A 144,179-nucleotide genomic window follows, 5' to 3' on the forward strand; every position below is an offset into this window, starting at 1 on the left:
AAATAATGTTTGTTCATGCTATTAAACCAGCTCGAAGGGGTGGGAATGGAGAGGTGGGGAAAGCAGAGAGGGAAGGAGTATTTGTCTTGGAGGGTTCTCCTGCACCACTTTCAGGATGTGATCTTCAAATTGTGGCTGGAGTCCTCCACCTTCCCGGGCTGGGACAAATCCCTCTGCACAGCATGGAGCTCCCTGCCAGGAAGCCCTGGGTCTCCTAGCTAAAGGCCTTAGGAAAACAGCCCCATAATCAGGCAAAAGTGTGCATGGAACGTTCACTCTGTCTTAGGCACTGTGTTACATGCTGGGGGAATACAACCACCCCTATTAGCAATAATAATAGCTAGCATTTATATGTTGCTTTAAGGTTTAAAAATCAAATTTTCAAGTGTAATTTCATTTGATTCTCATAACAATCCCGGTGAGGTAGGTGCTGTTATTATTACCCCCATTTACATATGAGGAAAGTGTGTTTTAAGTGTCTTACTCAGGTTACACAGTGAGTGTGCCTGAAGTCCCATTCAAATACTGATCCTGACCCAGTCCAGCCCACTTTGAAGTATAAACCATAGTTCCTGCTTTTAATGAATTTATTCTACAGTGATGTCATTAGTCCTCTTTGAGAATGAAGACAATAACAATAAGAAACTTGAGACTTTGGGGATTTGTGTTCTCAGGAAAGGTTCCTAAAGGTAGTGAAAAGGGAATTAAGTCCTGAGGGGGCTTATGGCTCAACCTACTGTTTATTCAGTGACAGGCTGGACTCCGGGTTCAAAGTAGAGTTCGTGAATTTAACAACAGATGTTGTTCGGTTGTTGTAGTTTGTCCAACTCTTTGTGATCTCCTTTAGGGTTCTCTTGGCTAAGATACAGGAGTATTTGTCATTTCCTTCTCCAGCTCATTTTACAGATGAGGAAACTGAGGCAAACAGAATTAAGCGACTTGCCTAGGGCACACAGCCTGTAAGTGCCTAAGGCTAGATTTGAAATTAGAAAGATGAGTTTTCCTGACTCCAGGACCAGCACTCTATAAACTGTGCTGCCTATAGTGTAAAAAACCTCCCTTGGATAATCCTAGACAGAAACCACTACAACCAAGCAAGGCTCTGTGACTTTCCTTAGTGACCGGCAGAGGGATGGATGAATCAATGAGTACATGAATGGGCGGGACAATGTCTTCTCACTGAGGATCCAAGATCCCTTTTCAGAGGATAGTGTGAGTAATAGGATAATGAATAGAGAGCGGTACTTAGGGTCAAGAAGACTTTGGTATAAATCCTTCCTCAGAGACAGACTAGCTAATTGTAAGTAGAATATGTAGCCAAATCATATAATCTCTCTTGGGCTCAGTTTTCTCATCTATAAAATGGAGATAATAATGCCTGTAGCAGTTGTAAGGATCAAATGGAATAATTTAGGTAAAGCCAGCTGTAAACCCAGGACCTATGGCAATTCCAATTATTATTCGGAGGGAGAGGTTTCAGTCTTTTGAGGTGAGCTCCCAAACCGCAGCTGATCTGTAGTTTCTTCCAAGAACTGAAATAATGCATTTTCAGTCCTGGAAAAAATCCAAGTCTTCCTCCCAACAAAAACTGAGAAGTAAATCTTTCAGCCTTGGACACATGCCAGGTTTGGTTTTACCAGTGATCAACACTTTGGAACACAGATCCGACATCTGGAATTCTGCCTCATGGTCTGAATCATAGGCTGCTATTGGTTTTAGTTTTTTTTTTTTTTTTTAAACTAAGTAAATGAGACTTCCTAAGGCAAAAGGGTCTAGTGGGCTGTAGAAGGCAGAAATTAGGATGGACAGGTCAGTCATCACTGTGTCACCATTCAGAGACCTCTTGCTAGACAGAAATAATTGGTCTCATGCAAGTAAATCACAGTGGTTTACCATGGTGTGATAGATTGCTGGGATCAGACTCAGAAAGTGCCGGGTTCCAAACCTCCCTCTGACGTGTTCTTGCAAGTGATTCTGGGTAAGTCACTTCATCCCTCTGCGTGTCAATCTTATTATCTGTGATGTCCTCTAATGCCCCTTCCAATGCTAAAAGCCACTTAATTTCTAGGTACCTCAGGAAGTTCCCTGAGACCGGGGTATGCTAGAGTTATCTCTAATCAGCACATGAGAGCTGATTGTTAAATTTTCAGTGTGAGCATTTGCACCTTAGAAATTAGTCAATACAATAACCAGGGTTTGATATATTATTTTGTGGATTGTCTAGACTTAAAGTCATGGAGAAAATATTAATAATGCAGTTTAACTCAAAAGTATGTCCTGTGCCCATTTTTTTTTTTTTTAGTTTAACATTTATCATTTAGCCATTGCCCCAGGATTTATATACTAAGTCACATCCAAGTTGCTCCTGTATCTGTGGAAGCATTCGCTACTGGATCCTTTGAATATTCCCATAGAAATAAGTTTTATTTCCTCATTTGCTGAAAATATGTTTAATGTATATGGATGACTTTCCTTGTAAGAGCTCAGGCAATAATGATGTCTTAAGAAATCTTTCCCAGAGGCCTTTGTAGCATATAATGGTAGGTTTCTCGATTTAACAGATAACGATAATGGAGATGATGATAATGGTAGCTAGTATTTATATAGTGCTTTAAGATTTGGAAACATCCTATTTGTTATCTCATTTGAGTTCTATTATGAAGTGGGTGCTATTATTATCCCCATTTTACAGATGGAGAAACTGAGTCTGAGAGAGGTTAAGTGACTTACCTAGGGTCACACCATTAGTAAGTATCTGAGGGATTGTTTGAACTCAGGTTTCAGTCCTGTGTTCTATTCATTGTAACATTCTAGAGAAGGGGGGGTGCTAACTGATAATATTGGTAACACAAGTCAGAAGGCCATTTTCAACCAATCCTTCTTGCCCTGAGTGCAGAGCCTTTGCATCCAGAACTGGAGCCTTTCCTGCCATTTTTTTAAGCTGAGTAGAAATTACCCATGTAGCAACCTCCATCCCCTTTTCTTTATTATAAGTACTAAAACATTGTCTTTTCTGGCTCTGATCACTTTTTTCCCCTCTCTGTCCTAGTTTCCCTCAATTTTCCCTATCAGACCCTTAGAAGGACTGTGCAACCCAGCTCTGCTTTCAATTACAATACAATACCCTGGGAGGGAGTTTCTGAATCTGAGTCTTTGGGTTTGCAATTGGCCATGGCAACATCAGCCACAAAGATGGGAACTCTTTTCAGAATAAATGCAGACTCCGTTTACTGTGAGTTGGAAAGAAAGGGTCAGATTGCTGTCTCTGCAATTCTTGGGAGGGGCTTCCCCCTCTAAACAAGAGGAGAGAAGTGTGGTCCAAACTAATTCCTCCATCCTCCGTTCTCTTCCTGCAGCTTCTCAGAAGTGAGATTCTTGCTTCTCCTCTGCTCCAAGACTGAGAGAGGCCCCAAGATAATTCCTTGGTTCTCAGAGCCAGAAGAACACCCAAGAGAAGCTAAAGTCAGAGACATCTGTAATTTGGTGTAAAGTTGGTGAAAAACAAGGATTCTTACAGTGCTGGAGAACAAACTGCGTCTATCTTGAAAAGAAGAAAGAAAAACTGGAGAGTAGTTAAGGTGAAGGAGAAGGGATACAATAAAAGATAGTCTCAAAGTAGAATGAAACAAATCTGGCCTAGGAATAAGGAATTCTGGGTTCTAATACCTTATCTTTCTGATTGGCCTTCAAAAGGACCTCTCTGACATTCAGTTTCTTTCTCTGTAAAATGGACTTTTTAAATTCAGTGATCTCTAGGCTCCCTTCCAGCTGCAATAGTCTATAATCTGAAAGCAGAGGGAACTGTTTGTGCTTGAAAAAGCAAAGTGGAATGTGGATGAAGGCAGTTCAGTGAAAAGAATATTCGTTCTAGAATCAGACTATATATAAAAATATATACAACAGCTCTTATCACAGGAACAAAAAACAAAAACAAGAATCTGAGGGATACTACTGGAGTATGAATAAACAAATGATAGTAAAGGAATATAGTGAGATGTTATTATGCCTTAGAAATGACAACCAGATAATTTCAGAGGAAACTTATAAGATGTCTATGAAATAATACAAGCAAATGAGTTATATAATTACAACAACATTATAAATAAAAATAACTCTGCGAGGCATTAGAACTTTGGTCCATGCAATGACAAATCATATTGCTAGAGATCTTAAAATAAAGCCCATCCTCTATCTCCTACCAGAAAAGTGAGGGATTTAAAATACAGAATGTGATATACAATCCTGGATGTGGCCAATGTGGGAATTGGCTTCTCTTCATTATGTATATTTGCTATGAAGGTTTTATTTTTCTTGTTGGTGAATAGTGAGGGAGTAGTAGGAAATGAAAACCAATGCTTGTTAATTGGAAAAATTATAAAATTTTTTTTGTGCCCAAAATTGCCTCATTCCTTTAGGTAAGTGCTGATCTACTGAAAGATTCAGATTTTTTTTCCTTGTAAAATGAGGGGATTGGACAAGATGGCCTATAATGCCTCTTTAAACCTCTGACCTTCCAATTGCTGAAGTATATTTAGAAACAAGTTTTATATGCAGAAGAATCAGACATACGTAATTTTAACTCTTCCTTTTTTACTTTGCAAAGAAAAATCTGATTCAAAATTCAAATTTGAATTTGAATATTTGCAATACATATGTAAACACAGATTGACAAAAGGATGCTATGATAGAAAAATATGCACAGTTAAACAATTATGGTCTTTTTATTGTAATACATCATTTCTGTTTTATTTAATTGAACATGAAAAAATTACATTTGTACAACCCCTCAAGAATGTGTGCTATGCTGTGCTCCATCTATAATGAGATTCCTTTTTAATAAACACAGAGCATAGTCATTCACATTGTCATGATTTCCACACATATAATCAAAATTTCCTTTAGGAAAACATCTTGATCCAATCATACTAAGCTTTAGAAAAAAAACCATCAAATATGATGCTTGTTTCTGTATATTTGTGTGCATTTTCCCCTCAGTGTGAATGATTTACTCTTCGTGATTCCTAACAAACAAATCATATTTCTTGTTACATGATGTTAATGTCATCTTTGAGGTATTTCATGGATTTCATTTCACTGTTTTGTCAGTCAGTAAATATTTATTAGACACTTATTATGACTATGTGTAAGATACTGTGCTAAGCATTGTGGATACAAAGAAAGAACAAACTGGTCCCTGCCCCCAAGGAGTTTACATTCAACTGGGCGAGACAATATGCATGTTTAAGATACATAAAATACAAAAATAACATAAATAAAATTACAATGTAGAGAAGAAGTGGGTGAAGATGGGGTTGGAAGAGTCTCATGCAGAAGATGGGATTATAACTAAAATTTTAGTATGTCAGGGAAACGAAAAGATGGAAGGAAGGAGGAAGAATCAGACAATCCAAAAGCATCGAGATGAGGGATGGATTGTCCAATGGTAGAAACAGCAAGTTAGCCAATATAAACAGAAAGCAAAATTTATAGAGAAGAGTAAAGTGTAAGAAAACTCAGATGTTGGGAAAAGGTCAGGTTATAAAGAACTTTAAATGTCAAACAAGGGACATGACATCTGATTCTGGAATTGTAATAAAGAGATGCTGTGAATGGTGGGCTAAAATGGGCAGACGTATGTTTTAAGGAAATTGTTTTGGCTATTGAATAGAAGATAGATTGGAATGGGGAGAAATTTGAAGAAAGGAGACTATTTAGGCCATTGTTGTAGCCCAAATGAGGGACTATGAAGGCCCTGACTAAATTGCTGGTCTTCTGAATAGAGAGACATTGTAAAATTGAAATGATGTGGCAATAGATAGCATTGTGGGGGCAACTAGGTGGCACAATGGATAAATCTCTGAGCTTGGAATAAGAAAGATTTAAGTTCATAAGTTCAAATCCATGTTTAGACACTTACTTGTATCAGACAAGATTGAACAAAAAGTACTTAACAAAACAAATAAAAATAGAGAACACAGAAAATGCCAATTTGTGGTTTTTTAAGTCAATATGCTGATACAGGAGTCTTTCTTTATGTAAAGTTTAATGACCTGGTTTCTGTTTGAATTTAATGCCATTGATCTAGTCTAATCCTATTGTCTTCAGATGAGAAAATGATGACATTAGAAAGGAAGTTAAGTAACTTCCCTGCTCCCCTCATTTTCTGGACATCATCTCCTCCTCAGCTACTTGCCCATCCTGGAGAAACACTTTGAGATTGCATCTTTAGATTGCTGAGGTCTATTTTTCTGATTAATGGACAGCTAACTGGCCCAGTGGATTTTATGTTGGAATCAAGTAGACTCATCTTCCTAAATTCAAATCTGGCTTCAGACTTACTAGTTGTGTGATCTTGGGAAAGTCACTTTAACTCTGCCTCTGTTTCCTCATCTGTGAAGTAAGTTGGTGAAGGAAATGTCAAACCATTCCAGTACCTTTGCCAAGAAATCCCCAAATGGGCTCATTACTCAGACACTCCTGAAATGATTGAATAACAACAACAAAGTATGTGTGGAGTGAGAAAGGAGTTAAGGAGGACTGCAAGCCTGAGTGATTGGGAGGATGGTGGGGAAACTAGAAAGAGGGAATGATTTGGGGGAGATGGGGATGAGAAGATGCTGACTTTGAGATCCAATTCTGTCAAAAATATAATGGAATTCTGTACCTTACACAGACATTTTGAAAGTATGCTTCTTTTTCCACTATCAGACTATTCACTATGACATCTTAAATCCTTTATAACCTATTATATAGTTTTCGATTTCATAACAGTTGCTATTATCAGAATATGAATTTTTCTAGCCACAACACTAGGAAAATGATACCCCAAATGAGTCTTTGTGTGATATTAAGCCTTCAATTTTCTGAATTTTTTCTAAAGTAATTTTTATCCTTCAAGGAGAAGCCTTAGAAATCATACTTGATAGTCATCTTTAATCAGTGGAATAACACTAAGAAAAATTAATATAGCCATAAAAAGAGAGCACAGAGGATCAGCAATAAACCATCCAAATTGCTCTCTGAGAATTATGGATACAATCACACTAGCTGCCAAGCCTGTCAGTTTAAGTAGACACACTTCTCACAGTAGCATTGTTTCTCCTTCATTCTCCTCTCAGGCTGCTTCCTGATTTGGGGGATTTAAAAATCATGTGCCTCTACTGCTGTCTCATTGGGAAACTTTCTTCAGTACTTGGGGTTTTCCTCATCTTGACTTATCTTACCGCCCCTGGGATCTGTTCAACTGTCTCAATCTACCCTCTGGAGCCTCCATTTTGTGAAGAAGCCTAGGCTAGTCTGCCTTCATTATCTTCCTAACCTTGTCCCTGACTTTCAGAATTTCAAAATCAAATCATGTCCCGTTTTTTCATGCCCTTTCATCCACCTTTCAGCTCCCTTTTGTGTAATCTTCTCCCATTAGATTATAAATTCCTTAAGGGTAAGAAATGTCTTTTTTTTTTTTTTTTTTTGCTTGAATTTATTTCCCCAGTATTTAGTACATGTCTGGTGCCTATAGTATTTACTTAATAAATGTTTGTTTCCTTTTTTCTTTCCTTCTTGAAGATCGTTAAAAGTTTCTGTGATGGGATCCATTGTCAGTGTGATCAAGGAAGGAAGGAAGAAAGGAAGGAAGGAAGGAAGGAAGGAAGGAAGGAAGGAGGAAGGAAGGAAGGAGGAAAGGAAGAAGAGAAGGAAAGAGGAAAGGAAGGAAAAAAGGAAGGAGGAAAGGAAGGAGGGGGGAAGGAAAGAAGGAAGGAGGGAGGGAAGGAAAGAAGGAAGGAGGGAGGGAAAGGAGAATTGGAGGAAGGGAGGGAGGGAGGAGGGAGGAAAGAAGAAAAGAAGAAAATTTAACTGTTAAGCTTTGTCTCTGGACAAGATGAGTGCTGAGACTGTCCTATATTTCTCTTGCTAAGCTTAAAGCTTAACAGTTAAAAGATATAAATACAAATGGAACCCTGGTTTCCAAGCCCTGAGGGATTTTGTGAGTTGCTGCTTTGGAGAATATTGATTTCTACCTCTTCCCTTTCCCTCAGATAAAAGATTCTAGCCTAGATATCTTTAGTGAGGCTGGAAACCAGAGGATGTTGAGGAGCCTCCTGTTTGTCTACAGCTTCCAAAATTATTTTCTTACTCTCTGAAATCATTTCCCAAATGAGTCTAGAACAGCATTCCTCCTCTACTAAAGCAAAAAGGAAGATCATCCCTCCTCCACAAAGCTCTCTAGTCAATTCCTGCCCTCACCTGCAAAAAAGACAGCCTCAAAATGGAAGTTTCCTCAGGGTGGGAAGTGACTGAGGGTAAAATCCAGAAAATGAGAGGAATGGGAGTAGTCACTTAACTTCCTTTCCAATGTCTTCATTGCCTCTTTTGAAGGTGAAAAGGGTTAGACCAGATTAATGGCATCAAATTCAAATAAAAACTGGGCTATTATATTGTACATAAAGATTCCATTTCTTTCTCCAGTGGATTAAGGCAAAGAGAGATTAAATGACGTGCCAGAATCACACAGCTACTAAATGTCTTAGGATATATATGAACTCAGGTTTTCCTGACTCTAGATCAAGGCTCTATCCACTAAGCCAGTTAGCTGCCTCCTTTTTATTAACTACATTTTAATCTGGTTTCCAACCCCCAACAGAGGGTATCAATGAGACAGGAAGGGAGGCCTGTTGGATGTCTCTGGACAAGATGAGTGCTGAGACTGTCCTATATTTCTCTTGCTATACCCTCATTATGGCCCTCACTAATAATATTCCTCAAGTTCCAGAGGCCCCAATGAGGGCCTTTCTAAATTTAACCTGGCCCCATAACACATGTGGAACTTCTAGGCTTTCTTTCCATAGACATAAACATTTTGAATGGCCAAATTAACACTGCTCACATTCTATAATGAAACCCAATTTCCCTAGACCAGAGTTTTAATGCACCCTTTCAATCAACTGTACATTCTTCCCACTGAGCTCCTGAAACCTGAGCTGGGGAGTTTATGGCAGGGCTGCTGACACAACCACTACTGTGAAAGCCCAGGCCTCTGTCAGACTAAACACCATTGAGTCTTTCTAAAAATATTAGGAAATGTAATAAATCGTAGTCTTGCTGTAGAACATGGCACTGACACATTTTTGACTTCTGGGATTTGGTCTAACGGGCAAAGAAGCTGCAAGACACTTCAAACAAGTTTGTACAGCAGGCTGGGCCTGCAGCTTAGCCCAGGGAATGGGCTGTACATTGTACAAACTGTACAAACTCAGGGAATGAGCACCCCCAGGAGATCCAGGATACCACAGGACCTCCTGTCCCCTAATGCTTATATTACTTCATGTACCCAGCAGCTCTATGAGCCACTCTATGTGCACAATTTATGGCAAATCTGTGGCAAGGAAGATAACTTTGCTAGAAGTGCATGAATTATTTAAGCCATATATATTCAAGGAAGTTTGAGAGAACTGGTCAATGATGGGAAAATTTGTTAGGAATTAGAGGACCTAAGTTCAAATCCCAATTCTGCAATTTACTACCTATATAATCTTGAACAAATGGCTTAACTTCTCTGGACCTTACTTTCTTCATTTGTACAATGAAGGGACTGAAGTAGTTGAATGCTAAAGATCTTTGTGATCCTAAATCTTTTTTAATCATCCCACCAGCTTATCCATGGCAATAAGCATGGGACAGCCTTGAGAACTGAAACTTTAGAAGTCACTAGCAATTTCAAAGTTTAGTCCTTTAAGAAGTAGAAAAAGGAGGAGAAAGAAATGTTTTGGGCTTTCTTATCTTTTCTTGGTCTCTATCACTTTGAGTTGAAAGTCAAAGAAGCTTTCTTGCAAGTGGTCAAAAGGGAAAGGAAGGAAGAGACAGAATTCTGGCTGGTAGAGTTCAGAGTTTTAAAATTTTTTTCCATTTGTGACTCCTTTTTGCCTGAGGAATTTTAATGCAACCCCAAGTATAAAGGTAGATAAAATAGGTATACAAATCAAATGTTTGCTAATAATAAATCATAATTTCACAAACCCCCACATTCAGTTACAAGACCCTATATGGGGATAAGCCACAGTTTAAGAAGTAGGGAGTAGATAACCAAACCTCAATTAATGCAGAGTAGAGTTCCCTTTGGAGGGCCTGGGAGATATGAATTTCCCAAATGTGAAGAAATGTGGACAGCATTAAGTTTGAAGTTCCTCCATTCTGGATATTTTCTGTTCTATTTCTATCAAGCTTGACTTTGTTTACCTGAAAGGGCATTAATATTTGTTTATCTAACCCTATTCTCTTACAGAGGAGGAATTAAAATATCATCGAACACTTAAATAGCTTGAGCAAGTTCACCCAGGCAGTGAGCAGCAGAGCTGTTTTAAACCTAGATCCTACACCTCTAAATTAATTTTTCTTTCTATCTCCTGACCTGGGCGTCACCTGCCTAAGATAGTTTGATTTTAAAACTGATGTAACTAGGGAAAGACAAGCTCATATCATTAAAACCTTAGTGGGAAATGGTCAATCAGTCAGTTCCTATGCTCTTTTCTATGTGCTGGGGCTCCAGAAAAAGAATCAATCCCTTTCCTCATGGAGTTTACATTCTATCAGGGAAGAATGCATATACAAAATATGGATAAAATACATAGCAATTATTATTATTATTTTGCGGGGGAGACACTACCAGCTGGGGGGGGGACTTCATATAGAAGTACTTGAAGTACTTAAGCTGAACTTTGAAGAAAACTAGCAATTTGAACTTGTGGTCTTGTTGTACAGTTGTTTCAATCATGTCCAACTCTTCATGATCCAATCTAGGGTTTTCTTGACAAAGATACTACATTAGTTTGCCATTTCCTTCTCCAGCCCATTTTGCAGAAGAGGAACTGAGACAAAGTGAAGTGACTTGTCCAAAGTCATATTGTTAGTAAGTGTCTCAGGCTAGATTTGAATTCAGGAAGGTAAGTCTGATTCAAAGCTCAGTTCTCTATCTACTATGCTACCTGGCTGCCCCTGGTCTTCGTGGCACAGTAAAGATGGCACTTGTAATGTGAAAATAAGAGGGTGATATAAAGAAAGAGGGTCAGTTGGGGAGGAGGTATAGTGAGACTACGCACTAATTTGAGATCAGATTGTGTAGAGCTTTACAAACTAAACAGAGACATTTGCATTATCCTAGATGCAAGAAAAAGTAAATTGTACTTGATAGAGCCAGAGAATCATATGGTCACATTTGTGCTCAAGGAAAATTACTTTGGCAGGAAGGAATGTGTAGAATAGATTGAATTGAGGCTGGGACCTCCATTGGAGACTGCTGCAATAATGGAGGTAAGAAGTAACAAGGGTCTGAATGAAGAAATGAAAAGAACATCCATTTAAATCTGGTGGATCATAGAAGTGACCTGAGCTACTCTCTGCCTCAGTTCCCTCATCTATAAAATGGAAATAATGACAGTATTTGACTTCCAGGATTATTTTGAGAAACAATTGAGATGCCATAAAATGCTTTGCAATTCTTAAAGCCTTAAATAAATGCTAGTTATCATTATTATGTTATCATTCAGTTGTTTTGGTCGCATACAACTCTTCACGACTCCATTTGGGGTTTCCTTGGCAAAGATACTAGAATAGGTTTGCCATTTCCTTCTGCAATTCATTTTGTAGATGAGGAACTGAGGCAAAGAGGTTTAAGTGACTTGCCCAGGATCATTCAGCTAGTAAGTATTTGAGGCCAGATCTGAACTCAGAAAAGTGAGTCTTCCTGACTTCAACCTGACACCCTATCCACTATGCAACTGTTATTATTATTATTTTACACAACTGAGTTCTAGAGAAATTAAGTGAATTGCTTAAAGTTAAGGCTGTCTTCACCATTGAAAATACACTGAAGGAATTCAATGTTATTTATCATTCACTGTAGGATGGGTTTAACTCCACATCCAGACTTGATGACACAACTGAAAACTCAGTAGCAGATCAGGAATCCTCAAGCAGCCATTTTTAACCGTAGCAAAGCCATGCCTCTCCCCTTCATCTCTCCATCCCTCTCACCCCAATCACCACATCTCACAATTTACAGTCAAAAGATCTGCGTTTGATTTCCAGCTCAGCCACCAAGGTGTGTGGTCATGAAGAAGCCACTTTTTTTTTTTTTTTTTTGCTTCCGTTTCCTCCTTTGCAAAATGAAGCAAGAAAGGGGATGGACAAGATGTTCTTTAAGGTCCTTTCTCACTCCAATACTCTGTAATTCTGCCAGGAAAGTATGCAAAGCAGCTCTGAAGGATCATGCTTTCTAACCAATCCTCTTCCATCTATAATGGTTCTTCACATATGGGATTATCTACTAGATATGGTTGTTCCCATTGCTTTCAAGCCCTAAAACTAATAACTATAAACTGAACTGAATTTTAAAACTCCCTTTTCAACACTGTAGATGATTGCCCAAACTACTACTTATTTTTTCTTCCTTTTTTTTTCATTTTTATGAGTTGGAGCTAGCACCAAAGCAAATGTTTTTTAAATTGAATCCATCTGGAAATGAGTGGGGAATCCTCTTTCAAAATTCTTCAGAATAAATTTTCTTAAACCCCATAATTAATAAAAGAATTCATAAAAAGCTTCTACTCTTTAACTTTTATAGTATTTTTATTCTGGTAGACATTCTTAAGAAGCATGATTGAACTATTATTTGTGTCTAATTATTTCCTTCTAATAGGGATAAATTATTTTTCAATACCAGTCCCTATTAAATGAAGAAAATAAAATGGAGGGGAAAATATTTGGGTCTCTTCCATTCAGATATGGGTAGGAAAAATAACTGTTAGGACATGTATACTTATATTGTATTTAATTTATATTTTAACATATTTAACATGTATTGGTCAACCTGCCATTTGGGGGAGGGGATGGGAGGAAGGGAAAAATTGGAACAAAAGGTTTGACAATTGTACCATTGCCAATTGTAAAATTACCATGCATATAACTTGTAAATAAAAAGCTATAATAAAAAAAGATATGGGCAGAAGACATGCTTAACCAGAGACATTAAGACTAAAGGGCCATCTATGATTTTGGGTCATCAAAATTTTTTATTCTGTGTGTCTTATCATACATGACATATTCTGATAAGCTCCTTTCTTGGGATGGGAAATCATTCTATCTAGCATCTAATAACTTAAAACTTCACCAAAATATTAGAATATTCTGCACAGTGATCTAAAAGTTTGTAAAATGCCTTAGATACTCTATCTTGCGTAATCTTTGCAATGATTCTGAGTATTCTAGATATTATTATCCTCATTTTAGAGAAGAAAATTGAGGCTCAGGGAGGTCGACTTATCCATAGTCACATAGCTAGTAAATTATTGAAGATGGTATAGGAATTCAGTTCATTTCTATCCATTAATGTGAGTCAAATCTACAACTACAAAGAAACAGAAAACTAGACATTTCCTTTGTATTTGAGTAATGTCTTTTGTGTCTAGAGCCTCAGACTCCTAATTTCTCATTTAAAGAGCATCTGTATAACATGTTGACCAAACTCTGTTTGCTCCCTTCAGAAAAGTGTCACAAGACCCAAACTCAGAGGGGTTTGAAGAAGGTTGACCATCACTTAGAAAATATAGGAATGACAGAGAGATGCACTCCTGAAGGAACCCTAGGGCTGTCTGCCTCTGGAAATACTGTTTTTTGGAGGTACATGCCATCAGAATCTAAGGAGTGCAAATCCTTCTCACAGCAAGAAAATACTTTTACTCTTCCTTAACTGATTTGTCATTCTGTTCTCCAAAAAGATTGTTTAAAATCTTCTCTCATTAAACTTCTAAAACTATCCAGTTTTTCTGCCTTTTCAGTTGAGGAACTAGAAACATATTTTACTGAGAAAATAGAAAGATGGCAGAATGGATAAAGCAACAGACCTGAAGTGGAAGAGATCTTTTTCCTAAATTCAAATCTGGCCTCAAATACTTGTAAGTTGTGTGATCTCAAGTCATTTAACCTCATTTGCTTCATTTCCTCATCTATTGAATTAGCTGAAGAAGGAAATGACAAATTACTCCTGTTTCTTTGCCAAGAAAACCCCAAATGGAGTCATGAAGAGTTGAATATAATTGCAAGGACTGAACAACATCTTCCATTACTTCACTCCATTTCTGAGAAGAGGGAAAAAAGAAGCAAGCATTAATTAAGTGCCTACTATGTGCCAGGCAGCATTTCAAGTGCTTTACAAACATCATCTCATTTGATCCTTACAATAATCAGGAGGATTAGGTTCTATTATTCCCATTTTATAGCTGAGCACTATAGAGCATGTTGGAGACTGGATTTAAACACAGGTTTTCCTGACTGCAGGTATAGTTAGCACTCTATCCACTGTCCCTCTTTTTATCTCTTTCCTAGGCCAGCTCTTTTCCATCCTTTTGTCTTCTCTGGGAGATTGCCCTGAAAATCATTCTGCCTCTAATTGTCAATCTCTTGCTTTCTACTGGTTCCTTTCCAACTACCTTCAACAAGTGCCTCAACTTAAAAAAAAGAAAAAAAGCAAAGATTCACTAGACACTGCTATCTTGTTAAATGATTACTGATTTCTATCCTCCATTTGTAGCTAAATGCCAAGAGTCAATTTTCTCTTTTCCTCTACTTCTCCTCTCACTAACTAGTGCCATTACGTTCTATTTCTCTCACCAAAATGAATGAAATGGAAACAAAACCCTCTTCTTCACTTTCTAAGGGTCTCCACAGGTCTCATTAAGATGTAAAACTGACTTGGGAATTTCCTTAATAAACAGAGATGAAGGCTTCTGTGTGCTGGGTGGGGGACAATACCACTTCCCTATTTTATTTTATTTTTTTAGCTTTTTATTTTCAAAACATATGCAAAGATAGTTTTCAAGATTCACTCTTGAAAAACCTGTTCCAAATTCTTTCTCCCTCCCTTCGATGGCAAGTAATCCAATATATATTAAACATGTGCCATTTTTCTATATATATTTCCACAATTATTATGCTGAGCAAGAAAAATCAGATCAAAAAGGGGAGAGGGAAGAAAACAAAAAGCAAGAAAATAATAACAAAAAGATGAAAATAACATGTTGTGATACACAGTCAGTCTCCAAAGATTTCTCTCAGGATGCAGATGGCTCTCTCCATCACAAGTCTATTGGAATTGGCCTGAATCACCTCCTTGTTGAAGAGAACCACATCCACCAGAATTGATCATTGTATAATCTTCTTGTTGCCGTGTACAATGATCTCCTGGTTCTGCTCATTTCACTTAGCATCAGTTCATGTCTCTTCAGGCCTTTCTGAAATCATCCTGCTGGGTTGTTTCTTATAGAACAATAATATTCCATAACTTTTATATACCATAACTTATTCAGCCATTCTCCAACTGATGCTCCAACTGAGCATCCACTCAGTTTCCAGTTTCTTGCCAATACAAAAAGGGCTGCCACAAACATTTTTCCACATGTGGGTCCCTTTCCCTCCTTTATGATCTCTTTGGGATATAAGCCCAGTAGAGACATTGCTGGATCAAAGAATTTGCACTCCCCTATTTTAAAGGTAACTGCAGCTGACATGACATCTGTTAGTCTATGCGAGAATAGAAACTTGAGGTATTATTGCCTTCTCTTTGTATCCCCTGCCTTATATAGAAAGGCCCTGAGGCTCCTTGAGACTTTGGGTGTGATGTCTCTCAACCATATTTTCCAGTTTTCCTGCATCTTCTCACTTACAAAGCATGGAAACCAAGCTGTAATACATATTATTCTCCAATTGACTTTGTAAATTATGCATGTTGTCTCTCAAAATGGATGAGTTTAAAACAGCTCTGGCTGCTTAACAGAGTTAAATAACTCTGGCTAGGATGCAAAGGCAGAAGTACTGAAAAGAAAGGAGGGAAAGTAATTTCCATAGGGAGTGTACTTGGGTAGGTCAAGGGAGACTTTTAGAGGCCCCCTCCCCATCTCTGTAAATATTCCTATCAATTATCTTTTTTTTAATGTGTTTCACCAGCTAACAAAGGGCTTCTCAGTTCTTTGACCTACTCCTTCGAAATGTCTATGTTTTATAAAATTTAAGGGACATTAATGCAATTCACTAAAAAAACTGCTTATGGTTACCATTCTGGAGACAAGTTTTAAAACATACTACTGTGGAATTTCCAACCCCTCCCTTTTGTGGTATGTTACAAAGTACGCTTTACACATATACTCAATAGCAAGTTTATTCATCTTTCACAGTGTATACAAAGGGAGGGAACTTTTCACTAGTTTATACAAAACAGATCAAAATATAAAACTGATACATTCAACAAGCCTCAGATCTAAAAGATCAAAGGAAAATTTTCTGGCCTACATGTTGCTATTCTCATTTTACTTTGGGAGAAACTGAGGCTTAGAGAATCTGAAATAGAATATATCTTCCCTCTACCAGATCACTTAAAAAATAATGCTGGCAATACAAAATATTTCATACAGTCAAAGGCACAGGTAATGCAGTGTTAACTTGTGAAATCAATCCACAAAAAAAAAAAATCAAAAAATCAACTTTGTTTTAACTTTGTGACTTTGTTTAACTCTTAAAGTGAAGTGTGCTATAAAGTCCTGGTTTGTAATAGAAACTAGCAGATGTTTCTAGATGTGCACATAAAGTCTATAGAAAATGTCCCAGATGGGTAGCCAATCCTGCTGGCCTTTTCTCCCAAACTATGGATGATAATAGAGACATTTATTGCATTAAGAAATGAACAAAGTCTGTCTAAAAGTTGTAGCTCAAGGTTGAAAGAAACAAAGCAAATTTTAAAATAAACAGCATAGAAACAGGTTCAGTGTTTCAATAGATTCTCCTGCTTACTGAAAAGGTTCTTGTATTTCCAACTGACTCATTGGGAGTGAATCCATTTTTAAAAAACCCAAAACATCATAGTTTTCTTGCATTTTCTTACAGCTTCCAAATAGACAAATGAATTGATTTGAGAGAAGAGTTGCTTAGAAGAAGAATATTTAATCATTTTCACCAGTACTGAAAAATTCAGATGGAGAAGTTCAAAAAGAGTTACAAAAGAAATCTTTAGTAAGAGGTTTATACAAATAGACTTTTCTGTTTCAAAAAAATATATATACTGTGAATAATCTTCATCTTCCTTTTCAGGAACACAGACCCTCTTATAGAAGATACACAAAAATAAATAACATTAAAAACTAGCTAAGGATACTACCACAGATTTTTTTGCAGACGATGGGAACTCACACCACTTTGCAAATTTTCATGCCTGTCTAGACCCAATACTGATTGCGCCTGAGCATTGGGTTGGTCTTTCGGCAGTGCTGGACCATTTCTGGATCCAGATTCCTCCAGGCATCCCAAAGAGAGATTTTTTCCATGGGCTTAGCCACTGGGGCAAGCAACTGCTGACATGTTGGGGCCAGAGAAGGGCTAAGTGCCGGGCTGCTGGAGCTTCTTAAAAGGGGTGTCACTGTGACCGAGGGGATGGTCAGACTCCTCTCTGGACTCAGGGTGGGAGTCCTGGGCTCTGGGCTGGTCTGAGGGTCAATGGAGGGGCTAGCTTTTTTTACCTTGTGGCACATCAGGCAGATACAGAGTGACATCACAGTCACTATTAACAGAAAGGTGGCAACAGCAAGGGGTAAGATGACCATGAGGGGATTGCTGCTTTCTCTGGGCTGAGCTCTGGCTGTCCTTGAGCCAGTTTCAGTGGAGATCTTTGGCCAGGCAAACTGGGTTACAGGAGCCGCCAGATCTCCCCCCTTCTGATTTCTCCAGAGATCTGAACCCAATCTCCTTGTCTTCCTGGGGCTTTCAGTCTGTACTGTGGATCCTATGGAAATCACAGACTTCTCTTGGGAAACTGGAGATGTCCTCAGAGCATCTGACAATGGTACTTCTGCAGTAACATTTTGTACAAACAAGGGATCGGACATCATGATAGTATAGGGAAAGTAGCCTACAGCTGGTTGCACGTGGTCTGCCTTGAGCGTGAAGGTGAAGGAATCATTAATCACATCCACACCACTCATGTTAGCATGGGGATTGAGCATCAATATACCTTGGTCAATGTCCATTTGGGTGAAGAGATCAATTCCTTCTGGCTCAGCATGGCGACTGACTCTTTTTATAAGTCTGCTATGGACAGGCGGCTCTGTGACTTCAAATGTGGGAACACTCTTTGTTAAATGAGCAAGTTCAGTGGCATCCAGGTCCTTCTGTCTCAACCGATAAATCATCCTATTGGGAATCTCCAGGCTAGATGCGACTCGCAGCAAGGGCCGTACTCGGATGTAGAGGGTCTGGTCTGTCAGATTATTCTCCGTTGTAAATATCATGAACTGCAATTCGTCCTGGGAGGCAGTGAGATTTGTCATGTGGTAAGACAGTTTTCCAGAAAATAAATCTTCCTGTTTGAAGTGAGTGACCTGCTCATTTTCCATGACCAGGTAGCCATGCTGGAGGGGCTGGATTAGTTTGTAAATAATCTCAGTACTTTTCCCGTTGGTCATGGCTGACAGATGTACATTAGTGATGGAGACAGAGGTCTGGCCTTGGGGAAGGAGCAGATCAGTCAGATTCACAAGGGTGATAGAGATAGGTATAACCTCCAGGTGGAAGAGTTTGTATAGTGGACGGTGTTTGCCATCTGTTACACTAAAGTAAAATACCCCAGACACTGGACTTCCATCTTGCACAAACCACACCTGGCCATTGTCAATGTCTGCCTGGGAAAATTGATGAATGGGGAAGTCTAGATAGGGAGCTCTTGCTAAAAAGCCATTGGTAGGGCTGCTGATGATTGTGTATCCGATCTCTTCTGGGGAGTTGTCCAAGTCCTCCACTTTCAGATTGTCTGGTCCCAATCTGAACATATTGCCCTGAAGCACTTTCAGAGAAGGTCCTTTTGTCTTCAACTTGGGTGCTTGGTCATTCACAGGAGAGACAGTGATATTAAATACCTCTTCGAGAAAGTTGGCCTCTGGTTTTGTGGCGGATTTACTCTTCTGATTCAACCAAACTGAGAAAGTAAAATTATCAGCTAGTGATTCAGAGTCATCATGCTGATAGGTGATGCCATATTTATTAATTATGTACTGTGAGAAATAGGGTTTTTCTTTGGTAATATTTCTCTCTCCAACTACAATTGTACCATGGTGGGGAAGAGATGTAATCTGGTACCAGACTTCATATGTAGCACGCTGAGATTCAGGTAATTTAACTAGGAGATTCGATGCATCTAACTTAGATCTATCAATTAAGACTCTCCTTCCTTCCTGGACAACAGCTCCTATAAGAAGAAAAGAACAGTATTTTACTGAAACAAATTTGTATGTGATAAATTGACTACCTCCCCATTCAGACATGGTCTGAATAAGGAATTTCTTTGTTTCTTAGGCATTTGCATTATCTTTGCTGTCTGATATATTAGGTTCATCCAAATACTTAAAATATGTGGATCAAATCATACTATCAAATTAGCATTTCAGTTTCAAAACAATTTTTGTTGCTGAGTTTCTTTCACTTTAGTTTCAGATCTGATTTCCTCAGTGTAGTTGTGTTATAAATCACAACAACAAGGCTGATTATAAAATCACAGATTTAGAGCAAGACTCCAAGGTACAGAGTATGTGTGTATATATGTATATATACATATGATATACATATTATATATGTATATATACATAGAACATATATAATATGTATGTGTATATACATATATGTATATGTACATATACATGTATGTATGTATGTATCAGAGCAGATAAAATTCAGAATAAGTGAAAGGTAATTTTAGATGTCATTAAGCTGGGGTGAACAGGAAAGGCAGAAAAAGTGAGGTTTGAGGTGAGATTTTAAAGGAAGCAAGGATGAGTTGGAGATTGGGAGGGACAAGGGGACCAGCTAGTCCAAAAGCATGGATGCAGAAGATGGGAGTACTGTGTGTAGGAACTAACATATCTGAAGGCTAATATGATTGAAAAGGCCACAAAAAACTACTCTGTCATTTGCCACAGGGAAGTTATATGCCTGAGCAAAAAAAAAAAAAAAAAAAAAAAAAAAAAAAAGCACTAGACTCTGGTTCAAATTCCAAGTCTATGACTTTAATACCATGGATTTTCAGTTTCTTGATTTATAAAACAAAAGATTAATATCCAAAAAACTTCACAGAGCTGTTGTGAAGACCCAATGAAAAAATCTTTGCACTGTATTTTAAAACATAAAGCATCTATGTATTTTTCTTTCCTATTATTATTTTGAGAATTTTAGGTATCATTAAATGCTTTTTGGATCTTTATAATAAAGGGTAAAAAGTTATCTAAAATTTTTTTTTCTTTTCTAATAACTATATCCACTGGCACAGTGGATAGAGTACTAGTCTTGGAATTAGGAAGACTCATCTTAATGAGTATAAATCTAGCCTCAGACATTTACTAGCTCAGACCCTGAGCAAGTCACTTAAGCCTGATCCTCATCTGCAAAATGAGCTGGAGAAGAAAATAGCAAACCATGCCAGTATTTTTACCAGGAAAACCTGAAATGGGGTCATGGAGAGTCAGATACCACTGAAAAGTGACTTAATAACAAAAAAACCCGTTATTCATTGTCTCTCAGCAACAGCTGTTACATAATGTCCTATTTATTCCTAATGATTTCTAAAAATTTTTCACAAAAGGAAACAAAACAGGTTTGGACAAAGCCCCCAGTTAAGGAGATTGATAGTAATGTACAAAAGAACCCTAATTATATACACCAAAAATATCGAGGTTAATATCATTTAGTATGATTAAAAATCCAAAGGGAGAGATTCTGAGCCTTGCTTTTTCTTCCCACTCACAATATTGGCCACAGCTAATCATAAAAACAAAACAGCCTCACATTTTAATCACTATACCTGTATTTGCAAGCAGGTGACTGTGCTGGCCAGACTCATTAATATCATATGAGATTTTAATAGGAAACACCTGGGGTCCTAAAATAGCTGGAGGTGAGGACACTGTGAATGTAAAAGAGTCTTCTGCATTCCAGACTTGAATTTCACTGTTCATATGCTTGTATAATATCAGACCTTCATTAACCTGTTGAAAATTAAAGAAAAAAACAATCATTGGCTTTAAAAGTATAGTAGGAACAAGAAAGACAATAAAACTGAAAGAAAGGATCTCCATGAATTTTATTCATCTTAATCTTCCTTTGTATTCTAATTATTGCAAAATTTCCTGCCTTAGGAGGAACTTCAGGGGCCATCTGGTCCAGCTCATACTTGAGCAAGAATCTCTTCTACATCACACACCTGACATGCTGCTTTTGTCAATAACTAGATTTATGCTTTGAACAATTCAGTTCAATTTAATTCCATTCAATTAAGTCCAATAAGCATTTATTAAACACTTGTTATACGACAAGCATTGTGTTAAGTGGTGATGATTCAAAGACAACAATGAAAAAAAAACCCTTAACTTCAACAAATTTAACACTCTATTACTGGAAAACCTCACAGATAATCAATCAATCAATATTTATTAAGCACCTGTTGGGTGTCATGTCCTGTGTTATGTGCCTTTTATTGTGCTAAGCACTAGACATAAACAAAAATCATACAAAAATGAATGTCTAATGTGTCTCAATATCAGTACATGCTATCATTTTGTTTCTCAAAGACTATTTGATAAAGTACAATGTCTTGAAAAGATATCCCCATCATATGTAATCCAAATCTATTGTTTGGATTAAGTAACATCATCTGAAATGCCAACACGGAAAGCACATTGGTTCTGGAGTCAGAGGACATGAGTTCAAATCGAAGCTTTTCCATTACCAAATCCAAGCTTTTCTATTAACTATTTCTATGTCCTTAAGTAAATCATCTTACTTATCTGGCTCAGTTCCCGAAAGCTGGATCAGATGAGCTCTAAAATCCTTTCTAATATTAAAGTTCTCTGATCTTAAAATTAAATAAGGTTTAAGAGAATTATTATAGCTTCTTGGGTCTAGATTACAATATTTTGGCCTTGTCATAATTTTAGCCTATTAGAATTAAGAGGTTAGAGTGTTTTAGCTCTGATCCAGCCTTCTGTAGGTAAAATTTATAAAATTAGGGAGTTGGACTAGGTGACTTTTGAAGTCCCTTCTGGCTCAAGAGCTAAAATCTAATGTTCCTATGCATTCTGATGTTTTTGGTTAATAGTATATATAAGCAGTGAGATAATGGTGGTAGAGTGCCATTACTTGAGTCAGTATGAGTTCAAATCCAGTCTCATATACTTACTAATTGTGTGACCCTGGGAAAGTCACATAACAGGTTTATCTCTGTTTCTTTATGTATAAAATGAGTTGGAGAAGGAAATGACAAGCCAATTCACTATCCTTGCTAAGAAAACCCAAAATGGGGTCACAGGGAATTGTACACAATTAAACAACAACAAATAAATTAATTAAACCCACATATAGGTTTTTTTAGTGATTAACACAAAAATTATATGAGGCAAGGTATGGTCCAATTACAATACTAAGTTGTAAAATACACTTCACTGAATTCATATCATAGCCCACATGCAGAAAATCCTGATTACCAAGCAGAATGATGGTTTTTTTGAAGATGCATTAGCCCTAATAAGACACAATAAGGGTCTCTATTGTGTTATTTAAAGCTTTTCAGGTTTTTGATTTTGTAAATTTCCTCAAAAGAAGATCTCAGGGATAAGCATTTGCCTCTTCCCTGGACTGAAAAAAACTACAAAAGGGGAAAATGACAACAAAGTATGGATGTTGAGCTGGAGAACTAGCTTGATTCCATGAGAGAGGAAATCTCCAATAAAAACATGTGGAACAATACAACTTCATCAGGAAATAATTTATTGGTTAGTAAATGGAATTTTTATAAAAACATTCAGGTTACTAACCTTCAGGTTCCTAGGTACATGACTCATTACAAGGGAGTCCCAATATCTAGATCCACCTTGTTATATAATAGTGTCTGTTATTGGTTGGGGTTTAGGGAGAGTTAAGTGGCTGTCCCATGGATTGCAAACAATGGTTAAATGAGATATTTGTGTCTGGTGCATATTAGGCACTAATGAAAATCTTATCCCTTTCCCCACCCCAAACATAAGGAAGTCAATTCAACAAGCATTTATTAAATATCTATTATGTATGAGGAATTATGCTAAGCACTACAAATACTGAGAAAGGCAAACAAAAATCCCTGCCCTTGAGCAGCTCACAGTAAAAATGATAGACAGCATGGGAAAAAAAAAAAAAAAACAACTTTGTATAAACAAGATATTTGGTATATATTAGAATAATCAACAGGGAGAAGGCACTAGCATTAAGGAGGATTAGGAAAAGCTTCTTACAGAAAATAATATTTTAACTGGCTCTTGAAAGAAGCCAAGGAATCCAGAAGGGAGAGAATTCCAGTAGGAGAGACAATGAGTGAAAATGCTTGGAAGGGAGAGATGAAGTATCTTGCTTGAGGAAGAATAGGAAGTCCATTGTCACTAGAACTCAGAATATAGAGGTTATAGAGTATAAGAAGACTGAAAAGGTAGGAAGGGGCCATACAAAGGATTTTACATTTGCTTCTGGAGGTAATATGAAACCACTGGAGTTGACTGTGGTGGAGTGGGAGTGATGATGATGGTGGTCTGCTTCTCTTTAGAAGAAAGTCCTTTAAAAATCTGAAAATATGGTTATCCAGTTCCTGTAGGGATTGTACTTTTGAATAGTAAAGTAATCTTAGCTTTCTCAAAGCAGAAGGGATATAGTTTGCTAGCAAGAGATTTATTTTTTTGATTGATATTTATGTCAATGGAGGCAAAGAGCTATTATTAATGTAATATGAGATACATAACCACTCCCTGTAAAAATATATGAAGACTTTCCAACCACTACATCAAAGATTCTTAAACTTTTTTGTGTGTCATAATATAACATAATATAATATATATAACCAGTCCCTATAAATATATATAAAGACTTTCCAAGCTCGACATCAGAGATTGTTAAACTTTTTTGTGTCATAATATAAGACAATATACATAACACAATACATATAACCACTCCTTGTAAATATATATACTTTCCAACCTCTACACCAGAGATTGTTAAACTTTTTTGTGCCATAAGCCTTTTTACAATCTAAAGTCTTCTCAGAATATTATATATATATATATATATATATATAATATATATATATATATATATATATATATATATATATATATATATATATATATATATATATATATATATAATTTAAATTCAGAATGGATAGAAATGCTAAAATTTTGATTAAAAGTTAATAAAAATAAAGATGTAAATTTTCTCCCATGCAAGTTCATAGACCCACTAAAATTTATTCAAGAGCTCCAGGAAAATAAAAATGTAATTTTTTTCCCATGCAAGTTCAGACCCACTAAAATTTATCAAAGGACCCCAGATTAAGGACTCTTGCTTTAGAAAGAATTTGAACTTATGAAGGAAAGAATGTTTCAAAAGAGCCATTCCCAAATAGATAAATGGTCAAAAAACATACATAAGCTGCTTTCGGAAGCATGTATCATACTTTCATATGCTTGTTTTTGGTTTGTGTTTTCTTACAATCTAAAACAACTTGGAGGTTTCACTTCACACCTATCAGGTTTGCAAAATTTATAATACTAAATATAGAAGTGATCATTTAATCCACGGGATCAAATAAAATCATCATAGAAAAGAGTATAGAGGGAAAAAAGAAGAGGGTCCAGAGCTAAGGTTTGAGGAATGTCCCCTGAAGGGGTAGAAAATAAATGATGAACTGGTAAAGGATAATGACGAATCTTATAAAAAGAGAAAAGAGAAGCAGGTGAGAGATATCTCTCATTGGTCAAGAGAAAGGAGAGTATTCTAGGAGAGACTGTTGTCAACAATTATAAAGGCTGATGAGAGGTCAAGGAAGATGAGGACTGAGGAAAGCCCACTGGATTTAGCAATTAAATATATCAATGGATATCTTTAAGAGATTCTGCTTCCTGCCAGAGCAGTAATTATATCTGAACAGATATATAATTTATAATTATTTCTTAATCACTAAAAGGTCCAGATCTGTGAGATCAAGGCCCGGTCTGGTTCCATTCTTGCCTATAAAATGTGTTACATTGGATGTGTTACAGAGGCTATATAAAGACCATGGATTCCACCAGTCTTTGAATGCAAAGTTAGAATTATGAAGGGGACTGGAGGCTCCATTTCTCTGGGCCTTAACTTTTCCAGTTATTTTTATCTTAAGCCAAAAGTAAGCTAATTTTCTTTCCTTTCTTAGGGAAAATATTACTGGATTAAAATTCCTTTAGGGCACCAACTATTTCTTATTTATATGCATATTTCCCTTAAGACCTAGCACAGTACATAGTCAGCTTATTATCAATTTTTTAAAAAATGAGCATGGAATATGGCAGATGCAAATGGAGCACCTATGAATCTAGAAGAATCATCAGAAGGGTTAGTTGAGAGTCCCCATAGTGTAATGATTATAATACTAGATTTAGATTCTGAAAGTTTTGGGTTCAAGTGTCATTTCAGTGTGATTCTAGATGAGTCATTTAACTTTTTTGAGACTTAGAGTAACAAAGCTGACCCAAAAAGGAAAATGACAGATGTTAAAGGGGATATGGGAAAATAGAAACATTTATGCCCTCATGGTGGAGATGTGAATTGGAATAATTATTCTAGAAAAGTTTGGAACTATGTTCTAAAAGTTACTTTACTTCATATACATTTTGACCCATCAATACCATCTATACCCTAAAGAGATCAAAGAAAGAGAAAATGGACTCACATGCAGAAAAATCTTTATAGCAGCTCTTTTTGGCAAAGAACTGGAAAGCAAGGGGGTATTCATCAATTAAGGGAAAGGCTAAATAAATCATGGTACAGGAACTTAGTGAAATACTGTAAGAAATAACAAAAGGGATGATTTCAGAAAAACCTGCAAGACTGATATGAACTATTAAGAGAGTAAAAGAAACAGAATCTAGAGAACAATTTGTCTAATAATAGTAAAAGTGTAAAGACAAACAACTGTGATAGACTTAAGAACTCTGATCACTGCAACAATCAACAATCATCATAGGGAGTCAGAGATGAAACATGCTACCTATCACCTAACAAACCTAGTAGATTCAGGATGCAAAATTAGAAATATTTTTGGACAGGGTCAATGGGATTTGGTGATTATGCACATAATATTACAAGAGTTTTGGTTTTCTTTTTCACTGGAGGGCCTGGGATAGCTATGAAGTGGGATAGAGAGAAAATAAATGATTGTTACTTGAAAAAAAAGTTTAAAGAATGAAAAGGGATATATCTAGAGTCTCACTAGGAGTCTTTATGTATCCGATTAATATGGAGGGTCATATAAATTTCTAACACTGATGAATGAATATTAAATCAATGAAGTATCAAGGTGAATTGAACTATGCTACAATTAACAGAAAATGTTGTTACTAATATGTATAACCTGGAGTGGGGAAGAGGGGAAAGGAAGCATGCTAAATGATATTTGAGGTTCCTTCCAGGTGTATATTTATGATTTCTTCAATGACATATTAAAGTCAACTGAAAAGCAAAGCATTTTAAAGAATTCTCTAGTAATAGTGACATAAGTCCTAGTTGCTCAAACTATGGGTCACAACCCTATATGGGACCTTGTCATTGAATTTAGGGGTTGTGAAATTATGATTTATTATCAGTAAATGTATTATTTGTATGGCTATTTTATCTACACATCCAGGATCACATAAAGATTTCTCGGGCTAAAAAGAGACACAAATAGAAAAAGTTTAAGAAGCCCTGATATAAATAAACAAAATAATGAAATCCACTATAAGTTATTTGGAGATTGCATGGCACAGTGATAGAATGCTGGAATTGGAAGCATTAAGAGCTGAGCTCAAATTCAAATTGCTTACGTGCAACATGACCTTGGGCAGGTTAGTTAACCTATCTGAGCCTCAGTTTCCTCATCTGTAAAATGAAGAAGTTGCCTAGAACTCTAAGGTTCCTCCTAACTCTGAATCTAGGCTTCCATGACACTTCCTGCTACCGATGTGAAAGACAGAAGGCAGAGTACTAATGGTTTCAAACAGCCAACCCACTTGCAAATATCCATCTGCTCATATATGGCCTAGTTTCTGCATATGGTCTATAACTCACAAGCAATTAATTTTAAAGGTAAACTATATTTGTTGAAAGAATGAACTGAAATAGGATTCAACCCCTACTGTACCCCATCTGCTGATAAGTGCTCTCAAAATAGGGAAGAACCAGTCAAAATCAAAGGATCTTTTTCTGGATTCTAATTCATACAATTAAAACACAAAGGATTTAATGATCTCATTATACTCTCTATTAACTCTGACTAAACGGATTCCTCTCCAAATTTTATAATTTACTTTCTTCATTACTATACCCAAGCTTTGAAAATCTGCAGACTAATTTCCTGCAAGCTTGAATAATTCTTCAGTTTTAATTTGCAATGGAAAATAAATGTTGCATACTTTTTTCACTTTTAGTATTGTAAAGTGACATATTAACAAAAGAAAAGAAAGGAGGGAATACATGAACAATAAATGTAATGAAATTTCTACTTTATGGAAAAGAAAAAAGAGCCAGGCATCATCAACCACAAAACCAGAACACTTCATTTTTAATTGCTCAATACAATCTAAATGAGTCCAGCAATTACTGGGGAAGGGAGGAAAAAGGGGGAAGAAATCAATTAATCTAGTCCTATACATGGAAGTGATTAGAGATGCTATGATTGGAATCTTTTTTGACTCATTCTTTATTTCTAAATAATAAGATACATATCCCTTTTTAAAAGCTCAAATTCCATCTTTGTAGTCTGATCATTTTACTCATTCTCTGTGCATGAAATGCTCAGTTCTTTAGTATACAATTTTTTTTTTAGCACAAATTCTTAAGATTTTCTCCTTTGTGCACATAACATGACAATTATAATTATTTATTTTAAAATGATATGGTAGTGTGAAAAAATTGAAAATTGATTTTAAGATAAGAAACTACTTATAATAAACTTGTTACATTTATTTCATATAAGCATAATATTTATTAATTCCATAGGCCTTTATTAAGTCCCTACTCACCACATGCCACCCAATGTACTAGCCAGTGCGAATACAAAGAAAAAAAACAATAACTATATAGTTGTACCCTCAAGAAACTTTTGAGGGGTTATGTTAAAAAAGCATTTATAATTAAATTAATATAATTATAAGTAAAGTAATTAATTTTACTGATTTTCAATGGTTAAAGACAATTGACATAGTCTAAGGGAAGAGAGCTATTGGGGAAAATCTCAAAGTACAGTAAAAAAGTAAATCTGGATTATAGTCAAGGATGGGAAGACTTAGAAGAACTTATAAGCAGAACCAAGAAACCATATACTCATAGATTACAAAAGTGTTAATGGAAATAATAACACTAAAACAAACTACCTGCTGGGAAACTGAATACACTAGTATAAGCTTAAAGAAGAGAGAAGGCCCTCTTCTCTCATCCCCCTTCTTCTTTTTTATTTATTAATAATATTTTATTAAATATTAATTTTAAAATAAATCTTAAAATTTTTATCAATATTTTATTAATAAATTTTATTTTATCATTAATTTTACTGATAAATATTATTTTGTTAATTATTTTGATTAATTTTTATTGATAGATTTTATTAACTAGTATTTTAAATTTAATTTTATTAATAAGTAAATCATTTAAGTATTTACTGTATGTCTGCTACTATTCCTTCTAAGATGTTGACATTCCTTTTTTTTTTAGGTTATGCACATACAATCACGTTAAACATATTTCCATATCAGTCATGTTGTGAAAGAAGAAATAGAAGAAAAAGTAAAAACCATAAGAAAGAAAAACAAAAAAAGGGAAAATAGTATATTTTGATCTGCATTCAGATTCCATTATTTTTTTCTCTGCATGTAGGTAGCATTTTCCATCACAAATGTTTTGGAATTGTCTTCCATCATTGTGTTGTTAAATAGCGCTAAGACTATCAAAGCTAATCATCACATAATGTTGATATTACTGTGTACGATGTTCTCCTGCTTCTGCTTACTTTATTCAGCATCAGTGCATATAAATCTTTCCAGATTTTTCTGAAATCAGTTTGCTCATCATTTCTCATAGAACAACTATATTCCATTATATTCATATACCACAATTTGTTTAGTCATTTCCTAATTTATGGGCATTCGCTCAACTTCCAGTTCTTTGCTACCACAAAGAGAAATGCTATAAACATTTTTGTACATGTGGGTCCTTTCCCTTTTTTTATGATCTCTTTGGATTCCCATGATTCTCTGCAAAAATGGATACTCATGGGCATAGAACACTAAATGCAATAGAAAACTTTTTCTTGGCTAGTTTTGCCAAACTTGTTTGTTTTCCCCTTTAAAAAATTCTTTGTTATAGAAAGACCAAAATCAGAAATAGAGGTGATATCAAAAAATAGCAGTAGAAATAAAAATTTATAAATGACAACAAACCTATCTAAGGGAACAAAGTTAAAACCATGCTAAGTCTAGCCATAGTTCATTGAAATGTTAAATCCAAAGGGGGCTGGAAAAGAATCAGGAAAGTATGGATCAGTAATGAAACCAAAGACAGGAAGTCAGCATGGAATCCGGGCAAACACATGAAAAAGGGAAGCATTAGGCAGCACTGACAAGTTGTTTTATTCCATGTTGTTTCCCTAATTTAGATGATTTTTTTTATAGTAATAATATGCTCATTGAAACCTATTCTTTTTTTTTAAATAGTTACTTTTTCCAAATACATGCAAAAAATAGGTTCCAATATTCACTTTGGCAAAACCTTGCTGAACCCTATTCTTGATCTTCAGCTTTGGATCAATACCATTCCTTCTCCTTAGAAGAAATCCACAGAGTTCAAGGTCATGGCTTAGTGGGATAACCTTGGTGGAAAGCTGCTCCCAATTCCAGAAAGTTACATTGGGTTCTCATATCCTCTCTTCAGGTCTGTAAGTCTGCCTGTGTTAGGTACAGATGGTATTGAAGACATTTAATGTCTCCCTATATGTAGGTTCCTCTTAAACATATATTCTTTTTAACCATATTCAATTATTGGGCAGAGAAGGATTCCATAGATTGGGGTTGGGATAGTGAAGACTAAAGGGAGGGATATTGAGTAGGTACAGAGTAAGGAGCGTAGGACTCATCATCAGTGATGGAAAAGCTACTGGTTATCTTTTCTTCCTCCTTTCCTTCACCTTCTGCCCTCAAGCCTACATCCTGGAGATCTTTCCCACCATCTACTCTACCCCCCTTCCCTCTGAGATTACTTTCAGTTTACACTGAATATGTCTTGTGTGTGTGTGTGTGTGTGTGTGTGTGTGTGTGTGTAGGTGTGTGTATGTGTGTACACATAGACAGATAGATTTTTCTCCCTATAATATCTGGCACATAGTAGGTGCTTAATAAATGTTGGTTATTAGAAAATGAGGTCCTTGACAGTAGGGATCATGCTTTGTCTTTCTTTGTATTGATAGTAGCTGGCACAAAAGAGCTAGAAAAATACCTATTGACTGACTTTTCACCAGGAAAACCTTGTTGGTCCCTAGGTTATGGAAATAAGAGTCAGACAGGATCTCTTCAGGACTCTGGTAGTTGACCTTTCTTTTGTAGACTTTTGGTTGCCTGAAAATATTTTGCAAGTTGGTCTGGGCAGCTTTCAGCTCACTCAGATACAGAGTTGAGTAAATACAGAGAAATACTGGGGATGGAATTTATATTGTTCATGTAAAAAGGCATAATTTGGGGTTTAAAAGGCAAATTACACTATTTTAAATATATTTTTCTTTATTTCATTAAATATTTCCCAATTATATTTAAAATTTTTTACAACATTTATTTTTTAAAAATTAGGCTCTGTGGAGTAGCTAGTTGGTGCAGTGGATAGAGCATTAGCCCTTAAGTCAGGAGGACCTGAGTTCAAATCTGGCCTCCTAGCTGTGTGATCCTGGGCAAGTCACTTAACCCCAATTGCCTCAGCAAAAATAAAATAAAATAAATAAGCTCTGAAATGTCTCCCTCCATTTTATCCATATCCTCTCTCTTGAGAAGGGAAGCAATATAATATTGACTATGCATATGAAGTCATGTAAAACATATTTCCATACTGGCCATCAATCCACATTATTTTCATAGATTCTATGGTAAGTAAGGAGAGGATCGCCTAAGATATCTAATTTGTAATAGTGTAGTATATAGTGGGCAACAGGCATGGAAAAGTGAACTGTGGCACCCCTGCCAACTGGTATAGTAGAATAAATATCAAAAAAAAGGAATATCAATTTCATACAATGATGGCTTTCATGGTTGTATTGTCGTGCAAAGGTCCAACTTCTCACTCTTCTGACAAACAGTATTGGAGTGCTGGTGGTTTAGCTGGAGTGCTAAACCTTTGGTTTAGCAAATCCCTTCTAGCAGTTCCTTTTCAGAAACTCTTGCAATCTCTGGCCTAGCCAATGAGTAAATCCAGTCAGCTGTAACAGGTGCCCCAGGGACAAAGTTAATCACAAAATTGCACAGATGGGGATAAACATCTCTGCTTTACAGCACTAAAAGCATAGTCTAGCCCACTTGTGTCAAAGAGAAAAAGGGGCCGTTGATCCATATATCTGTATATATGGATCCTTGTGGGGCATATATTAACTTAGATTTAAAATCTAGTTTCACTTACATTTTATTGTATTTTTAAGGCAGTGGATAAAGTATGGAGCCTGGCGTCTACAAGGCCCAAGTTCAAATCTGGCTTCAGACATATGGGATCACCAAGTAAGTGTCTATTATTAGAATTACAGGTAATTCTATTTAACTTAATCCACTGGAGAAAGAAATGGCAAACTACTCAATATTTTTACCAGTAAAATCCACAGTCAATCACAAAGAGTTAGATGTGACTAAACAAATGAACAACAAATTGTATTTGCATTTATTTTGTTAAATATTTCTTAATTACAGTTTAATCTAATTCTGGAGCACACTTAGAATGTGGTGGGCCACATGAGTCAGAACCATAATATGACACCTCTGGTCTTGCATTTGGCTCAGGTACTGACTGCAGAATTCTGCTGAGATGTGTTTTCATATCCACTCAACACATGTCTTCTCAAATGGGTTTCCATCCTCAGTTTTTCTTCCCCATTCCCTACATGTATCAAGGGCCCTCTGTGAGTTTACATCTGGGGATATAAGGCAAGGTGGCTAGATAATCTATTCCACGTAGTGCTTTAAGTGATGCTAGGAGAAATGCTAGCCTGAACTTAAGTTTACCATGAATACCACCAAGTGGGTCCATAGCAATCCTAGGCAGGATAGAAGGAGGCAAGCTCCAGGTGGACTGAGTACTTTTCAATATTCCCTATCTTAAATATGCAGGAGTCTGGTCTCCTGGGTCATCAACCAGGACTAAAGTGAGCATCCAGGAACATTTCAACCATCACCAGGCACATACAAGGTTCTAACTGTAACTCTTCATTCAGATTTGAAATTGGGCTGAAATAAGGCAATCCTGAATCACTGGAAAAAGGGGTATACTTGTCTAAACACAGTAAGGAGATATAACAAGAATACAAGCCTATATATTACTTGTTGACTAGGGGAAAAGGGCGGAAGGAGAAAAATTTGTAACAAGATTTTGAAGGCTGAATATTGAAAACTATCTTCGTATGTATTTTGAAAATAAAAAGCTATCATTTCAAAAAAAGAAGCATCACCATAAAGAAAGGATAACAAAGCTATATAGCAAAAATGACTTAGTTTCTCTGAATGAAGCCTGTTTTATCTCTATCTGGAAATATGTCTGGTCAGTATGTCATTAAGGCTTGGTGACTCAGACATCTGCCAAGTCTAAAAGGCACTGACTATATGGGGCTAGGACCTTAAGTTCTCACATCAGGAAGCTGCTTCAAGGAAACTGGGAAGAATCAGGGATAAGGAAAAGGAATAAGGGAAACTGAGTCAGGAAAACACTGATTCTGTCACAAACGGGCACTTAATTTTAGTTAAAGTGAAGAACAAATCCAAAAAGTTGGTTGAAGTTTCCCCAAGTCCCACAAAACTGGGACTGACAACACAGTGGTAAGGATGTTTAATTTTAAGAGTCAGGAACAAAAACGATAAGTCTGGGTTTGGATGGAAAGAGTGACTGGTCAGTTTGTGGATGGCTGGGTAGCAGGACTGAGGTGACCTGGTACCTTCTGGGCTGTACGGACACATACTGAGCTACTTATAGACATGATGAGCAAATGCTGGAGGGATCACTATACACTACTGGATAGCCTCAGATAGGTTCGTGGCTATATCCATCTGGGCTACTTCACCACAGCCTGACCATTAGAGCAGGGGAATCCTATCAAGACCTGGCCTAGGATCGAGAAAGAATGGAGATAATCTACCATAGTCCCTGGCTCCTTAGACAGCCTGTAGTTGTTTTTTAATGGAATTTGTGACTTTACTGATTGATATAAGGAACACCTTCTACCAAAGCAGACTGACTGACTTTACAATGCAGCCTGAGAGAATCGCCTGGAGGCACTTGGAGATTAACAGTGACTGGCCCATGATCCCAAAACTCTAGGACTCAGGCCTTCCTGATTCTGAGGTTAGCTGTCTCTCCCCTGCGACATACGTTGTTCATTTAGTCACGTCCAACTCTTTGTGATTCTGTGGATCACGCTGTTCACGGGGTTTTCTCGACGAACAAGTTGGAGTGATTTGCCATTTCCTTCTCTGGTAGATGAAGGCTGACAGAGGTTAGTTAAGTGACTTGCCCAGGATCACACGGCTCCAGGCCCAGCACTCTAGCCACTGAGCCACCTAGCTGCCTATGAATAAAGAATGGTAACTTCAGGCTAAAGTGTGTTTCATAAATCTCATGAAATCCTCCATATTGTCCAATAAGGAGTGTTTCCCATTAGACAGCAACTGGCCCCATGGGCGGCACATCCTTGTCAGATGAACAAAAGCTACCTTGGATTGGGCTGTGAGAATGTCATGAATCATCTGCATTTATCTTTTTAAATTTTTTAAATTTATTTTTTAAAAATTATTAAAATTCCTTAAAATTTCTGCCTAAGACAGAAACCCCAGAAGGTAGCTTTCCTTTCTAGTGAAAGGATCCCAAGAGCAAGTTGTACTGCCAATAGAGAAAACAACTAACTCCATTAACTCCATAACCATTCAGTCCTTCATGAGATCCTACAAATGTTCCCCAAAGTGTGGCTGGTGCTCAGGTCTTCTCTGGCCACAGCATCATGGGAGACTCAGGAGCCCTGCTGCTGTCATGGGGGAGGAAAGAGTTTATGTAAGTGTGAGTGTATGTTTGTGTATGGGGAGGGTGAGAAATAAAGTTATCAATCACTGGCTAACAGGGTCCCAACCTCTGAGAGCTTATGTGTGCCAGGGATTAAGGGGAATTAACAGGGAAGAGCCCTCCTAGGGAGAGAGCATACATCAAATCCTAATCACAAAGAACAAACAGAGGTTATACAGGGTCAAGCCAGATTTCACTAGAATACCAAATGCAATGAGCAACAGGGGGCAAGGGCAATGTGTTTGTGCCAGTAGTTCCCAAACTGGAGAGTTACCATGGAGACAGTGGAAGCCAATACATTTCCAAAGGGAGTAAGCAGTAGACTTAGTGATATGACAGACTATCTCCTGACCCTCCTGCTCCAGATTGGTTTCTTCCACTCTTCATTTAAAAAAATTTTTTTAATTAAAGCTTTTTATTTTTCAAAATATACATGGATAATTCTTCAACGTTAACCCTTGCAAAATCTTGTGTTCCAATTTTCCCCCCTTCCCCTATCCTTTCCCCTAGATGGCAAGTAGTCCAATATATGTTAAATATGGTAGAAATGTATGTTAAATACAATAGATAATTATATAATTATTTTGTCACATAAGAAAAATCAAATCAAACTGGAAAAAAATGTCACTTCATTTTTTTTTTTTTTTTTTTTTTGCATTGGGATTGCTGTAAGACACAACTTTAACTGGCAATGTTTTCTGAACCTTAGTTTCAGAAAGATAGGGTGTTGGAGTAGAAAGAATATTAAATTTGGAGTCAGAAGTCCTGGCTCCATTATTATATTATATTATATTATATTATATTATATTATATTATATTTCCTTAGGATTATCACCCATACATCACCATCCATCCCTGAGCCTCAGTTTCTCCATCTGTGAAATGATGGTGTTGGGCTAACTGCCCCTCCAAGGTCCCCTCTATCTCTAATAAAGTGTTTTAATAAGAAAGTAAGAAAGGAAGTCTCTCATACCTAAGAATGAAGATCACCAGAATGGAAATTAGGAGACGTGAATTTTAGCCCTAATTCTGTTCTACTCACTCACAATATAACATTGGACAAGTTGCTTTATCCTTTCAGATACTAGTTCTTCATCTATAAACATAGAAGTACTGTATATGATATACTTCCAGCTTAAACACTGTAGGATTCTATGTCTGGACTATCATTAGACATCTATTCACATAACAACAATACATAATTTCCAGGAGGACAAAGATTTTGTACAGGTGACTGGACCCATCTACTTCTGTGTATGTTGTAGTCATTAATTTTGTCTCATCAAGCTTTGAGTTATAGAATCTAAGACTACTGAGCGATGCTTAAGTGTAATTATTACAATTAAGTATAATTATTACAAGTCAGTTGTCTAAGAAACTGAGTTTCAGTTGTTCTCTCTTGTCTTCAAATCTGTGAATATTTTCCTATGAATTATGAGGCAAATGCTTAGTAGGTTTCTTAAGATTTCACTATAATATATATAATCAATGAATCTGTAAGAAGAGGAAAAAAATTGACAAAGCAACTTAGTACTGCTGAATCTTAACTCCTTTCACAATTATAGTGAACACCACCCCCAGATAGCAACTGATTGCTCACCATTTCTTTCACGGGTGCTATTTTTGCTTCATCAGTGAGGGAGATTGGGCAGTTAATAGGTATTTACTACTTACTTTTTGATTAATTTAAGCTAAAATGTTCTGGATACCTTTACCATCACCAATATTACTAAAGAACCGACTCTACCATTTCTTTTACTGCTAAAATATTATCCAGCTTACAGAGGCCTGTAGCAGACACTGTAAAAGGGATGACTTTAAAAAGGGATAAAGTTAAAAAGTGGGTGGCAACTACAGCATTATTTGACACAGGCCACGAAACCACAAACATCAGGAAAAGATTAGTATTTCCATCTGCTGGCAAAAAGGAGACAAGGGAACAAAGGAGGAGAATGGGAAGGGAGGGAAGAGGAAGAGACTAATTATCCACCCGCAACACAATAGTTAAAAGAAATCCACTTTGCTGACAAATACACTATATATTCTCAAACATAGATCCTATGTAATATACATTACCATAGTATTAAAATTAAACTCAAATGTCTTCTTTGTTAACATGTACTTTGTGGTTTATCTCTCTTGATATTCTTTGTGCCTTACCTCCCAATAATTCTTTTCTCCTACGACTTTAAAGTTTTGGGGGATTTCTAGAGGAAATATTTTCACAATTTTCCTCAAACATCATTTGCACTGTTAGCCATCCCTATTATTTATTCCCATTATTAAAACCTTACTTTTAGGGCCAAAAAAAATAATTAAGTGCTGGAAGGGACCTTACATAATATCCAAATTGCCTCTACTTCCTACTATTCTTACTGAAAAGTATCCTCTGAGAGGCTACCAGTGCATGACTGACTTCTTCATTTCTCAATCCCATGATCTTTTTTTTTTTCTCTCTGATATTTTTTCAGCTTTTCACACTATTGGGCACTCCCACCCCCACCCCCTGGTGACTTTGTATTCCTTTGGCTTCCATAACCCTGTTTTCTCTTCTTTCCTCATCTACATGTATGTAACTTTTCTATTCAGTCTCTTTTTGCTGGATCATCATCCATGCCTTATCTTCCACTCCTTGCAAGGGTCCTCAAACTACAGCCCATGGGCCAGATATGGCAATTGAGGACGATTATCCCCCTCATCCAGAGCTATGAAGTTTCTTTATTTAAAGGCCCACAAAACAAAGTTTTTGTTTTTACTATAGTCCGGCCCTCCAACAGTCTGAGGAACAGTGAACTGGCCTCCTATTTAAAAAGTTTGAGGACCCCTGCTTAAAGCATGGATGTCCCCCAAGGTTCAGTACTGTACTATTCTCCTTTGTCTCTACATTCTCTCTCTCTGTTGGCAATTTTTGGTCTTTTTACCTCCTTTATGCAGACAATTCTTAAATTTAGATATCCAGCTCTAATCTCTCATCATCCAGTTTATCAGGAAGAGAGGATTAAGGGAGTGAGAAGGCAGGAGGGATTAGGAGAAGATGAAAGAAAAAAGAGGGAGGAAAAAAGGAGGAAAGAGAAAAAAAGAATGGGGAAAATTCTAGGAGAGAAGAAAAGGAGAAAAAGGAGAAGAGACTAGGAGATGACAGAGAGAGGAGGGAGAGGAAAGAGTAAAAAGGAGGAAAAAAAGGTTAGGAAGAAAAAAGAGAGAAGGGAAAAGGGAGAAAAAAAGAGACTAAGAAAATGAAAGGGAGAAAAGGGAGAGAAAAAGGAAAGAGGCTAGGAAAAAAGGAGAGAAGGGGAAAGAGAGAAGGAAAAAGAGACTAGAAGAGGATGGAGAGAAAGAAAGAGGAAAGAAAAGGAGAAAGGGGGAGAAGGCAAAATAAATCCGAGGAAAGAGGATAAAAGGGGAAGATATAAGATGGGAGGTAAGGAGATAAATGAGAAGGTAACAGGAACGAAACTTTAAAATAAGTATGAACTTATTAAGAGAATTAAGTTAACAGCTATGACTACAAAGATACAAGAAAAAAATGTATTATTAGTATAGGTTTCTTTACACCAGGTATTAAGTGTCACTTGTAGGTATCAGAGAGCAAAGAGATTTGTGAGTGTTTGCGTGTGGTGTATGTATGTGCATTTAGCAAAGGCCTGTTGACTGACTGTGAGAATAAGGAGGGAGTCTGCAGATGTCCTTGCAGGTACACTGGGGCCATCAAACCCTGAGGCACATCAGAAAAAACATAACCTGGAATGCCTCTGATCTGATGGGATTTGCTAAGAGTCATAATATTTTCAGGGCCACAAATCACAAGGTAATGAAAGGAAAAAACAAGTTCTATAGTTAGTGGCTAATGCTTCCTAGTAGAACTTAAGCTCAAGGGCACATATCAGGGCAAGCCGGAAAGGAGGAACTGGACAGAAAGGTTGGCAACAATAAGGAACACTGGGATACTTAAAACACTAATAATATAGCAGTATGTTAGATACTGCTAACCCTGCCAGCCTTGACTCCCCCCTATCTCTGTCTCTTTTCTCTGCTGGAGAAGTTAAAAGAATATAAATTAACTAAAAACAGGAAAACAAAAACAAAAAAAAACTAAGGTCAAAGAAGATCATGGGAATGGGGGAGGAAGGCTCTTAGAGATGAATCAATTTGCTTCCTCCACTGTATCAGCTCCTTCTATACTTCAGGCTCAGCTGAGCTGACTGCCTAATTAAGTCTTTCCTAGACTACCTTCTTCCAGCCTGTATTCAGTAATTATGAGTATCATGACAGGTTCAATTAGTATCTCTTAAAATACTTTCCCCTAGCTACCATACCACCATCCATAAACCTCTTAATTAGAAAGTGGCCTTGTTTGTTCCCCATATACAATACTGGCATCTCCCCTTTCCATGTTTCTACACCCGGTCTCCCTCGGCTAGGAATGTCCTCCCTTCTCATTTCCCTTCCTTAGAATCTCAGTTTCTACAAGTGTTGTCTTCCATGTCAGGGCTTCTTAAGTTTTTGTGTGACCTCTTTTGGTCCAAGAAATTTTTAGGCAAACCCAGGCCTATTGTTATATAAAACAGATAAGCAAATAAAAAATTTACTGATAATAAATCATAAAGAAATTAATTTTCAAACAACTCTTGACTTACATATAATTTTACCATTCATTAAAGATGAAAGCAAATTTGCATACTAATGAAATGGATGCGCTTGTTTAATTTTACATAAAGAATTAAATCTTGGTGGAATGTTTGATACCTTTTCTGTTGTACAAATCTGTCACAACCCCCACATTCAGTTACATGACTTCATATGGGGTTGTGACCCACAGTTTAAATCTTTCTTTATCCCTCCAGATACCAGTATCTTTCTTTCAGCATTTACCTCATATATATCATGTGTATGTTTATATATGTGTGTGCTATCTCCTCCAAGAGAATGCAAGCACTTTGAGAGACAAGAATTGCTTCATTTTTGTTTCTGTATTCCCAGCACATGATAGATGTCTATAGACTGAATGACTTTTATGACATCACAAAACTTCATCATCAAGACCTTACCACATAATTATTTTGGGGAATGATTGTTATTTTTTTTAATAAAACAATAAAAAGATAGGTCATTACATTTTCATTCACCCCAATAAAGTATTATGACTCAGCACTTAATACACTCAATAGACTTGTAGACTGAATGACTTTTGCGACATTACAAAACCTCACCATCAAGACCTTACCACATAATTATTTTGGGGAATGATTATTTTTTTCTTATAAAACAATACAAAAAAATAGGATATTACATTTCCATTTACCCCAATAAATTATTATGGCAGCATTAAATACACTTAATGCATTTGATACAAGATGTTCTTCAAAATACCCTGTGATATTTAGAAACTAATGGTTTAATAATTTAGCCTTGACAGCATAGTAGGTGAATGACAAGCCCATAAGATAGCAATATGTAGCTTATATGTGCCATGCACGGTACTAGGGGCTTTGCAAATATTAATTAATTTATTCTCACAAACCCCCAGGCAACAGGTGCTATTATTATCTGCATTTTACAGATGAAATTGAGTTAACAGAAATTAAGAGACTTGCCCAGAATTAAACAGCTAGGAAATGTTGATGACCACATTTGAAATTGAGTCCTCCTGATTCCAGGTCTAGCACTCCATCCACTGTGCCACCAGTTACTTCTAGATAAGAGCTCAAACTCCCCTAGCATCAATCTTCCAGCACCCATTTGGCCACATGGTCACTTGAGGAATTCACATAAGTGCGCTCAGAGCAGCCCTTTTTCTGTGTCCCAAAGAAACCTTCCTGAAAAAGGTAGACGTCAATGATCTACCCCTTCTCTATAGCACTCAAACAGCATTTGCACTGCACAAATTTTCAAATGACTATAGGCTGTTCTGTGCTCTACTTTCCGCCTATCTGTCCTGAATATGACTTGTTTGTACATATCTGTTTGTCTCCCTCAGTAAGTTGTAAACTTCAAGGGCAGAAACTTTCTTTTCTCTCTCTTTGTATCTCTAGTATTTAGCACAATGCTTGGTCCATAGCAGAGACTTAATAAATGTTTACCAACTGACTTTTTCTAATTATTTTATGCACATCAGTCTTTTCTTCCTGATACAAATAAAGATAGAGCCAGGTACTTCAGAATTGGAGATGTTTAGTCTAGAGAAGATTAGACTTACTGGAAACAGGATAGATGTCTTAAAGGATCTGGAATTCATGTGAAATAGAGATTAGACTTGTTCTGCTTGGTCCCAACAGGCAGAAGTAGGAAGAGGAAGTTTCAGAGAAGTGGATTTAAGTTTAATGTCAGGAAAAACTTTCTAACAACTGCAGCTATTCAAAAGCAGAATGAGTTATCTCAGGAAGCAACGGGTATCAAAAGCTGGGTGACCTGACAAGGTATATTATAGAAGAAATTCTTGCCTGGGATCCATTTGGGATAATGTGATTCTAATAATAACAAAAATGATAACTAACATTTTTACAGTACTTTATAATTTAGGAAGTATTTTTCTTATGAAAAGTTACTAATATGTAGAAAAATCCAAAAAGGCTATGGGATGTCTTGAAAGGTAATGAGTTTATCAATAGTAGAAATATTCAACTAATGCCTAATGGACCACTCATCTGACATACCATATTACTTCAGGCAGAAGTTAAACTAAATGAAGTCACCTGGTTATTATTTGTGACAGTTTTCTCAAGGGGTTTGAAGAAGAAGGTTCCTTCCAACTATAAATTTAAAATCTAATGTTCCTATAAATTCTAAAATACACTTCAATTCTTGTACTGAGAGGCAGCTGATGTTTCAGTGACAAAACATTGGATCTGAAGTCAAAGAAAACCTAAGTTCAAATACAGCCCTAGACACTTCAAGTGCAAGTCACTTAACCTCTGTCTGCTCTGTTTCCTCATCTATAAAATGAGGAATAGCACTTACCTCCCATTTGTTGTGAAAATCAAATGAAATAATATCTGTACAGTGTTTTGTAAATCTGAAAGCACTATATAAACAAGGTATTTATATATTCTCTCCACCACTAGCCATCACCCCAGCCAGTACAGCAAAATGGCAGGCACAGTAGGTATGGAATAAATCCTTACTATTTAGATTAAGGCTCAAGTTCCTTCTGAAGTCTTTAAGCAGCCTAGGGGACTCATTTACTGGGCAAATCTCTTAATTGTGTTTGCCTCAGTTTCCTTATTTTAAAATGAGCTGGAGAAGGAAGTGAAAAACCACTTCAGTATCTTTACCAAGAAAACCCCAGATGTAGTCACAAAGAGTCAGGCACAAATGAAAAACTGAACAAGGGGGGTTAGGGTCCATTTCCCCTACTTACCAAAGCCTTGCATATTCCTAGAGCCAAAAAGACTTCCTGGAAAAATCTGGATATATGTGACTTGGGATCCCTAACAGTGGACATCAATAACCCATTTTAGTCATTATTCTTCTTATTAGTGGTGGGGAGGAATGTCTTCTCCAAGTACTGCATATTTACCTAAGTCTCTTAGATGAAGTGCAGGGAGAAGTGCATTGTAGACAAATGATACGGGTTCAGATCATGGTTCTACCATCACTTAATAGCTGGGTAACCCTGAGCAAGTAACATAACTTCTGTGAGATTCATCTATTTCATCTGTAAAATGGGGATGACTCCCTCACAGAGCTGTTTGTTATAAGGACAGAATGAGATAACGGATGGGAAAGTGCTTTGTAAATTCCAAGCTGCTCTATACATTATGCTTGTTTGTTTTTTTTCTAGCTTCATTTCATTTATTTTTATTAAAGCTTTTTATTTTCAAAACATATGCATGGATAATTTTTCAACACTGACCCTTGCAAAACTTTGTGTTCCAAAATTTCCCCTCCTCCCCACCCCTCTCCCAGATGGCAAGTAATCCAATATACATTAATGTTTTATTTTTTATTGCATTTGAAGCATCAACTAGAATAAAGCCAAAGCAACTAAGGCTGTGCTTCCATTCTGAGTGGCTGATACCCCCTTAATCTCATGACATAATGTGGTTTGTATTACAACACTCATTTCTCTTTGCGAGTGCAGAACTGATACTTCCTCATCTCAGTCTCACACTTGGTGCCTCTGCCAACCATATGACCTGCTCCCTAAATACACAGCCAACAAAGGCAATGGGGAAGCCAAAGACAAACGGAATTCTGCCACATCAGCCTGAGCAGGGGCCGCTCCAAGGTCAAAGGTGGGCATACGGTAAACATCTATTGCTTTTGTTCAACTTCACGTTCACTCAAACAGCATTTAATTTACATCTTTTCCTTCTACTGTTTATTCAATTCACAGGCCAACAGTGAGAACATTTCAGAATTGAAAAGTAAACACATCAAGAAAGGAAAAATATATTTCCCCTTAAAATTCAGTTATCTTTTTAATCACAATAATCATTCATGTTTATATATAGCGCTAAGGTTTCTAAAATGTTTTTCTCACAAGAACCCTGCAGAGTGGGCAGTGTGAGCATTATTAATCTCGTTTTACAGTCATTTCAGTTTTGCCTGATTTCCTATGACTTCATTTGTGTTTTGGGGGGCATATGTCCTAGGGTAGTTTGCCATTTACTTTTTCCACCTCATTTTACAGATGAGGAAACTGAAGCAGACAGGGTCAGATGACTTGTTCAGGTCACAAAGCTAGTAAATCTCTGAGGGGGCCAGATTTGAACTCAGGAAAGTCAGTCTTCCTCACCCCAAACCCAGCACTCTATTCACTTAGCTGCCTTACAGATGAGGAAGCTGAATTATAAATAAATCACACAACTTATTCATAGTTGCAGAGCTAAGACCTTTTAAAGTCAGAATTCGAACCTGGGTCTCATGACCCTTAGCCCAGAAGTCCTTCTACCAGATCACAATGCTTCTCTATGTGTGATATAAACCCTTCAGATTTCACATAACTCTTCACATAAGAATGCCCAACAATAAAATCACATGAAAGCATAATCTGTCTAGTGATACAGGTTCCCAATGTGGCTGGAAAACCAACTAAATCCCTTTTGCCCCTTTTAAAGCATTCTTCTTAGCATCATAGAATCTTAGAACTAGAATGGACCTCAGAAAAACTCCACCTTTTACCATGGTGCAATCATTGGTAGAACAATGGATTTCTAAGCAGAAAGATCTGATTTCAAATCCAGCCTCAGACACTTACTGTGTAACCCTGGACAAAGCATTTAAACTCTATGTGTCTCAATTTCCTCATCAATAAAATGGGAATAATAATAACAGCAACTTCCCAGAGCTGTTGTGAGGATGAAGTAGGATGTTATTTGTAAAGCAGTTTGCAATTTTTAAAGAGCTATATGAAATTTAGCTACTATAATAATTAACTGTTCTTAAAATTATAATTAAACAAAATTATAAATAAAAATATATATAACATAAAACATTTAAAATTATAATTGTTATAGCAACTAGAATGATGATGGCAATGATGATGATGGTGATGATGATGAAGAAAAAGAAAATGGTAGCTCAGAGAAGTAAAAAGATTTCTCCAAGGGAAGTTTGTTTAAATTGGGTAAAAATCTGGCTATGAACTGTATCTCAACCGTGACACATGCTCTCTCCATACTTAACCATCCACGTTTGTTTTTTTTTTTTTAAATAGTGCCAAACCACCTGCCACTAAAAACAGACCTCAAACTCTCGTTTTAACTATTCCATGCCATAGGAAGTCTTCTGGTTTTAAGATCATCATCCTTACAGATGGCAAAGAGACTGCACCTAGTGAGTTCTAAAAGCATGGGAAGGAGGAAGAGGGACAATGGCCGAGTACCATTCCCCAGCTTCCATCAGAGTAGGGTCACATCAAGTCAGGGTACTTACCATCTGTTGTGTAAATGCAGAAACATCCCGGGTGTCACTGTCCAGTCTAACGAGCCTCCCAAGTTTTGGGGGGCTCAGAACTGTGAAAGTGACTGTTCGGTTTCCCACACTGTCCCCATCATTGGTCACAGCTTTCAGGACGTGAGATGTAATGGGCTTGGTGGAACCTAGGAGACAAACCAAGATAAAAATGTAGACTACGTAAGCCGGGCCATGTTAGTGCTCCCTCTAAAAAGCCCACACTGGATGATCTCGACCGTTCTCTCATTCTCAGAATCAGGAAAAATATCCTTTTGCCTCTGAAGAAGGTATCTCTGTTCCAGTATTTCAAGGAGTTGTGATTTCATCAGTAAAGGGACATCACCATCCTTTCTGTATCTTACTTACTAACCGGCATTCACACCTTTCAACAAACAGCCCAAGGTTTTAGCCACTTTCTTCCTTTGTACAAGTAACGTCCCTTATGGGAATTGTACACACAGTAGGTGCTCTACAAACACCTGTTGACTAACCTTAATGCCATTAACAAAGCTTTTAAATGATAGTCTAGGTTCATCTATTTCATTAAAGCATTTTAATTCAAGGGAGCAAGTGTTTCGCGCTGGGTAGGGATGGCCAGACTTGTTGCTTAAATCTAAGAGCCTAAACAGGACAGAGGCTATTATGCTACAGGTTAGATGGGGGCTGGAGCTTTCTAAACATTTCTCAGTCCTCCTTTAAAAATGGCATTTCTGAGGGAGTTAAATGGGGATGGGGATTTTATTAGATGGAGAGTTAAATTCAGGGGATGGAGGCCGGGAGTGAGGACTGGGAATATCACAGGCTTGGAAATACCCCTGCTCTCTGCTGGTTAGAACCTTCACACTAGTTCGAGCTGCCTCCTGAGGCTTAAACCCTGGGATCCACTGCCATCTGCAGGCCTTCAGAATGGATGGGGGCAAGAATTGGAAAAAGGTGCCTTGAGGAGGCAGGCGGGAGGCAGGGCAGGACCACGTGGCTCTGTGCCCCAAAGCCAAGTTTCACAAAGTCAAAACAGGTCTGAATTCTATGCTTCCTAAATATCCACCCAAGTCTTTACTCCAGTCCTAGGAATTATGCAAAAGGAAGGACACCAAGAGAATCAACCCACTTGTATTTTCCCCTCTGTCTCCCTATCACACTAATTGTTACCGCAATCATCAAGTCAGGACAATTGATCTGCAGGGCAGGGGAGGCAGCAGCTGCTGCCAATAACCTTGATGAGGGCACAGCCTCTCCCATCCCCCATCCCCAAGCTGCCTGTAGCAGCCTGTAAAAGCAGAACTCCCTACGTTTCTTGGCAGGGGTTTCTAAAGCAGTCCCTAAGCTATGGAGCTGACACGGACATGTGCAGCATGTTTCATTATGGTGTACCCTCAAGGAGTTATTTTATTTTATGTGAACATTTATTGAATAGTCAATCATGTTATTCATCAAGCTAAAGAAACTAAAATAGCTCTGATTTTTATTTTTAAAAATTAACTGTGCTTTAAAAAAAGTTTTTCTCTGAAATTGAACCCTTCCTTTAAAATTCAGAACAATCTTTTCAGTCTTTTTTTTTTTTTTAACTAAAAAGAAATCCTTTTACCTGTTTCTTATGCTCCTCTTTTCTTCTCCCATCCAACCCAAGGGAAGGAAACAAGTATTTAAATAGGCACCTACTATGTGCCAGGCACTATTTGATCCTCACAAAAGCCATGGAGGTAGGTGCTACTATCATTCTCATTTTACAGAATTTGAAGCAAAGAGATGAGAAATGACTTGTCCAACATCATACCACCAGTAAGGTGTCTGAGGTGGAAACAGAACTCAGGCTCCCCTGACTCCAGACCCAGGGCTCTAGCTACATAGAGATCCATCTTTCTGAAATTTAAAATTTAATTTTTTTTCCTTGTTTGTACCAACCAGAACACCAGGGCAGCCTAGAAATACAGGTAGAAATAAAGGATAATAGAGAAATCAACAAGGGGAAAATGTCAAGTAGAAATTTTTTTTTCCTGCCTGGCTGTAGCAAGTTGGAGAGAAGAGGATGTCTGGGCCTGGTTCCAATAGGATCTGGATTCTGACAAACAGAACCACCACCTAGAGCAGGTAATACTTTCTCTGAAGAATATCTAGAAGACAGTCTTAGCATGTCCAAACTGCAGGGTGATTCTGTCCCTGGAAGCACCTCTTTCTTTGTCTTTCCTTAAAACTTCAAAACCATTTGGGGCAAATAAATGTGAAGTGAAAAAAGGAACTGGGGTCTCCAGAACCTGCTGAAGTCACTCCTGGAGATCCCCATCATAGCTAGAGGGCAAGTCTTCCTGATTCTAGGTCCAAGGTGGCTAGAACCTGCCCTCTAGCCTCCCAGTTGATGGCTAAATGGATACTAAATGGGAATCTAGAACATTGCCAGATAGACGGGATGTAAGGGAAATTCATCTTTCTCAACAGACAGCACAAGATTTAGTCACTTTCTTCTTTTGTAAGAATAATGCCTTTATACTGGATTACTTACTGTCTAGGGGAGGGGGTGAAGTAGGATGTGAGAATGAAGTAGGATAATATTTATAATACTCCCTCCGAAAGGAGGGAGAAAAATGTGGAGCTCAAGGTTTTGCTGGAGTGAATATTGAGAACTATCTTTGCACATATTTTGAAAATAAAAAGCTATTTTTGAAAAAAAGGCCTTTTATGGGAACTGTGTACACACTAGGTGATCTGAAAATACTTGTTGACTGATTGTTCTTAATGCCATATCCTGCAAACATTCCTTGGAGGGCTTAACAGGGTAAGTGAGACCTCTGTGCAGTTAAAGCTCTAGCTTAGACAAGGGGTTCTTAATATCTGTCTATCTCCATATATGCATATGCATATGTGTGTATATATATATATGTACATATATATATATATAAATATAGAAAGAGAGAGAAACAAAAACAGAGAGAGAAAAGGAAAGAGAGAATGAGGGGGGATTGTGTCATAGATCCCTTTGGCAGTTAGATAAAGCCTTGGACCTTTTCTCAAGAAAATGTTTTTAAATTACTAAAAGAAATTCTAATTTTTTTAAAGATTAGAGGAAATAAGGAAAATTTTTTTCCCATTCAAATTCACAGTTCTCCTAAATCCTAAAAAATCCCAGATTAAGAAGCCCCTTTTTTAGAGAATTTGTTTCCTCGGGTGTCTTTTGCTATGTCTGTACTTCTGCATTTTGTTCATGTCTGTGTAAAGAGCTATATTATCAACTGCCAGAATTCTTAAAACACAATATTTGCCAAATGTTGGGAAGATAGGATAATCCATCCTAAAACAAGTGGCTGCCAAGTTCTTCTGAACCCCTCCTTATTCTCTAAAAGTGTCCATACCAGCAGTCAGAGAATCTTGACTTAAAGTCAGGAAGTCTTGGTAAACAAACAGAGGGTGTAGTAGATAGAGCACTGGACTCAGAGTCAGGACAGACGGTTCAAATCCCACCATGACCACATTAGCCATAGGCCATTAGACTCTGGAAAACCTACTTCACAAGTATACAAGCCCCAATCTCCTTCTCTGTAAAACAGGGATAATAATAGCACTTATCTCATGGGGTTCTAGTGAGGAACAAATAAGAATGTAAAGTACTCCGCAATCCTTAAAACTCCATTAACTTGTTGTTTCTTTTTCCCTGATTCCTTAGTAGCATGCTCACTTTTCTCCCTCTCTTGCCTCCTAAGACCACATAACAGGCCCAAACTACTATTTAACCTAAGCTTGTATCCACACCAGGTGGGTGAATGGCCTGAGAGCCCCCTTGTCTTCCAGGTAAGACACTGAGAAGAAGCAAAGTCATCAGTCAGTGATCAGGAAGGTCTCCAATCAAGACCTACAGCTGCCCCATACTGGCTGGGTTATCCTAAGCAATGTGCTCATTTACCTGAGTACCCGAGAGTACAAGGACTCTACCTGGACATAATCAGTCAACAAGAACAATCCTGTTTAGCTACAAGGCCCCATTCTCTCTTGGAGATCTTTTCAAAGTATCTGTTAACTTGGAAAGACTTAAGACCTGTGACCAATCCAATGACCAACCATCCTTCCGGTGGACTAATGATAAAGAATACTATTTTGTAACTATCTATTATCATGACAACCAATATGTATTCATTATACATGTGTATACCAATATTTATTCTAATAAGGTAAATGACATTTCACCATGTATCCTATCTCACCCCAATCATTCCCTGGGAATTACTAGATGCACTTAGGGTACCAAATGAGTAAGAAATGCAGAGTTAATTAGTAATGATTGTTAATAACAACAGTTAGCATTTACGTAATGCTTTAAGAAATTTAAAATTATTTTATTTTTATCTTCACAACCACCCTAGGAAGTAGATGCTATTATTATTCCCATTTTATAGGTTAAAAAAATAGAGGCACAGTTAAGTGACTTGTCAAGTGTGTGAGGTTGTATTTGAATTTAGGTCATCTCAATTCCAAGCCCAGAACTCCATCCCCTGGGACATAGTCCATGCTACCCTTCAAGATGAGAAATCAATAAAAGCTCACTCCTATTACTAAACCGCCCTAACCCTGGTCTAGAAAAAAATTGGAGACAAGTCTAGAACATAGAGAAGCAGCCTTTAAACATCCCAAAAAAATAAAGAACAACTTGGTGCAATCACTTTCACCCCCAAAATTTGTTTTATGTTTTGTTTTCAAATTCACAAAATCTCAAACAGGATTCTATAAGAGAAAGGGAAGGAAAACAATTTTTACTAAGTGTTTACTATGTGCAGACTGCTATATTAAGCACTTTAAAAATATTATCTCATTTGATCCTCATAACAACCACATGAAGTAGGGTGCTATTATTATTATTCTTATTTTATACTTGAGAAAAACTGAGGCAGACAGATTAAGTGACTTGTACAAGTCTGAAGCCATACTTAAACTCAAGTTTTTCTGACTGGCTCAATGCTCTATCCATTGGGCAACCTAAGCCCTATATGGGTTTAAAACCTGTATAAATGTTAAACTTTTAAACTTATAGGCTTGAACCCATATAAGTTTAAAATTTTTATACAAGTTTAAACTCAAAACATCAAATATTCTTATCATCATATTTCACGGACTATAGAAATGCTTTCAAGACTTTCTAAGCTATTGATAGAAATTCTTTCAAGCTACTTAGCACAGTGGGAGTTACCATGGAAAGGCTAAAAGGGACGTGAAGGAAGAGTTGACAGATAATTAAAAGAACAGAAGGGAGTTGTTAGCAAATTTCTCTGACTCAGATTTGTACTGACAAAACTATGCTGATATTTCCCTGAGACAAGGAAAAGATAAAACTACAGATCAGGCTGGGGAGGTATGTAACCAATGGAACAAAGATAAGAATTTATCTTATTTCCTCTGCATGTCACTGATTAACAGCCCCGGTTCCCATCTTCAAAGAATTTGCATTCTAAAATGGGCAAACAATGTGAAAAGTCAAGAGGATGGTTTAATGGAGAACTAGAGCTGGAGATTTGAATTCAAATCCTGCCTTTGCTTCTTATTAGTTCAGCTCTCTGGGATTCAATTTTCTTAGCTATAAAATGGAGGGGTTGAACTAAATGACCTTTAAAGTTCCTACCAGCTCTAAAACTATTATCTTAATTTATTTGATAGTGCATTAACTACACACAAACCAATCTAGCAGACTGATTATTTCTTCCTATAAAAACCCAAGTTTCAGTCTATACTCACAATACTTCTGGGAAGATAACTTCATCTATTAGCTATGGCTTTAAATAGCAATATGAGGAAATGACCATAGACCATGAGGATCAGAGCCTCAATGAGAGACTGCTGTAAGTACTAGTCTGCAAAAGATTACTATTCCATCACTAAATTGATTCTCAGTTTGGAAGAAGTGTTGTGGTTAAAGTATTTTTTTTTTTAAAAAAACACAAATTAAAAAGGCCTACTTCATGTGAAATAGTATGTAGTTATGTGCAAAAATTTGGGTGGATTTATCTTTATGATTTGGAGTGAGTTTCTCATTTAAATTAAAGGAGGATTAGAATAATTTCTTTCTGTTATATGGTCAGGGAAGACTGGAGGAAAAATGTGATTTCAAAAGAAGAATTCATAAGAAGTCAGAGAAGTAAAGAACATTCAGACAGAGGGCATGGTAGATGTTTTAGGCTAAATACAGAAACTATGAAACACTGGAGAGCTTCAGGATAATCAGTGGTAAGGGGAAGAATTTGTCATTTTTTTTTTCTTTTTCGTGTCTATTTTTAAGAATAAGTAACAGAAATCCAAAGGGCTTGGCTGTCTAATTAATAGTGGCCTTGTAACTTTCTCTTTAAATGTACATGTACATTTAAATATGTATGAAAGAGTCCAAAAGCATGGCCAGAATACAATTAAACACATCTAAATTAAGGTGAACAGGTTCTTTCCTATCTATGACCTTAGACAAAAACCAAAAAACTTGGGGAACTCACAAACTCCATTAGCAAAATAGAAGACTGGATGATAGAGGAAGCAGCATGGTAGAAAGTATTGATTCTGAAATCAAAGACCTTGGGCTAAAATCTTATTTAAGCTATTTATTAACTATGTAAATTTGAACATTCTTTTGATCTCCCTGGATCTCAGTTTTTTCAAACATAAAATGAGTTAAACAAGATGACCTTTGAGGTCCCTTCTACCTTCAGAACTACGATCTTATAACTAAGTTATTTCAAAAATCTTCAGTTCAAGAACCTCTCATAATACTTTTACAGTCAGATTTTCTAAGTCTGTCATTTTCAGGTCATCAGTACAGAGATACTTCACCACTCTGAAGTAGTTTTTAACTAAATGATACTCTAACAGCTCCCAAAATTTTTTAAAATAAATGTAGAATCTTTTAAAATCAGCTTTTTAAAAAGCTGATACATTATTGTGATTATTCCTGATACATTATTGCTCTTCATGGCACCATAATTCCCTTGGTTACCCATTCAGGTTAACAACCTTGGAGTCCTCCTTCACCTCCCATCCCCATCCATTTTAATTAGTAGCCAAGGCTTGTTGATTCTATCTCTCCACATCCCTCCCATCTGTTCCCTCCCTATTTATCTTTACTGCTACATTAAAAACACACACACACACACACACACACACACACACACACACACACACACAAATTAAAAAGGTCTACTTTATATGAAGTATGCAAAAGTTTGGGTGGATTTTGGTGTTATCTTTATGATTTGGAGTGAGTTTCTCATTTAAATTAAAGGAGGATTAGAATAATTTCTTTCTGTTATATGGTCAGGGAAGAGTGGAGGAAAAATGTTATCTCAAGAGGGAAAATTCTTAAGAGATCAGAGGACATTCAGACAGAGGGCATGGGAGATACCCTTAGTTCTCAGTTTAGAATCCTACCTCCTTCCCCTAGACCTTTTAAATAGTCTTTTCCTTTTTGTCTCTCAGTTCTAACTCATCTGACAAAACAACTGGCAGATTAATTTTTCTAATGCACAACTCAGATCACACCATCATCCCAGTCAAGGTTTTACACTAACTACTGACTGAACAATGCTGTGTTAAGCACTGGAGATACAAAGAAGGGCAAAAAAACCAAAAAACAAAAAACTGCTCTTAAGGGTAACAGAAAATGGAGAAGTAAATGTACAAAAAACGATAAACAAACAAGATATGTGCCGGATAATAGTCTTAGAAGGAAAATGTCACCTTTAAGGAGAATTGGAAATCTTGCAGAAGATGGGAGAAGAAAAAGGGAAGAACCAATGACATGGCCCAGTCCGGACAGAGTGACTGGTATAACAACCACAAAGTTACAGAGAGAAAAGTTAGAAGTGAGAAGGCTGGAAGTGTAAGAAGGGGCTGAGAGCTATGAAGGGTCTGAACGCTTGAGCTCGGCATTCGAGGCCCTCTACAATGTGGCTGTAACATACTTTTATGAATGAGCTATTCTCCGTGATATACTCTATGCTTCAGCTAAACTGGCCATCCCCTGAACATTTCTTCAACCTTCCCACCTCTGTGTGTTTGCTAATCACCATCCTTTAAGCCGGAATGCCCCCTCTCACTTTCTCACCTAATTTGTGTCTGCTGACATTTTACCATTCTAGACTCAATCAAATGCTTCCTCCTCCACCAAATCTTTTTTTTAAATTTTTTTTATTTATTTCATTTATTTTTATTTTTTTTCACAAAATCTTCTAATCTCTATTAAAGATCAATTAATCTACTTGATCTGTGATATATTTTACAGAGATCACATCTTCTTGATCTTTGTACCTGCCCCAGCACCGAGCACAGGACTGTATACAGTAGGCACTTAAAAGATCATGGGATCATAGATTTAGAATGATAAAGGACCACAAGGGCAGATTTGACAGATGAAGACACTCCCAGGGAGGTTAAGTCACTTGCCCAAGAACACACAGCAAATCAGTGGTACAGTCAGCATTTGAATCCAACTGCTCTAAAACTGGTACTGTGCCATGCTCAAATGAGGTGGGGAAGTGGTATAGGCAGGGGAAGGAAAAGGACAGTAAGACTTTTTTTTTGTCTAGATTCCTGCAAAGAAAAAACATCCTATCTTTATGTTTAAAACAGAGACATGGAAAAACATATGTACAATTCACCATCTCTCATCATGTCAAAACATAGCACATTCTGACTATGTAAATGGAGCGTTCTAATCAAATGGAATGTATAAACTTTGCCCTGAAAATTCCCTTCACTTAAAGTCTTACCTGGAAAGACTCCCAGTCCTTTGTTTGTTTCTAGACTAAGAACCAGAGCCTGAGCTGTGATGCTAAAAATCTGTCGGGGTGCAAAGTTCAAGCCATCAGTGACCTGAAAGCTAAAGCCACCAGACATTGCTCCTGTAAAAAAGAAAAATGACATCTTTGTCACTTCAGTTAATAAACAAAACCAAACTCCTGAAAATCTACTCTTGTTTGTTAAAGGTGAAAGAGGGAAGCAGAGAATACACAAATTCTATAATTATTTTTATGATACTTAAAAAAAGGCATAACTGAAGGCATGAAAAGTATGCATATGTATATATATATAGTTACAGATATGGTTATAAATCTATGTGTATGTATATGTGAATATGTAAATGTACATACATGCACACATATTTTACATATTCTGGTAATTGTGAATATGTCTTTTGTAGTGAAGTTACTAGCACTGACTAAGGTTTTTAAAATAGATTCAGAGAATCTTAGGCAAGCTAGAAAGTATCTCAGATGTCACCTCGTCTAATCCATTTATTATTTTAAAGAAATGAGCCCAAGAGGAATAACTAATTTGCCCAGTTGGGGAAGGATTTGAACCCAGGTCCTCTGAATCCAAAGCCAGTGGATTTTTTAGGAACTTATATTATTTGACCTGAAAACACAAGGCCAAGTAGTGGAACTTGAGAGACAGAAAATTTTGGTATAAATAAATAGTAAAAACTATTAAATGTAAAAAATGGGGAAAGGAAGAAGAGAGGGAGAATTATATGGAAAAATTTTTACAGACTGCCAGCAATTCTAATTGTTTATTGATCTCAATTTAGCTGTTTCTACTAAATGCACATACCAAAGGAGATGGATAATCTCTCTCATTTCTATCTGGGGAACAATGAGCTTTCTAATGTTATAAATTAACATCTGAGCAAAACTGAGTCTGAAGACTTCCTCCAGGAGAGCTTTACCAGTGCTTTACCAGTATCTTCCCAAAATTCAAGTCAAAGAGAAGATTTACAAATATAAATGTTTACATTATTTTCATCCTTTAAGAAATACTCATCTAGGACATGGCTCTCTTCAACAATGACATAATTCAGACCAGTTCCAATGATCTTGTGATGAAGAGAGCCATTTACACCCAGAGAGAGAAGTTTAGGAACTGAGTGTGGTTCACAGCACAGCATTTTCACTCTTTTTTGTTGTTGTTTGCTTGCATTTTATTTTCTTTCTCATTTTTTCCCTGTTTGATTTGATTTTTCTTGATATATTGGATTTAGCACATATTTTTACCATGTTGAACATATATTGGATTACTTGCCATCTAGGGGAGGAGTGGGGAAGGGGAGGGAAAATTGGAACACAAGGTTTTGCAAGAGTTAATGCTGAAGGATGAATACAGAGAGGCTTGGAGAGACCTACATGGACTGATGCTAAGTGAGATGAGCAGAACCAGGAGATCATTATACACTTCGACAACGATATTGTATGAGGATGTATTCTGATGGAAGTGGATTTCTCTGACAAAGAGACTTAACTGAGTTTCATTGGATAAATGATGGACAGAAACAGCTACACCCAAAGAAGGAATACTGGGAAATGAATGTGAACTATTTGATTTTTGATTTTCTTCCTGAGTTATTTTTACCTTCTGAATCCAATTCTCCCTGTGCAGCGGGAGAACTGTTCGGTTCTGCAAATGTGTATTGTATCTAGGATATACTGCAACATATTTAACATATATAGGACTGCTTGCCATCTTGGGGGGGGGGGGAGAAGGGAGGGAGGGGAAAAAACGAAACATAAGTGATTTCAAGGGATAATGCTGTGTAAAAATTATCCTGGCATGGATTCTGTCAATACAAAGTTATTATTAAATAAAATTAAATTTAAAAGAAAGAGTTAATGCTGAAAATAATCTATGCATATATTTTGAAAATAAAAAGCTTTAATTAAAAAAAAAGAAATGCTCATCTAACAGCAAACTTGGAAATACCACATTTTTTTTTTTTTTTTGGTCTCATATGTGCTCTTGCTTTTCCTCACTTGCTCTCTGGGTCATTGTGTGACAAAGGTAGAGAGAAGGTATCACCAGATATTACAATTCTATCACGAGTATGTGTTTGCTTATTAAAATTATTCGTAAAGGTAACTCGCTAGTCTAACAGACCTCTCAAATTCTCATTATCCAATCAAGCCAAGTTAATTCTCTTGCCTTATAAAAAAGGTTATAGCCTATTAAAAAATCCCATATAAACTCAAAAGTTCTCTAATAAAAATGAGAAGACCGTATTTCATCTGAGTATCGTATTTTAGAATGTACAATGGAGCTCAGAGGTTGTATATAATGAAGCTTGAAATTAAAGTGACTCCTCTTTAGCATTTTACATTCTGGGCATTTTATGAATACAAAAACAAAATGGAAACTGGTGAAGGAAAGAAAGGAAAGAAAAAAAGAAAGAAAGAAAGAAAAAGAGAGAGAAAAAGAGAAAAAGAGAGAGAAAAAGAGAGAAAGATAAAAAAGAGAGAGAAAGAGAAAGAAAGAAGAAAGAAAGAAAGAAAGAAAGAAAGAGAAAGAAAGAAAGAAAGAAAGAAAGAAAGAAAGAAAGAAGGAAGGAAAGAAAGAAGTAAGGAAGGAAGGAAGGAAGGAAGGAAAGAAAGAAAGAAAGAAGAAAGAAGGAAGAAAGAAAGAAAGAAAGAAAGAAAGAAGAAAGAAAGAAAGAAAGAAGAAAGAAAGAAACGAACTACAGCAAGACAGATGCTGGAATATGACACCAGACACACCATGATGCCCAGGCTAATTAGAACAAAAATTAAGGTAAAGGGGAGGATATGAAAGCTGTGTGGTCCTGTGGTAAGGGAACAGATGGGAAATAAAGGGGGCACACAACCCCATCCAGATGCAAGCTTTCTGTGTGATCCCTAAGTAAGTCACTTAGGCTCCCAAGCTTGATTTCATCAACCTACTTGGGAGGCTATGTGGAATAATGAATTAGATTAATGGCAAAGCACTTTGCAAATATAAAATGTTATGGAGGCAAATGAAGAAAATTCTTTTGTTGGGTGGCAGATAATGGATTGATGCACTAGTGGTCTGGCCAGCTGTTCTAAGCAACAGAGACATTTGTGGTTAAGAGCCAATCCATTATATTTTCAGAGTGAACATGAGTTGCTAATAGCATTCAAAGTGGATTGGAGTCCATGTTTTACTTTCCTCAATCTCTTACTACCTTTATTTCCAACTGTTATAAAAAATAGAAAATGATCTTGTATCCTGGCTAAAAGCTAAACTAAATATTGACATCTTGAAATAGCAGTCAACTCTCTGAAGGTTTTTAATTGGGAAGCTGCATCAAGATGCTTATTTGGGAGAAATTTTTAAGGATTTAACATCTCCTATGCATAGCATAATCCTGGGATGGCCAATGGTCCTTAGACCAGGATGCTGACATCTTAAGAAATTATAAATACTGCAGGCTGCATTCACTATGCATCCTGCATCATGTTTTAAACTTTGAGTTAGTCATGTTAGTGGAACTCAGGGTTAATAAAGACAATTGAGAAATTTGTCCCTTTTTAACCCCACTCTTCTTTGATTTCACAGAAGAAAAAATAGTGTATGTTCTTTAAACATAAACTGAGTTATGCACAAGTATTACAAGAGCAAATTGTTAATAGAATGGATTGGATGAATAGATAGTTGACTCTTGATTGTCTCTGTTCATGAAAGGAAACACTAACACAGATCATCCCCAAAGACAGATAATCTTCATAAAAACAGGACATCCTTTGTATTGGGCTTTAGAAGTTGTTTTACACATATCTGAATATGGAGATATAATATTCTAGGAATTTGGATTTTCAAAAGAGTTAATAAAAAAAATAGATATGACTTAAATCCTTCCCATTCTGCTAATTCTTCCTCCTCTCCCTATTTCCATTTTCCCTCACTCTCCATCCTATCATTCATTTCATTCAGGGAATGTGCTATTTCAATTCTCAAACTAATTTAAAATGCTTGCCTAAAATCAAGTTGAACTTTTTCTACAGACCAGTGGATCCAAATAATCCTTAGGGTAAGGAAATAACTATTTTGGCTTAAGAGACTTTCTTTTCTATCTTCTGTTGGCCACCACAATATTTAAATTAAAAGGGGAGATGGAAGGTAAAAATTTAAATGCAAATTTTGCAAATAACTATATCCCCCAAAAAACACTATCTGCAACATTACTAAAAATTACTGTATGGTTCTTAGTACAAATCCTAGAAAGGATTTAAGTAGCCTGTAGTCTTTAGTCTGAGACAAAGACAACTTTAAGTGCTAGGAAAACATCCAATAAAAATGCTTTTGAAATTAAAGTAGTATTTTTTAAAGCATTACTCGTGCCTCCCCCCTTAATTACATACCGGTGTGTACAAACACTAGGTGGCCTTCATTGATGTGAGCTTGGGTGAAATTCAGGATGCTTTCATTTGGAAAAGATTTCAGAGCCAAGTGACCATTGCTGGGAAGGGTGATGGAGTAGAACAGTTCCCCAGGTAAGGAATCAATATCTTCTGCACAGAGATCATTTTGGGTTATTTCAGTAACAGAATTCACCCAGACCTTTAAAAAAAAAGCATCATATATCTTGTATGGAGTAAATCAAAACATAATTATATTTTTTTAATGGAAAACCATTTCTTCCCACCCCCAGATGAATGACTTTAAAATTTCATGGCAGAACCACATTATTTTGAAACAGGAGATTTTTCTACCATGCAAAACATGCTTTACAAACAGAGCATCATATCATGTGTTTTATCTGACATTTTATATACATCAGAGAGTTTCAATCATAACACAGTACCATAGAATCACCATTTAAGACCATGGAATCCAACCCATGAATATCTGACAAGGCCAATCTCTGCTTGAAGACTTATAAGGAAGAAGAGTCCACCATTTCTCCAGGCACCCAATCAACCTTATAACTTTATCTCATATCTCTTTTTTCCTTCTCTTCTTTTTCCTCTTTCCTTTGTTCCTTCCCTCCTTCCTAGCTTTCTTCCCTTCTTCCCTCCCTTTTTTCTTTCCTTCTTCCCTCCTTCCTTCTCTTTTCTTCTGTCTCTCCTTCCCATCCTCCTTCCTTCTTTCCATTTATTTTTTCCTAAACAAATATGGCATTTTTCAATATCTCCTACTTTCTTCACTAAGATTGTATTTGAATGATATTTGACAGTTTCCAGAAATCACATTGCTTCTCAAAGGATTTTTTTTTGCAAAGCTTAACAGCATTAATTTATCTTCTAAAAGTTTTTTCTCCTTAAAATAAGGTCAGAAGAAAAACAAAATAAAAGGAATGACTTTAGAAGCAGAAAATTAGGGAAGGAGAAGAAAGAATCATCAGTTTTTGGGTTGTTCTAGGTGAATTCATCTAGGATAGATCTGCTCACATATTTCTCCTGGCCCTGGACCATGCCGGTAACAAAAGTTGAGCATGTTCTACCTTCAAAAGAATGTACTAAAAGACTCTGAAAGACATATCCTCAAAAACCAAAGTCTAATCATCTGAATCATATAAATAGCATTTAGGTTACTGTCAGTTCCAGGCAAACTGTTAGTAAATCTAATTGCTGGGCTGTGGAATGAAGGCTCATCACCTATTATTCACATGGAATAAATATACACTAGAGTACTTCTTTTTTTCATTTTTTTTTTTTTTTTTAGGGGTGGTAGGGCCTGAAAGGAGAGGGAGTAAATGTGGTGGGAAGTGACCAGATCTATGGACTCTTTGTTACAGGGGCCATGAAGAAGCTTCCTCTAGAATGGAGAAGGACATCTGCTCTGCAAATAAATAAATAAAAATTAAAAAATAAAACAATCTAGAAGGACAGTGAGCCTGGGACTTTGAGAAGTTAAAAGGACTCATCAGTCATAAAATACAGGATCCAGGCAAAGCTCACACTCACAACTTCCTTGTTTTGTAGACTTCTCTTGCTTCTGTATCTCTTAAAGGGTCTTCAAGTCAGTGGGGATGTGGTTTAATTTTTTATTTTAATCAATTCAGTTAAGGACAGTTGCTTGAAAGAGCAAAAACACAGCATCCAACCTAACAAAATCCCAAGTTTCCTTACCCTACCTTTAAATCTTAAAAAAAAAAAAGTCCTTCAAGTTCAATTCAAATATCTTATCCTCACTTGTTTGGGAACTCACATGGATTCTGGAAACTGTTAATATCATGTCCTCCCAACTCTTCTCCAATGACTATAAGAAACTCATTTTTTCCAAGGTTACATGTGTAAAAACTAAATGAAGTATGTTTTCCACTGCAGGCCTTCCACTGCAATATTGTCTTCTTTACCTTTTTTGCCCCAGCATACAAATAATTCCCTGAAACAAAAGGAAAACCTGTATCTCCTAAATTAAAGAATCACGATTATTGTTCTTTATTCTAATCTCTTCAAAACTTAAGAAGTTTAGTATATCATCCACTGAGGTCCTTCTCTGATACTTAATTTTCATTCTAATTACTTCAGAAACACTTAAAACATTTAACTTAGATAATTCAATTTATCCTCTAGGCTTTTTTTTTTAATGACTCATTACAATTTGGAGGTGATCTCAAAGGTTTTGTCAGTACTGCACATGAACCGGTTGGTCTTACCCATCTGGAAAAATCTTAACTATGAGCCCAGTGACAGAATATGTGTTTCTAGAAATCCTAGAATCATTAGATTTCTTTCTTTCTCTTCTTTTCTTTTAAGATTACAATTATTCAATAGGCCACTTGCTTAGTCCCAGAGGATTTATGAGCTGAGTAGATAGACAGGGAACTCATATCAATGAGTCAGCTCTTCTGCAGTATTAAAGAAGCTCAAATTATATCAGAATATCTTAAGGTAGGTACCTGTTTTTATGTCTGATGAACAGGAACTCCAGGGAGACAGAAAGATGAAAAGAAGAAAAATCAAGTAAGACTTCCATGAAACTCAGAAGTAATTATTCAAGGAGCAAACACATGAAAAATATCATTCTCTCAAGTTCTTTTTTAAAAAAATATTAAAATTCCTTAGAAAAAAAGTGGTTAACTTTTGAATATTACTTTTTTTGGTACAGAGATGCTTTCATGTTGTCTTCTCCATTTTACTGTGAGGTCCTTGAGAGCAGAAAATGAATGTTTTTGTCTTTTTCCATATTCCTAGTGCTTAGCACAGTACTTGGCAATAGAGGGTGCTTAACTAATGCTTATTAACTGAGAGATGCTATTTAAGAACACCCAACTAAAATATATTGAGGAAGCTAAGGTTTCATTTTACACTTCATTCAAAAGGTTTTCATTGGTAGTACTATCTGCACGGCTAAGATTTAAACGTTTCTTTTAAAACAAATAAAAACATTTAAAGTTTCCCTTCTATTTTTACAAATACATTGAGATATTGGGACTCATAGAAAAACATCTGCAAATCTATTTTCCCAATCCAAACAAGCTCATAGTTGTCTTGGGTGGTACTTTTTCTAGGCTATGTTTCCAGGCTTAAATGCTGGTTTTATTCATGAACAACATTCCTTATAAGTAATCAGAAGTTTCTACTCTATGTATAAAGATTAAAGAGAGGATTAATATTAGAAACATTTACAAAATAGAAAAATATATCCCCCTTTTGGATACAGAAAGACAGCTTATATAGATTCTGTCACTTTCATCCATAAACAAGATCAATTCAATAAAAATGTACAGCATTTACTCTGGGAAAGGAAGGCTCATTATACAACTGCTGAATAGTTTATCAAGATGTAAATGATTTCCCAGGATGCTGGAATGGATGCAGTCACACATCTGTCAGCCATAAATTCTACTGTTCAAAGAGACTTTCAGCATGGAGAAGAGGAAAAATAATCTTTTTATAAGCTAGAAACTTACTAGAAGGACAAGGTATGCCAAATGACACAATTAAAAAAAAATACTATAATTTTTCTTGTCAGTGCAAAGGCACTAGTACTCATAATTATAAGCACATATTATAATTTTACTTTGAATTAAAATTTTTCATCTTCTATCTCTAATTTCTTTGCCTTAAGGATTAAAAAAATGCATCGCATTAATTTGGCACAGCTTGGTCTTTCAAGGTACTTTTAAATTCTGGTTATTCTAATGTTAAGTACAAATCAAGGGACCTGAGTCTCCTCAGCTCAGCTATGCCAAGGGCTCATAAACCAGTCTCAGGGCTTGTAGCCAACTTCACTCATTCTGTAAGACAGACATAGACCTTGGCCAAATTCCGGCCACCTCCCCATGATGACTGAGGATTAATGAATGAGAAAGGGATTGCTTAAATTCCTTGAGAAAATGCTAAAAGGCCTGATAATACATGGCAATAATAATATATAACATGATCTGAGATTTAAAAAAAGTAAATATTTTCTTTCTTTTATAATAATCCCAAGTCTTTACCTCTAGCTATATTTCATGGTATCTTAGATTGATTGCAAAGGGAACCCAGAGGTCACCTAGTCTAAAATTCTCATTTTATAGAACAGCCAGTTAAGTGCCTTCCCCAAGGTACCAAGTGGAAAGACTTGAACTCAGGGGCTCTACCTCCAAATCCAGTGCTCAAAGGAAATAAAACATAGAGGAACTTTTCTGTTGGAAAGATGGAGAAAGAACCTGTCTAGTGAATTGTGTTGGTAAAGTTAGCCCTCAGGATGAGCTAATTGATAAAACTTATGAGAAGGTTCCAATTAAAACAAATCCCCATTTCATCCACCTATTCATATAATCCACACTGCCATCTAATCTATAACATATTACCCCTCTCTCCTGCCAATTCTACTTCCTACTACCACTGCTTCTGGAAAAAAACATATCAATCAGCTACCCCCATTTTACCCCTAGCATTCCACACCAAAATTCTCTCTCCCATCCCTTATTTCCCTAAATGTGTCATCTCTCCATTGCAATGCAAGATTTTTAAGGGCGTGGAACTGCCCTTATATTTATTTTTATTATTATACACATTATTACATTCATTATATATTATTATATTATAATATTTATTATTATTATTATTATTATTATATTTAAGTTCCTAATACAGAATATGTGGACTGGTGCATAGAAAACATTAAATTTTTATTCCTCCCTTTTCCCTCAAGTAGTTTACATTTTCATGGGAGAAGATTAAGAAGACTAAATGACTGACTTCCAATGTTTGGATTCCAGATCTGGAAGGAGGTTTTAGGATAGAGAGTTAAGGCACAATATAAGAAAGTCCCAGAATAGAGCCTGGAGAGGAATGTAATCTTTCATTCATACATTCAGTATCTCTAAAAAGATATGATGGACACATGGGATGAGATACTATGGAGCCTGGTTTCTAATTTCACAAATAGAGGGAATTTCCAAATGATGAAATTCTCTGCATAAATGCGTCCTTCTACCTTTTTTGCAATTAAAAGCCTTGGAGAACTACCTAGGGAAATTGAAATTTGTCCAAGGTCAAACATCCAGAATATATCAAAGACAGGATTTGAATTCACGTTTTCTGGACTATGAATCCATAGATTTTTCCATTATACTATTTCTTGCCTTAGGCAAAAAATAGAAATATGAAACATTTTTAAAAGAACCGATTTTTCTAAATATGTATGTCCTTGATATGGAGTTTAATCATACAGAATCCCCAATTTATTAAGGCATCAAGAAGACTGCCTAAAATCTGTTTCCATATTTCCCATGGTCAAAACAAAACCTAAACAGAGCCTTAAAATTGTTGTTGTTGCTGCTATTTGTCCTTCATTCTCAAAAAAACCGTGACATCGGGAAGATAAAGGCATGTCTTAAAATAGAAATTTTAATGAAAATCAATTATAATAAGAAACAACATGTTCAGTATGTATAAGGGATTTTGTTCTTGGAATAACTGAATAAGAGGAAAAGAAATCAAATGATGGGGAAAATCATGGAAATTATGAAAATTATGGAATTGTGGAAAAAAAGCAACTGTCAAAATATCAATAGCCACTGGACCATATTGCTACTCCTATCTCATACACAAAATCTTTATGAGAATAATTGATGTTTATGCATTCAGGAATTGGTGATGATATAAAAAAAGAAAGAGGCAGGATTTAGTGAATAATATTTTGTAACAATTTACCTCTTTACAATGACAACATTCAAAGAGCATAAAGAATGGAAGATTTCACTATAGTTATTACTGTATGACCACAAAAAAGCATATGAGCAATATGATACCTTTGAGGGTTCCCTTCTAACAAGAAGTCTACCATGATCCTAAAAAGATTCCTTGAAAGATGTAATGAGAGATAACTGTTCAAATCAAGTCAGGTATAAAATAGTTCTTAGTGGTGGCTTGCCTAAGTTTTTCAGGAAAATTTCCTCCCCATCTCCATCTCAAACCAAAAAACTTTCAATCACCATTATGGATATTAATCTTTTAAAAACTCTTGACCTGCATCAACCCTGACTCCATCTGGAACTTAAGGTGGGAGAGGACTAAAATGAAATGATAAAAAAGCATCTTATAATACAGAAAGCATAATGATATCCAAAAAGGAAATAACATAGAAGCAAAACGAAGAGTAAAAATGCATTCCACAATTAATATTATCTAGATCCACTGTTTTTTTTCTTGGTAGAATATAAGTGCCTTGATGGTAGGGATTATGATAGGGGATGAGTCCACAGTACAAAGTAGGTAATTAATAAATTCTTCATGAATTGTTAAATTCCATAGTGTTGCTTATTAACCCAATTTTAGCACCTTTCCAGAATTATACATATACCAGTTCCATTCCCAAAAAGGTAATATAAATGGGAGACATAGAAGACAAATTAGTATGACTTCTATTCATCTAGGTCTTGATCTAGAAGCTTACTAATTGCATGCATGAGACACGTAACTAGAGAGCAACAGAATACCATCAAATACAGGAAAAGACATTCTTGGTTCAAAAAAATCATTTACAGATAGTCATTTCACATCACATATTTTAGAGAAATCTTTCCCTGGATTCCCACCCCCCCCAAAAAAAAATCTAAGCCATATACCTTATATAGAGACTAGGGTACAAAATGATTCACTTTGTAAAAGAATTCCAAAGCTTTAACACAAGAGAATTTTAGTAGAATGGAATTTTAATTTATTCCACCATTGTATTTGTGACCCCACTTGGAGGTTTCTTGGCAAAAATGCTGGATGGGTTTGCCATTTCCTTCTCCAGATCATTTTACAGATGAGGAAACTGAGGCAGTTAAGTGACTTGCCAAGAGTCACATAGGCCAGATTTGAACCAGGAAGAACTCAGGCTTTCTGACTCCAGGCCCTAGACTCTATCCACTACCTCACCACTAATTTTACCCTGTCATGAAATGAAATGGTCCATAGAATATTAAAAAGAAGATATATTGCAGGATAGCGATTCATCACAGGAACATTTCTTGCTGAACGCCATCAAAGAAGGTAAGAAAGAGACAATAACAATACCAACAAGAGCTGATATTTATATGGAGCTGCTCTAAGGGTGCAAAGTTTTTTGCATCTCTCTTCCCACTTGACTCCTACAAAAGATCTATAAGGTAAGTACTTTAGGTAATATTAGTCCCATCTTGCCTTCACCTATAAAGATGGAAAAATTGTATCTGTAATGGCTAAAACTATGGCTATATAACTAGTAAATGGCAGAGAGCAGATTCTAAAATCAATTTTTTCCTGATTCCAAGTCTAGTGTTTCTAAAGTTCCACTGCGCTACCCTCCCCAAGAAGGTGGCAAAATACAGTAAGTACTAAAAGAGAGGAACAAAGTGTTTCTTGGCTTCAGGAGAGAGAGGTAATCCATCATCTTCTCACTTAAAACCTCCAAGTGGTTCTAGAAGCAAGCTTATGACAAGTTTGATTAATTTATCTGAGACCAGCTGAAAGTCAACATGAAACAAGCATTATCCAGGTTTTTTTCCAACCCAAAATGACAGAATCATGTTGTTAGAGGGGGACTTAAATAGGTCATCTTCCCAACCCCTACTCAAAGTACGGATCTTCCTTCATCTCCAACATTCAGGCTCAAAAGCTGTCCTTTCTTTCTCAAGCACCACCCCCCCTTCCCCTCAAAGCAGATGATCCAGCTTCATTCTGCCCTGCAAATGAGACCCTATGACTTGAGCTGCTCCATTGCCCTTCCTCCACATATTAAAAAAGACTTGAAAGCATGATCCATTCCTTCCAATATTAATTAACCACCTCCTCTATGCAGAACATTCTGCTAGGTAGGTACTGGGGGAGATGTGAAATTCTTGCTCTCAAACAAATTACAATATATAAGGGATAAGATACAAACATGGATCCTGGATTTAAAGTGTGAAGGAATATCTTACAGACTACCCTTTCCAAAGCCCCTTATTTTATGGATAAGGAAACTGAGTCTCAGAGAGGTTGTATGATTTGCCTAAAACCATATAGCTATTATTATCCTGACTCTAAATTCAACATTGTTATACTGCATTGCTATGAAATTATTACATGACAAGTTTACAACTTAGAAACATGCATATTTATACTTAAATAAACAGATTGGATGATAAAAGAGCAGAGGAGGCAAACTCACTGCCTTGTTACTTATGAGTGGTCCCCAAATTAGACAAAAATGTAACCAGGAAATGTTTAAAAAATAAAATAAAAATCCAACACAACATAGGTAATGTACATTTGAGGTTTTCACAAATGGGGGTTAAAAAGTCAGGCTAATTAAAAGAGAACTAAATAATAATAAATGTTATACTGTATTTTTATTTATTTTGTTAAATATGTCCCAATTACATTTTAATCTGGTTAGGTGCTGGCTTGATGATATGTTTGACACCCCAGCACTAAGAAACCCTCTCTAAGTTACAGAAAAGATGCTGATTACCATTGATAGTGGGGATTTACTTACCAAGAAAGCCTTATAAGCAATGGAATCACAGGTCTGATCCCTTTTCCCATCCTAATTTTAGGAAATAAACAAGTCCAAAGCCCAAACTTTCCTGCAAACCTGTTCAAGATCCACTACATGCCCTTTTCTACTCCTTTTAAGATCTATACTTAACTCTACTAAATGCAGTCAAATATTGATTGGTTGTGTTATTGGGCGTATGCATTAGCTCAAATCATTTAAAAGTGTCACTCCAAAAGCTATCTGAGATGCATTCTATTATTTCTAAGAGCTTTTAACCTTCCTGATTAGGGGCTTCAATTGCTCAGCTGGTAATCTTCAATCCCACGTGGCCAGGGAGATGGGAAGACAGCATGCTAAACCATATGGGAGATTAACATTTTACCAGCAGGTAACTGACAAAACAATGTGCATCCATTCATAAGAGCTGACTTATCTCTGCCATAAAGGAAAATATGCATTCTAGACTCATTTGCCCACATGAGCTATATACTGTGCAAGACCCAACGAATTCTAACACAAAATTGAGAGTTATCTTCACAGTTTTTGACAAGAGTTGGTCATGGAACACAAAAGGCTACCTTTTATTTCTCTCATAAACAACTCTTAGGGCAAACTGCAGAAATTAAGGTTCTGTACATGCAATTTTAAAGAAAATAGATGGATAATGGGGCTTGTCTGTAAAAAAAAAAAAGTACTGAAGGAAATGGCCTTCTCTCAGGAGGACAAGGACAAAGATAGCAGAGTGAAGAAGGTGGAAAGAGAAAGAAGAGAATGCAGAAAGGAAGGAAAGGACAGGTCATTAGCAAGAGAGCATGAAGAAAAGCTGAAAGCTTCTTAACCCACCTGAGACAAACTATAAAACAAGGTTCTTAGCCTTTACATGAATCTTCTAGCAATCCAATAAAGTCTATGGGCCCCTTCTCAGAAAAATGTTTTTAAATAGTTGGGGGAAATGCTAAATTTCAGTTAATGGTTAATGAAAATCAAGATATAAGACCTGGGACCCTCAACTATAAAAAGGATTAGAAGGTGGGTTTGGGGTTTTTTTTTGGATGAAAGGGAGGTACTTTGAAGCAATAAGGGTTACGTGATTTATTTGCCCAGGATCACACAGCTAGTAAATATTATATTTGAAGCCAGGTTCTCCAAATTCCAGAGCAATTGCTCTATACATTTCTCCCAAAGGGCTAGTTTTTAAAGTTCTACAACATTCTAACTATTTCTCAGAGAGATGGGTAGAATTTATAGTTTCTTATGTCAGAAAAACAACTACTTGACATGAAGTAGCTAAATGCTACTGATCATAGGAAAAAAATCCAAATTCCTTTAGAAGTAAGATATGGCAGAAAGAATGGTGGATGAGGAGTAACTGGCTCTAAGTTCTAATCAGAGGTGTGCTGGTAAATTTTAACAAATTGTTGGAGGTGAGAGGAATGTAGGCATGATCAGTTTAATCTGCTTTATTAACACTTTCTCCATCACAATCTAAAGCCTAGTTGATCAATAAAACAATAATTCAAGCCATGAGTTGTAGCACTGCGCAATTTTGCACATTAAAATTTTAATAACCATCTTTCACAAGCTCCACCACACTCTAGGTTCAGTTCTCTCGTCTGCTCAGTGTTATTGTAGAGTCTTGGGGATGTTGATTTATCTTTCTGTTTCAAAAAGTAAGTGTACTAAGTTTGATGACCTCTAAAATCCCTTCAAGTTGTAGAATGGGCAGGTCTGACTTAGTACTCAAGTCAGTTTAGTTTGGAGCTAAAATGAAAGATGACATTCATTAAGTCATTCAACAATTATAACAAAAAGAAGCTGACCTAGTCAAAATACACAAAGAATATTCAATAAGGATATATAGTGCTTAGCTTTTGTAAATGGAGCCCCATTTGCTTCCATATGGAAATAAGTATAATCAGCAGAGCAAGGTGATACCTAGATGTGTCCCCCAAATCTCAAGGGCTTTAACTCCATATAGGTGGGAGTTTTATGCTTTTAGGTAACCAGGAAATCATGCTAATATAACTAAAAGCTAATGGGAAGCTTCATTAAGGGAGATAGAGCTTTTCAGTCTTCCTTAACTTCCAGAATGAACCAAACCCCAGGGACACCCTTGAGCCTTTGGGGGAAAATTAGTCTATTTCATGATTTGAGAGAAATCCCGGTAGAGAGTGATTTTATCACAAGCTCTCTGTTCTTCAACAATCTGATCCCAACTGCTCTTTTCTATGTTTCTTTCTCATAATTTTCTATAAAAACCCTCTGTATCAGTCAGATTGATTTATTACTTTTAATCCCTAAACATAACTTTTCATTTTTTCCCTTTGTTGTTGTATTGTTTCAGTCATGTCCTATTCTCCATGACACCATGTGGGGTTTTTGTAGCAAAAATAATGGAATGATTTGCTATTGCCTTCTCCACCTCACTTTATAAATGAGGAAACCCAGGCAAACAGAATTAAGTGACTTGCCCAGGGTCACACTGCTAGTAAGAGACTAAGGGCATATGAGAATTCAAGTTTTCCTGATTCCAGGCCCAGCCCTCTACCTGCCCCTCAATTTCTAGCCTAATGATTTAAAAAAAATTATTCCCTTTTTCACTCTAAATTCTATGCATCCTTCAAAGCAAAGCACAAATCCCACTTCATCCATGAAGCTTGCTCAGACCACTCAGTCAGGCAAAGGGCAGATTACAACATATTCACTATTAATAAATGTTTACAAAGAAAACTAAATTAGGAGCCCTATGTTTATATTAAAAAAAATCAAAAGCAAGGTATACTTACCCGCAATATTTTATTTGCTACTATGACTGGAGCCTCATCATTCACTGGCTGAATCTTCACAAAGAGAGTTTGGGGCAAACTCTGTTTCCCAAGTTCTATATTATTCACAAGGACTGTAAAACTGTCAAATAATTCTTCACTCCCATCATGAACATAATAAATTAATTCTTTTTTCACCTAAGACAAAAAAAAAAAAAATAAGCTAACTATTTATGGGATCATTAATTATTTTAAAGTTAAATAAACTGCAGCTTAGGAGGCCCTGGTTTGATTTTTTGTTTCTCTCCCAAAGATAGGAACCCCTTCGTCCCCACCAGGATAACCTAAATTAAGTTTAATTTATAATAACAGGATATTTTGTGTTTTTTGAAATAACATTGAGACCCAGACACACGGAAAATCATAAGAACAACATTTCCTCCACCAAAAACAAACAAATAAATAAATAACAAAGGCACTAAGAAATGTGGTATAACAGAAAGAGAGCTGGGGAAAGAATCTGGAGGGATGGACCCATACCCCAAGTCTGCTAAAAGCTAGCTGTGTGACGCTGGGCAAGCCATGTCTCTGTGGACTTTAATGTCTTTGGCAAATGAGGTTAGATTAGAATTGCAGAGCCTTGGAATAGGAAGGGAAGTCCTTCCTCCCTTAGAGGTCATTTAGTCTAACCTTTCCTTCTAATTGTTTCCTCATGAACTAGAAATTCATTAACTAACCTGAACATTTTCATACACAAAGACTAGAAAGGGAAAACTGTACACAAAACTACAAACCTATTCCATGGAGCACTTTTCTTTTAATATACATTACACATAATGTAGTAGTAACCACATTGCTCTGATTGTGTTCTCCTATGCCCCCCATTTTTATTTCCTCTGTGTTTTTAAAATGTTTCTTCAATACAATTTTTTATTCCTTTTTCTACCTCCACTACTCAATTTCCCTAGGATCCCTCCTTACCCACTGAAATTTTTATTTATGCTTTGTTTGCCTCAGTTTGATCAACTGTAAAAATAAGAACCACTGAAATTTTTATTTATTCTATTCGCCTCAGTTTGGTCAGCTGTAAAAATGAGGACAAATAGCAGTGTTACTGTGAGAATCAAATGAAATCATATTTCTAAAGTGCTTCTCATAGTCCTTAGCACATAGTAGGTTCTATATAACTGTTTATTCCTTTTCCCTTCCCCTTTCAGCAATAGTTTCATGAAACAACCATGAGAGAGAACTCACTGCTTTGGGATGTAGCTTATTCCATTTTGGATAAATGTTAATAGTTAGAAAGGATTTATTTGTTTGTTAGTTAATCAATTGACTGACTAATTGTGATGGCATAGAGGCCAGAGTCAGGAAGACTCATATTCCTGAGTTCAAATCTAGCTTCAGCCACTTACTAGCTATGTGGTCCTAGGCAAATCACTTAACCCCATTTACCTCAGTTTCCTCATCTATAAAATAGGTTAGAGAAGGAAATGTTGAACTACTCCAATATCTTTGTCAAGAAAACCTCAAAGGAGGCTTCAAAGAATCGGATACAAATGATATGACAATAACAAAATATGTTGAAATTTTCTCCCCTTATGAATGGTTTCAGAAAAATCTGAGAAAGCTTATATGAACTGTTACAAAGCAAAGTAAGCAGAATCAGGAGAGCATACTATATCATAACAACAACATTGTAAATATAATCTCTTCTGAAAGACTTAGTAACTCTGATGAATACAATGATCTATCAAAAGTTCAAAGGCCACATGAGGAAAAATGCAATCCATCTCCAGATAGAGAACTGACATACAGAGTGAAGACTAAAGAGTATTTTTTCTCTTTCCTTTTTTTTACCCAGAATCCAGCTATATAGAAATGGGTTTTATACTATTTTACATACATTTCTTGCCTTCTTAATGGGTAAAAGATATATTTAAGGATATATATATATATATGACTATAAAGAAATTATATATTTATATATAAATATATATATGGAGGGCAAGAATTTGGAACTGAAAACAAAAATAAAATCTCTTTTTAACAGTTACAAATTGGTACTAGGGTTAGCCTCTAAAGCACTTTCAAGTAATTCTATTTTCTCTTTCATATAAAAGCCTGATAGCATCTGCCACATCTCTCATAATTCTTCTCTTCTCCTCAATTCTTCCATTATTTCTCATGTCACATTTCTCAAATTCTCTCATTCCTATGTCTGACCTCTTTGAGAAATGTATAGATGCTGATGTTATTCTTCAAGGGGGCACAAAGAATCATATAGAATGCTCTAAATCAGTAGTATCAAACTCAAATAGAAATATATTCCCACAGGCCACATATCAACTTAGAAAATCACAAATTATTATGATCTATGTTGCAATGTATATTTTTTGTTGTTATTGTTTTTAAACACTTACCTATTACATTTAAATATAGTTCTCCAGTGCCTGTGTTGGACACCTCTGCTTTAGATGGGGCCTGACCAGCCCAGGATATAGTGAGATTAATACATCTTTGATCAAAAATCACATTTTGTAACACTGATAAATGATCGCCTAGCCTAAGAAAATGACCACTGCACATGAAATTAGAAATCTATATTAAATGCAATGTGGCAGTAACAACACTCTCCTGGCTCATCTGTGTGTTCCCCTTTGGATTCCATTTTTATTTCTTCTGTATATTTTTTAAATATTTCATTAACACTTTTAAAAACATTCACAGCAGGTTTTTACTTAATATTTAGCCTGTTATATTACAGCTATCAAAGTCTTCTATATCCTGTATTTGTACAACTGATATTTAGAACTAAAATACCCAGCTTAAGATTTTTATTTCTGATAAATTTTTATCTTGGAAGGCAGCATGACATAAAGTGGAAAGAATCAGTCCTACAACCAGAAATATCCAGGTTCAACTCCTTTGTGTGATATACTGTTGGTATATAACTGTGGGCAGGCTACCTAACCTTTTAATAGCTACTTTCCAGGACTCTAACTTGAAGCCCTATTACTGACTCTCATCAGAGGAGACAGTTTCAACATGGAAAATTCCTTAATGCCAAGTCTAGAGTAAAAAAAAATACACATACACAATAATATATAATACTAATTATATTATATTTACATATTAACATTATAATTATAAATGGATTATAAAGTTAATATGAATATATTAAATAATGAATTTATATAATATATAACAGAAAATGGCATCTATCTGCATATATATCATATAAACATTTAGCTGATCTATTTTCATACTCATTCATATCCTATTTCCATTGATCATGCTTTCAGGATTGATCTCATACCAAAATCTCTTTTGAAGCTGGGTTTTCTCTGGAACTTTCTTTTGGCTGTTTTTTGAGTCAATATTACTTCTCTCTATTGTTTTACAAATGCATATCTAGGAAAGTTACATATTGATGTTTTGGATCCATTGTCCTACTTCATCAAAATCCAAATGTGAGTCATCTGTAAATATGCTAATTATCATCATCGATTTAAAAAAAAATCCAGGTTCAAACATAGAATTTCAATGATTTGTGCTTAGAATTTGAAAAGCTGACAAAGAGTCTATCAAAGCCAGTTAAAGTAGGTAACTTTTAAAGAATGGATATGCTTAGTAGGGAAAAAACAAAAACAAAAACAAACCTTGTTTCCCAATTTAATGGCACTTTCCTTTTCAATATAATCTGTATCCCACTCATTATTTCAGGACCTATTCAAATTCTAGGAGCTTCAGGGAACCCATTCTTTGCACTTAGTCCTACATACAAATTTCTCCCTCATTTAGGACTTCAATGTAAGAAATAGTCACAACAAAAATAATCTTAATCCTTTTTAAAATGATAAATTATATAAAATTTTTTTCTCACTCCTAACATAGACAAAGACATTCCCAGATGGTCCTTACCTGTTTTCTGGTAAATTTCATTAGTTTTACTTTTGGAAAATGAGAATTTTCAATATAACCATGTTTTGGTGATTCAACTAGGACAAATTCACAGTCAACTCCCACAAAATAGTGATTTGGAATTTTAAGGAAATCCTCCAGAAGGGCTCTAGAGCCACCTTCTAGTACCGTAAAGTTCTGTATGACCAAAGGAATCAATCTAGGGAGGATCTCCACCAAGATTTCTACTCCACTGATGGCTTGGACACCATTCGTAACATCCAGTAAAAAGCGATCTTGCTCTTGGTCAGAAGCTGTCTGCTCATAATGGATGCGACCATCATCAATATCCTGCTGTGTAAAGGATGAAGGAGAATTCTCAGCAGCATCCAAGTTATCTTCTGGGACAAATTTTCGGAGCTGTCCGTGGACTGGAGGATTCTTAACGATGAACACTAGCTCTGATGGAGAATTATTTTCATGTACAACCTTAAGTACATATGTGCAAAAACAAACACAGAAAAGAATCACATTAAAATGGAGATAGGAGGCAGATTCTTTAACTATGTACCCATCCCAGTTTTACTACATTCCATCTGTGTGACCTTGGGCACAACTTCTTTGTGTCTCAGTTTCTTAATCCACTTTTTTTTTTTTAAAAGATGGTTAAACTAGAGCTCCTCTCCAATTTTAAATGATCATATGGTCAATATGTATGAATGAGTTAAGTTACAATGCAGTCAATCAAGAACATTTGCAGAGGACCTAACCCAATCTATTCAAAGCCCAGTGCACTACAGCAGGAAACTAGATTCACAAAATTGCCCTTAACCTTCTCAATTATCTCAAAAGGAAAAAACAGAGACAGCTCTAATGACTCTTCATAGGAAATCCATGGCACAAATTGCAAGCCCTGAACGCTTAAGTGATATCATTCCCCTACTCAATAAACTCCTGTGGCTCCCTATTCCTCCAAAAGCAAATTCAAAATGCTCTGGTGAACATTCAAAGTCTTTCATAACCTAGCACCCTCTTACCCTTCTGATCTTCTTATTTATTACTCCCACTGTGATACTGGCCTCCTGGCTATTCCACAAATGAAATATTCCTTCTTTAGGCTCTTCACATTTTTTGACTGTCCACCATTCCTGGAACACTCTCCCCTCTTCCACTCCAGATACTGATTCACTTGGCTTCCTTTAATTCCCAACTATAATCCTACCTTCTAAAGGAAGCCTTGCCTAATCCCTCTTCAGTTCCCTCCACTGTTTTTCCTCTTTTAATGATTTCTTATTTATCTTGTATATCGCTTGCTTTGTATATTTTTGCTTGCATCTTAACTCTCCCATTAGACTATAAACTCTTTGAGAGCAGAAACTGTCTTTTGCCTCATTTTGTATCCTCAGTACTTAACATAGTGTTTGAAACAAATGAGACACTTAATATATGTTGCATGAATTGAATTTAGCTTTAAAGAAAAAAAAAAAAAAACTATGATTCTGTGATTCCCTAAAAACCAGGATCAAGTCTTTTTAATTTTTATTAGTTTTCATATTATTTTTATCCATTAGTATCAAATCATTCTATTTATTTCATTTCAATAAATAATTATTAAAAACTTGTTAATTTATTTTTTTCAATTTAATATGAAAGTAAAATTTGCTTTTTAGGGAATAACAGACTGGGTTCTACTATAGTGATCCATGTGAGACCCCTGGTGGTGGTTATGTAAATATCACTAATAGAAATTTTAGAAAAATTAGAAAGGACTGGCAAAAACTCCTTGGTGTTGCATCCACTTATTCTAAATTTATGATTCAATTAACTTCTTGGACTGGAATTCTCTATTCCCCACTTAAAATAAAGCTTGTATGCAGAGGATTATAGCATTAGAGTTAGAGGGGAAGGGACCTTAGAAGCCATCTAATACAATTTATATCCTCTCATTTTTTAGATGGTAAAAATGAAACCCATGGAACTTGAGTTAACCAAGATCCTACACAAGCAGTCATTCTTAGGAGTGGGATTTGAACCCAGGGATTTAGAGAAGATGAATAACTTCCTATTTTCATCATTCTCTCTTATAAATCATTGTTCTTATAGATTTATAGCTATAAGGAGCTTTTATAACTCCTTATATAACCTTTTAGCTATGACCAATAGAGGCCTAGGTCTCAAATACAAACTGCAAGAAATGGGGATTCCTTCATGAAGTAGAGGACTTTCATCTCTGATATCCTTTATTCTGATGGTATGGAAAATCCCAAATCTATCAATCTTTAGGACTCTGTACATCACATTTTGTGGCTACCTATCTAGGAAGTTATGTTATTTTACTACTATTTTTAGGAGTTTTAGAATAATTCTAGTTTCTTAAATTGATCTAAGTATTTAAAGATAAAGTTGTTACATTTATATATCTTGAGATAAAATGAATTATGGTACCAATAAAAATTCCTTAATAAGGACTCCATTCCTTCTCCTCTTTCCAATAATGGGAAGATTCCCCAAACAAAAACTTGGAACTTTCTCATCATACACCTATATGACATTTTCCCCTTACTAAAGGTCATAATTTCAGGGCAAGAGTTAAATGGAGTTAGTATATAAATATCTTTTACAGACATAAGAGACTAGTCCTAGTGGTTGGGGAAGAATGATTATGATTGGTGTTATAAGTCCCTGAATCAATCTATAGAGCATCTAAATATATACCTATGTAGTCTAAACATACCTGAAGATTTCCTCTGCTGAGTTCCACTGATTTGCCTTCTTCAACTAGAAGGCTTTTGCTGTGAATAACTTTGGGGGGATGCTGGTGGCTTTCCAAGTATACCTGGACATGAATCCCAATATCCAGGTGTGTGTCTTTAACTTTTGCAGTTAAGTTGAATCTATCAGCAAGAACACTGTTGTTATAATGCTTATAAATCACATATCCTTGCTTCAAGTCGTGTTGGGAAAATGAAGTCGATGGCCTGTTTTTCACCAAGATTCTGCCATGCTGTGGAAGCAAAAAGATCTCATACTTGATCTCTGCGTCACTTCTAACATCCTGATTCGTGCTAACACTAAGGTTAGCAGTAGTGAGTGTCTTTTCTCTTCCTTTTAGCACGAGCAATCCTGTATTGTTGGCAATCTGCAGGTAGGGATCTGAAGCACTGACCTCCAGAAGGGAGAATGTGTCGTGAGTGCCATCTGTGACAAACAGCACAAATCGGGCACGATCTGCTCCATGGTGCCTGAAGAGCACCCTTCCTTCCTCTAGGTCTTCTTGTTTGAACTGGTAGAGCTTTTGACTGGGATCACTAGCTAATACCAGATCCCCATTTGGAATACCCCGCCTGGTATACAGCAACTGTCTATCATTAAAATCTGAATCAGGGTCATGGTAACAAAGATCCATCAAGGTCAATAAACGCTGACCATTTCTTACCACATGAAATACTTTATCCACCACACGCACAGGCTTCTCATCATTCTTCAGTTTCACAGAAATATTTACTTTGATTTCGAGACCTAACCTGGTTTCCTCATCTCCTGGTTCTTTGGCAGATGCTGTAACAATGAACTCATCATACATAGTTTCAGAGTCATCATGGACATACATCAAACGTTCACCAATGATATCCTGATTGGTGAAAGTAGTAATGTTATCATTACTTTCTAGTGATTCTGAAAAATTAATAAGTTTTAGCTTCCCATGTTGAGGGCTCTTGGTAATTTTATAATGGAAAATCTGGTTCCCCAAAGCTTGCACGAATAATTCTGTTTTAGTGATTAACTTCCCTTCCCCTTCAGTTACAGAAAATCCTTTGTTAGTTAAAATAATATGATCTGCTCTGATATTTATTGTGAAGATATAAACTTTTGATTCTACATAGTTGGTAAAGATCAAAAATTTGAATGAATCCTGTGTGTTTTCCTGTGACTTCTCAAATAGTTTGTAAGCAACTTCATGATCTAAAATATTTTTTTGGGTGAAGGTGGAGTTTAGTTTCAAAATGTTGCTACCAAGCAGCAATTTTCCTTTCTTAGGCAGGGAGAGTAATTTAAAATGAAGATCATTATCAAGTAACTTCATATTCTCCATCCTAACCATTAAGTGATCTGAAGTCAATATTTTTTTATCCATTGTATCAATATCTAGGGGACTATTTTTCACTAATTTATACTTCAGCCACTGTATGGCTATGGGAAACATCAGTTCTTTGCTGACTTTGTTTTCAATGCTAATTTTAAATGTAAATTGATCGGTGATATTTTCCAGTTGTGATTCTTTAAATGTACTGCAGTACCTTACCCGATCTTGATCAATGGAACGTTGAGAAAAAGTGTTGACAAACTTCCATTCCCCATTGGAACTTCGTCTTTGAATCTGACCAAAAAGAGGAGGTTGGATAATGTCATAGCGTATCTCCATCCCCTGCTCCCCAGCATTAATCTGTACTGACAAGTTGTTCCGGGTAATCAGAACCATGTTGCCCTGTTGAACAGCCACACCAGTGTTATTTACCACTTCATAATCCCAAGGGATGGTTTTGACACGTAATACAATTGTATTACTAACCAACTCCCCATCACTTACTCGCAGAACAATACGAGAATTCTGGAGCCCATGATGCACATAAAAAATTCTTCCATGTTGTAAATCCTCATTTGTAAATGTATTAATTATTTTTCCAGGATGCTGAGAGTTTTCTAAATAACCAGTATCAACATTGAAGTTTCCAAGTACTGAAAAAGTCAGGTCCAGTGGGTTGGTATCTGGATCCAATACCTCTATCATGTTAGACTTCAGTCGTTTCTTAGAGTTCTCCAACAGAAGCAGCAAATTTCCTTCTGGAAGGAAAAGCTCTGGAGGATCATTTACTGGAGAGATAGTAATGTTAAACACATATTGATCATTTATTTGAAAATGGAAAGGAATTTCCTTCTCTTTGGTGACAGAGACAGAGAATACAAAGTGATCTCTGGTGCTCTCAGAGCCATCATGGATGTACAAAACCCTTTCTTGCCACAAATCTAACATTGTAAAAGTTGCCTTTATCTGGGATTCAGGGGCAACATTTAATCTTAACTCTCCATGGATAGGTTTTTTCTTAATTTGAAACAGAACTTGGGAATGATGAATTTCTAATTCTTTAAATTCCAAATTCATCTTAATATGTTTACTTTCAATTGGAGCATGTCCACCTTCCTGAACTACCAAGTTATTTAAAACCAAGAAATTGCTGCTGTCCTCTTGAAGAGATTTGAAGTTTTCAGGAAAACTGCTGGAGAGGGAGCTCTTGTCCAAAGTGCCATTTTTTCAGTCGTTGTGACAGGAATTCTTGAAACATCATTGTTTTTAGTATTACATCCAGCTGAAATATCTTTGGAAATAAGGGCATTCTTGAGTGATAGTTTTTCCAAGTTAACCTTCAAGCCTCTTAAGCAGCCTTTAAAGGAGCCGCCTCTGGCAGACTTCCTAGAAAGAGAGGCAAAGTCTAACTTTTTAATTTTTGCCCGGACGTTATTATCAACACCTCCCACAAAGAGTGGACCTTTACATTCAAATGCCCTGCTGTCCAGAGGCAGGGACACTTTCACTCTTTCTTCATCAACCAGCAAGCTGAAATGCCTCTTAGTGGAGTGCAATTGAACAAAATGCCACTCATTGCTGCTGATTAAGCTAAGGGAAGGAAGCTTAGTTTTAGTTTGATTCCTTCCAACATGTACCTGAATGACTCCTGCTTCTATTTCCAGAGCAACAAAGTCTCCTGATCTTCCAGACTGATACAGAAGCAAACCTTGGTCAGTTCCAGTCTGAAAAGTGAACTCCCAGAGTCCTTCTCCCTTGATATTACACCCTGGGAAAGCCACATAAGATTTGGAGCTAAAGAAATTGACAGCTTCATTTTCACCTGCAAAGAATTCATCACTACATCCCAATGAGACTTCATGAACTTTCTTAAATCCAGGGTAGGACCGGAGGTTGTTGAGAATCTCATGCTGGTTAAATATCACATCCTCCATACATCCTCGGAAATTAGAGTGTCCTTCTTCCAAGTAAGGAACATCAAGCCCGCCGTTCCCTCCAACATATATTCCGTGTTGAATAGTCAATCCACGTATCTTCCCTGATATGATACCACTGGTCCTGTGGAGTTTGTCAACAATCAAAGTAACAGTATCACCGGCATGATGTAATTCAACCACGTGCCAAGCCAAGTCATCCAGGTATGATTTTTGTTGAGAATGTAGCACTAATTCACCTGCACCCAAATTCATTCTCACCTAGAAAAAGAGAGATTAGAATTAGCCAATCACATCCCTCTGTCTTTAATATTTATAATTATTTTATTCATATTTAATTATCTACTTATATTTATCATTATTTTAATAATAATATTAATATTAACTAAAATTAATATATTTATTTATACTTATAGTTGAGCATTGAGCATACAGGGGCTCTTTACCAAAGAAGTAATAAAACTGGATGCTACTATAACTCTCCCATTTTTATTACTAAAAGATAAATAAGGAAAGACCAAACTTTAAGGTTATAACTACTGAAGTAGGCTGACAAAGGCAGACAATGATATCAATCTTAAAGCCAGTAAATAACAACAACAAGCATTTATCATAATGCTTTAAGGTTTCCAAAGAGCTTTACAAATATTCTCTCTTTTTTTTCTCTCAAGAACCCTGGGAGTTAGATGCTTTTACAGATGGGGAACTAAGGCAGGCAATGGATAAGTGACTTAGTGATTAGGTCAGAGTCACAAAGTAAGTGACTAAGGTTGGATCTGAACTCAGATCTTCCTGAGTATAAGTTTAGCCTTACATATACTGTCACCTAGCTCTCTATGCCCATTAGAATAAAAAATATTGAACCATTTTTTTCTTTTTTCCATGATTTTCTCCTCTTTTAAAAGTTATGTTAAACACTCTACAATCTCCCATATTTATGAATACATATAAATATGTTTATTATATACATGCTCTTATGCATGTATATTTATATTATGTTTATATGTTACATAATATACATATTATATTATGTATATGTATTGTGTATATACATATACACACAAATACACATTTGTTATTGTTGTTGAGTCATTTCAGTCATGTCCAGCTCTTTGCGACCCCATTTGGGGTTTTCTTGTCAAAGATACTGGAGTGATTTGCCATTTTCTTCTCATTTTACAGTTTACTAAGATAAACTGGGGTAACTGACTTAGCCAGGGTCTCATACCTAGTAAATGTCTGAGACCATATTTGAACTCAAATTTTGATTCCAGAACCAACAATCTTATCACTGTGTCACCTAGCTGTTCCATGTTATACATACATAAATACAAAATTTTATTATATATGTTTATTTTTTATATAGAATAAATATAAATTTTATTATCTATAGCAATATTAATTGTAATTATTTGTAATATTAATTGAATTGCAATTAATTGTAATATTAATGTCGTGTAGAAATATTATCTATTGTATATATTAATGTCATATAAAATACAAATATTATACAACATTTATTCATTGTTATATAATGCAGCTACTTAGATATAATGTACTCATTTTAATTTACATATATATAAATACAAAGGTTTATTATATATAATATCATGTTATATATAACTATATACCCAAATATAAATATTTTAAATAAATGCACCTGCAGGTTTCCTGAAATGAGTTCCACTGCACAATAATCATCTTTTCCAGCTGCTAGAAAAAGTAATCCATGTGGTTTACTGGTCTGAAATTTTAAGTGAAGGGATGAGTCCAGAGAAGTTTCTATGCCGTTCAGTTCCACAAAGCTTTCACCAAAAAAAGATGCTACAAAAAAAAAAAAGATTGACTTTAAAATTTGATTAAAAATTAACTGTGTTCATATTGAAACACAATTTCTAAAAATATTAATAATATAAAAAGCAAATTTTTTAATAATTGAAATTTGCTTTACCCCCCAAAAAGAATATATTGAACTTATTATACAGGCTGTCCCAAAAGAGTTAATAAAATTATAAACTTTAATAATTTAAAACAGCAATAAGACTTTTGAGACAACTTGTATTTCCCCCCAAAAAAATTCATATATATGTATATATGTATGTGTATATATATAGTTTTAAAAATTTAAAAAATATATATAATTGTCTCATTTGTTATGTTTTGTATATGGAAATGTTCTCTTTTTTTTGAATGTAGAAATATACACACATTTCATTAAAAAAGCAAACAAACTCTGCTTTACCTGGATTACAGGATTATAGAGTTAGAGCAGGATTTTTGAGGCCATTTAGTCCATCCCACTAGTTTTATAGATGTGAAAACTGAGGTACAAAGAGGATCAATGAGTTTCTCAGGGTCACTTATTAGTCATACCTTCTGTGAGCTGGAATCTGTAGGTAGGTCTTCCTGATTTCAGCTTTGAAACCTCTCAATGACAACACATTGTATTAGAGTAGTAAATATAAGTACATGCTGCCCTATATCATTCCTTCACTTCTTCTCAAGGAATCATGTATTCAGAATTTTTAGAGCTAGAAGGAACCTTCCTTCTTCTTTTGCAAATCAGATAATTGAGATTGAGATAGGCTAAAAGATTTATTAGGGCCAGAAATATAATTTTCCCCTCCTGATTTCCTTTCTAGCCTTCTTTGCACTAGACAAGAGATTCTGAATGAAAATATACTAGATTACTTGACATAAAAAGTAAATGAAAGTTTCTTTCCCCTCCCCCCAATTAATGTGATCTCAACTACATCAACAGAAGTATAATGGATAGAAGAGGAGGTAGATTAATGTTTCAAGATTCTATCCTGGTCCAGACCACATCTGGAATCTTATGCTTAATTCTGGGTACCACATTTTAGTAAAAAAAAAAAAAAATCTATCTGTATCCATATCTCTATCTCTATATCTCTATATTGATATAAATATATCAATTAGCTCAATAATGTTTTTGCTTTTGTTTTGTTTTGTTTTAGAATAATGGACCCAGAAAGGCAGAACCACCAGTAATGGGTGGAAGCTGCAGAGAGACGGATTTTGGCTTAATTTAAGGGAAATTTTCCCAACAACTAAAGCTATCCAAACGTGAAATGGACTACACCAGACACTATGCTCATTACTAAAAGTCTTCAAGTGGAACTTGGTAATCACAAGGGGATATAGAAAATACTACTATTCAGGATTCGGAGCAGATGTCTCTGAGATCCTTAACAATTCAGATTTCGTAATTTCTCTCTGTCTAGCACAAGAAGAGAAGGGAGTAGGGGGAGAGAAGGAAAAGAGAAGTCAAATAATTGTTCCCTACTTCATAAAAACATTTTTTTTAAATCCTAAAAATTTTTCTATAAAAGCTCTAAAAACACTTATAGTGAAATGAAGCATCAACCTCCTGGAATTCCTACAATCCTTCCCTTACATTATATTTGATAAGTCAGTATGGTAATGGTCACAATTTTGAAATCAGGAAATGTTTCCTAAATCAGAAGATCCACTCCCTAAAATAACTAAATATGCTGATTAGTAATACCAATGTGTTTTCCTACATTTGACTTCACTGGCAATAATTCAAATATAGCCTAAATTGGAAGCAAAAAAAAATTCACAGCCTCAGGATAGTTTAACTAAACTATAGGATTAAAACAGATTCCACGTGTTCGGACTCAGCCCTTTGGTCTTGCAGAAAATAAATTTCCCAACAACCCAACTGGCAATAATTTTGGAAATCCCCCTTATAAAGCTTAATTTAGAGAGAAAGGCATTTAGGGGAAAGCATTTATAAAGCACCTATTATGTGCAAGGTACTGTGCTAAGTGCTTTATAAACAGTTATCTCCTTTGATTCTCACAACTCTAGGAGGTAAGTGCTATTACTCTTATTATTTAACAGTTTAAAAATTAAGATAAAGAGAGATTAAAAATTATTTGCCTGGGGTCACACAGTTGTGGTCAAATGTATAGGAGAGGCCTTTCTAACACCAGATTCAACCACACAACCAAAGGAATATGACATTCAGAAATTATTACATGAGTCCTTTTTTAAGAAAAGATCTGGAAAGAACAGAGAAAGCATCAAACAACACAAAATAATGAAACTGCTCTATCTTTGACAGGAAGCAACTGGTTACTAATGTGATTTTTTAAAATCACTTCTCTATACAGGCAGGTCATAGATTCATTAAAGCAAAAATCAAAATCAAAATAATGAAAAGTCTAAAGATAAGAATGTAGTAATGGATGAGCTAACCAGTTTCTGGGGTCCCTCTAAGCCTACGAAGATACAGCATTTTTAACCCAACGAATTTTAGGTTCTCTCTCATTTTTTTTTTGTTTGTTTCAATCATTCAGCCAAGCAATGCATAAAATAATGCAAAAGGCCACCCTTGAACCTCAGGTTGAAACCTTGATCTAAAAACATCACCTTCAAATGTAGACAACTTTTAAATTGGCAACAGCCTCAAGTGAGATGGGAAGAGAAAGGGCAGAGAGACAGAGACAGAAAAAAGTAGAGAGAAAAAAAAAAGGAGCAGGAAAAGGAAGGTGAAAAAAGGGAAGAAGGAAGGAGAAAAGGGGTGAGGGAAGAGGGAGGCAAAGGAAGGGGAAGAAGAAGCAAAGAATAAGAGAGTCTAAGTTGCAAAGGAAGAGAGGTTAAAAGGAAGTGGATAAAGGTATCCAGTATGATAGGTACCTCTTCATGGCTCTTTTTGAAGCCAAGTTCAATATGTATTTCATTACTCCAAGGGTAGTGTTGCTGAAGAAATGCTCCATCCAGCCCCAGCCCACTGCCCTGGAACTCCCAAAGAGCCATCCCCTTTCCCTCCCCACCTTTCTCCCTAAGCCTCCCTGTTTCTGACCCTATCCCTATAGGTGTAGACCCAGTCCCATCCATCCCCACAAGCTGTTTGGGTAGACTTAACTATTCACTGATTAGATGAGAAAGGACTTACCAACTACAATCCTGCCAGTACCATTAAGACCAACAAGACTTTACCATCTGCCTGGGTTTTTTTACCCTCCAGATCCTAAGGACTCTGGACTTTTGGGATTTCCTCATACCCCTGAACCATTCTAAAATATTATCTTCCTCCTATTAGGATGTGAAGAAATGCCTTTTGTTTGTTCCATTTATTACAGATCATGAATACCATTAATATTATCTGAATATAGTTATATCTGTACACACACATAGATATTTGTGATTGTCTAGTTGTTTTCAGTTATGTCTAACTCTTTGTGATTCCATTAGGGTTTTCTTGGCAAGGACACTGAAGTGATTTGTCATTTCCTTCTCCAGTTCATTTTACAGATGAGGAAACTGAGGCAGCTTTAAGTGATTTGTCCAGCATCATTCAAGCAATGTCTGGGGCCCAACCTGAACTCATGAAGATGACTTCCTGACATGAAATCCGGCACACACAAAAACACTGTGCCACTAATAGTAAATTTTACAAAAACTGGAAACCGAGTGGATGCCCATGAGTTGGAGAATGGCTGAATAAATTGTGGTATGTGAATATTATGGAATATTATTGTTCGGTAAGAAACGACCAGCAGGATGATTTCAGTGAAATGAGCAGGACCAGGAGATCATTATAAACTTCAACAACAATACTGTATGAGGATGTATTCTGATGGACGTGACCCTCTTCAATAATGAGATGAACCAAATCAGTTCCAACAGAGCAGTAATGAATAGAACCAGCTACACCCAGCGAAAGAACTCTGAGAAATGAGTGTGAACCACTACATAGAATTCCCAATCCCTCTATGTGGTATTCCTCTTCTTTAAAATAATAATATGATGGTTCTCTCTGGGAGAAGGTTTCTTGGGGAGGTTTTTCTGGAGGCAGCTTTAGTTTCAGTTAAGAGTAATAATCACCCAAAATGCAGCCAGCTGGTAAAATGCAAACGTTTATTTTCTCCTTCCAAAATAGCCCGGTTAGTTGAGGCCTCTCTCTCTGCTTGGTTCAAGAGCTCTTGCAGCTTTGTCCTTTGCTTCTCCCTCTGCTTTCTTCAGCCTCCAGAGCCAGCACCAAGTTGAATCTGTCTTGCCTCTGAGAGAGGGCTTCTGGCTCTCAATCTCCCAGTGTGCTCCTCTCCCACCCCAGTCAATGTTCCGGAGTAAAACTCCTCACTCAGAGAGGGCTTCTGGCTGAACTCACTTGACGCTCCCTTCCCAATCTAAATTCAGCTGAACTCTCTCCCAGAGCCTCTGTCCCAGAGAGTGGGATTGTGGGATATCTCCCAGTGTGTTCTCTGGCCCTAAGAGCTTCAAGGGAGGTGTGAATTCGGATATCTCATACTAAACCCTGAAATCTCCCAAACTTGTGAATTCCAATGAGTAAAAGTATGAACACAAGCATTGTATCAATTAGTTCTACTTAGTGCCTTGTTTCAGGTTCTGCCCCAAAACATCTCCTTGTAAGATCAGATCAATAATACTGAACCATGCCAAATTAGATAATTATTGTCTCTATCAACTCTAATGGCTTAACAGTTTGTAAAGAATCCAACACCTCTATTTTTGTCCACCTGCATTTTTGATTTCCTTCACAGGTTAATTGTACACTATTTCAAAGTCTGACTCTTCTTGTGCAACAAAACAACTATATGGACATGTATACATATATTGTATTTAACATATTTAACATTATTAGTCTACCTGCCATCTGGGGGAGGGGAAAAGAGGGGAAAAATTGGAACAAAAGGTTTTGCAACTGTCAATGCTGAAAAATGCTGAAAAATTACCCATGCATATATCTTGTAAATAAAAAGCTATAATTAAAGATAAAAAAATAGATTTTAACCTGTTTTTTGTTTTGTTTTATATTTTCCATTTTTGCATTGGTATGCAACAATTTGCATGCATGTAGAAATGTAGCTGCTTATGAAACCTAGCATCATCCAAATGGAATCTGAGAGCAAGTTACTGGATCCTAACCTCATCCAACATTCCTAAACTTTTCTCAAATACTTTCTAATGATAAGAGACACAAATGCTTTATATAATATAGGAGTACACATTTGGAAATAGTGGGGAAGGGAGTTACATTTGATTTTATTTCTAAAAATTTTACCTCTCCAAACCTACATAGGGAGATCATGACAAAAAAAAAAGGGGGGGGGAGGATTTTAAGATATTTGTTTTGTTTTTTTAAAATGCCTTTGGACCATGTGTTTATGTGCTCGCTGCACTTTCATAATAGTCACTTTTCTGGTAATTCTATAGAGTGTCTGTTATACAATGCTTTTTAATGCCAATTATTCTTTTATGCCATTATGACCATAATGATGACAATTAAGACTAAGCTATTTTCCTAAACTAATTTCTTGGAATGAACCAAGCAAGCCTAACCCAGACTTAATCTAGACAACATGCATTTTTTAGTCATGTGGTTTTTTCCTATGTGGATTGTTAAATCCATTTCCTTTGTGTGATTGAAGAGGCCCTGTAATATCTCAATTTAGAAATGAGAGAGATGATTACTAACAATCATTGATTTGGGGAGATTCAAAGTTCCCCCATTTCTAAAGTCATGATTTCAAAAGTTCAGTCTCTTAAAGGACATCATTAATAATGAGATTGCATTAACTTTCTTAATCTTATTCAAACCCCACCTAAGTGGGGAAACCATTGTGTTCTTTTTTTTTTTTTTTAATAATTTTTTATTGATAGAACGCATGCCAGGGTAATTTTTTACAGCATTATCCCTTGCATTCATTTCTGTTCCGATTTTTCCCCTCCCTCCCTCCACCCCTTCCCCCAGATGGCAAGAGTCCTTTACATGTTGAATGGGTTGCAGTATATCCTAGATACAATATATGTGTGTAGAACCAAACAGTTTTCTTGTTGCACAGAGAGAATTGAATTCAGAAGGTATAAATAACCCGGGAAGAAAAACATAAATGCAAGCAGTTTATATTCATTTCCAGTGTTCTTTCTCTGGGTGTAGCTGCTTCTGTCCATCTTTGATCAATTAAGGCTCTCTTTATCAAAGAGGTCCACTTTCATCAGAATACATCCTCAAACAGTATCATTGTTGAGGTATATAATGATCTCCTGGTTCTGCTCATTTCACTCAGCATCAGTTCATGTAAGTCTTGCCAGTCCTCTCTGTATTCATCCTGCTGGTCGTTCCTTACAGAACAATAATATTCCATAACGTTCATATACCACAATTTACTCAACCATTCTCCAATTGATGGACATCCTTTCATTTTCCAGCTTCTAGCCACAACAAACAGGGCTGCCACAAACATTTTGAAGCCATTGTGTTCTACTCAGGTTAGATGGGGATAAATTCTTTGAATACATTTCCCAAGACAAGTGATCGTCTAGATAAAGGAATAGTGTCTCCTTGATGTGTTGCTACTCTCAGCCCCTCATTGTAATATTTATTCTCTCATTAATTGCTAATCAACCAAATTGTTGTTGCTGTAGAGCTGTCGAGCTGGGGATCCAACTAGAAGTGATCATTTTGGCAATGCCTTCCCTCCTACCTTCCCTTTCTCTTTTTCTTTTCTTTCTTCCTTCCTTTATATAGTTTCCTACTCTTATCTATGAGTACTCTACCCAAAAGAATGTCTTTTTTTTTTTTTTTTTTTTTGATGGCTGAAACCTCTCAGTCCTTTGGGATTTACCAGATAGATTTTGGTCAGGCCACTGACTATCTTAAACCCACATCACTCTGATTCTCATTAATTAATAGGTCCCTACCAACCCCAGTTGAGCCCAGATTAACTCAAAATAAGTATAAATAGAAATTGTCTCTGTTTTGACCAAAAAAACCTGAGGATCTTCCCGTCCCAGATTGGATTTTTTTTGGGGGGGATGAGGGAGGGAACTGGGTAAAAGAGGCCATTCTTTGCCTCAGTTGTTACCTAGCTTTAATCACAGAATGGTGTAGTTTCAGTCAAACTGAGACTGTAAAAGACCTTAACTTAAAACAATTTAAACTTAACTTTAAAAGGCCCAAGTCTCCCCTTGCATCCAGAGTCACTAGACCCAGATGGCTTTGAAAGAAAAAGTGAGGTTGGTGATTTTGTGCAGTTCATCCTCACTGAAATCCAATCACTTGCATGTCATGGCAGCACCTCCTCATGTCATACAAAGGACAAACAATAAGAATATAACCAATAAGAGTTGATTGCCAGCCTCAGGGAACACTCCCTCTCTCTCCCAAAGGGTATATAAGCTGAGTCTACCTCCATGATTGTCTTTGACATTCAAGAATACTATTGTCCCTTTTATTAAAATGCTTACATTATTAATACAATGCTCAAATTACCCAGAAATTATGATTCTCTTTTTAAATATCACCGAAATTTAGTTCTTATCTTTGTTACAAGACAGGTAGGCAGAACTGTGGGAAAAGTGCTGGACCTGGAGTCAGGAAGATCTGAATTCAAATTCTGCATCAAGTTGTAAAGTTGTAAAGAAAATGCTACATGGGTAGAGGGAATATATTCATTTAGGAGTTGTTTTTATCAATGAAACTTCAGATCCCTATTGTGAAAATACCAAAAGTATTATGATCTCTGAATTGATTTCTACTATACTGGTACTACAATGTATCTGATTTTATTTTATATTCATTTTATAATTGGGTCTGCATTTACCAGATTTGAGCTTGGAAATTCAGATGGCTTAAGGAGAGCTCAGGAATTCGGATGACTTAGCTTAAAGTGAGTTTAGTTTAAAACAAAGCTTCTTACACTGTGAATCTCAACCCCACATGTGTTCATATAACTGAATGTGGAGATCATGAAATTATGATTTATTATCAGTAAATGTTTAATGGGTGGTACAAAAATTTCTCAGGTGAAACAGGGTCATGAATAGAAAAAGTTTAGGAAGTCCTGGTTTAAAAGAAAGGTTATCTCTCATACTGGTATCCCCTGGGGTACTTCATAGACATCCATTTATTTAGACCAACAAAATTACCATTTCCAAAAGATAAGGTTTATTCTTTCCTGTTTTTGTGTAGTTAAGGGAATTTTTATCTCTTCCAGGGAGAGAGCACATCTGTTAGTTAATGGTCCCCTAGCAAAGACTATAGGATACAGATGGGCCTCCATAAAATAATTAACATTTCTTAATTGTTAGAGAGGGAGCCATTAGCCTTACCTGAATGCCATCCCACTTTTCTCAGTACAACCAATCATAATGTTCCTGCTGCAACCCTACAATCTATCATCATTTCTTCAAGCCCAACAAGACCCTTTTTTTGATATACCTTATTCAAGAAAGTCCCTTCTTCTCTAGGGGCCATTACCTTTATTGAGGGAGCCAGTCTGAGCTGTTTTATTAACAGTTAAGTGCATTTTTCCCCAGAGACATTCCTCAGCTTCTCTTTATTGAATTTTACTCACCACACTATCCTTATTATATCCAAAGAGTTTTGGGGTGGAAATTAACTCAGACATCTGCCTATAAGATCCCCTTCTCTAATATATTGGAAGTTTTCAACAGTATTAAACAAGAGCATTTATTTAGTCCTCTAACTTTTCACGTCTAAACTGAAGAGTAATGAGCCAAGCAAACGTTTGACCTTTACTGGACACTGGAAATATTTGTTGGATGGCTGCACTATGGGCCATTATCCAGGAATCCAGCAGGCAGGAGTTGGAAAGAAAGGGTTTGCCTAAACATGCACGGGGCAAACTTCTCCCTCTATCTACCTGTTCTCTGCAGACACATCACAGACATAAACAATATATAGCTGCCTTTTGGGGGTATGCTAGGGTAGTAAGTTCTACCAGAATAAATCAGGTTCATTTTCTTTGCTGGGAAAATCTGTCTTGCTGTCCAGTCCAAGACTATTTCTTCACTAGGATTACTATATAACATTCAAGACAACACATAAAAAGCGAGTGATCTTTAAAAAAAAAAAAAAAGATTGTAGGAGAAATGGCAGGAATTTATATATCAAGAACAGAAGACATGGAATTCAGAAGAACTCTCTGGGTAGGGTCAAATTGCATATATTTTGATATATATGTTGCTTTCCTAGAAAGAATGTAAACTCATTAAGAGTAAAGCAAATACTATTAAATTAAAAACAAAGATAATCGATGGCTGAGAAGCAGCCCCACTAATAACAAGGTTTCCAGTGAATAGAAAGAGAATGGGAAAAAAATCTTGAAGTTTCAATCAACTTAGCTTAGCTTTTACAAATTCAAAGTCACAATCCTGTAGACCATCTTCCTCCTCTTGTCTCCAGAAGTGTTTGTCTCTCAAACCTTCAAACCCAGATGTAAACAAATAAGAACACTAGCTTTTGAGTATTAGATGAAAGTTGAGGTGTCCTGAATGAAAAACAGCAAGAAGATAAATCTGGCTGGACTAAAAGAGTGTGGGAAAGGAAGTCATGTCTAATGAAGATGGAAAAGTAAACAGAAAACTCCTCTATCTCTAATCCTAACCCTTCTCCCACAAAATACTATGTACTTAGTATAGTTGTAAATAGTTAACTCCACTGTCTTTGTAAGATAATAAAATTGTGAGTCACCCATTTATATCTAATTTTTAATCATGCCAGTTCTTGATTATCTCCTTATCTCCTTAAGTTGATTTATTTTTCTTTCTAAAGAAGGTGAGTAGAGAAATTAATTTAGATGCTTGTCTGCAATAAAATGCACTTATTTTACTCTTGTTTGGGATTCTCACCAAAGTCAAAAATCCCTTTATATTTTCCCAATGCTAGAGAATTTATGTGTGTGCTTTCTAGATAGCTTCATTCTCTGCACATGGCACATTCAGGTTATAAAAAAACAAATGTTTATTGGGAACAAATTTACTTAGAAATACTAATGAAAAGTTTTAGTTTCCCCTATCTCCAAGTTTTTAAAATGTTAGGAGGAGAAAGGGTATGGGCTGGAGAAACTCATACTGTAATAATATTTTATCCTGGAGGCAATAGAAAACCATTGCAGTTGGCTGAGTAAGGGAGTCACATGGACAATTAAGGAAAATTATTTTGACTACATTGTGTTGGGTGAATAGATGTGGGAAGAGACTTGAGATAGGAACCCAATTAGGAAGATGTTGTAATAGTCTAGGCGAGAAAGTGATGGGGGACTAAACTAAAGGGATAACTGCAGGAGTTTAGAAAAGGGATTGGATATAAGAGATGCTGTGAAGATAGAAAAGTCAAGATTTATCAACTTATTGGATATGTGGGGGAAGGGAATATGAAAAGTCTATATAATAGAAAATTCTACGTAATAATAAGATAGTGGACCTGACACACTGAAAGGATGATGGTGCTTTCAGGAGAAATAGGGAAATGGTGGAAAAAATGGGAGCGTTTAGAAAGATAATGAGTATAATTTTAGAAGGGTTGAATTTAAGGTCTCTTGGTTATCAATTTGAAATGGCAACTGGTGATGTGAGACTGACACTCTGAGGAGAGAATGAGGCTGGATCTAGATCTGAAGTCATCTGCAAAGAAGTGCTAGAATTTAACTCTGGGGAGCTGATGAGGTTATCAAGAGAACCTAAAGAGGGAGAAGTCAGGACAGAACCTTGAGGAATACCTACAATTAAAGGCATGATGATAAACCACTAAAACAAAGTGAGGGGAAAAAAAAACAACACAGATGAATCAGAATTAAGATTCTGTGTCTTAATTTTAAGATTAAATATCTTAAACCCAAAGAGTATCTAGGAAGAGATAATGGTCAATGGATTGAGAAAAGGCCATCTGATCGATGGACATTAATTTTGGAGAAAGCAGTTTCAGATAAGTGATAAGGTTTAGAGCTATACTGTAAAAATTTTAGGAGAGAAAATGGAAGCAGCAATCTTAAATAACTTTTTCAAGAATTTGCCTTGGAAATTCCATTATGCCATGCTACTTCTAACCACATGACAGAACACGTTTCACATGCTTACAAAAATAATGAGGCAGAGAATCTCCTCTGTAATGCTTCAGTGTGATGGTAGATAGGTGATTCTGGATTTTTACTAAAGCAAAGTGATCCTCTGGAAGGAGCTTTCAACATGTAAAGGCTTCCTCTATAATCCATCATTAGTATGTTAAACAAAGACCAGAATAATTAACTTCAGAAAAGTTCATTAACAGATTAAACTCTGGATATTACTTTTTTAGACACACACCTCTATAGTTAAAGAGAGATGTATACCCACTTAAATAACTGATCTTTAACACAGTAACTGGACAAGGTTTATGGTTACTGTAATTATGTCTAAACCTTAAATTAAATTAACACAAAAATGATACTAGGCCTTACATATATAATTCCTTTTTAAAACTTCCAAAACCTCTTCATATTGCACACCCTGAATCTCAAAACTGAGATAGTGGAGAAATCACGAGAGTCCTAGTACAAATAATGTAGCATTTCACATTAGTTAAGTTGAAATGTGAGGAGAGAAATTTTGACATGAAGCAAAGGATGAGCAAGAAGAACTCAAGCCAATGGCCAAAAGGGAATTAGGTTCTTTATTTATGTCAAAAATTCGACATGCTAGATGAGTCACATAAAGTTTTCCCAAGTTCAACGTTTCTATATGGAAGAGGAAGCCAAAAAGGAACTCAAAGAAAGCACAAGTGACACAGGCATCATTCCCTGCCTCCCCTTCGAATGAAATATGAAGCTCAGGTCCTTAGCCCCCATTCTAAAGCCCAGAGTTTGGGGAGAAAACAAAGCTGACCAGATGCAAGTCAGTATGATACAATGGAACGCATTTGGAGACAAAGGATCAATGAAACTCTAGGCTCCACCACGGGTCATACTACCTGTGTGAGTTCTCTAGGCCTCAGTTTCCTCCCGTGTAAAATGGAGACGAGGTGAACAGAAAAAGTCTTCATCGCTAATGCTAAGAAGAGCTTCAGGATGTTGCTCTCCAGACTTTAACATTGAGACGCGCAAGAAACTATCTACCGCTGGGAGATTGCTTTAAAAATGCAATTATTTAGTCTCCTTCGTAGCCGCCCCTTCGGACCCCCATCCCAGTCCCGGGGACTTGGGGAGGGGGAGCTTTTTGGTGTGGTTGGGGCGCGGGGCGCGCGGCCTCCCTTCCAGATGCCCCAGCCCTTCCCCGTGCACCGCGAGCCCCGCGGGCTTAGCTATGCAAGAGTTAAAGTCCGGGGTCCTCAAGTTACCAATATGGCCTCAGAGTTTGCTAGATATCCTCTGGGCTCTTCCCCTTGCAACGCTTCCGCGGGGCAGGCAGGACGGAGGTGGCCCCTGGCCCCAGCCTGTCCTCCCCGGCCCTGCCTGCCCTCCAGATTCCCCGAGCACCCTCCCACCTGCCCGCCCGCGCCCGCCCCGCTCCCGGCCTGCCCGGCGCAACTAGGGCGCCCAGAGAGGCCGAGGGCAGGCGAGGTGAGCAGCCGGTACCTCCAAATGCCTGGCGCCTCCAGAAGAGCCCCAGGAGGGCGGCGAGGACGGGAAGTAGGCCAGCAGGGAGCCCCTTCATCCCGCCAGGAAGCGCCCCCACGCCCCGGGCACATTCCAATCGCGAACCGCAGCCGGGGCTACCTGCGCGGCTCGGGCCCCTCCCCACGGGCGCTCAGACCGCGCAGCGCGGGCCCGACCGGGCCGAGCCGAGGGGCGCCGCCCCCTCCCTGCACCAAGCCGGGCCGGGGCAGTGGGCGGAGGAAAGGGGAAATGAAGGAGAATTTTGAGCTGCAGCTGTTCTACTTTATCAGGCCTCCCCGCAGTGGAGAGGTCCCTTCTGGAGATCTGGACTGTGGACTTCAGAGCTGAAGTTGCCTCTGCTGAGGAGAGAGCTGCCGGGGGCTTCCCCGGGAGGTAGTTCTGGAGGGCCTCTGCTCAAAGGTGCGCATCTCATAAAGTATATCCGTTCTTAAAAGTGATTTCTTGGGCATCACTTGTGCTCATAATCCTAACATTTGGTGGAGGAGAGGATTCCTGGTCCCCAGGTATTACAATTTTCGCTGAGTTTGAGAAAACAAACCCCGTAAAGTGAGGTTGTTTTTGTTTTTTTAAATCAGCAATAACTTCGTTATTATAGCAAACTCCTTATCAAGTAAGCAAATATGTGTTAAGCTACATACTCCAGGCATTGTGTTAATGGCTGGATGAAGCGCTGTCCTGAAGGAGCTCACATTAAAATGAAAACAATTATGTGCAAAAAAGATAGGTATGTGTAGACATATAGATATAGATCTATCTTAAATAAATCTATAAGATAGATAATCTATCTTATAAGAGAGATAAGATATTTTATAGATAGATAATAAAATATCTATTTTTTTGAGTAGGAGATTCTGGGGAAATCACTTAACTTTTCATTGAAAACTTTTTAGAACTTATAAAGAAAGTACCAACTTGGTAGAATTTATTTACTAGGCAACTTAACAGCATGGCCCCTTCCTACCTTTTTAGTCTTCATACACCTTCCTTCCCTTCTGAAACAAGGCATTCCCTACCAGGCAGAGTGGTCATAGAGTTGGAAAGGCAGCATCCTGCCTGAGAGGTTAAGTGGTCATAGTGGAAGGCCACTCGACAATACAAGGTAGTATCGATTCTCTAATAAACCAACTGAATGAAAGAACTATAGGCCTTCAAGATAGGTAGATATCTCTGGTCTGGTCTGGTGAAGGAAGTATTTATGAAGAACAGGTTGCACTGAGTCAGAACCTATGGCCACAATTTAATTAAGGAAAGAGAAACCGAGGGAGATGGGATGGCATTTCTGATAGTGAGAATAGTACCCACTAAATGACACAGTATGTCAAAACAAAATCCCAAAGTTGGAAAACACCTTAGAAATCATCGTCTAGTGGGAACACTACTGTATTTGGAAATCAGAGGAACCAGGTTTCAATATCCATGTTTTGCCCTTTGTTGTTTAGTCTTGATTAAATCTTTAAACTTCTTAGGATATCAGTTTTGTCATCTGTATAATGAGAGGATTGGACTAAATCTTGGGCCTAAATGATCTCAACACAAACTAGGCCATTCTTCTAACACTCTTCTCTAAACATACTATAGTTTGCCAATTATTTTTTTTAATGCAGTACCTTAAACTAGATACATTACTCCATGATGCTATTATGACAAAAATATCTCCTCTCCAATACTGCTGCCAAATATATATTTACTGCAGTGCAGAAATTAAAAGGCAAAAACCTAAGTTTTATTAGGCTCAAGCATAGATCCAGGCCTTAGAGCAAAAAACCAAACAAATTTGCATAACCATTTGTATTCTAATAAATTTTCTTATAGCAAAATTATGTCAGAAAGACAGAGAAAAATAATTGTTACATATTGTACATATGAATATCTCATACATTCCTCTTAGGCTATAAAAATTAAGAGACAAATTCATATTAGCATACTTCCTTAAATGTCATAAAAGTTTAAAAGAGATAAAATTTCATCTATCACCTAAGGAAACAAATCCTAGGTAAAATAAGTCACATATAGACTAAAATATATTTAGAAGATTCATAAATAGGCTAAATTGAGGGGGAAATTTTACATGTTTTCAAGGAATCAGGTACAGTTGAAATTCTTCCTCTGCTTTCTGATCTGAGGAAAATATAAGGACTTAAGTAAATTTTCATATTCCATGGGACAAGTTTCAATCATTCAGCAACTTTTCAACTAAAAAAATATTTTGAACTTCTCTTAACATTACTATTCCATGAGACGTTTTGGTCAAGTGAGGTCTATATTAACAAAAGGTAGGCCTTTAGTCAACCAAAACTTGCAAAACAATGGCCCTTAACCCTGAATAATGTTAATTCACAAAAAAAGAAATTTTAAAAACTCCCATTATAATGTGTATTCTATTCACTGAATACAGATGTAGTGTGACCAGTACAGAATATTATACTATCAATAGTTTATAGTTGCATCCCTTATTGACCATTAGCCCTTTATAATTTTCAGAGGGCTTTCATATACCTTATTTCACTTGACCTAAACTGCATCACAATAAGATAATGCAGATATTATATTATCGCCATTTCACAGCTAAGGAATATGAAGCCCAGACAGGTGATCTAATATATGTATACCTTCCTCTTGGCACTTTGCTCATAGTGGGGATGAAATTAAAGCTTGGAGGTTCTCTTCTACACAGGCATCTAGCCCAGATCCTTGTTCTCATTAACTTGCAGCAAATGAGTAAAAAAGTTAAATAGGTCCAGTGGAGGGGGGTGGGGAAGTGGACAGGAATAGGTTGGTATCTAGACTTTCTCCACAGCTATCTCATCCATTGTCCTTCCTTGTAGGCCCACTCTGTTTCATCCTGAAACTTTCTCGAGTCCCAGTCCTGCATTGTCTCAGCAATTTAAATTTGAAATGCATGATGTCCTACTAAGTGCTAAAGAACCCCTGCCTAACCTGCAAACATGTTAACATCAGCATATTTAACCATCTCAGTAAATAACGCCAAACCTCCAACATTTGTGCATTTTGTCCAAGGGATTGCCAAGTGATTTTTCCTAAATATAACCACTTTCAGTTGAGAAAACGACAATTTCATACTGTCTTCTTGAGAACGGGTCTCTCTCTGACTTTTTTTTGGATCTCTAGTGTTTAGAAAATTGCCTGGAGTATAGTAGGTTCTTAATAAATGCTGGTTGACTAATTGACTGAAATTTATTATCTTGCTAAGAAAGACTATACCTGCTGGTAGCAACTTCAATTTATTAAGATATAGATTGAGTTTTTTAATAGCTTTTTAGGCTTGCTGAGAGCAATCAGTGGCATTGCAAGGTTGGAAAGGAAAAGAGGAGGGAGTCTCAGAGTGTGAAAGCCTGAACATCCCAATAATTAATAAAGATCAGATTTGTTCCTTTGAGAAAACGAGTTTCTCTGTGGGTAGTAATTTCTAATAGAGGGGAGACTTTCTTCAAGATAGTATCAGTCTAGGGCAGCTAGGTGGTACAGTGGATAGAAGTCAGGGGGACCTGAATTCAAGACACTTAATACTTCCTAGCTGTGTGACCCTGGGCAAGTCACTCAACCCCAATTGCCTGAGGGGAAAAAAAAATAGTCTCAGTCTGGCTTACCCTTCTGTTACCAGGAGGAAGGGAAATAAAGAATAGCCTGGGAGTCCCCAATAACATACCTCCATAGTTTGTTCATTGGCCTCTGAGGTGGTTGTTTTATCTGGGGAAATACTTCCCCCAAATTCACAGTATTCATCTTTATCCTTTTCCACAAAAGCAATAAGGATATTAGCAAAATGTCAATTCGTGGTATATTTCCCCAAATTTTAAAAATTGCCATTAAAATATGACAAATTTGGCACCTTAAAGGAACCATTTCAGTAATCATTCTTGATACTAACCTGGAAAGTTTGCATCTAATACAAAACTTCCCCAAATGTTCAATGGGACTTTGCTAAAATTAATTGAATGTGAGTGAGAAATGGGGGGAAGGTAAAGTAAAGGCAGCACAGTGTAGTGGATAAAGTGTTAGGCTTGGAGTCAGAAAGTCTCATCTTCAAGAGTTCAAATCTGACCTCAGATACTTATTAGCTGTGTGACTCTGGGCAAATCACTTAATCCTGTTTACCTCAGTTCCTCATTTATAAAATGAGCTAGAGAAGAAAATGACAAACCACTTCAGTATCTCTTCCAAGAAATCCCCAAATGAGGACCACAAAAAGTCAGACATGACAGAAAAACAACCTAAATGACCATCTGGCTTTATCTAGTACTCTATTCATTGTTCTACTTAGCTACCTAGCCTAGAAGAATAGTAAATGAGACAGGTCATACCAGAGAAGACTGAGAGTCCCTTGGACAGTGAAGAATCAAATCAGTTAATACATAAAGCAGTTAATTCAGATTATTAACTGGAAGATTAAATATTGAAGCTGAAGCTTAAATACTTTGGCCGTATAATGAGAACATGTAACTCGTTGGAAAAAGCCCTGATATTAGGAAAGATAGAAGGCAAGAGGAAAAAGGGATGGCAGAAGATGAGATGAAAAGATAGTATCATGGAAACAATGAATATCAACATGGACAGACTTCAAGAGATAGTGAAGGATCAAAGGGCGTGGCATGCTATGGTCCACGTGGTCTTGAAGAGCCAGATGTAACTGAACAACTGAACAACAACAGATGTGAATTCACTGAAGGCAGATGAGTATGTTCAGTTCTTTGTCTCTTCCTAACACTCAGAGCTAAGTGTTTCATGTAGACTTGTTAAATGATTGATTTGGTTACAGTGAGGGAAAGGTGCAGCTGGATGATAATAAGTTTCAGAGCTCAGAAATAGCTACTCCAACCAAGAAGTCTTCTCATCTGCCTGGCTGCTTTGGAAAGAGTAATAATTTACCCATTGAGAAATCAGAAATAAAAATGAAAGCACAAAGGAGAAATTTTAAATTATTTAACACTATTTAGAATTGCTTCAAATTTTTTATATATACAGGCATTTGTTACATTAATCAAATAAATAACCGTATATAAAGCACTTTAAGCATATATGTGAGCCATTATTAATAACAAATGTTTACTGAGCATCCATGCTGGGCACTAAGGATATGGCTTAAATGTTTCCTGAAATGGAAAAAAAAAGAGAAACTGTATTATTATCTTTTTCATCAGAATATGATCTTCTTGACAGCAGAAATTGTCTTATCTTGTAAGTACTTAATAAATGCTTTATTTATTAATTCATATATTAATTCATTCATTTATTCCCTTAATTAAAAGAGCTTACCTCCTCAGCAGTCTCTATAGTAAGCCAATAAGCACTCATCATTCGAAAGTATTTATTTAACACTAACACTGAATTTCCCCAATATTTTCATCAAATCAATCTTGATGTTTTCATGTATTCTGACCCAGGTAAGCAAATGCAGTGCTGTACACTAAATCTCTGAAAGCTGCCCACTCCTTTTCTGCTCCACAGTTGCCAACTATTTGTGGGTTTAACTTACCCTCCAACATAACAACAAACTGTTCCTTCTCAGAGAAATGCACTAATTTGTTGACATTAATTCTTCCATTAGTCTTTTTGCCTTGGGGCCATCTTTGTTGAATAAAAATATTCAGCTTGGAGAGGATAAGTCTATGATTAGTCCAGCACTCTGCAGCACACATTACCTTTGTCATTCTCATGTTCTGTCTCTTCTCCTTGCAATCACAGTCTATTATGCCAATGTTTACTGCAAGGATACATCTATGAAATTCTATTGTGTTTAGATAAACAGAATACATTGTTGGTCATGAGATGCACAAGTCTTCAGTAATAAGTGATTATTGCTGTTGCTTTTTCCAATTCCATTCCTCCCAAGTACTCCCTGCCATGTCTGGTAATCAGCCTACTCTAAAGTCACAACAAGCTTGTTTCTCTTTTGGCACATGATGATAAATGTCTCTGGTTACTCATAAAATTTTTCTTTGACCTTATCATGATGGGAGCAAGGGCATTGATGATAGTGGTATGGAATTTTCCTGCAAGTGGCAATCACATTGTCATGAATTTGTCATTTGCTCCTTGTGAAGGCATATGAACTTCTTTATTAGATTAATTTTGAATGCAAAACCTACACCAGTTTCATGATGCTTGTGCTAATTTTGTCCTAATAATTAACACCAAAAACACACAGGTACACCATCAGCCAGCACATCATCCATATGTGGAACCATTGGTTACAGCAAATGGTGGAATTTTATTGCTATGGATACAGCACTATACATGGCAGGATACTTTCCAGGGATGTATTCATTGATAATGAGGTTGAGACACATATTGCCAGAGTTAACTCAGTATTTGAAACATTCTGAAGGAATATGTGAGAGAGGAGAAGTATTAAACTGAGTACCAAACTGATGGTTTACAGAGCAATCTCATTGTTATATACTTGGGAAACCTGGACATTGTGCCAGTGCCATGCCAGAAAACTGAATCACTTTCATTTGAATTATTTTAGGAAGATTCTGAAGATAACCCGGCAGCATAAGATACCAGACACTGAGGTCCTTTCTTGAACTAAACTACCAACCATTCAAACTCTACTGAAGAGAGTGCAATTCCATTGTGCCGGCCACACTGTTCACAAAGGGCAAGAAATTACAAGGTGGTCAGAAAATGTGACACAAAGACACCCTGAAGATCTCAAGAATTTTAGAATTGATTGTATGGCACAGGACTGCCAAGCATGGCGTGCCCTCATCAGAGAAGGTGCTGTGTTCTATGAGCAAAGCAGAATTGAATTAGCTTAGAAGAAATGCAAGATGTGCAAAGTTAGAGAATCCACCCTAAATGTCAAGGATTATTTGTATCCAACCTGTAATCCAATCCAGAATATTGCAGGATCATATTAGTCTGATCTGTCATAATCAGACATACTAATAGTGATGTCATTTTGGTCCTCTTCGAGAACAAGGGACAACAACTAGAATCTCCTGTCTTTTACAGCAAGCTTTTCTTAAACTTTCTCAAGTCTAGTGCCTCTGTTAATTAATCCCTATTCATCTTGTATGTAGTTTACTTAGTGTATATTTGTTTGCATGTTGTCTTCCCCATTAGATTATGAGCTCCTTGAAAACATGAACTATCTTTTGCCTTTTTTTGTGTCCCCAGCACTTACACAGTGCCTGCCACATAGTAGAAGCTTAATAAATGTTGATTGATTAATAGGTCTTTCTAACTTCAGGCCTAGTCTCTTTCCATTGTACACTGGACATATTTCTAAGTTTAATCTTTATTATTTACATTTCCTTAAGTCCAGACAATCAACCAAACAATAAATCAAGTCATGTCCTATAATTTTCCAGTTCCCAAGGTATAAATGCTCACTAAAAATGTAATAATTGGCTCTCACGAATTAGTAGAGTTGGTTCCAACACACCACTGCCACAGACTAATACAATTTAAGAAGAGGCAAAAAGATATCATTCTAGTCTGCTAACTTTTTTTTTTTCTGGGAACAGAAAATAGCACCCTTCTGATTCCCCTCCTGGATAGAAACAGTCTCCTTGTGAGAAGAATGAGCACAGAAGGTCCTCAAAATATTTGGATCCTCATCTAGATAGACCTATGGGAACACACATAAGCCACACAAGCAACATCAACACCCTAATAATTGTATTTCTTAATAGAGCTGATTACGAATGTGTGTCGTTTCAGAATCACTAGTCTGTATAATCTGGTGATCAGCTGCTTGTAAATCAAAGGTCAAAAATCAACAAATTTGAAGAAATGACAAAGATGAGAAGTCATTTCATGGAATTATTTGAGCTCCATCCCAATCTAATTAAACAAGGATGTGAACAAAAGGAACATGGATAAAAGTAAAAACATTGACTCAGTCACCATTTCTTAGGAGAGTTTAATGAATATAAAAGATTTTTCTAATGAGGAGGCTGGGAGAGCTCAAAAACTGCCTCAGCCAGAAAATATTTGATCTCCACGCCAATCTGAAAAAAGTGGCATGCAAAGGGAGCATGCACAACTCTAGAGAACAAGCTCATTTGCAAAACATTACAGAGAGAAATGACAGAGGATTGTAAATGGTATTGGCCCACAAATCAACAAAAAGTAGTGGTTAAGAAAGCTAGTCAGCAAAAAGCTTGTCACGAGATGTAAGTAAATCAGATCATTCCAAGAATATTCATAAATGAAGCTGGAAGGAGAAATATAAATAGGTGTGAAATAGATACATTTTGCTATCATTCTATTTTAAAATTCTATAAAAAAACAAACAAACAAACGCATTGCTACACTAAGATTCTAAGCTTTTTTTTAGCAACTCAATGGGCCATAAGAGAAAGTGGAAATGATATGTAGGAAGGGGAAGTTGAGAAGGCCAATGGGACTAAAATAAATAAATGCAAACAATAACACAACAAAAATGAAAACAACAAAGTTTTTAAGGCATTTAGAAAATAATAAGCAAAATGTGAATCAAAACAATTTTGAAGTTTCACTTAATCCCCAGAAAATTTGCAAGGATGATAAAGATAAGATTAGACTGTGTGGAGGGATTGTAGAATATCAGGTACATGAATGCACAGTTGGTGGAGTGGTGAACTAGTTCAACAACTTTGGAAAATAATTTGGAAACTGACTAAAATATTAACTTTTTTTACCAAAAGATCCTGTTACTAAGTATCTTCCCCAGGAAATCAATGGGAAAAAAAAAAAGAATAAAAAATAAAGGCTCCATATATTACAAAATATTTTAATAATAGCAAAAATTAGAAACAAAGTAAATGCTCACCAACTGGGGAATGGCTAAACAAATTGTTGCCCATTAAGACAATGAAATAGTACTATGCTCTAAGAAATCATGACAATGAAGATTATAGACAAGACATGTGAACTGTTGCAAAATAAAGTAAGAATAATCAGGAAAACAATATGTACATTGACTACAAAATATAATGGAAATAAAGTCAACAATTAATGGTCCAAACTGAATACTATAAAATTATAATGTTATTTGTCTTTTGTTTTCAAAGAGGACCAATGACATCATGAGTGATGTCTTTTTCCCCCTGAGGGAATTGGAGTTAAGTGACTTGCCCAGGGTCACACAGGAGGGTTTTCCTGACTCCATTCCTAGCACTGTATCCACTGTACCACCTAGGTGTTCATTGAGAGATATAAGAAGGTACCTCCTTTGTTTATTTACATAAGTAAAGAATTATGGGTATGGAACATTGCATATAATATTGGATTTGAATGATATAGTTTTACTATCTAATGTTTGTTGCAAAACTTTTTTTTCTTCTTTTAAATTTTTTTTGTTGTTGTTATAAGAGATAGCACTCAGGACAGAGGGAAAAAGAGTGCTAAAAGGGCAATGTGGATGATGCAAAGCAAAATATTCAATAGGACTATTTTTTAAGAGAGCACCACAGAAACATAAAATTTGAGATAGTTGAAATTCAGTTTCTTCATTTTATAGGTCAGGAGACTGAGAGCCAGAGAGTTAGATATCTTGCCTAAGGTCATACAAATAGCAAATAGCAGAATTAAGATTCAAACCTGGATTCACTAACTTCAGGTTATCTTACTGTGTTTGTCTCTGACTTCCCTTGGAAAGCAGGATGGGCTGCTTTGTCTTCCCTACCTTCTTACAGACACTTTTCCTCTTGGGGCCTCCATTTGTAACATAAAAAAATTGTATAATCTCATATGTTACTAGGATTCTAACATTAATCTCAACAACAGAATTGGAAAATCTCCAACATATAAATGGGATAGTTTTGAATAATCTTTAGGGAAGCTTTAAGTGTTTGGTTTTCTTTCCAAGAGTTGGGTAGTGATCCCTGGGTAAATTAGAGAATGTTAATTAGTGAATTCTCCAAAGATATTTGACTAATACCTGCCAAAGTGAGAGGATTTATTATTATTTCCCTTAAGAAAACTGCTATTCCTCTTCCTGAAATCAGGTCCAATTTATTTTTCAAATGCTTCAAAAACAGCATGGTCTCTAGCCAGTTTCTGTGCTGTAAAAGCTGTCTGGATTCTGTAGAATCAGGATGCCTGGTATCATGGCAGGCTCCTCATTTGTCATCAATTATCACCTTTTCTAAATATGAAACTCTTAAAGTATATTTCTCCCAAAATTATATCCTACTTGATAATCAATGATTGCTCAGTTTAGCTAAAGTGAAAGTGGATTAAAAAAAAAAAAAAGAAAAAGAGATATAAAATCACCAGTACCAGAGTAAGTACATCTTATTCATTCCTTCATTTAAGCAATATCTACTGGGGCTTTCTACATGCAAGTCACTATTTTAGGTGGCATAGAGGATACAAAGAGGTATGTGCCCTCAAGAAACTAGAAACCTAATGCATTAAAAAATACATATTAATTGATACAATACAAGAGACAGGTGGCACAGCAGATAAAAAAATGTTCATCTTCCTGAGTTCAAATCTAGCCTTAGACACTTACGGTTATGTGACTCTAGGAAAGTCACTTAACCCTGTTTGCCTCAGTTTATCCATCCATCAAATGAAATGGAAGAGGATGGCAAATCACTTCAGTAATTCTGCCAAGAAAACCCCAAATGGGGTCATAAGACAGTAGGATACAACTGAAAAAAAGAACAAGAATAACAAAAGTGAGTTGTGGAAAATACTAAAAGGAAGATGAAGATGTCAAAGGACTGGACTTCTGATTAGCATAATGGCATATGTCATTTCCCTCAGCCAAAGTTTTCCCTAGGTGCATTAGAATTCAGTTGATTTTGTCCCTGTTCGTGGTTTCTCCTAGAAACATTCATTGTAATTCATGTTTAGATCTTACAGGAAAAGCAAGGTCTGTTTTTTTCTTGGTCCTTGAACACACTTCTGTTTGGTTGAGGAATGCAGTACTATTTAGATCTAGTCAAGCACTCAGGATAATATTGAACAAAGGAAAGGTTTAATTCCCAAGACAAAAAATGCAAAACACAAAAGATTTCCATTTCAGCCCATAAATGATTAAGACAACTCTCATTTCCTTTATAATGAACTCTCATCTCCCCAGAGACCTGTAGCATACTCCATCCTTATATTTAACCACAGGGTTGAGGATTTTCATCAAATAAAAAAAAAATCTTTTTTTTTTTATGACAAACCTTTCGTAGTCTTCTCAATCCCCAAGCTCCAAACCTTTACAATCCACATAGCTCACAGAACAGGGTAGTTCCTCTGCATTATTGTTCTATCATTTGTTACTCCTTAGCTGACTCCTTGATCTTAACTTCTTAGAACCCGCAGTACCCTTTAAGGCTCAGATCAAATGCCAATATAAAAAGCCTAGCACAGTGACTGGCACATAATAAGTACTATATACCTACTAACTATTTTTATTACTATTATAGGATTTCACCAGCACAAATGACATTATAGAAGATGGCATTTGCTGATGTAGCCTAATGACTTGCAACTGAAATCTTCTATATGTGTTGTTTCTGTTATAATGTGAGAAAAAAATTTAATTTTAGTTTTGTATTCCAACATAGTTCTTTGCACATAGTAAATGCTAAATACTGAGAAGCAAAAATATTTTTTCATTCATTCATATTATATACCAGGCACTGTGTTAAGCACTAAATATAAAGTCAAAAATGAAATTAACCTTTCCCTCAAGGAGTTTATTAGAATACTCCAAGGTTTCTCACAAAAATTAAGTTTTTAGACTTAACAGAAAATAATATTTACAGGCCATTAATCAATATTTAGATCTTTTGGGAACAGGCAAGGTCTGTTTTTTTCTTGGTCCTAAAATATACTTCTGTTTGGTTGAGGAATTTAGTACTATTTAGGGCCTTCAAGTTCTGGTCAAGCACTCAGGATAATATTGAACAAAGAAAATTCACTGATAGTCAAAAGTGGGGTACACCTAGGCTTGAAGGGGAGGTTATTCATCTCTCAGCAAACTGCCACCCTCAATCCTCAGCTTCATTAGAAAGCTTCATTATCTTCTAACTTTACAATTGTTTCTCTGCTAGATTTTAGGATGGGTTGCCAAGCCACCCACACAGTGATGAGTTTTCCCAGATGGCCAATTCAGATTAGTAAGCATGTATCCACAAGCCCACCCAAGAGGCCAGTCCATTTTGGAGCCCATGGAGGAGCCCCCTGCTGTGGGATAAAGCTCAAGGGTAACTCAGCTGTTCATTCCCTTTACCAGAATCCTCTAAACTTTGTAGAAATAGGAAAATCAGAGACTGCTGTGGCCATCCTTCCCCCTTGAGAGGCCCTGGTGCCTCAAACATAACACAAGAAGGCACCAGGACTCATTAGGAGAGTACATTTTTTTTGCTGAATTGACTTTTTCTTAAGTGAAGCCATTTTCTGGTTCTACTAGCTAAAGTAGAAGAAACCACAGGAAACTATATTTGACTATATTGTAACCAGAAAATTGGCTTAGCTCTGCCTTCCAGAAACTCATTTGCTGCTATGTTATCCCTCTCCTTTATGCTGCTTAAATATATGATTTAACCCTGTCCCTTTTGTCCTTCAGCTTGGTGAGATGTGAGAAGCAAAATGTCCTCTAGCAACCCTACAATGCTCATGAAAAAGTGATATTTAGAACATACTGTACAAGAGAAAAATGTTAAGAGCATCCTTTCCTTTGTTGACTTTTGTGGGGTCTCTTTCTGGAGCACCTGTGGATAATCCTGAGCATGAGGTGTCATACAGGAAATAGGAAAAATCCCTGGAGGAACAGCAGGAAAGCATCTAAATTCTAAAAAGGATATAACTGAGTACAGAAGAATATGTTAGAACTGGAGAGAGTTCAGAAGTCATTTAATCCAACCCCCTCACTTTACAGAAGAATCATAGCACCATCAGAGAAACTAAGCGGCTTGTCTTCTGGTACACAGGGAATAACAGGATTGTAGATTTAAAACTGAAAGGGGCCTTAGAGGCCATCTAGTTCAACTCTATCATTTCACAGATAAATAAACTTAGTCCCAAAAGAGTTAAGCGAATTGCTTTAAGATCACACCATTAAGACTACCAGATAAGAGGCACAATTTGAATCCAGAACTTCTGTCTAAATCCTTTACTCTTTCCACCATATTAGTTTGCCTCAACAGAATCCCTTGCCAGGAATAATGAGCTCAGGTTTTATACAGGCTCTTTGGAGCCATTTATCCATTTATCTCTCTCCTTGCTTCTTCCTCCCAATCATGTCATCTCAGCCTTTCATCACTTCTCCGACTCTGCTTTTTGGGTTCTTTCTCTGTTAACTTTTCTGGTAAAGCTTCATGACATGGCTAATAAAAGGCTGAGACCCACAGCTTCCTCTTGCCTTCTTCTTGGAATCTCAGGCATGAAATGAAGAAAAGGTTGCTATTTCAAGTTTAAAAGGTTTTTCAGAGCCATAGTATTTACAAGACTTTAAAGACAAGTAGCACTGCTCTCTCAGACTAATTGAATTTTAAGGTGTACTGACTCACTATTATTATCAAAATTTCCTTACCTGGGAATTCTCTATAATATTGAATCACTGACCCAGTTTCTTTCCAAAAATATGTGAGCTATCATTATTATTTTCTTCCAAGAGCAAACCTTCCCAAAGAGTTTTGAATTTTAACTGGGATAAAAAGTTTAAATTAAAGATGTGTAACTCAGCATGTGATTGGAAACTGGTTGGAGGGAAGCCCACACTGGATAGCCCTATCTCTTCTATTGGGGTCGTATCCATGAACCAATCCATATTTTCATCCATCCAGAATAAGGAAGAGATGCAGCATCCGGCACTGAGAAACTATTAGGAGAAAAGGAACACATTTATTTGGCTAATCCCTATACCAGGCCCCTGTCCCTTCTGGGTCATAGATTCAGAGAAGAGATCTGATAATGAGGGAACTGATAATGAGAATTTATGCTTCAACTTTAGTATCAAGTTTTCCAGAATTCTTTTGAAGATTTCCACTGGAGCTTCTAGCTTCTGGAGGCTGGCTATTCCACTTCTGTGCAACTCTAATTGTTAGGAAGAAATAACCCAATTCCTTCATTTTCTAGATGATGAAACAGAATTGAAATCACTTGCCCAAGGCCACACAGATGTTTGGCAGAGCCATGCTACAAACCAGGTCTCTTGATTCTCAAGCCAATACCCCGTTTCCATTACACCATTTTGCCATGTGCTGAATGAGCTTTGTTATTTATTTGAGTATGGGAGTAGCTCACCCTCCAAAGAAGGTGGAAGGAGTTATTAATTCTCTCCCTTACCCCATTTCCTACACCAAAATAGATACATGCTTTCTGCACTATTCATATTCTAGCCAGTACAAAGCTGTCAGGGAGCAATTAGAAATCTTTAAATGAGCAATCTTTAAATATTATTTTGCTTACATTGAAAGGAATTGCAGATGTAAATGAAACAGTCTTAGTATCACTTTTTTAACCTTAATATACTTATAACTTAGTTCATTCATCCTCTTTTGAGTATTTCTCAGAAAGCCAATAATAATAACCTTAGTATGAATGTTTAAGTGAGAACTATTTTTCCCAAGAAACATTTAGTTCAGCAATGGGTTGCTACATGGGTTTCATATAATTACCAGATATTCTCCAGATATCCTCCAGATGCAACTAGGCACTTAATTTTTTAAAAATAAGAATACTAAAATATTATTTGCTTATTAAAATATTTCTCCCTTTTCCAACTATATAGCTGTGTGAGATCAGTTTTCTACATATAACCAAAATCACGTATTTAAACAGACTGACTGCTTATACCTCTGACACACAGAGTGAGGAACCATCATATTCACTGCCAATTTCAAAACTTCCCTCTGCCATCATCACTCAGCAACCAGTTCACCTGGTTTAAAGTTCACTACATATCCTTGTCAGTGCTCTCTATGGACTACAGTTGTTTCCTTGGTGGGGCAGGATATGGGGCCCAGTAGATTAAGGGATGTAAATGAATAGAATAAGGGAAAGTTTGAGCCTCTGCTTACAATTTATTCTCCAACTCCTGCTTATCTAGATCCCACTTTTCTGGGCACATAAGAGGAAGAAATTAAGGATGAAGGGGAGTTTGTAAACAATAGACAAGTCCATAGAGCAAAATAAGGGGGTTGAGAACTGCATAAGGTTAGAAATTTTCTGAAATTAAGTTTCTGATAAGTTAGCAATTGCCCAAACAATTGGCAAAAGTTCATATGAATTAATATTTTTCAAACTAGAGTAGCTGCTTCTATTTTTTAATCTATTTCTTCTGCTCTTGATGCTTAGAAATCTTCTGAATTCACAAATCTAACATCAAACTCAAATTAATGATATAAATCTCTAAGTTTTATTAAATCAACTCTCTCTTGTCCTCAAAAGACCTTTGACTAGAAGGATCAAATACAAGACCTCATCTCAGTGCCACAGATGACCATAAACCAGACCTCAAGAGCCACCAGCCAAAAAACCTCTCACTTTCACAGTATTAAGCTCAGTGGTAAGCTCAGAAGAGCATGTGAAAAACATGAAGTGATCGAGAAAGGCCATGAATCAAATTTAGTGGCAGGGCTGGTATAGGAGAAAGGCAGTACTCAGAAAGATATAGCCAGAAATGTAGTTCAGTCACCCAACACCTCTCCTTCCACAATGCTGCCTCAGGTTTGAACCCAGAATATCTGTTTTTGCCTCCTGCTGGTCCAAACTAAGTTGATCCATCATTTTGATTTCAATTGGGCAGCAATTTGGTTCAATTCTATGCATTATTTTTCCATGGCAGTGCTTGATATTTAAAATACATTTAAATATTAAATTTACATTTCTTTGATTTATGCATTGTCTTCTCTTCCCTTCTCATTAATCCTACTTTAAGAAATGTCTTTTAGAGGGAGCAACTCATTAACACCATAGTATGAATTAGTCTATTCCCTCTACAGCAATATATGAGAAGAGGTGAGAAGTGGGACTGTCCAAAAGGAGGAGAAAATGTGCAGAAAGGGGAGTAAGGACTGAGTTTTGCTTTCTTGTTTTCTTTATAATCTTGCCTAGGGGATCAAGAATCAAGAACATACATATTATTTCTAAATGTTTATTTCTAAGTTAGGTTTCATCAATTGACAGAAGACATGAGGCACATGAGAGGAAGAAATTTAGGATGAAGGGGAGTTTGTAAACAACAGACAAGTCCCTAGAGCAGAGTAGAAGGGGATTAAGAATTGAATAAAGTTAGAAATTTTTTGAAATTAAGTTTCTAACAAGTCAACAATTGCCCAAACAACTGGCAAAAGGTCATATGAACAAACATTTTTCAAACTAGAGAGTAGCAAGCCATCTGATCATTTAATCTGCTTCTTTTGCTCTTGATGCTTAGAAATCTGTTGAATTTACAAATCTAATCTCAAATTCATATTAATAAATCTCTAAGTTTTATTAAATCAGCTCCCTCTTTCCCTCTCCCTAAAAGACCTTTGCCTAGAAGGATCAAATACACTTGCAATTTTGGTGAGTATTTAATGAAGAATTAATCAATAAGGCTTTATTTGATACCTGTTGTGTCCAGATACAGCACTAAATGCTGGGGGTTTTCCATTACCAGGGTTAAACAGAAGGCTCTTGGACATGGGGAAACTAAAGATTAGAATGAAGGAAGAAGACAACATCTAAACTGACATGAGAGAACTAGTTTCAGATCTTGGACTAAGAAATAACTGACTGTGTGGGGGCACCCTCTTGTGGCAGTTTCCATTATCAATTTAAATTCTTACAGAGTCAACTTTGCTGTTTCTTTAATTATCCTATATAGGTAGTACTCTGCCAAGTTTCTTTGGGGGGACTAATAATGAGAATTCATTTTTCAATCTTAGTATCAAGTTTTCCAGAATTCTTTTGAAGATTTCTACTGGAGCTTCTAGCTTCCGGAGGTTGGCTATTCCACTTCTGTGCAGCCCTAATTGTTAGGAAATTTTAAACCTTCAAATACATGGAGACAGGCACACTCCCTTCCCTGAAAGATAAATATAACTACCCCAAACATTCCCTGAGATCTCTAACCTCCTTTTCTAATTCAGAGTCAAATAGTCATTCCTTAGCTAATTATTGAATGAATGAAAGTAAAAACGAAAAAAATCCAGACTTCTGTTTTTATACACTTGTAGCTCCTGTAAAATAATTCAACTGTTCCTCTTTATTCTTATCCTGGAGAAACAAGAATGACATTTAACCAAGAAGCAAAGGGATCCTTCCCTGGTACATTAAACAAGGCACTGAATCAAGTTATCTTACCTAAAGCACCATGACAACATTACTATGGCCATTGAAATGAAATACTCCCAGTTTTCAAGACACTGGGAAAACAGCAAAGCCAGGCTTTCTGACTCTTGTTCTAAACACCCAAACATAAGAATTGTTATTATTCAAACGTGCATCTAGATAATCTACTCCGCAGATAAACCAAGTGTTAAGGCAATGATCTGAGCAGGGCTAAATCTGTGATTCATTCTTGGCTCTATCAATAATATACTATTGTATATGATAAATGCCATCTTCATCCTACTGGTATCATAAGATTGGAACTTCAGAGTCATCTTTGACTTTCTGCATCCTTAACTCACCACATCTAATCATCTGCCAAATCCTGTTAATTCTGCCTCCTTAGGAATCTCAGTTATTCTGTGCTTTCCTCTCCCACTGTTACCTCCTTACTTCAGACCCTCATCATCTCTTCCATGGACTATTGCAAAAGCCTCATAAATTCTATTCTTCAGACTCTTCTTCCTCTAATCTATTCTTTTTGTAATTGGCAATTAACTTCTTTTAAAACTTTTTTTATTAAAGCTTTTTATTTTCAAAACATACACATGGATAATTTTCAATATTAACCTTTGCAAAACCTTGTGTTCCAAATTTTTTCCTCCTTTCCCTCTACCCCTTCCCTTGGATGGCAAATAATCTAATATATGTTAAACATGTTCAATTCTTCTATACATATTTCCATAATTATCATGCTGCACAAGAAAAATCAGAACAAAAAAGAAAAAATGAAAAGAAAACAAAACACAAGTAAACAACAAGAAGAGTGAAAATGCTGTGTTGTGATCCACCTCAATTCCCACACTTCTCTCTCTGGATGCAGATGGTTCTCTATCACAAACCATTGGAACTGGCCTGTATCATCTCATTGTTGAAGAGAACCACATCCATCAGAATTAATTATCATATAATCTTGCTGTTGACAATTAACAGATTTGTATGCTCACATTACTCCTGTAATTCTCAGTGACTTCTCATAACCTATATGATAAAATGGAAATTTCCTGACCAGTCGTTCAAAGCCTTCCAAAGTAGGTATCCTAAGCAATATACCCTACCTTTTTCATACTTCTCCCTTCATATATTTTACATTCTAGCTAAAGTGGACCACTAGCCATGTATCATATTGTGAGAAGAAAATAAATGAATTAAGATGACTGAAATCAGCATCCTTTTGCCACATAATGTGGCACAGATCATTATCTTCCCTTCTTCACACTGCATGGAGGAGTTCCAGAGAATAGTTGAGAAGTATACATCTTTCCTCACTAATTGATACCTATGAAATGTCAAATCTGCTGAGATCACTAATTCTGTGAGGAAGATCTCCCTTTCCTGTGGTAAATGAAGCAGACAGATAAGCCATGAATCAATCTCCTTGACCTCATTGTATGGAGGTTAATTGATTTTCTTCATTCTATAGTAGTAGGGGCTGAATGACTGAACCAGGTATGAATCTCCAGTTCAGTTATCAAGGTCGGGTAAGCCAGGCAGGACTCTATGATATTAACCACAAACACATGCCTCCCACCAAACCATAGGTGTTGCTAAATAATGGTGTCCATTATCCCCAAATTCCAACCTACAAGCCTTTTCTCCAACTACCCCCAGAAAAGACAAAATTCTTTTTGTTTAGAATGATAAGAAAGGACTTACCACTTGAGGGCGCCCTTACCTTGCAAGAAAAAAACATTTTGCCACTGTTACAATCCTTGAAAAAATACATCAATTCTTCAAGGATGGGCAGCCTCATCAATGTATATTTTCCCACCAGTGATAAAGTCAGCAGATCCTTGACAACTCATATATTCTTTGAAGTTGTTATGGCTGAAAAATTCCTCCCTCTGCTGCCGGTTCAATAATAGCCTTTTCATACTTTAGCCAATTGCTAGGCTCATGCCCCAAGGCTTTTCAAATTAAAAAGACCTATCTGAGCTTAATGCTCTACTGTCATAGCCTTCGAGAATCTAGGGTCATTTGGACACATGCCATGAAGAGACATTAAGGGAAGACAATAATAGTGATGAATAAACCTATTGTTTAGGTCCCTTTTCTATGAACAGGTTAGTGAAAAAGTATTTATTATTAAATTCTTACTATATGTAAAGCCATTGTGCTTAGTGCTGGAATAAACACACCGAAACTCAGGATGATCTGTACTTTCAAGGAACTTATGCTATAATTGGGGAGATAATACAGTTAAAAGAAAATTCAGCTATAGGATGAACGGAAAAGCCCAAAGACTATACGAATATTAAAGCAGGACAGTTAACAAGGTCCAAGGTTCTGCCAGAATCCAGATGACAGTGCCAGAGGTAGAAAATGTATGGAGATAGAACAAATTGTAAGGCGTAAAAGACCTTGAGAGGCAATTATATGGCAGGAAATAAGCCTTGGTGGTCCTCTGTCTCACCAAAAGGAATAGAGTTCATGACGCCCATCTCACTCAAGCCATGTGAGCAGTCAAGCTTCTACTAGGAAGAAGATGGGAAATAGTAATAAGCTGGTTTTTCCAATTCAAATAGCCTCAACCAAGATTCAGTTCACAAGTTCTAAATTGCCTGTTTTGCACAGTTCGCTTTTTACCATGCCAAGCGAAATAAAAGGGATATTGTGTTAAAAGATGCCCTGTATATTTTTGTGGAGACGGCAGTTGCTTAATATCAACATTCCAATATGAAATATAAAAAAAAATTGGGAACAAATTTCATAATGAGAATCTTCTGAGTTTAAACCGGAAACCTAAGTTATTTTGGCTCTGCAGGGGAAACTTTGCTTTACTTGGGTGTTTAGAAACTCACAGGGAAGAGAAATGCTGACATATAAGCCTGGCTTCCTTTTAATTGGTCATGCTTTCCCAACATGTCTTACTTTCAGAAAGGGACAGTGGAGGGTAATGAAGAGCACAAATTCTTATAACCAAATGTGTTCCATGAAAATTGCTCAAATGGGCTTAATTGAAGCTTTGATACCCAAGCAATATTCTACACAGCATGACTAATCTATATCACAAACACAAAGGTGTTACATTGTGTGGAATAAGATGTTGTCTTGATATCAGACTTTTTTTTTTCTTATCACCAATTTCTGTGAATTCTAATTTCTTTATTGGCTCTGTTTAGGACTTCTTCTTTGTTCTCCCCTTCCTTCCATCTATTAAATTTAACCTATTTCAAGATCAAATCCCATACTCCATTAAGCCTCAATCTGTATTCTTTAAACCTTGAATGATTACTTTATTTCTGAATTTCTCTTGTACTTAAGGCCTCTATGGACCATATCATCTAAGCCTCGATTTATACTGCCTTGTATTGTTTTCTCTTTTTTCCATATATATTCATTTTCTCTCTCCAGCTAGATTATAAGATTCTGGGACTTGATTTTGTAGTTTCTATAATGTTTAACATAAGCTAAATATGCTTATCGTAGGTATTCAATAATAGTTGAGGAAACATGGTATGTCTAACCTGGAAAAGAAAATATGAATTAGCAGAAAAATTATTGAATGCAGACATAGAGGACTTGCCTTTGAAATCCTGTTCTTCCATTTAACTAGCTGTGTGAAAATCATTTAACCTCAACTTCCTCATCTAAGAAAAGATAGGTGATTTTTAAGGTGACTTTCACCTCTAAATCCTATGATTCTATACTTAATGAATTTTATACAAAGCAAGAAAAGAGAACTACCTTTCCTTTCCTATAATACTTCTCTCCCCACTCCCCAACATTTATATAAGGGAGAGTCCAATTTTACTGTATCAAAGGCAACAGTTTTGTCAGGCCTAAGACTTAAACTTATATGAAGCTTCAGTTTGTACTATATATTTGATTCTAAAAGTTTAAAATGTTTTACATCTCATCAATCAGTCATCTCACTGGAATAAAAATACTAAGATTGAGATACTCTCTATTCTTAAAATATGACATGCTCTCTCTCACTAATCTTTAAATTACTATAGAGGATAGAAAAAGGAATGGCTATTTTATTATCTTTGTTTTATGAATGAATCACACCAACTAAGGAATACCTGTATTATCTGAACTCATATTGTTGTTTTTTTAACTACTCAGATGATTTAAATGAGAGTATTAGTCTTTGATTTATTTACCTCCCAGGACATTGAAAGAAATTACAATTGTAATTAAATAATTATTGATACTTACTGATACTAATATTTGAGAAATTATATGGAAGATGTGTTACCATTCACTGGGAGACAGACAAATATCTCAATTGAGAATCAACTATGACAGACTTATAAAATTAAGGCCCATCTCCAGCAAAATTCTAGGATGGATTAAGTCTCCTTACTCTAAATTTCAATTATACACTGGTATGTCTGGACCATATTACCCATTAGATTGTTGTCTATTTTTTTAAGCTGCATTAGCCTTGTCTTTCTAACCAATATTCCCCCAACAGATAGAGACAGAATGGGTTCACTAAGAACAAGTCACATTGAACTAACCTCATTTGCTTTTTTTTTAATAAAGCTCTTAGATTCAAAGGTCAAGGGGATGCTATAGATATGTAATGTATCTTTATTTCAAAAAGCACTTTTTAAAGTCTCTTATGATTCCTAATAGAAAAGAAAGGAAAATAGACACTTGAAGATAATATAGTTAGGTGAATGATTGAACTTGACTTGACTCAGAAATTAATTTCTCTATCCACCATAACACAACTGCCTCTTAATCCTATGTCACCTTGTATTATTAAAAGAACAATGGACAGAAAAAGGAAAGTTATGTACTCCTTATGTACTCTGCCCTAATCAAAACACTTTAAGTGTATTGTCAGTTCTGGATGGTTCATTTTAGGAGGAACACTGACAAATCAGAGTCCACCCCAAAGAAAACAACAGAATGGATTAAATGAGGAAGAGTTAGAAATACTAAAGGGAATGTGATAATGGTCTTCAAATATTTGAAGCCTGTCATATAGAAAAATTTTAACTTTTTTGTCTATTTTCCAGATAATAGCAGTAAAATTAATTGTGGGAGGCTTTAAAGGGGCAAAGGCTAATTAGGTGACGCAATAGACAGATTGCTGCATTTGGAATCATGAAAATTCATCAGGAAGAATCATGAGTTCAAATCTGACTTCAAACACTAGCAGTGTGACCCTGAGCAGGTCACTTAGCTCCCTTGCCTCAGTTTCTTCATCTGTAAAATAAGCTGGAGAAAGAAATGACAAACTATTTTATTACTTTTGCCAAGAAAATCCCAGTCAGACATAAAGAACAACAACATAAAGGTATGAATTTTGGCTCAATATGATAAAGAACTTTCTAACAATGCAATTTGGTTTTTAGAGTGCACCATGACTATAACATAGCATCACAAGATATACTATGACATTTTATAGATTATTATGCCATAGAGAAAAAAAAAGTATGGATTTTTTTTTCTGTTTAACATATGTTTTATTTTTCTAAAAAACATACTATGATATGCTAGTATTTGAAAAATAAATGCATTATATTTTTATATATACAAACTAAGTTAAAAACATGTCAGAACATGAATTCTCAAAGCACTCAACAAAATGATTATTCTCAGTGAAGGAAAGGAATGAAAAAAACTATTTATTAAGCATCTACTTTATGCCAGTGCATTATAAATATTATCTCATTCAATCCTTAAAACAACATTGGGAGATTGTTGCTGTATTTTACCTATTTCACAGTTGAGAAAACTGAAGCAGACAGAAAAGTTAAATATGTCCAAAGTCACAAAGCACAAAGCTAATAAGCATCTGAGGCTAAATTTGAACTCAAATCTTCTTGGCTCCTGGCCCAGACCTATGCACTACACCATCTAGTCATTTTATTCATGTACAACTGGTGTGGCTAACTTAAATGCAATATTCAATTTGCCTCAGATCTCATGGTAAAGAATACAGAGGTGTGAGCAAAAAACCCTGAGATCCACTGCAGTAAAGGATGAAAAGTTATCTGTCAGGGAAGCTATTGAAGGAATTCCTATATAACAATTGAAGTTATAACTCCTCAACCCCTAAGGTTCCTACCAGTTTCAAGGTTTTATTACTTTGGGATTTTACAAAGACATACCATGTTTACAATGTGATTTTTAATATATCCATGAAAAAGTAGTGCAGGTATGATCATATTTTTAAAAGAAGTCATTTTGTTTGTATAGGATAGAGTGACTTTCACACGGATAGAAATGAAGTTTAAGTTATCCCAAATCCAAGGCTTCTTGTTCAAAATTCCTGCCCCTTTCCATGATGTCACACAAGAAAATGACACAGAAGGAGATTGAGCACACCAGAAATTCATTTTCTTGAGTCTTTTCTTAAAACTAAGCTATCTCCTTTTCAATAAGAAATGGATGTAAAGACAAAATCAAATGCAAACATATACCACACAAAAAATTTTAAAACATTAACTTAGATGGTGGTTGCTCATGCAGGAAAATTCTAAACGTAAACATTTTCATCTAAAATAGTTCATGTTTTATTCATTTTTTAACCTTCATATAAGAGATTCATAGAATTTCAGAATTTATAAGAATTTTAAAGATAATTTAAAACAAGCCCCTCTTTCTACAATTACACAAACTGTGACCTTGAATGGTATAACCACTTCCCATGGTCTCACAGCTAGTTCTGCCTGTGCTTTGTGATTGGATGGACTTTTATTCTGTATGTTTCTGATACAGCCTTATTTATGCAAGCAGAAGATAAATCAGAAAACGCATTCGGGGCATAACACGCTCCTTACTTGCAAGTTAAGCCAGTTTTTTTTTTTTTCTTGATGTGTAGTAATAGTTGTATTTCATCATCCACTCCCCAAATAGTGGGTTGATCTGGCTGTAGAATGAGTTGTCCAAGGGCCTGGGGCCATCCAGAACTAGGGGATGAGTCCTATCAGATTTGGATGACTTTAATAATCCAAGCTTGAAAGGAGCTGCCATTTCAGGCATTGTCAAAAAGAATGGAGTAAGGAAGGAAAGGAAGATGTGTGCTTAATGAGGAGGAAAATAAAACATTTCATGATATTTAGACAAAGAAGACCAGATCATCCTGTAATATTTATACAGGAAAGGCATAGAGTTAATAATAATAATAATAATGAACTTTAAGGTTTGCAAAGCACTTTTCATATATTATCTCACTCTATCCTCACAACAATGCTTTGAAATAAGCACTATTATTAATTCCCATTTCACAGATGGATGCAGTTAGCTGTTGTTTCCTCACTGCTATAAAGGGCAACAAGACCACCTTATTTTCTGGTTTTATTTAATATTGCCAGAAATTCAATCACTAATCTGTAGAGGATCGGATGGAGAGGTTAAGGTATACTATTTTTTCTCTGCTTTCTTCTCCTGAAGGAAGTTTGTCTTCTTCCTAAAGTATTTAGTAGTCATTGCCAGATCTTTATAATAGAAAAAAATAGGAGAATATGTTGAGATACCATTGAAAATACTCTGGTAAATGGAGGCTAACAGTCTAAAACAATCAATTAACTTGATATGAATTTCCTAGTTTCTGTGAAATAAAGATACAGTATTGGATAGGACCTCAACAAATCACAGGTGAATTTCCTGGAAAATATCTACCCCTGGATTTAAAGTATTTTATAGATCCACATTTCAGAAACAAAAGAAACAAAAGCTCATAAGCCCCCTCAGATGTAGGATTAAGAAGACATACTAAATGGAAAGCAAAAGCATTTAATGGAATTATAGGAATAGAATAACCACTTTACAGGCACTGAAAGAGGACTGGACAAAAAGCACTGACTCACCAGCAGATGAGCAGGGATCTAGAAAAAAAAAAAGGTGTTCTTATTTCCACATGAAGAATCTTTATCTATGAAAATGACACTTTGGAGCCAAACTGTCCCATAGAAGTTTGTGGGGTTTTTTAAATGGAGGCACTCAAATTTGATGAAGGCTTTTAAAGTTACAAATACAAGTATAACCACTCCTGGTTATTGTGTGGCTAAATCAATTTTTACCTTATCAACTGTCAATAAACATTTATTATTGTGCTAAGCACTGGGAATATGAATAAAAAAGAGAAATGGGGGAAGACAGTGAACAAGGAAGCTGAAAGAGTGGAAGACAGAGAAGTTTGAATGGGTGTGTAATATTTTGCATCAACTGATAGGAAATGAAGAATTAGCTGGAATATTCTGAGCCCTTTATAAAGGGAGGCTTTGGGAAGAGTTTATTGCTCCACCCTCTAGCTCTCTAATCAAAGAGACAAGTGAATATTCCGAAAAGTGTTGAGTAACAAAATTGAATTTATCTTCTTGATGATGAGATTTCACATTATCCAAGAGCAGGCATAATATTCCAGAAAACCAGCTGATGGGAGTAAGAGTCATTGAAATATGGAGCAGGAGGAGGAGGAAGAGGGATGAAGAGGAGCAAGAGGAAGAGGAGGAAGAGGAAGAGGAAGAGAACAAGAAAAACAAGAACAAGAACAACAAGAAGAACAAGAAGAAGAGCTTAACACTCTTAAAAAGATAGAACATGATGAATTAATGGAAAATTAAAAGACTGGGGTATATCATCCTGCAAGAAAAATACAAAAAACCTAGAGTGAGGGGAAAAGAAGATTTCTAGAGGAAATTCATCTTGTGCTGGTTGAGGCTGTTCAGGGTAACTGATTTGGAAAGAGAATACTTAGGGATCAAAAAAGGCAAGTGATGGGCCTCCAATGAACAGCTGAGAGAGTAGATGACTGTCAGTGAGTCATAAGACAAAGAAGATGGACTAGAGGCCTAGATAAGATTCTTTTCATCTAAGGAAGTTCAGTGAATGATGCTATAAGCTTAAGTTTGGGGACAGAAGTAGGACAGACTAGCAATGTAGTTGAGGCAAGACTAGAAGGAGGCTCTAGAAACTAGAGAGAGAGTAAAAACAATGGATTCCTAGAGGAAAAAAAAACTTGTTCAATGGTCTAAACTTTTGTAAGATTACATCTTTATACTTTGACTTACCTGAGGTACAAAGTTTGTACCCAGTGAACTAGATAGATGATAATATTGATGATGAAGATGATGATAAGATAGATAGCTGGATTAAGAGCTTCCTGCATGCTCTAAATTCTAGGGATATTAATATATGCAAACAAGACAATTCCTGCCTTCAAGAAGCTTACATTCCAATAGAGGAAGATAATATATAAAGAATAAATGAAAAGAAGCAGAGGGTTGGGGGGAGTTTTCTGAGTGAAAGGCAAGCTTGCTAGAGAATTCCAGAGAGTGAGTTGAGCCAGGAATAAAGTGAGTATGGATGGGGCCCCTTATGAAATGGTGGTATAGGCTAGGAACCTACCAAAGACAGAAGGCCTCATAATTGACATCATTAGAATCCCATAATTTTAGAATTTCAGTGTTGTAAGAGACCTCAGAAACTGTTTGGTCCAACTCACACCTAAAAGGAATTCTTGTTCTAATGCACCTGACAAGTAGCTGTCCAGTCTATGCTTGAAGACTATCTCTCATGGCAACCTATTCCAATTTTTGGATACCTCTTTTTTTTAAATTGTATTCAACAGGGTGGCTAAGTGGTGCAGTGGATAGAGCACCAGTCCTGAAGTCAGCAGGACCTGAGTTCAAATCCTGTCTCTGACACTTAACACTTCCTAGCTGTGTGACCCGGGCAAGTCACTTAACCCCAATTGCCTCAGCAAAAAAAAAAAAAAAAAATTGTATTCAATTTTATTTTACTTTAATGTCTGAATTCTCTCCTTCTAACACTTTCTTCATTGAAGAAGTATTAAAAATCCATTCCAGATATGGGTAATCAAACAAAGCAACTTCCACATTGATCCTGTTGATTTCATATACGTAAACACACATATACACATACCTATGTATTTGTCTGTGATGATTTTCCTACAGGTGAAAAGATTTCACCATTGAGATCTATATTATTTGACTCAAAATCCAATTCTTTCTATTGTACCTTATACATGTGCATATCCTGCATAAATATGTGTGTATATGTATGTATGTATATATAAACATATATATGTACATATATCCATATGTATATATATACCTCAATCTGCTCTCTGAGCCCATTATTTCTCTTTGTGAAAAAGAGTAGCATGTTTCTTTAGCACTGTGTTGATCAGAGTACCTAACTTTTCCAAGGTTGCTTGTCTTTACAATATTGCTATTATTATATAGATTATTCTCCTACTTTTTGCTCACTTCACTTTGCATCAGTTCATTCAAGACTTCCCAAGTTTTTCCAAAACTATCCCCTTCACCATTTCTTATAGCAAAACAATATTCCATCATATTTATCCACTGGTGGACATCCCCTCAGTATTCAATTCTTTGCCACCGCAATAAGATGGGCAATTTTAATTGTTACGAAGTCTTTCCTGACATCAAGCCTTGATTAACCTCATTGCAACTTTCTTTCTTTGCTCCTGGTTTTGCTTTCTAGTGCCCACAGAATAAGCTTAATTCCTATTCTTTATAGCAGCCTTTTCCACACCTGAAGACAGTTAGCATATACTGACAATTCTTTTCTTCTCCAGGCTAAATATGCTGAATTCCTTCAGGCTATCTCATATGATATGAACTAAAAGTCCTTGAATGGATCAACAAATCAATTGTCACCAGAGAAGAAAAAAGGGAGGGAAAGATCATGAACTTAGGAATTGAATTTTTAGAGGAGAAAACACTCTCCAGGGGAGGGTGCCAGTGGAAATTTAACCAAAACAAATAATGAAACTGTCTGGGAAGCTTTTTCATTGGGAGTCTATCCAGAGATGGATTGAAAAACCAATCAATTTCTTTCCTATCCATCCCCATCAGCTCCTTTCTCACAGAAAGCATCACATCCAGGCTCTCTCTTGTCCTCTCACAGTGACAACTAGGTTTACAACAGAAAAACCAGTCTAATATTAAAAGGGACAAAGTCATTTTATGGTCTATGAATAGATAATTTGATTTGGTTAAAATAAATAACATATGAAGACATACAGAAAATAAAGTGCTTCTTAACCATTGGAGCTGTCAAAAATGGAACATAGATTTAGAAATGAACAGGACCTTAGAGGTTCTCTAGTCCAATATCCTCATATTACAGGAAAAAACTGGTTAATCAAGAGGTTAGATGACTTGCCTACATGTACAACGTGCCAAAACCACCATTGAGATCTGTTATTTGACTCAAAATCCAATTCTTTCCTATTGTACCACAAAGGATCCAGAGGCAATTGGTTATAGAATGAGCTTCTTCTGCAGTTGGCTAATTTCTTATCTCTGCAGCATGGTACCAATGAACCAAATCACAAAATATTGAAGCCTAAAGAAAATGCCTTATGAAACATTTCAGAGGAGGTCTTGTGAGGTCAAGTAAACTTGTGTAAGACTTTTCCCTAGCTGGGAAACAGCAGAGATGATAATCAAATTCAGGTCTTCTGTCTTTCATTTTAGGACCCTTTCTACTCTACCATTCTCTGAAGTGCAGGTAAAAGAGTTCTGAATTTGAAGTTAGAGTTACTAGATTTGGATTCCAATTTCTTTTGAACAAAATGATTTCTGAGTCCTTTCCACCTCTAAATCTATGTTTATCTGAAGCATATATCATTGTTCAATTAATCCTGATTTCCTTTCATGTGCATAAAATCCCGTGTTTGTGCTGAGAATTTTCTATAGACTTAGTGTCAGCTTATATCACATGAATCCACTATAACAGCCATCCAAAATCAAATAAATAATTATATTAATAGAAAAGAAATAGCAGGTTGATACCTGCTATATTGGCTTAGAGGGTATCTAGATAGGTACCTAAAAGTAGAAATGGTTGTGGGTCTTTTTTTTTTTTTTAACAGCTTAGGCATTGTGAAATTACATTGAATATTACTTGAAAATACTAAATCTAAGTAAGGAAGGAATTCAATTCAATCAGCATTTATTAAACATCTATTATGTTCTAGATGATAGATACACAAAAACAAAGCACAAAGTCCTTGCCTTCGAGGAGTTTATAATTCCATTAAATACCAAATTATCCGATAGTGAGCTGTATTATAAAGCCCTTTTTATCATCCTTGGTCAATATTGGCTACCTCTAGAGAGGATATAAAATTCCTTGCCACGGTACGAGGCAGATTCCTGTAGAATGATATTGTTTTCTTCATTACAGATTTTACTTTATGCATTCCCTCTACAAAAATACATTTGTTGGAAAATTCCAAGACAAAATCTGCCCTTTATTTCTTTGCCTTAAACTCTATCAAGTTTAATAGTCTAATAGTAACTCTTAATGTAATCCTGCTGAATTCACTTTCTGCCAAAGTAAATTTTATTTCTTCTTAAAGTGTACTCTTGGGCAAGTGGAGTTGCCAGTAAAACCACAAAAGTGTACATATTTAATAGAATTGGTCAAAGTCTTAATAAATTCATTTCACTTGTTCTTATACTTTTTGCTTTATTCCCAAAATAAGAATAAAAGTTGAGCACATAAATGAACAAAATAATAAATCTATAAATATATAATTTTTGAACAATCTGAGATTTCATCTGTATAATTCCAGACCTTTCCACCATGGAAACTCCATCTATCAATATGTAATGGCACCTGTTCTGCATTGCAGTCTTGGGGAGTTTTTGAGGGCAAGCATTAAAGCTCTGGCTCGTACAGTCAGTATGCGTTAAAAGTGGGATTTAAAACTAAGTCTTCTTTACTTAAAAGCCAACTCTCTATCTACCATACTTTGCTACCTCACAAATATTTATATAAATAAAGATTTGAAATTAGACTTTCTGTGTTAAGCTAGTAACAGCTTTGGGGTAGTCCCTAGTTTTTATGAAGCTTCTTGGTTTCTAAATGATTAACTCAAAAGTAGTGAATGGCTTACATTCCATGTTTTGAGAGTGAGGTTCTATAGTTTAGGAATATAGTGACATAAATGGACTATGGCCTAACAACCATGAGTGATCAGATGAAGCCAGAGAATCAATGCTTTTTTTCAAAACAAATGGAATAATGTATGTAAAGTCCTTTGCAGACCTTAAAACACTCTATAAATATGAGTTACAATTATTTAAACAAAATATTTTTAATGGCTCATGGTGGGCAAGGCATTGGGTTAGGATGTACAGCAATGTTTCTAGAATTATAGCTTGGATTACCATAAATAATCTTCTCCCTCTACATTCAAATTGAGTATTCCCATTCCTTTGTCCCACTTGATCTTCTAGGTTTTAGAGAGTAGGATCTTTCCTACTTCCAAAGTCACCAGTAGTACTTCCTATGGTTTAACCTGGGAGTGTAGTGGTCAGGTGAGATGGGAAAGGAATTAGATTATGAGAAGCTGGGAACAAATAGGGCTTCCTGCAGATGTAAACTTCTGGGAAGTTTATTTTACTTGAGTATGAAATTTATTACTGTGGACCAGGTCTCATCATCCTTTTTTCTTTTTCAAATGCAGAACTATATAATATCTAAGTATCCTTCCAGTTTTAAAAATTATATGATTCTATTCTACAACCCTATTCTTTGTATACTACTACTATTTCTTCTGGATTTCTCTCTTTTCATTCCTGATGCAATAAAATAGTGTCATTCTCTCCTACCCAGCTAAAGACAACTGGATATTATAGTAAATAGAGTGTTTGACCTGGAATCAGGAAAACCTGAGTTCAAATTCAGTCTTAGACATTTAGAAGGTATGTGATCCTGGGCAAGTCATTTAACCTCTGTTTGCCCATTTTCTCAACTGTAAAATGGGAACAATTATAGTATCTACCTGCTAGGTTATTATGGGGATCAAATAAAATAATAGCTATAAAGTATTTATTATAAAGACTAGTACATAGCAGGTGCTTAATAAGTGAATTGATTAATTTACTTCTCTCCTCACCATCCTCAGTTCTCCATTAACCAAATACACAATCCTTCGAAAGTCACATGAGGGATTTTGTTGCGGCTAACAATGAAGAAAACAGAAGAGGAATGAGACATTTCCCTTTGGCTCCATCTCATCCTACTACTTCCATCCATCCCATATCTTTTTTTTTGTTTATTAAAAAACTTAAACTCTGCAGGGAAAGACAAAAAATAATTGGCACTTTTCCAAAATAGTTTGGGCTGCATGGGGGGAGTCCCCCATCACTGGAAGAATTCAAGTGGAAACTAGATGACTAATTGTTGGGAATGCCATAGTAAAGGATTCTTGTTTAGGCGCAGAGTAGATAAGGTTGCCTCTGAAGACTGTTTCTCCTTTGAGATTCTAGGATTCTGGATTGGCTTCTCTCAGACCATGCTCCCTGACCCAATGAAATTAATTCTGGCTGAAAGATTCCCTGACCTCCCTTTCTCCTTTCCCTATATTAGAAAAGATTCTTTGAAATGATCAGAACATCTTTCCCTTTATCAGCCCGTTCCAAATGACTGGCACCTGTTTTTGCACAACATGATTTATGCTGATTTTGTGCTTTTAGCCTATCTTGGGTTTCATAGATGCACATAGCCACCCACACTTCATTAGTGGGAGGGCCAGAGGGCAAACAGTTGGCAGGCTTGCTGCTAGACCTAAGAGCCTTAATTAGCATTTTGCTCCTGACCTCCTTGTATGTATTAATTGCTTTTTAAAAGGTTTTGAGAGCACTTGGATCTTTTATCAAGTGTAGATTTCTAAGGATCTCCTCTGCCTGGATGCTCCTTTTCTTTAACTTGATTCACACCTATTAGTCTATGCTTTGATGTGTGTGCTTAGAAAATTTTCCTGATTGACCTCCAGCTGTACTTAAAGCCTGGTTTGCAGCCCACCATCAGTGAGCTCTTGCCCTTTAAGATATAGGAAATGTAATTCAAAGTCATCATTTATCAATAATGTCCTTGAAAGTCGAGAAGCTTGTTCCTATTGAGCATACCATCAGGAAATCCATTTAAAGAGCCTGCTTTTTACAATTAAAAGGAACAACTTGTTTCTCCTGTACCATGGGCTTAATAGTGGGTACAGAGGAAAGAACATCAAATTCAAGATCAGAGCACCTCAGTTTAAATTCTAGTTCTGTCATTATCTTTGTGGTTTTGGGAGATTTAGTTGAATTTTCTGAATATCAGTTTCCTTACCTATAAAAAAGGAAGTTGGGTTCAATGATACGTAAGGCTCTTTCTAGTTCTAAATTTGTGATTCTGCAATGTCTGCCAGAATGTCAAGGTACTAGAGTAATTTGAGCCACAGAAAAAGATGAAGAGATACAGTGAGAGCTACAAATGCTCAAATGTAGGATTGGTGGTGGTGGTGGTGATGTTGGTGTTATAGTGTGTGTGTGTATGTGTGTGTGTGTGTGTGTGTGTGTGTGTGTGTGTGTGTGTGTGTGATGACAGGACCAGCAAGAATGAATGAATGGATCATATAGAGAAAAATCTTCTTCCTCTCCATTCCCTGACTCAACATAACTAAGAGCTGCTTGTAGACAACAGAATGGCCGGATGTGTTTTTCCATCTTCCTTTTCCCTTTCCTGTCTTCTAGTAAAAGTATCAATGAGCTTAAGAGGAAAAGAAATTAGAGAAGGGGAACATCCTGAGCTATCACAAGCTAGATAAACAGTTCTTAAAAGATTAAGCATTGGTAATGTTTTCTTTATAAACTTGTTGGTTCAGTTATTTGTAAGTAATTTGAGTCACTGAAAGGTAGTTTTTTCCTATGTCCCTAGGAAATGAATTTTCCATGCAGTCATTTTCTGCAAATCATGACATTTGAGGATGGTTTCTGGGACATCTGGAATCCTTCACAGAAATTCCAGGAAGACCAGAGGAATCTGGGCATCATATCAACAAAAAAGGAAAAGAATTCCTCATCTGGGAGAGTTGCCATTACCTAAAGAACAACTCTTTCTAATAAAATGTTAAATTGACTTTTGATAAAAGGTCAACAGTCATCAAAGAGTCACCATAGGTTTGAAGTGATAAGTTTCCCATCACTGGAAATATTTAGGTAGAGACTATCCTTGTCCACCCATCAAGAATGTTATGGAGAGGATTCCTATATTGGATTGAGGTTGAATTAAATGACTTCTAAGCTCTTTTCAGACTCCATGATTCCATTATTTAATAGAATGTCAGAATTAGAAATAACTTTAAAAATTATCCACCCTATTCCCTTTACATTATAGGTGAGAAAACCAATGTCCAAAAGTGAAGGGGCACAAAATGGCACAGATAGTATTTGAACTCAAATCTAGTATCTCTAATTCCCAGGCCTATTTCACTATACCAAGGTTCTTGCCTCTTTTTCTTCATTATTTCTTAAGCCAGTAGAAACTGATTGAGGATCGGTCTCTCCAGGACATTTTTTAGAAACCATTCACTTTCTGGGAATTTCTCTATTTTTATCTCTCTGCCATTAGGGTGCCTCCTGTGTAGTTGTACTGTTGTTGTTATCCTTCCTGGGCAAACATATCACCAATTTTAATAATTTTCCCCTATCTTTTGTACTATGGTTAAGATATTCTTAATTAAGAAATATAACAACATTTGCTTTTTGCTTTTAGTGCTATGACATGTAAGTCCTTGCTTTGGGGATTTTCAATACTCATTTTCATGGGTTTTGCAGATGGCTTCCATTCTCAACATTTTATGATTCCACATTTGTCATTCTTCTATTTAAATTCCACCTTAGTGTAGCTTAGTGTACGCTGCAATGTGTGGTGAGATCGATATCCCAAACCCTTCCTCTGTGCACTTTAAGTAAGTTTTTCCTAAACAGGTGATGGAATCATGCCCAGAATTTAATTAGCACAGGGACCAAGACTTAAGCTGCAATTCCCCTACCACAGCTTCTTAGTAGTTTCTAGCCATATTGATAGGATTTTCTAGTCACTGAAGTGAATAAAAGCCTGATCCATGTGTATGAAAAAAGCCCACCCATAAAGGACTGAGACCTGCAGACCTGGTAAATGTCCCAGGACTCTTGAGTCACCACATCCTGCCCTGCTGACTAGATGCAATTTCATATGGAAACAAGGGATGTTATATGTATTCAAATTAAGTGCTACAAGATTTTTGCTAAATATCCTTTTTATGCTATAGTTAAGTAAACCTTCTTTTGTTAACTGTTAAATAACCTACAAGTTTCATTTTGTTACAATATCAAATCTGAAACAACAGAGTAACGATAGCCTGTGAGTCAAGTGCACTCAGACTGAGACTGAAAATATTCTAGCTGGTGACCAGGTACTTTGTGATAAGCCCCTCTGTTTTGAGCCAGGCTAGTCCTTTGACTAGCAATTAGAAGGTTAGAGGTAATCACTTAGCCTGGCTTTGAGGCCTTTCCAGCTTGATAGAACCTGATAAACTTTGCAATTCATAGTCTTTGAAAATTTGTGATCTCTTCCACAACATAGTAAAACACTGAGTTAGGATTTGCTAGAGATAATAGTCTAATAAACAGTGATTTGTTGCCTATCTCATAATGAACTATTTTTGATATTTCAAATCTGCTCTACTTTTCTTTTTATTATTATTATTATTATTATAGCTTTTTATTGATAGAACATATGCATGGATAATTTTTCAACATTGACCCTTGCAAACACTTCTGTTCAACTTTTCCCTTCCTTCCCTCCACTTCCTCTCCTAGATGGCAGGTAGTCTAATACATGTTAAATATGTTAAAATAGATGTTTAATCCAATATACATACATACACACACACATATTTATACAGTTATCTTGCTGCACAAGAAAAATTGGATCTACAAAGAAAGAAAAAAACTTGAGATGCAAGCAAACAATAACAGAAAGAATGGAAATGCTATGTTGTGTTCCACAGTCATTTCCCATAGTCCTCTCTCTGCATGTAGATAGTTCTCTTCATTATTAAACACTTGAAATAGGTTTGACTCATCTTATTGTTGAAGTTTGCTCTACTTTTGAATTCCATTTAGCAATTGGGAGGGAGAATGGATCTTTCTTGGCAACTGCCAGGTGGCTCCAACCAGCTAAGATTTAGGAAGTGGATATTTGTATAATAAATGCAAATACTCATCTCCAGTGTTCAATCCGCATCCAGTTTTCACAGGAAATTTCTGATAGCAATGAAAGAGAAAGCAATAAAAAGTTGAGCTCTTTCTTTAACAGCTCTTCCCCTGTTCTTTCTTATAATCATATAATGCTTCCCAACTTTAGGTCTTTATTTCTAGGAATGAAAAGGGAGACAGAGTTGGACAAGATATTTGAAGTTAACTACATGGCCAAGCTAGAAAATCATTTAATGAGGGCACTGAGGTTGCTGAGAAATAAGGAAGCAGTTAGATACTTATCTGATCTGAACTACTTGAACATATATTCTGCTTTCTTTCAGTTAGATCTGAAATATGACAGATGATTTTCTGAGATTTGTCAGAATAGATAACTAATATCTATTTCTTCATATTCCCATAGAGAACAAATGATACTATAGCTAGGAACCTATAAATCACTCCTAGGGACTATTCCTACTATATATAGGAAACCAAAAACTTTAGGGAAGGGTAATGTTTTTATTACTACTATTAACTCAAGGCTAGTAGGTAACACAGTGGATAGAGAGCCAAGCCTGGAATCAGGAAGTCCTGAGTTCAAATCAGGCCTCAGACACTAACTATGTGACCTTGAACAAATGCCTTAATTCTGCCTCTATTTCCTCATCTGTAAAATGAGCTGAAGAAGGAAATAACAGTATCTTTGCCAAGTAAACTCCAAATGAAGTAAGACATCTGTGAAACAATTAAACAAGACTAATTCAAGATAGGAGCTTCAGAAGCAGGAATGAGATAGAGGAAAATCAACATACATTAATTAAACATCTATTATGTACCAGATCTATGCAAGATGCTAGAAATACAAAATCAAAAGTGAGTCATTGACCACGAGGAGCTTACAATTCAGCAAGGAGAGACAACGTATGTGTGCAAAATAGATTCAATACAAAATAATTTTGAGGAAAGTTACTGATCTCTAGCTACTGGGAAAAGAGGATCAGGAAAGACTTCATGAAGAAAGCATTATATTAGCTGAGCTTTGAAGGAAATTACAGAGTCCTAGAAGGTGGAAGTGAACAGAAAGGGGATTCTAGACATAGACAGCAGCCAATGGAGATGGGATTTAGGGTGAATTTAGAGGTCATTTAATCTAACTTTTAACCTGATACAGGAATCCCCTCTACAACATCCCTGACTATACAAGAGATGTTAGAAGACTGATCTAACCACTTCATATAATGTACAAAGTGAAGTAATGTGTAATAAATCTAGAAGAGTAGAAGGGATCCAGTTGTAAAAGGCTTTAAGTGGCAAGCAGAGGAGTTCATGTTTTATCTTATAGGTATTAGGAAGCCCCTAGGATTTATTAAGTAGAGGAAAGCACTGCCAAATCTACACATTAGAAAACTCCCTGGGGAAGATGATGATGTGGCAAAGGAAACAGAAACAGTGATGAGACAGATAAGGGAAGAACCAGGAGAAAGAATAATATTATGAAAACCCCGAGAGTAGAAAAAGATGGTCTTGCTTCATTGACAGTCCAGTTGAGATTAAATTGCATAAAGTGGATCCAATCATGAGGATTAAATGACTTCCCCCAATTCCATTAAGTACCACATGTAGAGGGGTAAGTGGATGGAAGAGGAAAGTAATCCATGGTGGCATTGCAGGAGTAGCATGAGAACAGAAGGCAAGGAATTAGAGCAAAGGAAGAATGAAGTTGAACTACTTAACTGAAAGAGAATGAGAAGGGAGGAAAGCCAAGCCAGAGGAGAGATGATCACCTGGAAAAGTACTAAAAGATGGAAATTAGAAGCAATAGTGAGACTGAGGAATAGTTTTAGGAGAGTTAAGGAAGTTATGGTCTGATAAAGGAATTTTGAAATTCTTGATACTAGAATTGAAATAGTTGTGAGTACTGGCAAGATCAAGAGTGTGACCATCTCTGTGAGTAGTTGAGATAGAGTGAGAAAAGGTTACTGGATTTAAATACATTAAGAAACTGAGAGGTTAGGGTCTTTTCAGGAACATAAGCATTTATGTTAAAGTTTCAGTACAAAATCAGGAATTGAGATGGAAAGGAAGCTTAAAAGTCACATACTGAACTCTTTGAGAAGTAAAGGAGAATGATTTGGGGTATGTAATAGCAACCAGGATCTGAAATTGATAACAAATTTAGGTAGAGTGAACCTTAAAGTAAAAGAGATTGCTGAATGATGCAATCAAAAGGGCAGTCTGGAACTAGTAATGGGGGGTAAGGGGTTTTCTGATTCTATTTTCACATGATCATATTGTTGCTAATGAGAAGTTAAAAGGATAGCCAAGTTTCAGTGCTGGTGCAGGAGGTTTGAGTAATAGAAGATGAAAGGAACATGAATGGGAGAGGTTTAAAATAAAAGAAAGTTAATTAATTATGGATCAAAAATTCCAAGAGGCACAAAAAAGAATCAGAGAGGGTCAGAACATGATATTGGAGAAGTAGGGCTTAGGTGGATGAGATTTTTTAAAAAGGAAGCAAGGTTTGAGGAAAACATTAGCTTACTCTTAGGCAGCTAGAGATTTCATGCCATTGGTATTGGGAAAGTAAAGTTGTTTAATGTTTTATAACCATAGGCAAAGAGCCTAAACAAATGAGAATAGTTCTTCCCTGATAACTTAGTGCTGTCTTAGTTTCTTATCATTGTCTCTGCTTGGAATATGATCTTCTACTTGGTAGTTACACAGACAAAAAATGGCTGATCTCTTCACAGAATTGTTAGGAGAAGGCTGGCTGGCTTTCTCTTCAAGGAAATGTAGAGTGTGAACTGTAAGACTAGAAGAATAGACTTAGAGAATAGAATGTGGGCCAAGGCTTAAGATGTAGGAATGAGGAAGTCTTGGTCAAGGATAGAATGAATACAATTAGGGTAGAATATATAGACAACAGACATATTCTATATATAGACATGGGCTTTACATAGGTTTACATAGGTAAAATAGCATACACATATATACAAAACATATTATGACATTAAAAATCTAAGAGAGCTAATTTCTGGATAATTAACCATTTTGTCAATTCTGGCTAGCACATGATAATAAAAGGATGGTCAACTGGATTTATATCATACAAAGCCCTTCAAGGAGGCTTTTTAATGCTTATATACCATTGGAAGAGTGTATGTTCCCAATGGAAGTAATTAATAAGAAAATAAATAAATATCTCAAGATAGTCTATTCCCCTTGGGCAATCTATATAAAAGGATCTATCCTTTATCTAGTCAGTGAACAATAAACAATTGTGGGGGAAGAATTCCACCTATTATACATTATATTCTCCTAGTAAAGTCTTCTGTTTTGGTGGGGTTAGAAGCATGTGTCCAAAGAATTTGGGCAATTTCATCTATTATCAATGTCCTTCAAAGATAAGCTGGATAACCTACAAGAATTTATTTCTGAATGAGTAAATAGTAAGGGGGAAACCCTAGATCTCCTCCATCCTGATATTAATTGGCTATTAATATAAGAGATAAATAATAATCTGTCTTATGTATTCACAAATACATGGAATCTTGAAAATCTGATCAAAAAGGTCTTAAATTAGAAATGAGAGGGGAAAAGTTTTCCACACATAACCACTAAGTCAGATACCACAGAAAACACTGATTTTACAATATGAGAAAAATCAGTAATTCATAGGAAACAACACTCAGGAAGAAAGACAATATTATTACTAGAAATTTCCTCTAATAAAAATACAAAGATATGCACAGTATGGGTAATGAGCAAAGTGAATTGGAAATTTAATATAATTAGCTGAACTTGTCTCCATGGGTATCACTGAAACTTGATGAGCTATGACTCCTAATTAAAATATGACAAAAGAAAGATATTTCCTATTTGAATGAAACAGAAAATGGTGAGATTTCCTTGATTATCAAGAAGATACATTATTGAATAGTAATCCACAAAATGGAAATGGAAAGCATTAGCACTTGCCACAAATATATCAGCACCATGGCCAGAGGTCAGGGTAAAGCTGGATGGTTGAGCAACAGAGAGGATGTAGTGCCAAGTCACCTGCAGCCTAGTGACATCGTGTTATATCATTGCAATGTGTGTGGCAGTGGGAAGAGAAAGTACATTACTACCATAGATATTTAAGAGAGAACTATGTTTTCTAAGGTCAATATAATACAATTAGGTTGAGCACACTTTTCTGGTCCTTGCAGCTCAGATTTGTTTATAGAATGAGAGTAAGACCCAAAAGTAAAAAATATTCCATTAACCGGGTTTTTCTCAACATAAAATTTCCTTTCCAGACACATTTTGTCTCTTCTCTGGTGCACAAACCTATATAGAAACAAGTGAAGGAAAGCATATGTGATTGGTGCCATCCTCACATAGCAAGGACAGAGTTTTGCTAAGAGGCATTTCAGAGACATATTTAGTTCTATTTTTATATTGTGTTGCTTGTTATATTCTTCTCTATTATCTTAAGAGTGAATTTTGAAAACCTGAATGTAATGGCAATTTTGGAAGAAAATAGTTGGATGGAATCAAAAGTGGAAGAAACAGATAAGATAGTAGGAAGATGTTCTACAGCCTACCTAGACAGAAGAAGGGAATTGATGATGAACTACAGGAACTAATCATAATATGGGATGAAGGTAATATAATAGAAAAGGGGAAGTCCAAATATTTGAATATCTAATAGATGCAACAGGATAAATGGATTTGAAATCAGAGGAGTTAGATTCTTGGTTCAAATCCTGACTCTGATATTTATGTGACCATAAGCAAGTCATTCAATCTCTTTGGGCTTCAATTTCTCATTTGTAAAATTAGGATATTGGATTAGATAGCTCCTAAGTTTCCTCCCAATTCTAATTCTCTATGATCTCTGCTAAAAATGATGCACTGAGCAATTCTTGATATAACAATAAAAATTTCATCTTTTAGGATGTGGAAGAAGCAAAAAAGGATTATCATTATTATTATTATAGATCTGTTTCTACCCCATTGAAAGAAACTGGTTATTGAAACAGAAAACACTGGAATCTCGAGAAAGAGTAACTATGCCATCTTATGTATGTGTATGTATATGAATTCTTGGTTCAAATCCTGACTCTGATATTTATGTGACCATAAGCAAGTCATTCAATCTCTTTGGGCTTCAATTTCTCATTTGTAAAATTAGGATATTGGATTAGATAGCTCCTAAGTTTCCTCCCAATACTAATTCTCTATGATCTCTGCTAAAAATGATGCACTGAGCAATTCTTGATATAATAATAAAAATTTCATCTTTTAGGATGTGGAAGAAGCAAAAAAGGATTATCATTATTATTATTATAGATCTGTTTCTACCCCATTGAAAGAAACTGGTTATTGAAACAGAAACCACTGGAATCTCGAGAAAGAGTAACTATGCCATCTTATCTATGTGTATGTATATGGACTTAATCCATATACATACATACATACATATATATGTATGTATGTATGTATGTATAGGTCAAAAGATAGATATATGGAAGGGTATTATAAGGGGAGTCTAATTTTCTTTAGGAAGAATTTCTTTTAAGACACACTTCTGAAATTGTTTTTCTATTTTTTCATCTTAGATTTATATCTCTGAAATAGACCAGAGGCTGTTTTTTCACCCTTCGTGGTACTGAATAGTCTTGTTGCTATTTCATGGTATTCCTTTGTTCATCTCTGTTTGGCTCTGGCTAATCTACCATCTTCTATGGTTTCCTGGAGCCCAGAATTTCCTTGCCAGGCTATTTATTGTATCAAGAAGAGCACAGTTATCTCACAAGCTTTTCATTTCATTAATTTCTACTGAAGCATGAGGTCTATTTTGAGACTTTTCTCTTGGCATTTAAGTATGTATGAGATTATTATTCCCTTTAGGTAGCAAATTGATCATTCTTCTTCTAGTTACCTGCCAACTTTAACGTCTGCACTTCAAACACTCATCTATTTAGGTCCTTGTACAACAGTACATTCCTGTGGTTATCCATCTCAAGCCTCTGTTCTGACCAACTCTGCCAGAGGAACAATTCCTTTTATTATAAGATAGCTTTATTATGGCAGGCAGCCCTAGTATTGTGAATAGGGAACTGACTTTGGCACTGAGAAGACTTGTGTCAAGTCCTAAATCTAATACAGAGGGGACTGTACAACCACAAGCACATCATTAACTTCTCAATACCTTCAGACAACTTTTTAAAGTCCTAGATTACAATGAGATGATGCTCAGGAATTCCTTAAAATGACAAAACTGTAAATATGAAAAAAAATCCCTTTAATACTAAATTGGTCTTACTAAATTGGACATGTTTATCTTTGGTACTTATACCTAACTTATTTAAATGAGTGAAACTTTGTATAATAATATTCTCCTTCTCTTCTTCATATGATCTTATGTAATACAAAAAAAAAAAAAAACAGAAGATATCAGAAGACAATTTTGAATGCTGATCTGTAATGGGCTGAAACTGAGTTGATGCACTGAGGATCAAGCACTTAAGGCTCATTACCAATTGGACAATACTTATTAGCATATGCTTGGAGAAAGAATGGCCCTGCCCACTACTCTGTGCAGGTTTAATTTGTTGGCATATAGAGAGATTGAGGAGGATTTTAGGAGTGGAGTAGGACGAGAAAGGTGGCTCCTGGCTGGAGAAGAAAGAGGAGATTCCTGTGTCCACAAGTTCTCCTCTCCCTTCGATAAAAAATAAAAATCGAGGACTTTCGCTTATCTTGACTCTGGCTGATTTTAAAGTATCCAGAGTGCTAATATGGTCTTTACACTGATCTGAGTTTTTTAAACTTGGCTTTTTAAAAAATGGATGGAGTTTAACAGGTTAATGGATGGATTGAATAAGGCATCCCAAATATAAGAACCACTGTTATGTATCCCAAAAAAACTTAATGCAGTCTTAAACTATTAAAGCTTAAGACTTTTGGAACACCCTGAGTAAAGACAGGCATAGAGGAAGAAAATTGAAGGATATCTAATAAGGACAGTTTCTATGAGTAGTACAACTTATATGAGATAAGACTAGAAAAGTAATGTGTCAGTTATAGAGCGCTATGAATGTCAGGTGAAGGAGTTTGTACTTCATTTGAGAGATCATAAATTTCGTAGTTTGGAGCTAGACTTTAGAAATCATCTAGTTCAACTTTCACATTTTATGGATAAACTGAAGTCCATGGTTAAATGGACTAAAAGGTAGTTATAAGAGATTGACCACAAAAGTGAGACAAAAGCCCTGCAAAAATAGAGAGAGGCATATTGAAGTATAGAATAAGACAAGGCTGCCAAGGATAATTAAGGACAACCAAAAATAATTTTGTAATTATATTGAGGAAAAGAGGAGGAACAAAGAAAACATAGTAGTCAGTGTGGCTGAGATAGTATTAAAGGTAGTTGAAACCATGGTAACTGATAATAAAGAAAGGATAAAGCCATTACCTTATTTTGTTCCTGTTTTTTCTTCCAAAGAGAATAATCTTTGGGCTGAAAAAGACTGAACCAAAATGGCTAATAGGAAGATTAAATACAAGATATGGAGGAGATATTTAGAGAGCATTAAGATACCTGGAGTAGTTCAGTCTACCAGTTCCAAAAACATTGTATCTCAGGGGCCTGAGAGAACTGGCAGTTGCAGCTGATAAGCCCAATGTCAAAGATCTTGGAAATATATGAGAGTAGTGCCATAGGACCATTGAACTGAATTAAATTGTATTGAATCCATTAACAAACATGTAAGCATTAGTTAACTTGTTAGATTAGCTAGCTAATTGAGAGGAGGGCTCTGAAGAATCTAGATATCAGCCAGATAAAATTTTGGGTCAAGAAAAAAAGTTAAGTCAGAACTGCTGTTGAAAAAAGCAAGTAAGATCCTAAAATGGAAGACCCCCAAAATGAATATTGTATAGCTGTGATAAAATAAAGGAAGAAAGAGCAATATATTCAAAGCACCAACCAAGATGCTTCAGCTACATTGCTCATCTATCTTTGCAGAATAATCTTCATAAAAAACTATAGCATTCTCATTGGTCATAAAACTCATTTAGTCCCCATCCCTACCTTCACCACATCACTACTGAGCAATTGGGCTGGTTTTAAATACAAGCCAAAGAATGATGCAATTATGGACCCCAAAATATCAAAGAAGTCATTTACAATCACATATCTGGGTTTTCTCCTTTTATTCTAATAACTTCCTGACATTCATAAAACCCTAAAAATCTGCATTCTGAAGCTATTTACTTTGTTAGTGGAAATAAAGAAGAAAAAGAAAACCATTTAAGTGTTTTTATATGGAGTTCTGCCTAACCTCCTGAATCATCCTCCTGATCTTTAGTGCTTGACAAAAACCTTGCTTGATATTCATAGAGCAGAAATAAAGGATAGGTTTGATCTTTCATATGTGCACTACAGAGTATAAATAAGAAAGCAAAGACAGTGTGGGGAGGCAGATTGTTTTCTTGGTTCTTATTCATCATCTTGGTGAACTTTGAGATAGAACTCAGTGACATCTTCTCTTATTTTGATCCCACTTTATATGACTTTTTGCTTCTGTTCCCATTGTGATAATGCTGATTAGTAGCACTATGGTTGTTGATATTGTTATAGTCAGATCTTAGCTCTCCCACTATTAGTCCCAGTCATAGTAAATAGAGGTATGGGTCTTTGGTCCTGAGTAACATAGGAGTCCAACCCCAAAGACTATAGCTACATATTAGTATCATAATAACCTCAATTCCATTGCTATATATCTCTGCTCCCTGTGCCATTAAAATAATCAACAGAGGGTCTCTCTGCCATGGGAATCCAAGAATCTGATTTTTAGAACCAAAGGATAATTGATTTCATGGTAGGCAGAGAACTTCAGCCCCCCCTTTTCTATCTATCTGTTCCCTGAGCCCTGAATGGTTGACATTTAATGGAGAGAATAAGAGGAAATAGAGAGGGAAAACTGATGTGCTTGTATCTAAATGTCATCACTCCTGGAATCTCACTAATATGTTTCCTTCACTAGAACTTCTAGGGCCCCCTAAACTTCTAAGAGATTAGAAATATTGCTGGTATCAATATATCAAGCACAGGGAACAACAGAGGCTAGTTTGGTTAGTATATAGAGTATATGTATGCAAAGGTATTACATTTCCCAGGAAATATCTGTGCAACAGATATCCTGAGCAACAGGAAAAAACAGGGAATATGATAGTGAGATTGTGAAGCACTGTGTCTTTGCTTATGATGTGCCTAGAATGCATTTGCCCCTCTCAGCCTACCTATAAGTCTTAACCATCTTTTAATACTAAGTTAGGAAAAGAGATATCTTGACACAAACAGTGATTTTCAGGACCCTTTTAATCATAGTTAAGCTATTATGTACAGGCAAATTTGCCCAGGGAGAAGATGGAAACTAACCAGCTAACCTTTAAAGTATGGCACTGGAAAGTCAGAACAGAGTTGAAGCACCATGCTTGAACAAGCTGCTTTTTTCATTAGGGATTAACACAAGCACATTATTTCTAATGGGGTCCCAATTTAATTCCCAAGAGCTGAATGTGGTACAGCTGAAAAAAAAAAAGAATGGCACTATTGGATCCCATCATGGAGAATGATTAAAGTTCTGTTGCAAAAAGGAATAGTTACTCTGTGTTAGAACACTGTACATGATTTTAAGTCCTGTAGTTGAATTAAATGGAAAGAAAATAAAATGCCAAAATCATCTTCTGGTTTTCATTGCTCTCATATGAAAGAAAGTGAAATATAATGAGCAGATACATTACATTTGTATTTAAAATACACTACATCTAAAGTAGAAAGAATAGAGATCATGTATTGGCAAGTGTTTCATTTCTCTTATAATATATCTACTATCCTATGTTTTCAATTGATTTTCCACCACTTGGAAACTGATTTACTAGATAATCTCTTTAGCATCAATCAATTTGTCTCCTAATCAACCAATATTTATTGGGTGCTTTGTATGGTATATTGTGTTAGATACTATGGGATAGTACCAAGAAACTTAGAAGAAAATGCCTTCTTCCATGCACTCACACAATAATTAAGAATATTTAAGACATACACAAGTAATAACTTGATAAACTGTATATGTAATACACTATGAAAGATACAGATAATAAGTGCTAATAGAAACTCTGAGGAGAGTCTCTTGTATTCCAACTAATTACTAAACTTTTCAGTTATCTGAAATTATTGCCAGGAGGAGATGCATCTTTTGGCCATCTTTGGGGCTTTTGCTGGTGGTCCCTCTGAGATATGTACCATTCCCTCCTGGGACTCCCCAGGACTTCTCTAAGCATATTGTCATGGACATCTAAAACTTTCTACCCTTCTCAGATCAAATCACTGAATATTTGAATAACTGCTTTTCCTTCTGCTACCAGAAATACTAATTTTTGTCACTTTACTGAAATATTCAACTAGGAATCACAAGTTGAGAATCAAATTGCTTAGATATGTGAGATCTTATCTCTGGTTTTCTGTCTATCTAACTAGCTAAGTCCCTTTTTATCTTTTTATCTCTGTCTTTTTTTTTTCTGTTTCATACACAGGAGGCTGGGTGGTAAAGTGGAAAAACTACTGACTTCAGGAGAGTATATGGATTCAAATCTCACCTTTGATATTTATGTATCATGTGGCCATGTTCACCCAGACATTAAACCTACAGCCTTTACCCTCATTCTGCTGATTTGCTTATTATCTCCAACTGGGATATACATGGGGCCAGATAATAAAAAAAGGAGTGGCAATGGTAACAATCATACTCTTTCAAAGGATCCTTTTAGCAATGGAGCCTCTAAGCCTCAAAGAGTGTGCTTAACATTTATGAAAAAAAAGTCAGTCACAATAATGCAATTGACTTCTAATATGAAACATTTACTAAACAATAAGGCAAGAACAAGACTGATAATTTGTTTTTCAGTACTGTCTGACTCCGTGACCTTATTTGGAGTTCTCTTGGCAAAGATATTTCCAAGAAAAGCATTACCCTTTCCTTTTTTAGGTCATTTTATTGTTATGTCCTGTTTGTAGAGCCCCCGTGGTAGGGTGAAAAAACATACCATCTTAGTGGACAAGTGATGAAGCAAGACTCCTGAGGATGGTTAAAATATGGAGTCCACTTATTCCAAGTTCTTTCACCCTTATATGATCAAAACAACACTGCGGCTAAATATATACTGTGTAATAGGACCACATAAACAACTTGCTGTTGTATGTAGTTGGCCACTGGTATCATTCTGCTTCAATCACAACACAGGTTGTCACTGCCCCCTGACTTCTCAGGAAGGCTGAGAGCCCTTAGGGGAGATGGGGAGCCTAACCAGAAATTGTCAGCAGGTTCCCTCTGGGCTAAAGAGTCTTATACCTCACCCAGAGTTCCTCACTATCGGAGGCCCTCTACATTTTATAGATGAAGAAACTGAGGTAAACAGGTTAAAAGACTTGCTCAGGTAATCTGAGTTTGTATTTGAATTCAACTCTTCTTGATTCCAGGCCTGCTGCTCTATCCACTACACTACCTAACTGCTTCAATAATAATAATAATAATATTTGTTCAAGAGGGGAAAGAACAGAACTAATCTAAATATAATAGTCCATCTATAAACTTAGTCACACAGTGAGCTTGGGAGAACACCTATAGAAACGTAGTAGGAAGGAACAAGAATAAGGAAGTTCATATGCCCAGGGTAGCTTATAATTCAGGATGGCAGACCTTAATGTTCTTTAGAGAATATCTACCATCTGTTAGGCAAAACTGCTTCTTTGTTATCTGTTACTCTTCTAGAGGATCTACTAGCAAAGTTACTTCTCTGCTACTTTCTGGCTGATAAAGCAGTATCAAGCTTTTTTGGCACCCAGTCACCCCTGAAAGAGTACTGAGAAAGTGTTGCTCTTTTTCAGGTGACAGGTAGATTCTTTAATCTGGAGAACTGCCAAGATCCACAGACATGTGTCTTTGAAGAGTTTTTGCCTCTCAAGCTATAACCTGGAATCAAGTCAAAAAGTCTTTCCCAGCCAGCTCTTCAAATAGAAGGAGATTCTCTTTTTTCTAAACAGGTCTCGGAAAAACAATGCCTTTCTTCCAAACAGAACCAGCTTAAGCAAAATAGGGACAAGCCTTCCTGTAAGCTCAATTCTATAAAGTTCTGTATTCTGTCTTCTATAATTGATTGCTATTGTCACAACATGCATCGTTTGCACCCAACTTTTCCTTCATTCAGCATAGTCTACTTCTATCTTCAATTGTTCAACTCCTCATCTTCTAATGCTTCAAATCAAGTCCTCCTTATAAAATGATTCATCACTTATGATGTGAAACGCAACAAATTTCACCTCTGTTTGGTGTGACTCCAAGAATCCTTATATAATCATTCCATAGTCCTCAAAAACTATTTTGATTTGTAATTTTTTTGAAACTCTGAAAATAGTCATATGTACATGAAAGATGTGCTATAATACCTTGTAGTCATCTTCCATTCATTATCCTGCCTTCAAATAAGTCCTCTCAGGACATTTATCAAAAGACCAGTGGTCTCTCAAGTCTTTAGAATAATCTGTATGTATCTTTTTCTTCTCAGGCATTTCTATCTGAGGGGCTTTGTTTCTTCTCAAGTTGTTTTTAGCAGTGTTCCTCATACAAATGTCCATATCTGAAAGGAATTGTACTTACTATTTGTGTGGCTCTAAGTAAAAACCCCTAACTTTCTCCTAGGTCTGTTTCCTATTCTGTAAACTGTGGGGTGGGTCTAGATAGCCTCTGAGGTCCTTTTCAGTTCTGTTACTATAATCCTATATGTGTAGCATAACTCTATGTATATACAATTACCATGGATACAAGATTACAATATCACATGTAAATAGCCAGTTTCTTATTGATCAAAAGGTATCATGAATAAGATGTTTTACATTTTGGGGGATGAGGTCATGTATATGGAGAACAAAAAAAAGTCCCAGTTCTGCTTGATAGTTGAAATTTGATGATCACTAGGCAGTAGACAGATTGCATACAGCACATTTTCCATCAAGTACAGCCTAAATTTTCATAAATCAAAATTACCTAGTCTACTCAAATAATAAAGAAATACTGGCTATGAGTTGACTTTTTTCAAAATGAAGTAACTACTTTTGAACTATGGAGAGAGATCATATTTAACTTTCTGAAAAAAAGAACTATATGACCTTGTCTCTAAAAGGAGGAGGGCATTGAGAGAAGCCATATGTACCTTTTTGCTTAGAATATAGAAAGTAGGGCAGCTTGTTTGTATAGAGGACAGTGCTGGGTCTGGATTCAGAAAGATTCATATACCTGAGTTCAAATCTGGCCTCAGGCACTTACTAGCTGTGTGATCCTGGGTAGGTTACCTAATCTTCTTTGCCTCAGTTTCCTCATTTGTTAAATGAGCTGGTAAGGGAAATAACAGACCATTCTAGGACTTTGCCAAGAAAATCCCAAACAGCATCATAAAGAGTCAGACATGACTGAAATGATTGAACATATAGAATCATTGAACATATAAATGCTCAAAGTCAACATAACTGAAGAAATAAAGAATAACCTAAAGTATAGACTAAGAGAGAGGCAAGATATGGCAGAGCAAGGAAGTAGAGGAGAGACTCCTGATTAGTCGTGCTGCTGCAGGAGTCCAAAGACTGATCAAGGCAATGATGCACATCCTTATCTTTTAAAAACTTTATGCAACTCAAAAGACAAGACTATGGTTCCATTTAAACAATGCTGTGCTGTAAAATCAAAAATACTGACCAAAATCCCTGAGAGTTTTCTTAAAGATTTGAGTATATTTCTACTAATTATTAGAATTATCTGTGAAGTTGTTGTTATCTAAGAGATAAATGAAAACTTCTCATGATGTTATTAAATATTAACCCCTCAACTGATGGAAAAATAATATCAAGTGTTTCTTTATATGATTCAAGTATTATCAACATATATACTTATACACAAAATAAAGGAGAAAACCAAGATAAAGGTCAATCAATATTTAGTAAACACCTGCTTTATGCCAGGCATTGTGCTAAGCATTAGAGATACAGGCAAAAGACTATTATTTCCCTCAAAGACACAACAATACAATGGGGAAAATATGCAAACAAATGTATGCAGAGCAAGCTGTATACAGGATAAATAGGAAATAATGAACAGAGGAAAGACACCAGAATTAAGAAGAGTTGGATAAAGCTTCCAGTTAAAGATAGTTGAAGATTTTAGTTGAGATCTAAAGAAAGTCAAGGAGGTCAAGAAGTGTGGAACTCTGCTCTTGTCTGTGACACTTACCTGTGTGGTCTAAGCAAATCATTTAACCTCTAGATGTCTTAAGCACCTTCCAAGGACAACTTACCAAGTCAGCTTGTGCTATCCAGGCGTGGCTTGTGTCATCAAAAATGTATCTATTCCTATTAATCACCAACATTGCCTAGAGTGAGAATCATAAACTCTCTGCCTCACTTTCCCTTACATATTCAAGGGAGATGATAATAAGCTTTGCTATCTTCCAAGAATATTGTATAAATTTATAAACTTGTGTCCTTTAAAATAGTTTTGGATCAAGGGGCTTTTGTTGCTTTTGACAAGTTTAGTTAGAAATCTAGTACCTGAAGTTATAATGTAGTGCCAAATAAGTTCTAAATATAGAGATGACAGACAGTCTGGATGTTTTAACTTGATAAGGCAATGAGCTATAAAATTATGAACAATGTACTCAGGAAATGGATTTTTAAGCAGTAAGATTCTCCCACTGCCAGCTGAACTTGATTCTCAAGTCTATGCAGCATGAGCAAATAAATTTAGGGTTGTTTTTTAAAAGGAGCATAGCAGGGAAAGAATTGAGGGTGACCTTTAGTATAGAGTAATAGAACTCACATTGAATTTCGGATCCAATTTTAACTTAGACTTTTCTGATTCCTTTTGTCTCATATTTTTATTCAGAAAACTGGAAACTCTGCCCTACTAAATAGTGGAAGATCTTTCCACTTATAATTACTATGAAATACTAATTTCATAATTAGTATGAAAAACAAGCTAATTTTGATTAAGCACAACAAACTGGAAACACCATCTAATGTCAGCATTGATGATAGGCCAACCTGTTCTTTAATTTCCCCAAAGACATTCCTATAGAAAGGCTAGATTCATCAAGAGGCTGCCTACTCTCATGGGTCCTGCTCAATGTATCTTACTGATAGAAGGAGCTCCCATGAGCTCTGTGGTGATCTCTGCCAATTCAGGAGAACATATGGTCTGAGATCTTTTCTATGGTTTTAAGATATTTGCAGTACTATTCAGACACTGAATGAAGAAAGAACCCTGCAAGTCCCTCCTGTTATAGCTAATGCTTGCCACTCTTTTCTGGGTTACAGTGCTACAAGGCATATCTAAGATGCTTTTTCTCCAGAGGATTTTCTACATTTTTTGCAGATCAATCACATCCAGAGCAGAGAACACCACCAAAAACTGACAACTTCAGGAATGAGGATGGGAGTTGAGGATGAAGTAGGGGTTAATTAATGTCACTAAAAGGGAAAGAAAATAAATTTCTTTTAACTTTTTTAAAAGAGAGGTTAGAAGGAATGCTTCAAGTATGAAACAATACATGTACTTTCAGATGAAGTCACTGTATTACTGGTTTTACTTAATTGTTCTATTTTGTTACATGTGGAAATAATCTGTTAGTGTAAGTAATATAAAAATAAAATCTCAATAAAGGTTAAAAAATAGACACAGGTGACTTTGCATGAACTATGCCTGGGACAACTATAAGTATATTTTAGATTTATGTGACCAGTTATTATTTCAAGAAAATTTACTTTTAAGGAAATTTCTAAAAGGCTCATTCTT

General features: G+C 36.2%; 2 protein-coding genes across 2 annotated transcripts; one reads left to right on the forward strand and one right to left on the reverse strand.

Annotated features, from left to right (window-relative positions):
* Positions 1-16,185: 16,185 nt before the first annotated feature.
* Positions 16,186-77,834, reverse strand: LOC127557382 (chondroitin sulfate proteoglycan 4-like). The gene is made up of 8 exons (XM_051990721.1): positions 75,340-77,834; positions 72,627-73,094; positions 68,724-68,900; positions 57,411-57,609; positions 53,016-53,147; positions 44,269-44,435; positions 20,879-21,062; positions 16,186-19,273 (listed from the first exon to the last, which is right to left on the reverse strand). Exons 1-8 carry the CDS (start codon positions 77,764-77,766, stop codon positions 17,253-17,255), a joined length of 5,775 nt encoding a protein of 1,924 aa, XP_051846681.1. The 5' UTR covers positions 77,767-77,834; the 3' UTR covers positions 16,186-17,252.
* A 14,856-nt stretch (positions 77,835-92,690) lies between these two features.
* Positions 92,691-102,151, forward strand: LOC127550186 (translation initiation factor IF-2-like). The gene is made up of 2 exons (XM_051978920.1): positions 92,691-93,430; positions 99,522-102,151. Exon 1 carries the CDS (start codon positions 92,756-92,758, stop codon positions 93,356-93,358), a length of 603 nt encoding a protein of 200 aa, XP_051834880.1. The 5' UTR covers positions 92,691-92,755; the 3' UTR covers positions 93,359-93,430; positions 99,522-102,151.
* The last annotated feature ends 42,028 nt before the right edge of the window (positions 102,152-144,179 follow it).

This window comes from Antechinus flavipes, chromosome 1 (assembly GCF_016432865.1).
Source record: "Antechinus flavipes isolate AdamAnt ecotype Samford, QLD, Australia chromosome 1, AdamAnt_v2, whole genome shotgun sequence".
NCBI classification, from domain to species: Eukaryota; Metazoa; Chordata; class Mammalia; order Dasyuromorphia; family Dasyuridae; genus Antechinus; species Antechinus flavipes.

Excerpts from the sequence above, each read along its gene's own strand:
- LOC127550186 (XM_051978920.1), top strand. The coding sequence starts at position 92,756 with ATGGCCTCAGAGTTTGCTAGATATCCTCTGGGCTCTTCCCCTTGCAAC.
- LOC127557382 (XM_051990721.1), bottom strand. The coding sequence starts at position 77,766 with ATGAATTTGGAATTTAAAGAATTAGAAATTCATCATTCCCAAGTTCTG. Across the intron at positions 57,610-68,723 it reads TAGCAAATAAAATATTGCGG|GTCTGGGTGAATTCTGTTAC; the intron begins GTAAGTATACCT and ends TTTTTTTTAAAG. Across the intron at positions 21,063-44,268 it reads CTGCATTTACACAACAGATG|GTTAATGAAGGTCTGATATT; the intron begins GTAAGTACCCTG and ends AATTTTCAACAG.